Below are 144179 nucleotides of genomic sequence, written 5' to 3'. Positions count from 1 at the left end.
TCAAATTTCTGCCCTGCTAGAGCTGCCCCGGTCAACTGTAAGTGCTGTTATTGTGAAGTGGAAACGTCTAGGAGCAACAATGGCTCAGCTGCGAAGTGGTAGGCCACACAAGCTCACAGAACGGGACCGCCGAGTGCTGAAGCACGTAAAAAATTGTATGTCCTCAGTTGCAACACTTACTGCCAATTTCCAAACTGTCTCTGGAAGCAACATCCGCACAATAACTGTTCGCCGGGAGCTTCATGAAATGTTTTTCCATGGCCGAGCAGCCGCACACAAGCCTAAGATCACCATGTGCAATGCCAAGCGTCAGCCGGAGTGGTGTAAAGTTTGCCGCCATTGGACTCATTCTCTGGAGGGATGAATCATGCTTCATCATCTGGGTTTGGCGGATGCCAGGAGAACGCTACCTGCCCCAATGCATAGTGACAACTGTAAAGTGTGGTGGAGGAGAAATAATGGTCTGGGGCTATTGTTCATGGTTCGGGCTAGGCCCCTTAGTTCCAGTGAAGGGAAATCTTAACGCTACAGGATACAATGACATTGTAGACAATTCTGTGCTTCCAACTTTGTGGCAACAGATTGGGGAAGGCCCTTTCCTGTTTCAGCGTGACAATGCCTCTGTGCACAAAGCGAGGTCCATACAGAAATGGTTTGTCGAGATTGGTGTGGAACAACTTGACTGGGCTGCACAGAGCCCTGACCTCAACCCCATCAAAACACATTTAGGATGAATTGGAACGCCGACTGCGAGCCAGGCCTAATCGCCCAACATCGGTGCCCGACCTCACTAATACTCTTGTGGCTGAATGGAAGCTAGTCCTTGCAGCAATGTTCCAACATCTAGTGGAAAGCATTACCAGAAGAGTGGAGGCTGTTATAGCAGCAAATGGGGGACCAACTCCACATTAATGCCCATGATTTTGGAATAAGATGTTTGACAAGCAGGTGTCCACATACTTTGGATCAAGTAATGTATGTAGGCATACCACTCACCTCACCACATGCACTAAGAGTTGCCTCCGTGCATCCCTTTCTGCCCTATTCCCCAAACTCCTTCATTTGGAGCGGCAGCTGTATTTTTTGATACAGCAGTTTCATTAGACAGCGCAGGCTCCAGTCAATGCATTCAGTTTTACAAGTCAGCTGAGGAGCCCCAGCAGCACAAGGCCTTAACTGGGGGAAATGAAGGGGAGGGGGGGGGGGGGGGGGGGGGAGGAGGGCCACCATAAGGTTGAGCTAATTGCAATTACTATGGTGAGCACGGACTAATACACAAATGAACATCCCACTGGGCACACACTGGTTGAATCAACATCATCTGTCAACCTATTGTAACATGGAATCTTCATCTTAAAGACGATGACTTAACCTGACTAACAAGTTGTTACATCAATCTTATTTCAACATGATTATCAGAACTGTGTGTTTTACTGAACTGAACGTTTCTATGCAGAATTTAACACAATTTCAAGGTTTTGTTGAAATTGTGTTAAATTCTGCATAGAAACGTTCAAATCTTTTTTCATCATATCATCATTGCCTAGTTAAATAAAGGTTAAATACATTTGTAAAAATATATATTTTTAAAACATTCAACCAAATTGTTGAATTTCATATTTGATTAGACATATTTTGACTGTATTTCAATGTCGATAGTAAAATGGTACGTTCAGATCGACGTCATTGTTTCAACAACATGCTGTATGTGCTTGGGTTTAAGTAGGCTACTTTGACATCTGATTTGCCCAAAGGACACCATCATTTCAATGTGAAGCTAGGAATATTATCATTCCTCCATTGCTGATTGGGATCTTTTGAAGTTTAGAAGTTGTGAACGTTAGCCTTTTAAATGTTACGCTAAATACACAATATCAATAACACGTTTACCTTTTGGATATTGTCTTCTATGTGTGTTATTCATAATACCTACTGTATATACTATCCAAACAGAAGATACCTCTCCTTCAAAATGTTGATATTTTGGTTGCGTTCACAATTTTAAATATCCAGTTTGTCTACAAATTAGTTATTGATATGTCGGATTCACGTCTCCGTCTCAACCAACAATCTAAGTTAAAGAATAGCACCATATCGAATCAAACTTTAAATGCACTTCAAATACAGTTGGATTTGATTTAGTCCTATTCTTCAACTTAGATGTTTGGCTGAGACGGAGACGTGAATACAACATATTAATTATTAACTTTAGACATTTGAAACCAACCAATCATCCTTCATATAGAAGACAATATCCAAAGGTAAAAGTGTATTATTAATATAATGAATTTGGCATCCTTTTTATAGGCCTAATGATACTTATAAACTTCCAAAGATCTCATTTAACCATGTTTGAATACCATATATAGTATAACATACATGTTGAAATTGATGGTGTCCTTTGGGCAAATCAGATGTCAATGTAGCTTACATAAACCCAACCTCACTCCAAATGTACACTCACATACAGCATGTGTAAAATAAAAAACTATTCTGTTACTGAGGGTGTCTACGCAACTGAGTATGGAAGCTGATACGTGGTTAAATGTGTTGACGTAGTAGCCCAGCAGGGTACATAGAGGTAGGTATCTGGATGGTAGACTTGTTCTCACTGATGCGCATTACCCCTCATAAACCTGCAGGAGTCACTGTTCAGACAGGAATCGTTGGACTGTGGCTTCGTATTTTATTTCAAGATACCTCTTTATTTAGGTTGAAGGCATGCCATTGAAACAATGAAGTTGATTCAAACATTCCATTTACTATCAACATTGAAACAAGATCTAATGAAATATAAAATACAACAATTTCAACCAACTACTGTATATTGAATATGGGATGAAAAAGATTTTAAACATTTCTGTGTAGAATTTTAATTTAATTTTAATTTAAACATATACTGTACATAGTTCTGTGATTATGTTGAAATTTGATTGTCACAACCTGTTAGTCATGCAAAGTTATTGTGTTGAAATTTGACCCTAATTTCAATGTTTAAATTAGATGAAAACAGTACTGGTTGATGACTTTTTTTTCAAATCCAAATGTGTTTTTCCATGTAGATTCCACATCACAATTGGTTGAGAAATGATGTTAAAACAACATTGATTCAACCAGCGTGTGCCAATTGGGACATGCCTGGGATCAAAATGAAACCTACCGCCAAGCTCACCACCACCATAACGACGACACATCCAGTAACTGACGCCTGTTCCCCACTTTGCTCAAATGTCAACAGCGTAGTAATAGATTCTAATACACAGTGTGCAGTGCAAATGTCCTTCATGCAGCTCAGCAATGAGGCGTCAAGAGGGTGTGTTTGTGCGTGCGTGCGGGTGTGTGTGTCTGTGTGTGTAGACATGCATACACTCTTGTCCATAGTTTTTAATGATAGCAGCTTTTTTTTACCTGATAATGCTGGTTCTGAATCAGGTTGTCAGCATGCCGCTCCTAGAACAAAATGAAAAAGCAGAAGAATGGAACTAATTTTGTTCGTGCGCTGCATTTATATTAGCTGCACAAATGTATTGGTATCACTCTTGCAGTGTCTCTGCTGCAGCCTGTTACATTTGTACTGTGAGAGTGACGCAACGCACATGTTCTAAACAGTGGTTAAAGAGCTAAGGAATTTATTAAGGTCCAGAAGTATTTGGACAGTAACGTTTCGTTTTTGTTTTGGATCTGTCCTCCAGTATTTTGGATTTGAAATGATACAATAACTCTGGGGTTGAAGTGCAGACTGTTAGCTTTAATTTGAGGATATTTTCACCCATAATGGGTGAACCGTTTAGACATTGCTGCACTTTTTGTATATAGTCCCCCTCATTTTAGGGAACCAAAAGTATTTGGACAAATTCACTTATGTGTATTAAAGTAGTCCAAAGTGTAGTATTTGGTCCCATATTCCTAGCGCGCAATGACTACATCAAGTTGGTGACTCTACGAACTTGTTGGATGCATTGGCTGTTTGTTTTGGTCGTGTTTGAGATGATTTTGTGACCAATTGAAGTGAATGATAAATAATGTATTGTGTCATTCTGCAGTCCCTTTTTATTGTAAATAAGAATAGAATATGTCTCTAAACACTTCCGCAGTAATGTGGATGCTACCATGATCACAGATAGTCATGTATGAATCTTGAATAATGATGAGTGAGAAAGTTAGAGGCAAAAATATTGCACCAATATAACAATCATTTCAGACTTTGTTTCACTATATTTTCTCCTCTTCAAACCAAACGTCTGATTCAAAAGGGTGCATATCCATTATTATCCAACGTTATATCCCAAAGCATGTGTCTATTGTGTTTGGTGAGTGGGTGAAGGTTACGCGAAAAGCCTCTGTGTAAAGCCGGAGTGTGGAGTAGAACAGTAGAACGGTAGAACAGGCGATTGCAGCTGGTAGAGGAGAGAAGTTTAGCTGACTGGGAGACATCCAGTGAATTTGGAGCCTGAGGAAGGGTTGCTTGGCAACATGTGCCTGCCCACTGCAGCTGGACAACCAGGATATACAGCCCCTTGTCAGTAACTTCACAGCTGGGGGAAACTGATAGCCCTAACACTATTCTCAAGCTCTCCATAGCATTTACAGGGCAAGGACCCCATAAAACGTGTACGGTTGTGTTATTATATAGAAATAGAGGAGCAAGGCGATGATTGTAGTAAAGCAATCTCATGTCTTTCACTGATCTGACACAGCAAAAAGGAAACTGCCAGGTGAGAATTTAGTGAGTGTGTGTGTACACTGTATACTATATTGACTGTACAGGTTTGTAAATGTTGTACCGTGAACTCCTTTAAGTTCTCCTGTTTCCTCGGGTTGTCAGGACTGGGATGGTCCTGTCCACACAGGCGGTTGTGCGTCCACACACACAGGTACCACACTGACTTGGGGCTGGGGACGATGTTGAAGGGCGGAGGGAGAGTTCCTCCCTCGTCAAAATAACTCATCCACAGCTTGGTGCGGGCAAACTTCCATTCAATGTCCGCATGATCCTGCACAAGGGTATTTAGATATTAAAGGAGGGCTACATCATCAGAATTAAATCTCTCTTACATCCTATGCGATCACATTTACTATCACTGAGTGTGATGAAAAACCCACTTAAATAACATTTGATCTGCTTGAAATAAATTGTTTCCTTAACATGTAGTTACATCCTGTCTTCCCTTTCCCTAGATGTGCCTTAGGCAATGCGCTGTTCTCTGATGGGAGGGATGGGTTTGGTTGGTGGATTGTAGGATCTGTGTGTGTGTGTGTGTGTGTGTGTGTGTGTGTGTGTGTGTGTGTTTTGTCCCTGGGAGCTGTGCATTTTCACACAGCTCCCAGGGAGAGTGAAACATGGGCGGGAGGCCCTCTACCATCGGCTTAAATAAGCTCTCGCAGAAAGGTTAGTTGGAGGAAAATAAACGGATATAAATACGTCTCTGTGTGATGCCTGCAGCCCCATAACTACAAACTCTCAGAGATGTGTGACCTGCCTTTCATGATCTACAATACATTTTATCGCAATGACTCATTCTGGTTCTTATTCCTGCTGAGATTGAGAGACACTTTGCATAACTTCTTGAGATCAACTGCAAGCGCCGCTTGATCATTAAGCACCAGCAAGAGCTCCACGAAAAAGATGGAAGGGCCATGTGACTTCCCCTGATAAAGGAGCTAGCAGACAGCTGAGAGAGAGCTGGACAGAGAGAAACGACGCCACGTGACTCACAGCGATGAGCTGATAGGAGTTGTTCATCATGGCGATGAGCATGTTGAGCAGCACCACCAGGGAGATAACGTTGTAGGTACCGAACATGGTGGCTCCCACAAACTCTGTGAACTCATGGCGTGCCTTCACGTTGGTCACGTACAGGTTGAGCAGGCCGAATATCGACCAGAACAGGGACTGTAACGTCTCAAACAGCCTGGGAAAGAACAAGATATACCGATGTATTTATTTTTTAAAGCCAAACAGCAGAAGCCTTTGAATCCTAAACAGATGTTTTGCATTACAGTTACTCAATGTAATATTAAAACCTAGAAAACAGATGGAGGCAAGCGATGCAAACTACTCAATCTCCAAAATGACTCAGGGGCTGGAGGAAGCAGGTGAGATTTAGTACACAGCAGTATCTTTTATTCATTACGGGACAGGGAGAGGATGATATGCATACTGCTGGTCTCTCTGTGAAACCTCGAGGAACACATGAAAAAGAGCTTTTCAATTACAATAGGCATTGGAGTATCAGACCCTGTGTGGAACCTGACACCTATTCCAAACCTGCCACCCTCTTCCCGAACAATTCGTATCTCCTCATGTTCCGTCTCTGCTCCCCTCCCAATATCTTTCAAGCTCCTTCCTTTACCCTGCCCTCTACCTCTTCACTCCCCTCCTTGTCTCAGAAAGTGCATTCATTTCTCCATGTGCTCTTCTTTCTCTGTATATCCAAACCCCTCCTTTTGTCATGACACACTCTTTCTAGGACAAGGGCCCTCAGACGACTCACGTAGAGAAGGCGTTGTTCTGCTTCTCACAGCGGATGCCCTTGCAGTTGTTGGGCTCGTCCGAGGCCTTGGTCTCGTAGTAGAAGTACAGCTGGTTGAGCCCATTGGCGAAGGCCAGCAGCACCAGGCAGTAGATGAAGAGGAACTTGAGGATGTCCAGCAACATGCGTCCCAGGGAGATCTGCAGAGGCCCCAGGTGGGAGTTGGCTGTGAACAGGGAGATGAGGCGCAGGGAGCTGAAGATGTTGGCGATAGCAAACAGGCCCTCGGCGATCAGCGTCGGGTGCCACATCTCCCACTCCTCCCGCGGCCGAGAGCTGTTGTACTGTTGTTGAAACGGAGAGAGGCTGTTAGCTACCTGCCAGAAGGCCACGGTTATCATATTGCAATGTGTAAAGCGGGCAAAAGAGAAACAGACAGGGATTCCGTAGCCCTCATCTTGAAAAGATAAACGTGTGACTTACCTTGAAGTAAGCAACTATTTTGAGTGAGATGGTGGCCAAGTAGAGAGAGTTCATGGCAAAGTCCATCAGGTTCCACCAGTCATGGACGTACTCAGTGAAGCCGCCGTCCCACATCTCCTTTATCTCAGCCCAGATGAAGCCTGAAGGGCAGACAGGTGTCAAGTCAGTAAGACACATGGCACTGCACACTACAATTAATGTCACCTGCCATGATATATATATTTTTCACAGAACTAGTCCAAATCAGAAACAGATTAATGGCAGCAAATACAGCATCCTATTTCTCAAATATCCACCCAGTTACCAGTTAGATCCTGTTTGAGATGGATTATAATGATAAGGCCTGTGTGTGATCATGTAAAAAGGCACGGCACTGACCGTTAAGGATATCTCTCGAGCCCTACTCCTCTTTACAGTGCTGGACGCTATAAAACCTCCCCCATCACTGGCTGCCACCCCACCCCCTGCTCACCCAGCACCCAGGGAAGGATCATCCACTCCACCACGGTGGGTGGCGGGCCCTGGACGTGCAGGTCTGTTCTCACGATGTGCTGGGAGGCCAGGAGGAGGAGGAAAAGAAAAGTCAGGTAGGAGGCTGTGTGGCAGATGAACTTGATGAAGGGCTTCTTGATGAAGAGGCCCAGGGCACTCCTAGGGGCCAGCAGGTAGACCAGGGAGAAGATGGGGAAGAGCAGGCCGATGGTGAAGCAGGTGACCAGCTTGACCGCCCAGTGGCGTCTGCGCCACCCGGGGAAACCGTCGTACCACAGGGTGGCCAGAAGCTGCTGACAGTTTGGCTGGGACACAAACTGGAGAGGAAGAGAGTATCAGAGATGGAGGGAAGAACATCGGTAAGGCAAATCGAAACGGCAGTATCACCCTTGGCAAGTGCTATACAGGGTGAGACTCAACCTATGCCACAACTCTCCTTCATTGGTAATAGATAACAGTTAAACGCCAGCCAACACGGGTCAAATGATTAGGTCAACAAATAGAATAGAAGTGCCTGGGGTAAGAATACCACGATGGATATTGTACACATCTCAAATAGGCTTCTTCCAGTGCTTCGGATATAAAGTTGATGTGTGCTACAGATCATAAAGTTCCTGGCTCTTGCCTGCTTTCGTGCAGTAAAACTAACTTCCCAGTGTTAGTCCCCGGCGCTATCCTCCCACTGATGACCCCTGAGGTTGGCACTGCAGCTTATATCCCCCAAAATACCCAAACAAACATCCCTGCAAGCTGCACATGGAATAAAAATGAACAATACCCAAACAAACAGCCCTGCCAGTTACACATGCAGCCGTGTGCAGAACTGCATGCTGTAGTTCGTATTTCTGATATCTGATATGTTATAAGCAGCATTGGCTTGCTCATTCGGTAGTACTGGAAACAGGCTTGTTTCGGATAGTTTACTGTATCACAAATTCATCAGGACAAGATGAATCTATAACCCATCTATAAACTAATCTATAACCCATCTACATTAACTCATCTATTACCCATCTACATTAACTAATCTATAAACTCATCTATATCCCATCTACATAAACCTTCTATAACCCCATCTATAAACAAATCTATGACTCATCTATAACCCATCTATAACCCATCTATAAACTCATATATAGCCCATCTATAAACTCATCCATAACCCATTTACCTTAACTCACATATAACATCGATAAACTCATTTATAAGCCATCTACATTAACTTATCTATAACCATCTATAAACTCATATGTAGCCCATCTATAAACTCATCTATAACCCATCTACATTAACTCATATATAACCATCTACATTAACTCATCTATAACCATCTATAAACTCATATATAACCCATCTATAACATCTAAACCCATCTATAACCATCTACATTAACTCATCTATACCATCTATAAACTCACCTATAACAATCTATAAACTCATCTATAACCGTCTATAAACGAATCTATAACCCATCTATAACTCATCTATCTATGGAGTTTGGTCTCCATCTATAATTAATCTATAACCCATCTATAAACTCATCTATAGCCCATCTACATTAACTCATCTATAACCTGTCGTGGAAATTTCCTTAATTACCAAACGATGAGAGAGCAAATTACACACCAGTCAGAGTTATGCTTAATCTTCACCTTTAATAATAATTAAGCTTTTGCAATAGCATTTGACTTTCAACATTTCAGTATCTATAATGAAAAGTTGAGAGTGGTCAACATAATGGCAACTGAGATCTTTTATAGCAAAGATCCACTCCCCCTAGTCGACATGACAAACCATAGGTCTTAGGAACTTACACAAAGAAAGACTTTACTTCAGAGAGGAGTATCCCATAGCCAGACAGCATTGGCTATAAATTATCGTTCAGTTTGGTCTCCTAAACAAAGCTCTTATCTCGTTCTTGGTACATGGTTTAAAATATACATTTACACATGACGACAAGCTTGACCTCTCCCCTCTCTGCGGCCCAAGTAACTGAACCCTGACAGAGAACATAACTGCAAATGGCCACCACTATAGTACAACAAGATACATTCTGATGAGAAGTAACTCACAAGCATATAATGAAAATAAAACATCTTATCTATGTTACCCAAGTAATTCTGATTTATCCCCAACAAACCCCATCTATAAACGCATCTATAACCCCATCTATAACCCATCTATAACTCATCTATAACTCATCTATAACCCAACTATAAACTCATCTATAACCCATCTACAATAACTCATATATAACATCTATAAACTCATCTATAACCCCTCTATAACCATCTACAAACTCATCTATAACCATCTATAAACTCATCTATAACCATCTATAACCATCTATAAACTCATCAGTAACCATCTATAAACTCATCTATAACCCCTCTATAAACTCATATATAACCCCTCTATAACCATCCATAAACTCACCTATAACGTCTATAAACTCATCAATAACCCCTCTATAAACTCATCTATAAACTCATCTATAACCCCTCTATAAACCATCTATAACTTATCTATAACTCATCTATAACCCATCTATATCGCATCTACAATAACTCATAACATCTATAAACTCATCTATAACCCCATCTATAACCCATCTATAACCCATCTATAACTCATCTATAACCCATCTATAAACTCATATAACCCATCTACATTAACTCATCTATAACCCCATCTATAAACTCATCTATAACCCCATCTATAACCCATCTATAAACCCATCTATAACCCATCTATAACTCATCTATAACCCATCTATAAACTAGTCTATAAACTCATCAATAACCCCTCTATAAACTCATCTATTATCTCATCTATAACCCATCTATAACCCATCTATAACTCGTCTATAACCCATCTATAAACTCATCTATAACCCATCTACAATAACTCATAACATCTATAAACTCATCTATAACCATCTACAAACGTATCTATAACCCATCTATGAACAAATCTATAACCATCTATAACCATCTATAAAATCACCTATAACCATCCATAAACGTCTATAAACTCATCTATAAACTCACATATAACGTCTATAAACTCATCTATAAACTCACCTATAAACTCATCTATAAACTCATCTATAACCCCTCTATAAACTCATCTATTATCTCATCTATAACCCCTCTATAAACCCATCTATAACTTATCTATAACTCATCTGTAACCCATATATAACCCATCTATATCCCATCTATAAACTCATCTATAACTTATCTATAACCCATCTATAAACTAATCTATAACCCATCTACGATAACTCATATATAACATATATAAACTCATCTATAACCATCTACAAACTAATCTATAACCCATCTATAACCATCTATAAACTAATCTATAACCATCTATAACCTCATCTATAACCCCTCTATAAACTCATCTATAAAATCACCTATAACCTTCCATAAACTCACCTATAACGTCTATAAACTCATCAATAACCCCTCTATAAACCATTCTATAACTTATCTATAACTCATCTATAACCCATCTATATTCCATATATAAACTCATATATAGCCCATCTATAACCCCATATATAAACTCACCTATAACCCATCTATACCTCATCTATAACCCAGCTATAACTAATCTATAACCCATCTACATTGGCTCATCTATAACCCCATCTATAAACTCATCTATAACCCATCTATAACCCATCTATAACTAATCTATAACCCCATCTATAAACTCATCAATAACCCATCTATAACCCATCTATACGTTATCTATAACTCATCTATAACCCATCTATAGCCCATCTATAAACTTATCCATAACTCATCTATAATCTATAACCCATCTACATGAACTCATCTATAACCCCATCTATAAACTCATCTATAACCCCATCTATAACCCATCTATAACCCATCTATAACTCATCTATAACCCATCTATAAACTCATATAACCCATCTACATTAACTCATCTATAACCCCATCTATAAACTCATCTATAACCCCATCTATAACCCATCTATAACTCATCTATAACCCATCTATAAACTAGTCTATAAACTCATCAATAACCCCTCTATAAACTCATCTATTATCTCATCTATAACCCATCTATAACCCATCTATAACTCGTCTATAACCCATCTATAAACTCATCTATAACCCATCTACAATAACTCATAACATCTATAAACTCATCTATAACCATCTACAAACGTATCTATAACCCATCTATGAACTAATCTATAACCATCTATAACCATCTATAAAATCACCTATAACCATCCATAAACGTCTATAAACTCATCTATAAACTCACATATAACGTCTATAAACTCATCTATAAACTCACATATAAACTCATCTATAAACTCATCTATAACCCCTCTATAAAACCATCTATAACTCACCTATAACCCATCTATAAACTCATCTATAACCCATCTATAACTTATCTATAACTCATCTATAACCATCTACAAACTAATCTATAACCCATCTATAACCATCTATAAACTCATCTATAACCATCTATAAACTCATCTATAACCCCTCTATAAACTAATCTATAAACTCACTTATAACATCTATAAACTCCCCTATAACGTCTATAAACTCATCTATAACCCCTCTATAAACTCATCTATAAACCCATCTATAACCATCTATAAACTCATCTATAACCCCTCTATAAACCCATCTATAGCCCCTCTATAAACTCATATATTACCATCTATAAACTCATATATACCCCATCTATAACATCTATAAAGTCTTAAACAACCCATCTATAACCATCTATAAATGCATATATAACCCATCTATACCCATCTATAAACCATCTATACACTATATATAAACTCGTATATAACCCATGTATAAACTCATCTATAACCCCTGTATAAACTCATCTATAACCCATCTATATTAACTCATCTATAACACAAATATAAACTAACCTATAACCCATCTACATTAACTCATATTAAACATCTATAAATTCATTTATAAGCCATCTATATTAACTCATTTGACCATCTATAACTAATCTATAACATCTATAAACTCATCTATAACCATCTATAACCAGCGATAAACTCATCTATAACCATCTACATTAACGAATCTATAACCCATCTACATTAACTCATCTATAACCATCTATGAACTAATCTATAACCATCTATAAACATCTATGAACTCATCTATAACCATCTATGAACTCATATATAACCCATCTATAAACTCATATATAACCCATCTATAACCATCTATAACCATCTATAAATGCATATATAAACCATCTATAAACCATATATAAACTCATATATAACCCATATATAAACTCATCTATAACCCATCTATAAACTAAAATATTACCCATCTACATAAACCATCTATAAACTCATATATAACTCATTAATAACCCATCTATGGCCTATAACCCCTCTGTCTGTCAGATTTAAGAATGAAGAACCTCAACTTACTTCGAAAGTATGAAAATATCCCTATTGACAAAATAAGAATGATGTTTTGTTTAACTCCTCCTATTGTTCCATTGTTCTGTGTTCCTCTTTCCATCTAGATGTATGTCACTTGGGATGAAATAATCGAATATTACCATGGAGTCTCCTGTCAGACCACCAACAAAAAAAAAGGGTTGACATAGACGTTGAAATCCCTGGAGAGGGGATCCTGAGGGACCACTGAAAAGATAACACGGGAACTCTTTGTGAAGAGCGCTTCCCCTCTGCCATTTCTGAAGGTAAAGGGTATGAATAAATTACATGAGCCCTATTCTTACTTTCCGGAAAATAAATAAATTAAAGGTGGTTCTATGCATAAATGCCTGTGCGATTGTGGATGCATACGGATGAGGGACCAAGAACAGGCTTTTAATTACTTTACCTACTGTAGCATGCAATTAGGTAATCAGTCCCAGCAGAAAAGCTGATTATAAAAGCCCAAACAGTAGTTCCCCCTCCTTCCTGATGTGTGAATATTTGATGCATATGCTGAATTAGACTAGTTTAAACCTACTGTCCTCTCCCCCGTGTCCCCGGCCGCCATGTCCCCGGCCGCCATGTCCCCCGCTCGCTCTCTGACAACCAGGCCCTCAACTCCCACGTGACTGTGCTGTCCTGTTCTGCACAGAATATCTATGCATCTCTACAAACCTACTATCTCTGGAACGATTGTTGTTTTGAACAAGGTAAATTTAGCCAATCATAAAATGTCAGAAGGCTGACTGAACTGATTGTTGACTGTAGTGGTCTGAGGATGAAGGATGAAAGGTCTGCACTTGCTGACCGAGCCATGAGTATTCTACCTGGCCTTTTCCCAGGTTCGGTTGGTTAGGTTGTCTGAACAGCTCCGCAGAGCTCAAGAAGACTGAGTTAATTACAGTGCAGCTCACAACAAAGGAGCAGCAGAATGCCAGTGTTCAAATCAAGACGAAGATGAAAGGTGTGTGTGTGTGTGTGCTATTGTGCGTGAGCACACGTACAGAGTATGTGTTTGTGAGAGTGTGCATGCATGCGTCAGACCTCTCCAGAGGGAGAACAAAGAGAGAATAAAGAAAAACAGCAAGAAACATGTATTTTATATGAGCGAAAAGGAGCAATGGAATGGAAGAATTCTCAGTAGGACAGTAGACTGTGAATTAACCCCTTTTAGGTGGCAATGAGAGAGAACACAAGCCACCTGTCACGTTCTGACCTTAGTTCTTTTGTTATGTCTTTGTTTTAGTAGGGTCAGGGCGTAAGTTGGGTGGGTTGTCTATGTTCTTTTTTCTATGATTTGGGATTTCTGTGTTTGGCCTGGTATGGTTCTCAATCAGAGGCAGCTTTATATCATTGTCCCTGATTGAGAACCATACTTAGGTAGCCTGGTTTCACTTTTGAGTTGTGGGTGATTACGTTCTGTGTCTGTGTGTTCCACACGGAACTGTTTCGGTTTGTTATTTCACTTTGTTATTTTTGCATTTTGTCGTGTTCAGTTTGTTCTATTAAATATGGACACTTACCACGCTGCGCATTGGTCCTCCTCTTCTCCTTCATACGACGACCGTTACACCACCTGATCACCCAAGCCTTTGACCTGCCTGTGTCTCGCACTTCATTGACACTAAATGCTGCCCTCAGTTCACCTCTAACCCTCTCAGAAAAATCTCAACACCACTAAGACCAGTTGTGACTCACTTCTGGACTGGGAGACAAGGGGTTCATTTGAGTCATGGCTTGTGACGTTTCTATTGGTTTTGTTTGACCCAGAGACGATAGAGGAAGCAAGGCATCCTAATCCCTAATTTCTTCTGGTTCAATGGAAGTCAATTAACTAAGCAGACCAGACCAAGCTGCTATCTCATTGGTGTCTATGGCAGACCCACCCCGTTAAGAAGACCGGAACTGACCATTTTTTTCAATCGTAAACGGCCTGAATTAACTATCTTCATTTATCCACCATCTTTGGTTTGAACTGTGATTTCTGTTGCTAATTGTCCATTGCTTTGATTGGTTTCAGGTGTGCCTCTACCTGGAGTTTAAAAGAGCTGTGCATTTCCTGCTCTGGAAAATTGAGGGGGGCCTTTTCTCAATTGGTTTGCTCAAATCCTGCATCCTCTCTCCTCCATCCTCTCTCGCCTCCTTTTGAAAAAGCTCAAAGGAAATCGAGAAGAAGCGGCGAGGAGAGGCAAATTACGTTTACAGGGATGGGATCCCAAAAATAAACGTGTAAAGTGCTAAAAACAAATTAAGTTAGTTGTGCAATACCTTTTGTAGATAAAACTATAAGTCACCTTTAGCCATGGCTTCCTCTGTGTTCATATGCTATCTGGGGAGTGGGGGGAATGACAGGTTATTAGCTGTAAAATGTTATTATTATTCATTTTTGGAGACCCGTGGGCCCACCTGCCTAGGGGGGGGGGGGGGGGGGGGGCTGGGGGGTTTACCAGTGTTCACTATACTAGACCCCTTCTGCTCAGCCCTCTCAGCTCACCTCTTTCTGGTGGTACTTGATAGCTAGTTTGAGCTTGGCCAGGTCACGGCAGTCCTGTGGGTCTAGCTCCTCACTGAGGTCATCGCGGTGGTTGAGGATGGTCTCCAGCTCTCTAGAGCTCCTGGCCTGGTCCAGCAGGTCCTTGGCAAACAGCTTACACTGCTGGGACAGCTCCTCGTACTCCTGACGGAACTCGTTCTCCACCTGGAAGAGTAATAAACTTGTTATAAGCCCTTTATAAACCCTGCTGGGACAGCTCCTGGTACTCCTGACGGAACTCGTTCTCCACCTTGCTTAGCTCCTTCAGCTCCCAGCCCAGGCGGAAGGCAGTCAGGATGGGGTCTTCGCTGGACAGGGCGATGAGGGACGGGCTGGCCAAGGTCTTGTAGACGTTGAGGCGGGAGCGTGAGTGACGCAGGCTGTCCACCTCGGAGCTGGACACACAGGCCACGCAGTCGCAGCGGATCTGGTGGGGCCGGGGGATGGTCACCTTGCGCTGGACCAGCAGCTTGATGATCTCATAGTTGTTGGTGTGAGCTGCCAGCATGATGGGTGTGATATCAGGGGTAAACTCTGAGAACTGGGTATCCATCATCAGGTTGGGCACCTGGAGAAGAGAACAGGGGGGTTGGGGAGGAGAGGGATTACTGAGTGGGCCCAGAGAAGAGCATAACCTGTACAACTTTACATCACATGTACATAACTGTGCTAACCTATACATAAGATGTACATAGCCTGTCTGTCAAATCATGCTTATTGAGCTACAATAAGGACCGTGGAGGCCCCCTAGCTGAAATATGCCTGTGCTATACCTAATGTCTTTACATACCTGTTTCTCTCTGCTGGACCTGCGATGGGACAGCAGCAGCTCCACGGCGCCCACCACCTCCTTGCGGATGGCGTAGAGCAGTGCGTCGCCCACGTGCACGCCGTGGTTGAGCAGCAGCTCCATCACCTCCAGGTTCTCGTTCTCAATGGCGATGAGCAGCGCGCTGCGCCCCAGCGGGTCCAGGCAGTTCACGTTGATGTTGTAGTAGATCTCCGCCTCCTGCAGGGCCAGCTTCACCCCGGCATAGTCGCCCTTCTCCACCGCCGTCAGGTACGCCCGCTCCTCCGCTGACAGCTCCGCTTCCGCCCGCACGATCTGCAGCGGGATGCGGTCGCGGTACGGCGAGTAGCTCGCCTTCTTGTAGTACAGCTGGGCCATGGGATTCATCATGTGCACACGGTCGGCGTCACTCACGGCCTACTGGGGAATTGGAATCTGGGGCGAAAGAAAAACAGCATAGTTTCGTTCTCCACAAATTACACCTGAATCTAGTGTTGATAGACTAATGGTGTTGAATTGCCAAATTAACAGCACAGTGAGCAATGTTTTTATTCCTGTGTTGAACTTCTATTCTATTAAAATGACAATATAGGGTTCCACTCCTGTTGCAAGCAGGCTATTGGACCCATAGTAATTATGTCATTTCTTCAGCCTCCTCCTTTGATGTCACTCCACACAGCTGAATGTATTAGTAGGATAAACATTGTACGGGGTTCTCTGTTTGATCATTGCAAGCAGTGTTTTTTTTTCCCTTCAGGAAACTGACAGCCGAGGGGAAGAAGCCCATATGTGGCAGATCTAGTTTAGCCTCTCTGCCAAACCTCATCACCCTGGTTCTCATTAACCACCCACCCAGCCAGAGCCATTGCTGTAGTCCCACACGGCCCTGCAGGGCCTGCCATTTCTGAGACACATCCATATTCATGGCACCATGGGGAGGGAATGGAGGCACTGCGGCAGGGTAGCCTAGTGGTTAGAGCGTTGGTCTTGTAACCGGGAAGGTTGCAAGTTCAAACCCCCGAGCTGACAAGGTACAAATCTGTCGTTCTGCCCCTGAACAGGCAGTTAACCCACTGTTTCCAGGCCGTCATTGAAAATAAGAATTTGTTCTTAACTGACTTGCCTAGTTAAATAAAGGTAAAAAACACCATGGATGGAAGGGAAGTTAGAGCACATGAGGACTGTGCTTGCTTTTCCCTCAGCCTGTCTTGCACGAGTGAGCCCTCTGCTTCAGGGGCTCTGCAGGAGATATGGGTCCACTCCATGCTGAGTCACGGGTGATAAAACACTCTCCCACTGTATTTTCTGCAGTGTGTGGATGGCTGGGTTTAAGTGCTGCTGGTGGGAGCTTAATCTCCTGGGGATGGCCTTGGCAAGATGGTCACTACTTCTGATACCTGGGGACCTTCTCAAATCACTTAGATTTGACAAACGCAGCAAAGGGATTGGTCAGCCAGAGAGGGGGTGGATATGTCCACACAGAAGCCAAGCGTGTTAGCCCCCTGATCACTTCAAGTGGTAATCGAACCAACCATTGACTTAATCAATACAACTGTGCTTGACCTGCTGGTGTTGACTCTGTCCTCGTTACGCCAGTATTACATTCTGCATATTGGACCGGACCACTCCACATGGACAGAGACGTTCTTGGTCAAGGCATCTTGAGGAGGCACGCAAGAGTTCGATCTTGTTCACGAACAAATTGCCCCCTTGGAAATGCGTTCCTGTGTCACCGGTCAATGAGGAGGGACGTGTATAGTATCACCTAGCAAAGACAACCCGCAGAAAACAGACATCAACCTCCATTTACACAAACTGGAGATTGCAATAAAACACAGCTATCAAATCTAATGCTAAAGCACTGTTCTTTCATGATAAGAATTGATATCACCCATTCCAGCATGGCTGTTTACTGTGCTGAAACGCCCATGCGGGTCTCCATCTCTTCATCGGACCAAGCTGGCAGCTGCAGTGCACAGACCGCACAGTTTTTCAATGTGAGTACTAATTGGCATTAAATGCGAGTAAACCAAGCCAAAGACAACCTTCTGCCCATCTTTAGCACATATCCCCAATCTGTCCCAACGGAGAGGACTGAAGCCTCTCGAAACAATTACATCAATCGCCCCCTTTACAATGTCAGTTAACATCCCATATAAAATATGAACTGCTTAGTCCATGATGTCTATTGCCCCCCTCCCCATTGACAGATAGTTATTCCAGAGCTTGCTGTTACAAAGAAACAACAGAGTTATGCCTTTGAAGGGACTTCTGGGTTCCCAGGTCCATGATGTGTCCAACATCATTTAAAAAAAACTTGGCTTCCACAGTGATTTTGCCCACGCACCACTATGGAGAGTGAAGGAGTCGGAGAGAGAATACACAAATCACACACACACATGCACACACTCAAACACAGATACAGTGCCTTCATAAGGTATTCACAACCCTTGACTTTTTCCAGATTTTGTTGTGTTACAAGGTGGGATTAAAAAATGTTTACTTAAAAAAAAACAAATCGGACCGATCTACACAAAGTACTCTGTAATGTCAAAGTTAAAGAAAAATTGTAACGTGTACATTTTTCCCATAAATAAATAAATATCTTGATTAGATACTGTAAGTATTCAACTCCCTGAGCTGTGACTCTTTCTGGGTCTCTAAAAGCTTTGTACAATTTGGCCTTGTGTTTTAAGTTATTGTCCTGCTGAAAGGTGAATTTGTCTACCAGTGTCTGTTAGAAAGCAGACTGAACCAGGTTTTCCTCTACGATTTTTCCTGTGCTTAGCTATATTCCTTTTCTTTTTATCATAAAAAACGTAGTCCTTACCGATGACAAGTATACCGATAACATGATGCAGCCACCACCATGCCACATGTTTTGCAGCCTTATTGCAAACAGAATGCATGTTTTGGAATATTTTTATTTTTTTCATGCTTAATTCTTTCCACTCTGTCATTTAGGTTAGTATTGTGGAGTAACTACAAGGCTGTTGACCCATCCTCATCTTTTACCTATCACAGTCATTATCATGAAATCCCTGAGTGGTTTCCTTCCTCTCTGGCAGCTGAGTTAGGAAGGACACCTATATATTTGTAGTGACTGGGTGTATTGAAACACCATACAAAGTGTAATTAATAACTTCACCATGCTCAAAGGGATATTCAAGTGCTGCTTTATTTGTTTGTACCCACCTACCAATAGGTGTCCTTCTTTTCGAGGCAACCTCTCTGGGCTTTGTGGTTGAATCTATGTTTGAAATTTACTGATCGACTGAGGGACCTTACAGATAATTGTATGTGTGGGGTACAGACATGAGGCAATCCTTCGACAATCATGTTAAACACTATTATTGCACATCGACTGCACATTTAAGAACATTTTTACTCCTGATCTTATTTCAACTTGACATAACAAAGGGATGCTTACTGTCTCAAGACATTTCAGCTTTTCATTTTTTATTCATTTGTAAAGATTTCAAAAACATAATTCCACTTGGAGATTATGCTGTGTAGGCCAGTGACACACAAATCTAAATTTAAACCATTTAAGACTCAGGCTGTAACACAACAAAATGTGGAAAAAGTCAAGGGGTGTGAATCATTTCTGAAGGCACTGTACACTCGAGATCAACCAGGAACGACCAAACCGTGCTCTGTGTTAATATGCTGACAAAAACACAAACGATTTGGACCTTTTCAAGTTGCCCATACAGGTATTGTCTTTGGTTTAGAGCCTCTTGAGCATCGCTGTGAGCATCCTTGTGTTTAGCCCATGATGCTTTCGTCCCTGGGAAGAATCTAGATGATGTCTGCATTATATAATCTATCCTCTACATCAATTGTAGTGTTGAAGGCAAAAGAAAAGTGTTAGTCATCGTAAAAACGAAAGCAAATGACTCCTCATCATCTATTGTGTGTCATCTTATAGCATAGTGGACCTTGCATAACTCTTCCACATTCATCTTGAAGGATGATTGTGTCCACAGTAAATGTTCAACTCTGCGGTTAGTATTGTGACCAGGGAGGTAAAGTAATGGGTGATATTAGGCTACAGACTGTGAGGTATGTTATTGATCCTCCCTGTCCATGTGCACCAGTGACATGCAAGTCAGGGTTGGCAGGGTATGCAGTGCTTACCCAGCAATAATCAGATTTTTTTAAAAGCTGTTATGAAAAGCCAAATAATAATAGAAACGTTATTATATAGAAAAGTTTCTGTTATTTAATGTTTTTTTGAATCAAGGATTCTTGCGCTTTTCGCGTTTAAAATCTCAAATACTTCTATATTTAGTACTTCGTTTCAGATGTGATGGCCTATGGAGTTCCTTGGGAAACCCAACCGCCGAACAAATCCAACGATGGGATTTCAAAATAAATGATATTTAAAAAAAATATATATATATTTCACCTTTATTTAACCAGGTAGGCTAGTTGAGAACAAGTTCTCATTTACAACTGCGACCTGGCCAAGATAAAGCATAGCAGTGTGAACAGACAGCAACACAGAGTTACACATGGAGTAAACAATAAACAAGTAGAACACAGTAGAAAAAAAGAAAAAAAGAGAGTCTATATACATTGTGTGCAAAAGGCATGAGGAGGTAGGCGAATAATTACAATTTAGCAGATTAACACTGGAGTGATAAATGATCAGATGGTCATGTGCAGGTAGAGATACTGGTGTGCAAAAGAGCAGAAAAGTAAATGAATAAAAACAGTATGGGGATGAGGTAGGTAAATTGGGTGGGCTATTTACTATGTACAGCTGCAGTGATCGGTTAGCTGCTCAGATAGCAGATGTTTAAAGTTGGTGAGGGAGATAAAAGTCTCCAACTTCAACGATTTTTGCAATTCGTTCCAGTCACAGGCAGCAGAGAACTGGAAGGAAAGGCGGCCAAATGAGGTGTTGGCTTTAGGGATGATCAGTGAGATACACCTGCTGGAGCGCAGATGACCTGGAGCCAGTGGGTCTGGCGACGAATATGTAGCGAGGGCCAGCCGACTAGAGCATACAGGTCGCAGTGGTATAAGGTGCTTTAGTAACAAAGCGGATGGCACTGTGATAAACTGCATCCAGTTTGCTGAGTAGAGTATTGGAAGCCATTTTGTAGATGACATCGCCAAAGTCAAGGATCGGTAGGATAGTCAGTTTTACTAGGGTAAGTTTGGCGGCGTGAGTGAAGGAGGCTTTGTTGCGAAATAGAAAGCCGATTCTAGATTTGATTTTGGATTGGAGATGTTTGATATGAGTATGGAAGGAGAGTTTACAGTCTAGCCAGACACCTAGGTACTTATAGATGTCCACATATTCTAGGTCGGAACCATCCAGGGTGGTGATGCTAGTCGGGCGTGCGGGTGCAGGCAGCGAACGGTTGAAAAGCATGCATTTGGTTTTACTAGCGTTTAAGAGCAGTTGGAGGCCACGGAAGGAGTGTTGTATGGCAGTGAAGCTCGTTTGGAGGTTAGATAGCACAGTGTCCAAGGAAGGGCCAGAAGTATACAGAATGGTGTCGTCTGCGTAGAGGTGGATCAGAGAATCGCCCGCAGCAAGAGCAACATCATTGATATATACAGAGAAAAGAGTCGGCCCGAGAATTTAACCCTGTGGCACCCCCATAGAGACTGCCAGAGAACCGGACAACATGCCCTCCGATTTGACACACTGAACTCTGTCTGCAAAGTAGATGGAGAACCAGGCAAGGCAGTCATTAGAAAAACCGAGGCTACTGAGTCTGCCGATAAGAATATGGTGATTGACAGAGTCGAAAGCCTTGGCCAGGTCGATGAAGACGGCTGCACAGTACTGTCTTTTATCGATGGCGGTTATGATATCGTTTAGTACCTTTAGCGTGGCTGAGGTGCACCCGTGACCGGCTCGGAAACCAGATTGCACAGTGGAGAAGGTACGGTGGGATTCGAGATGGTCAGTGACCTGTTTGTTGACTTGGCTTTCGAAGACCTTAGATAGGCAGGGCAGGATGGATATAGGTCTGTAACAGTTTGGGTCCAGGGTGTCTCCCCCTTTGAAGAGGGGGATGACCGCGGCAGCTTTCCAGTCCTTGGGGATCTCAGACGATATGAAAGAGAGGTTGAACAGGCTGGTAATAGGGGTTGCGACAAAGGCGGCGGATCGTTTCAGAAATAAAGGGTCCAGATTGTCAAGCCCAGCTGATTTGTACGGGTCCAGGTTTTGCAGCTCTTTCAGAACATCTGCTATCTGAATTTGGGTAAAGGAGAAGCTGGGGAGAATTGGGTGCGTAGCTGCGTGGGGGGGGGGGGGGGGGAGCTGTTGGCCGAAGTTGGAGTAGCCAGGAGGAAGGCAAGGCCAGCCGTTGAGAAATACTTGTTGAAGTTTTTGATTATCATGGATTTATCGGTGGTGACCGTGTTACCTAGCCTCAGTGCAGTGGGCAGCTGGGAGGAGGTGCTCTTCTCCTCCATGGACTTTACAGTGTCCCAGAACTTTTTGGAGTTAGAGCTACAGGATGCAAATTTCTGCTTGAAAAAGCTGGCCTTTGCTTTCCTGACTGACTGCGTGTATTGGTTCCTGACTTCCCTGAAAAGTTGCATATCGCGGGGACTATTCGATGCTATTGCAGTCCGCCACAGAATGTTTTTGTGCTGGTCGAGGGCAGTCCGGTCTGGAGTGAACCAGGGGCTATATCTGTTCTTAGTTCTGCAATATTTGAACGGAGCATGCTTATCTAAGATGGTGAGGAAGTTACTTTTAAAGAATGACCAGGCATCCTCAACTGACAGGATGAGGTCAATATCCTTCCAGGATACCCGGGCCAGGTCGATTAGAAAGGCCTGCTCGCAGAAGTGTTTTAGGGAGCGTTTGACAGTGATTAGGGTGGTCGTTTGACTGCGTACCCGTAGCGGATACAGGCAATGAGGCAGTGATCGCTGAGATCCTGATTGAAGACAGCGGAGGTGTATTTGGAGGGCCAGTTGGTCAGGATAACGTCTATGAGGGTGCCCTTGTTTACAGATTTAGGGTTGTAACTGGTGAGTTCCTTGATGATTTGTGTGAGATTGAGGGCATCTAGCTTAGATTGTAGGACTGCCGGGGTGTTAAGCATATCCCAGTTTAGGTTACCTAACAGAACAAACTCTGAAGCTAGATGGGGGGCGATCAATTCACAAATGGTGTCCAGGACACAGCTGGGAGCTGAGGGGGGTCGGTAGCAGGCGGCAACAGTGAGAGACTTATTTCTGGAGAGATTCATTTTTAGAATTAGAAGTTCGAACTGTTTGGGTATGGACCTGGAAAGTATGACATTACTTTGCAGGCTATCTCTGCAGTAGACTGCAACTCCTCCCCCTTTCGCAGTTCTATCTTGACGGAAAATGTTATAGTTGGGTATGGAAATCTCAGAATGTTTGGTGGCCTTCCTAAGCCAGGATTCAGACACAGCAAGGACATCAGGGTTGGCAGAGTGTGCTAAAGCAGTGAGTAAAACAAACTTAGGGAGGAGGCTTCTGATGTTGACATGCATGAAACCAAGGCTTTTTCGATCACAGAAGTCAACAAATGAGGGTGCCTGGGTACATGCAGGGCCTGGGTTTACCTCCACATCACCCGCGGAACAGAGGAGGAGTAGAATGAGGGTGCGGCTAAAGGCTATCAAAACTGGTTGCCTAGAGTGTTGTGGACAAAGAATAAAAGGAGCAGATTTCTGGGCGTGGTAGAATATATTCAGGGCATAATGTGCAGACAGGGGTATGGTGGGGTGCGGGTACAGCGGAGGTAAGCCCAGGCACTGGGTGATGATAAGAGAGGTTGTATCTCTGGACATGCTGTTTGTAATGGGTGAGGTCACCGCATGTGTGGGAGGTGGGACAAAGGAGGTATCAGAGGTATGAAGAGTGGAACTAGGGAGTCCATTGTAAACTAAAACAATGATAACTAACCTGAACAACAGTATACAAGGCATATTGACATTTGAGAGAGACATACAGCGAGGCATAAAGTAATCACAGGTGTTGATTGGGAGAGCTAGCTAAAACAACAGGTGAGACAACAACAGCTAATCAGCTAACACAACAACAGCAGGTAAAATGGTGATGACTAGGCAGAGCGGGTCGGATTAACTACATACAGAGCCTGAGTTCGCGACTGGGGCCGACAGATAAAAAATAAACAGAATGGAGTACAGTGATTAATTAATGGACAGTCCAGTAGGCATCAGCTATGTAGCCAAGTGATCATAGTGTCCAGGGGGCAGCAGTAGATGGAACAGGGGAGCCCCACTACGCTAGCGACACAGCGTTTAAAGTTAGTAGTGTCTGCTCCGACGGAGGCCGGACGAAGGCACAGCGGATGGAGTATTCGTCGGCAGACCAGTCGTGGTGGTGCGGCGGGGCGCCGTGTCGACAGAGGATTCAAGCCAGATGGTGAAAGAGGTATTGTGGAATTTAGTTTGCTAGCCGGGAGATGTGCCTGGCTTACGGCTAACTGGTGCTAGCTTCGTGGCAGTGGTGTTAGCCACTATATCCAATCGGTAGCAGCGGTGATCCGGTGCCAAGGTCCAGAGTTTACAGCAAGGATCTGGTGGAGTTTTGGGCTCTAGCCGTGTATGAGTGGGGTTCGGGTGAACAGCTGAGTAGGTCGGGAGGTGGGCCTCAGGGAATAGCTTCGGTACTAGGTGCCACGGTGAGTGAAAGCTAGCTGTGAAGATCAGAAGTAGTGGTCCAGGGATTATGGCAGGAATCTGGCGTTGTTGTGGAGAGACAGTCCGATATTGGTGGACAAGCGATATTGGTAGACAGGCTAGAATTATCCAGGCTAAAAACAGGGCTGGTATCTGTGCAGAAGGTAAGAGCTGCTAGCAGTGGCTAACAATGACTAAATAGCTTGTAGCTAATTAGCTGGTTAGCTTCTGGAGATTCTTGAATGTGTTCTAAAATTGAAAATAATAGTGATTCCGTATCACATTGGGTGAGGCAGGTTACCGGAAGGTATAATCGCATAAAAAATTGAGAAGAGATTGGAAAGCTCATATCCTGAGCTAGCCATTACTTTGGCATCCTGTAATCCGAGCAATCAATTGATCCATTTAACACAAAGTAAAAATGTTATGATGAAATCGTTGGCTCTTAGATGGCCCAACTCTCTCCCAATTCGCCAGGGGATACAGTTACTATTAGAAGTTGTAACATTAGAATTATCGACAGCGAGAATGAATGGTGCTAGTCAAGGAACAAGGGGATAGGGGATAAGTGGTGAGGGGGTGAGAAGGGTGGTGTGGGCAGAACTTTGGAGCGAAAAGTGCAAGTCAATCTCAGAACAACAGCAAAGGACCTTGTGAAGATGCTGGAGGAAACAGGTACACAAGTATCTATTTTTCTTTACATACCAAGTTTACTCTTACAAAATCATTTTTGATCAGTATGATCAGTTCTCTGTATGTATTTCTTATATTTATTTTCCTTTTTGAAGTGCAGCCCATGTGTGCATGTTATATAACTGCATATTTGAATTGAAATTGATATTGGACCTGTAACCAAAAAAAATATGAAATAAAGGTTAATCATTCCTTTCTTTCCATCCATTCGAATGCAATAAAATCCTTGACGCATGCAGCCTTTCCTGACTCTAGTCACTGTTAACGGCAGGGTCGGTATAGGCGTCGCTGCTTTGCCTATCTTGAAGTAGCCTGAGCCGATTTCATATTTTGTGCATGTGTATTGACTAAACATGTTGTGTGGCTACCGCCTGGGGGAAGGTCCACATGATTAAGGCGTATCCTCCTAAATTGGGGCTCGCATCCCTTGGACCGAATAAAGCCAGCTAGCCAGCAAAAAACAACCCGACAAATGGACACCACTATACTCCACCCCAAACAACTCTCCAAGTTGGAACTATCATGCAAGGAGCTGTTTGGAGGGCTCGAAGAATGGAAGGTCAACCACAATGAAAGTCAAGACCAGACAGCGGCATCACACAGCATACAAGATGTGACTTTATTCATGACAGGCAAGGCAACCACCATCTATCTCCCTCACTGCCAGCCGTCAGGCAGGCAAACAGCCAGCACTGGACTGTCCGCCCGTCCAAAATGTCACCACCAATCAACACTCTCTACTCAGACTTGGGGCACAAGTCTATTTTTGATTTACATTTGGTTGAGTTGTCAACTAACACGAATGCAACGTGAAAATCAACAAAAGACGTCACCATGACATTGGATTTAGGTTAAAAGTTGGATGAAAGAAAGACAAAATTCTGTAACGTGAACATTCTGTTAGAACCTTATTATATGTGTGTGTAATAATATTTCACATAATAATATTATTATGTGTGTGTGTTTGCGCGCCACGCATTGGAAGAATTGTACATCCGTTGTGAGTGGCTATGGCGTTTGCGTTGCGAATTATTTGGATTAAATTAGCGCCACATCAGTCATAACTATGGATGCTACATTGGTTCTATGGCTGAGCTGAGTTTAGCAGTGTGTCATTTTGTCAGATGATATGAGATATGCCTTCATCAGAGGTTATCACTTGTTTATCTTGGCTACATTGGTGTTTACATTTGGTGAACGTTTATTTGAGAGCTTTGATAATAGCCGGTGCTTATCCAGTCAACGACCTCACCTCATGTCACTGATTTGCACAGCTTCTCATTGCTGACTGTTGCACACATCTGCACCACAATAAATTCTATTCACCGCAAGACAAATAGCCTGCAATGTATTGGTTTTGTATTGGTTTTTTTTTCACTCTCTCGTGCTTTTCAACCAACAACAAGACTGAGGGGAGTGCTGCTTCAAACATGTCAACTATATATTTAATCACTAAGAGCTCTATATACCTATACACCGCAGTTCCATATGAAAATGACTTGATTGTTTAAAAAAACAAAAGGATATTATATTAGCTGTGCAGGATGTGTGAAGCAGGGGGAGATGAAAGAGATTATGGAGTGTAATGGAACAAGCTGTGGGCGTCCAAACCTGTGGGTGCTCTGTAATGTAATGGTTAACACCACAGATTCAGTGCGCTTCTGAAGTCTTGTGAGCTGCTAGAGTGGCCCTGCCTGCCCGTACACTCACTGCTCGGGCTCGGGGCTCTGTATGTGGGTAGTGCACTCGTGTTGTGTGATATAAGAACTAAACATGGAGTCATTTGAAGATGGAGGAGTGATGAAACCTCGATGAAAATGTGCAGCATGGTCTGATGATGTGCAAGGCCTGAGGCGGTATCTGTGGACCATCCACTGCTATGAGGGGGGGGGGGGGGGGTGAAGGGAACCCATGGAGAGGACATGGTTATTTCGTGCCGATGCTTCATTGCTATGCCCAGTGATAAAAGCAGCATCGCGCTCATTGATTAGCTTGCATAAGAGCCTTCTCCTGACATTCAAACTAACATCCATACTTAAGATGAACACTTGGACCCTGCGGTAGTTCTTTATTTCTCTGTCTCCTCTTGGTCTTCCTCTGCGAGGCAAGGTGAGGGGGAGCAGGGAGGGAGGGAGCCCACTGGCCATGCACACACACAGGATGAATAATGCAGAGATACTCCGGTTCAGCTCGTTCCGTCGGGGGGGGGGCTGGATACCTGGCGCTTCATCAACCTGTTGCCGTAGAGCAAAGGCCTTGGAGCTGCTGAAGGCTGGAGCATCCTCCACTGCACCAGTACGGTAGAGCTGTAGGGAGGCTCAGGCTGATTGGAAATCCAGCAGAGTGTGACAGAATTAGGGAGGTTTGGTTTTCTGTTCAAAGAACGCACCTGCAACTCTATTTGCATGTAAGGATTTCTTCACAAGCTGTCATTTTAAACAGTGACCTAAGCCTGAAGAGGAGAGGCTGGTGATAAAAGCAAGTCCACAGGGGGGGTGTGGACAGGTCTGGTGCAGCAACACTAGCCTCAGTACTATAAATACAATTCAGGATATGTCACAGGAGCCGAGCCAATCAAAGACATGAACATCAAGTTAAAGAATGTTAAAAACTGTTTAAAAAAATGTGAACCTGTTTTCCAGGTACTGCCTTCGATTGTGTTCCAGTTTGTCAATCGATAGTCAACTGGACAGTTGGAGAGTGAGACTTGTGGCTCTATCGCCATGGTGAGAACTACACATCTGGGAGTGAAGGAGATCCGTTGTCGATGTCTGTGCCCCGAGTGGCAGTGAGGTTGACAACTACTGTCCAAACGACATTCATTTTAAATTCAGCAAGTCAATACGATGAAATATCCTCATGATGTTAGCCTAATGTCATTCATAAAATGATCAAATCAGTAATAATATGAGAAAAAACACTAGCGTTATAGGGACCTATCATATACATCAGAATATGCAGCTTCAATGGCCATTAGTTGGAAAGCTGAGCCAGATGTGTTTGTACTTTGACTCAGAGTCTGAGAGAGGCAACAACACTAGGCAACAACACTAGGCAACAACACTAGGCAACAACACTAGGCAACAACATGTAAACCTCCACAATAGGGAGCCAGTGCAGAAGTCTAGCAATCAGTTCTTTCTGTGTGTGTGTGTTTGTGTCTCCTCAGGCAGATGTGCACCAACACTGACTGTGCTGTTAATACTGAAGCAGACACAGAAAACACATCCACTTAGAGGAAATGCTAATTGTAGGGAAGGTGATTGTTTACTACAGCCCAGACGTGATGAGAGAGAGAGAGAGAGAGAGAGAGAGAGAGAGAGAGAGAGAGAGAGAGAGAAAGAGAGAGAGAGAGAGAGAGAGAGAGAGAGAGATGGAATCCACCAGCAGCACTGTGAGAAATTGTAATCTCCCACTTGACTACATGTGACTCGTCCACACTCCCTACACCTGGGATGTTGTGTCTCCCAGCCCATCAACTGTGTGAGAGACACAAAGCTGCTATTTAGACAGATTATATCCTCTGTGCTGTCAACAAAGACTCAAATTATTATTACCACAATGCTAATACACCTCCTCAGACAGACATGAGTTATTCTAAACACTCCTTTCTTTAATCGTCACCCACCGTTGGGTTCATTTGACATCCACAAACCCAGAACTCTGTGTGGTGCATCCAACCCCGACAGCGAATTATGACAGAGGATTGTTTCTTGGAAACACTAAAGCCTGAACATTTGATTCCTCCCGCACCACCTACCGTATTCACAATGAGGGACTAATTACAGTACGCGGCATAATCATTGGTTTTTAACACGCGTCTTGTTTTGAGGGTAGGATTCAAAGTGGGTCTCAGGTGCGGAACCACAGGTGTGACTTCAAAGCGCACCCAAGGCACACAGATGGATGGAGGGAGACTGCAGCATTGGATCGTACAATTTGCGTGATACAACCCTGAAGCACATTGCTGTTATGTCTCTTTTGACGGGTAACAGACGTGGATATTTTAGTTTTAGTCTGCTCCTCTTTCTGACCTGTTCTCCGTGCTAAGTGTGAGGGCGTGCGTGCATGACTGCACTTCCTGTGGAATCATCCAGAAGATACCATGGCTTACGTGCATTGCGATCATTAAAGCCGAATTTAGACATCGTCCTAACAATACACAGGAAGGAATTGGGTACACAAAAATCTGAGAAAATAAACCATATGATATATATTATATTTTACACATAGATGAATTATGTTTTATTGTCACATCAGCTAGGTACTGTCAAATGTGTTGTTTTGCCTGGTCAGCCATAGCAGTACCGCACCCCTGGAGAAAATGAGGGTTAAGTGCCTTGCTCAAGGGCACGTCGGCAGATTTGTCCCTTTGTTTCCTCAGGTATTCAAACCAGCAACCATTCGGTGACCGTCCCAAAACTCTAATTGCTAGGCTACTAGCCGCCCTAAAATACACAGCGATGATTCATACATTCACAATTCTACATCTGTTCTGAGAACTTTGAATATCCTGCACTGAAGGAAGAGACTAGGGGAAGAAAAATACATGATGTGGGATTGTTTTGTTTTTTTCAGTGCTGCGCAGCGATATTAGATTGGGGCTTGCTAAGGGCACACTACCACACCTCCTAGTTTGGTTATGTGCATTAGAAATGAGGAACACAGCTCTTCTGCCTGCCCCTCTGTGTATATCTTCCATCTGTCCATAAATCTACGCGGTGTCTCGGTGGCCTTGAACAAATCATAACAAGCAGGTCCAATCGCTGTGTCACAGGCCAGCACTCTGTTGAATTGCGTTTCTGTCCATTTAAAAGGTGGAGGACAAGCCATGTTAAAGTTCTTGGGAGGGACCGTGTCCCTGTTGAAATAAGCACATTGTGCCGAAGCCTGGCTGAACGCTTGCTTCAAAACCCCTCAACACATTGTGCTGTTTTTACAGTGAGTGGGATTCCTGTCTGTGGTAGGAAAGGCTTACTGGTAAATGAGTATAGATGACGCCCCTTTACTGTATATCTCAGCAATTATGTGATGTATCAATAAAACAGGGGCTGATGATTTCCACAGAGATACACACTCCATTTCAACTAGAATTGCACCCCCTATTGCAGATGAGTGCTTTCCGCATGAATTGTGCATTTAGTTCAAACACAGCTGACTTATCTCCTGCAGACTAAATATGTACAACTGTGCCATCGTCTCCAGTGTGTCAGAGAGAGAACGGCACACACAAATCCCACCGTCCACCCTGGAGTCCGGCTCCTACTTAGTTTGACTATGGAGGTGCAATGTTTACGTTGAAAAGATAATGGCAAACTTACCTGATGCAGATTTTCGACATGGTCTTTTTCTTTGCGTTTCCCCCCCCCCACCAGTCTGGTAACTCCTAGGTTGTAATAGTGATTGGGTGGTCCTGTTAGAATCAGTATATCCATCCTTACACTCCTCCCCACTGTGGGGGAAAAGAACAAGAGCAAAGCTGATTATCCAAGAGGTTCTCTCTGGCATCCAGTGTTCAGGTAAGAGGCAGAGAAATGACTGGGTATCTTCTCTCTGTGTAAGTAGGAGGGTCTGGGGTGTTCTACCTCTGCTCTGCTATCCTGTGCTGCGTCTCTCCCCTCACAGCTTGCCGCGCGCCACTCTCTCCCCTCTGATTGGTGGGGCAGCAGGGCCGGGGGCTCGCCGTGCATTTGCTACGGTTGTCATGGTGTCGAACGGAGTGTAGTCACGGTGGCGGCGGCGGGTGCCCTTCTCCAACCCCTCTCTGTCTCTCGCTGCGTTGTCAACACTGCCAGCTCCTCTGCTCTTCACATCACACTCTCTGCTTTGGCTCTTTGCATTCTCTCTCTCTCTCTCCTTTCCGCACCCTCCCTCTCTCCCTCCCACCCTCCCAATCTCCCCTCATTTATCTCCAGCACCAGCCTTCTCTCCCCATGCACCCATTCTTCTCAAGTATCTACCTGTTTCGTCGCTGTTGATGTCAGCCCTTCCTCCACTGCCCCCAAATTGCAGGTGCTATTTTGTCATCCGAGGCTAATCAAGGATCAAGGGATTTGACATGGCCTACCCCTCCCCACCCGTTATCACCAACCCTGCAGAGTTACACTGCTGCAGTCTCCCGTTCTCATGCATAATCAATGCACGAACCTGTCTGGAGTTGTAGTGTACCTTGAGTTGCAACTAACCACATTTTGCTACCCGAATCATGTTAATTGAAAGGAGGCCCCACGTGTTCTGGTGACTCTCCACATGGATCCAGTCCCATTGCGGGGGTGAATGGAGCACCCTTGGAATGACAACAGGAGAGATGATATGTGCCAGCGATGTGCTCAGCCTCATGGGAAACAAGAGTGACGTGCGGGGAGCGGGGGTTAGCATTGATTCACTGTGGTGTTCATTTTCCCCAGTCAGATGACGTTACCTGTACAGGGATGGCTGGCTTGTGGCACTGCAGATGAAGCACACGGGAGACAAGGGGCTCTAGAAATGCTTTGGCACGCACACTCAAGCACACACACACTTGCTAGATACAATAACAGGCCAATTTAGATTCAGTATCTCACTGACATACCATTATCAGTTTCTGCTGTTTAAATACATTATCTGTCTTTAATAAGAATGCAAATGTGCTGCCAGCGGGGATTCTTCAACATGAAAATATTGCATTGCTGCAGTTCAACGAAAAGTCATCATTTTGTCTCTCTTTGAAGGACTGATTGATTACCCATATTAACAATTATCATCGAATATCCATCACACTTGGGGATTATTCGGTAGCATAAATATATATCTCTGGTTCATCTGCAATCCAGCCAACCACACCCAGTCAAGAGTGATTAATTGAATTACTTGATGAATTAGACAATCCTGTAATTAGAAATGGGAGATGTGGGTTAGTCCTCAAAACAAGATTCCGCCTGGCCTGTGGCTAAGTTGTCTTCCCCATGGTGCCGTTTCCTCATTAATATCTCTGCGTCTCGACGGCTTGTGGGTCTGGACATTCATAATGTATGGGTCTGTTCTCTAATTTATTCCTGTAGAAATAAATCCCGCATGATGTGGCTTTTCCATGGCTCTCGTTGTTTGTCTGACGCAGGAAAGACTTGTTTCGGTAAACAAAGAGATTTAAACGACAGACGCATTAACATCAATAACCCTTGTATCTTTTGCTTCTTCAATGCTGTCAACTCCGACTTATTATTAGATTATTAGTTTGACTGTTTTTTTTTTTTTTTAAAGACAGGGATCTAGGGAGGAGGACAAAAAGAGTGAAGAGAGAGAAAAGGAAAAGAGACCGAGCTCTTCTCAATTGTAAGAGGGTGGAGACACGAGATGCTAACACAGTGTGGCATACTGCGACAAATGGCTATGCTGTCATGGGTACACAGAAGCTTTCCTGCATTCTCTCTAGTCTACGCTGGTTTAGAGTGGTTTGTACACGAGTATCTGAAAATGTTAAGCAGCTTCTGGCAGAGAGCAAAGCACACACACACAGATTTTAGGAGGATGAGATGAGAGCTCTATCCCAACCTCCCCCCCCAGTCACTATTTTGATTGATCAATTATCTTCTTATGCCGGACAAATGTCTATGGTGATTGTGAGCTATCATGGCTAAGTCGGATTAGAAAGTATTGGGTTTGTGTGCTGTATCCACGCGTGAGCATGCAATGACAGACTTTTAGATAACCATTCCGAACCATTGTACAATGAACTATATATACCACAAGAGAGAATAGCATATATATGACATCAGCAGTGTGATGTAAATACAGTGGCTTGCGAAAGTATTCACCCCCCTTGGCATTTTTCCTATTTTGTTGCCTTACAACCTGGAATTAAAATTGATTTTTTTTTGGGGGGGGGGGGGGGGGGGGGGGTTGTGTCATTTGATTTACACAACATGCCTACCACTTTGAAGATGCAAAATATTTTTTATTGTGAAACAAACAAGAAATAAGACAAAAACACAGAAAATTTGAGCGTGCATAACTATTCACCCCCCCCCCCCCAAAGTCAATACTTTGTAGAGCCACCTTTTGCAGCAATTACAGATGCAAGTCTCTTGGGGTATGTCTCTATAAGCTTCACTTCACCAATTTGGACTATTTTGTGTATGTCCATTACATGAAATCCAAATAAAAATATATTTCAATTACAGGTTGTAATGCAACAAAATAGGAAAATCACCAAGGGGGATGAATACTTTTGCAAGGCACTGTATATAAACCTGCTAGGTAGGTCATAACGCTGCCCCTGGCTCAATATATGTGAGAAAATTCCACCAAACCCTCCATCTTGTTGATTTATAATCAACAGATTACATGCCTCTTTGAGAGCCTGCTGATATTACAAAGAAAATTGAGGAGTGATGGAGCATTTGGGTGTTGGGGGAGAGGGTGAGTGTAATGGAGAGAATAAATCTAAACCGAACGGTGGCAATGATGTAAACGTAATTGTGCTCTGCACCACCTAACGGCCACGATAACGTGTAGAGCAAATGGACAACGATGGTGCTATTCAGTAACACCTTACTCTCCGCCGTAGCACTTTGAGTGCCATGATACAGTACATCCTATCATTTATTCAACATGATGTCACTAGTACTCTCTATTATATCTCCACGTAAATGACCCGGCAACAACATGAAATACCATAGTGCTGCTTCTGGTTCTACTTCAGGTCAAAGTCCAATAGACTTTGTGGGAAGTGTCTTGAAATCGCATTTGACCTGGAACGTGCACTGGTTATCACACCAGGTTTCACACACAATTACAACGCAAATACAACCCAAATGGCTGCAACTTCCGTGCAAAAAAAAACAAGAGATGCATATGGTGTGTGAGTGAGTGAGTGAGTAAGTGAGTGAGTGAGTGAGTGAGGGAGGTTCGGTAGATGCGTGAGTGTGCACTGATCAGATAGGACCCTGGGAGTACGGAAGGATACCCAGGCAATGTGGGCCTGGAATGACAGAGGCAGCGACACAGGCCCCAGAGATCAATAAATCCATTACACACTCAGCTGTGGACAGCAGCCATCGGACAGCAGCAGCAGTCTCACTCTGACGGTCCCTCTGCACACGCACTACCTAAACCACCGAGAGCTTTCTGAGATCATCAGCGGGAAAACAAACGTTTCAATTACAATCTTAGGCCCAGGATGACTTTGGCCATGTGAGAGAGGAGGAGAAGATTGATCAGTGAGGCCAGGTCTTAATCTCTTGTTTTGGTCTGCCTGTGCCCTTGTCCTGGTAACCTCCCACACGCCACTGGGGGGAGTTGTCCAGTGGAGGCTGCTGAGAGGAGGACGTTTGATAATAATGGCTGGAATGGAGTGAATGGAATGGTGTTTGATACCATTCCATTGATTCCATTTCAGCCATTATTACGAGTCGTCCTCCCCTAATCAGCCTCCACTGGAGTTCGCATATGGCAAAAGGTTGTCGTTGATTGATTAAAATCTTGTGTAATATCGGCTAGCAGTCCTTTGGTTCACTTCGTGCTGATCGCTGTCCATGGTCCTGAATTTTCCAGCGCCAAGGATTTCTGCAGACTAGTAAAGGCCAATTATACTCTATAGAAAAGGACCCTCCGGGAGCGTGTAACAATTTTTTTTCTTGTCACAAAAGGGCGGTCCCATTGTACCACCTGTCTCCACTCTCCTGGATGCAGGTCCCTAGTGGATGTGGAGTGGTCAAAAAAATGTGGGGCGGATGTACCGTGTTGATGACTCTGTGTTGTCAGTGTCTGTGATGCAAAGGTATTTTTGGAGGGCCACGCAGGCCTTCACCGTGGTCTCAGCTTTCTCTGGGGCAACCTCTGGGTCTCATCTCAGTGTCCTCCATCTTGCAGCAAGGATCCCAAAGCAGTTCTCTGAAAGTATTCTGGCTCGTGAATTGCGGAAGTTGTAAATCTTCTTGGCGGCTTCAAGGCCAGAAGAATCTTTTGAATGAAAGAAGCGTTTCCATTAGTATTGAACAGGAACATGAAGGCTATCGAATGTGTTCTGTAACAACTTGTGTAGCCTATGCTTTGGACATAGGCCCCCATCCTGCCAGATCACTTTTATGTCAGACATATAATTACAACATCTATATTGGTATACTTTTTACACCATGTGGATATAGTCACATGTACAATATTTAGCTATCTTACCTGGATATGGTCGCATCAGGTTTACCCTCAGAGGGAATGCCTCGTCTCCCACAAAGACATGTGGGCTCGATGTTTGGGTACCCGGCAAGCACTCGCCTTGGTAGAGGCAGCTGGCCTGCAATGAGTTGGGAGTCGAACTTGTTTCGTGAGAAGATACACGCATCTCCCTCCTGCACACATTAGGGCCTCGCTCTTTACACCAGTCAAGAAAGTCTATACTCTTTCAAGTGAAATCATCAAACAGACAAGAGAAAGTGTATCAGACATTCATGTGTAACAGTCATATCCCCAACGGGGACATTCCTGTGGTAACATTCGTGGTAACCGTTGGGTTATATGTGAAGACGTACGGTATACGCCATGAATTGTAACGCTACAAGACTTATCTGTACGAAATTAACACGTGTAGCTTCTGAGTTTGCTTTTGTTCATTGAAGTTTCTCGAAACCTTTGTGTTCACAATGCAGCAAATGATAACAGAAAAGTAGTGCCTGATATTTGTCTAGCATTACGAAAGTAGACAAGTTGGAAGTCAGAAAATGTATTGAGGATGGTAATTGGTGTGCTATTAAATGGCCTGCAAATTACACGAAAAGTAAAGTAAAAACCAATTGGTGTGAATATGGGGGGGAGCCCAGAGCTGGTGTTCATAATGGAGATTACATATGTATTCTCCATCGTCCTCTCTTGCAGTGTTCAGTCGGCGAGTTTTCTCAGTTGTATTTATTTTTCACCTCCTGAGTAGTAAGAGGTCCCCCTAGAGGATATCCACTATACAAGGCCTATCTTGCTTGATCAGCTACTCTGACTGCCCCTAGTGGATATCCACTATACAAGGCCTATCTTGCTTGATCAGCTACTCTGACTGCCCCTAGTGGATATCCACTACACAAGGCCTATCTTGCTTGATCAGCTACTCTGACTGCCCCTAGTGGATATCCACTACACAAGGCCTATCTTGCTTGGTCAGCTACGCTGGCTGCCCCTAGTGGATATCCACTACACAAGGCCTATCTCGCTTGATCAGCTACTCTGGCTCTCCCTAGTGGATATCCACTACACAAGGCATGTCTTGCTTGGTCAGCTACTCTGGCTGCCCCTAGTGGATATCCACTACACAAGGCCTATCTTGCTTGATCAGCTACTCTGGCTGCCCCTAGTGGATTTCCACTACACAAGGCCTATCTTGCTTGGTCAGCTACTCTGGCTGCCCCTAGTGGATTTCCACTACACAAGGCCTATCTTGCTTGGTCAGCTACTCTGGCTGCCCCTAGTTGATATCCACTACACAAGGCCTATCTTGCTTGGTCAGCTACTCTGGCTGCCCGAGCCCCTAGTAGATTTACACTACACTAGGCGGACTTCCTCTCTGGGTGGAAATACAACAACGATATGGACAAAAGTGCGCAATGCCCCCCAAAAAAACGGACTCAGCCCTTGCACATGCATGCACGCCGATCAACGGAGTGAAGCATGTAGCAACATTTAGACAACTTCATCGTACCTGCGGCTTCTATAATGTAAGTTACAACAGCACGCATTAGTGCAGGCCAGGGATCATCAACTAGATTCAGCCCATGGGAGAATTTGTTCTTGAGTGGATGGTCAATGGGCAGAACATAATTATAAATCATTTGGAGATTTGCAAAAATGGGACAGCAAGAAACCCAAACAGATATAATAATATTTGACTAAAACATAATCGCTTCAATCCATGTTTACATTTGTATACGATCACATATACCTCTCTATTATGTGTGGGAATACCTTGGAACACATTTCCAAAATTAAAATCACTTATAGATGATTTGCTTGTGTTTTTAGGTCTAACACCAACAACAGAATCGGTCCGCCAGTTGGAGACCCCTGGTGTTGGCTAATACATTAGTTTCGCATCACGACAAGTGACCATAAAACAGAAGCAGAACTTGAAAGATGAGATTCACCAAAAAAGTATTCCAATACAATATTTGCCCAATCTAGGACAGCTACAGTGACGCAGACCAGGTCAGCATACTCAATGTTCCCAGAGGCAGCAACATGGTGAATAGCTCAAGTCCTCTCCTTGTTTCACTGATCATCTGCACTGATGTTTGACTGCATAACAACGATCTGAGGAAAAAGACGCATCTATAGTGATACTGAATGCTGAAGCATCATTACCATAAATCAATGCGGGTAAAGTGAATGACTTGGAAACTGTCGGCTGCTCGGGTTGTTGATTGATCAGAACATAGCCTTGAACCCTTCTACAGGCCCATAGGCCAAACAGTATGTAGGCTACAGATTGTATCTTTAGGCACCGCAGTCAATGATCACACCAAACACGATAACATGCTGCACACTTTCATCATCTGTAATTTATATATGTACTGCACTTCACATCGGGAGAGACGCAGTGTTTCTGGTGTTGCAGTGAAACGGTTTTTCAGAGAACAAACAAAATTCTGCAGGCACAGAGTGAGAAAAAGAAGATTCAAATGATCTTCCGAGCAAAATCAATTCTGAGGTTGAGGCCGTTTCTGCCCCAGCCTGTTTACCTTCTCAAATTCAGATGCTAATAGGCTGCTGTGATAGATTATGACATCAACAGGATATTTAATGCACTGTGACTTTTGAGCGTCACAGACCAAGATTTCTACGTTGGATTGTTCTTATTGTTCTTATTGTTCTTATTGTTCTTATGCAAATAAGTTCCGCAATATCTAGAGTAGCTACAAGAATGATTCCCAACCTCACAATGACTCACTGCAAATGGATCCAGCATACCCAGGCAGACAGACTGTATGTCATCTAGGGATGAACAGCTTCCTTTTTTCCTCCCGCATGTGCCGTGTTCACGTCTGCTGTGCCAACCTATTCACAAGAGTCGTGTGTTCAATAATAGATCTTTTTTAAATGTAACCTTTATTTAACTAATTGAAGTGTGAAATCGCACGTATTGTCACAGATCCCTCGGGAACTTTCATTACGCACACCTGGCCCTTATTCCCACTGATTGCATTTGTGTGAAGACTTACAGAAAACGTTTGACCTCTGTCATTGCCAACAAAGGGTATATAGCAAAGTATTGAGATAAACTTTTGTTATTGACCAAATACTTATTTTTCCACCATAATTTGCAAATAAATTCATTAAAAATCCTACAATGTTATTTTCTGGATTTTTTTCTCCTCATTTTGTCTGTCATAGTTGAAATGTAGCTATGATGAAAATTACAGGCCTCTCTCATCTTTTTAAGTGGGAGAACTTGCACAATTGGTGGCTGACTAAATACTTTTTTGCCCCACTGTATGTGCCATTTGTTCACCATGGTGCGGTCGATTATTGTTACTATGTCCGTTGGTGCGTGTGAGTGCCTGTGCTGTGTGTTCTGGCTTTCATGCCATTGTGGATTGCGCAGATGATTCCGGGTCTCGTCCCGTGTGTCATTAATCATTGTGCGCGTGTGTTATTTATTTGAGGTACGGCTCGCTCTTTTGTTTTGGGTTTACTACCCTGTGTTTTTGTTACGTGTCTGTTTGCACTTCGTCCCTGTGCCTTTTTCATGGCACGCCGTAATTCAGGTGAAATAAAACCCATATTACGCATTCCTGCGTCTGTCTCCCGAATCACTCATACCAACATGACACGTATGCTACCAATAAAGCATGTGCTAAATTCTCACACGTACTATCTATTAAGCTTGTCGACCAATGATATACTCTAACCCAAATTGAGAGGTGATATTACTCCGTGCCTCTCTTTCTACTCTCAATTGTGCACAGGTGAACGAAATGAACAGGACCTCCTAAAAGACGAAAGTGTGTAGCCAGTGAGCGTGCCTCTCTCCCTGTATCCAACGGTCATACAGCTGTCTGGTTAGGACCCCCACAGAGACCGCATTCACTCCGGTCTCTGAACACCCTTCGCTCCTAACACAAATACATCAAACTAAAGTGTAGGTACTCTTTTCCTCTCACTCTCGGAGTTATCATTTGCGTATCAAAGTCACCGGTGTAATGATTATGCAGGATATGAGCTAACAATGTGATGAAGATATAGAAGTAAAAGGGAATTTGTATGGGGAAACTGTGATACCTACCTGACTCGGATACATTTTCCAAAATGATTCTTGCCTGGTTGTTGTTCACCCTCTCCAAAATGGCACTGGGACACAAAAAGTTTTCCCATCTCTGACATGTGGCGTAGTTGGCAGGATGCTCAATACCTTTTGGATGAACGACCGAGGTGAACAAAATAATGCAGCCCCCCCAAACAAGCACTCTGTTAATGCCATCGATGATGGAAGCGCCATGGGTTCCTAAATTTAAAGGGTCAGATAATGAAGATTCTTATGAAGAATGGCAAGGCCAAATTCAGTTTATGATCCAAAACACTAATGCTGACTCCACAACAATAGCTGGAGTGTCTAACGGTGCATTGAAAAGGGATGCAAAAAGAGAATTTACTTATCTTGCCCGCTGTTGACAGACATAATGTGTCAGTAGTTTTTACGTTCCTCGTACACCAGGTTCACCAGTAGAACGTTTTTGGGAGAAATGGAGGCTACACCTTTTGCCTGAATGAGCTGGCATTAAGAGTGGAGCAAAAGACAAGGGAATCCTTAGATCCTTAGACATCTGGTTAGTCAAGAACTTCACAAACAACTTTGTCATAACCATATATGTCATTTTCAGATGCCACCCAGGAGGGCCATACCTTGGAAGGAGGTGGCCAGACATCCATGGGGAGGCTCAGTGTGCTGCGGTTGGATACCACCCAGAGAAGGGCAACCCCCGTGCCCACTAACATGGGGCAATGGGAGAAGGAAGTATGAGCAGACACGGGATCTCAAGTACCACTGTTCAGTGAATCTTTCATTCAGAAGTGGATCCAAAACCAGAAAAGGTATTACCGAGGGCATCGACTGGTTGACTTTGAAGGCTGCTAATGGGCTGTCCATATGTGGGGTACGCAGTCTTGAATTTTGAGGTAGGAGGGGTGGAGATACTCAAACGGGGAGTGATCCTGGTACAAGATGACTAAGAATGAATGTGCTAGGAATTAATGCGATAACCGCCTGCTGGCGAGAGCTCTTTGGAGCGCCTCCCATTCAACATGTTCAGTTTTAAACCGTTATGAGACCAGAGACCTGGAAGGAGTGAGACAAAGCCTTCACCCTCTGCAACAAAGTCCAAGTGGCAGAACGAGGGGAGGGAGTACGCCGCACAGTCCGCCACCGGCCGCAATCACTAGTCCTCAAGATGGTGGTATGGACTGAGGTGTGTGGCCCCTCTGTGATACAACCATTTTGTGGCCTAGTGGAAGGGATGGAGGATGGCAGATCATCCATACCATCAATCCAGAGGATATCAGAGGGGAAAAGGACATCAACCTTAACCCAAAAGGGCCCCACACCATAGAGGTGGAAGTGACCAGTGCTACCCCAGAAGTAGCTGTGCTAGCAGACACGCTGCCAGCAGATGTCATGGAAGTGAAGGACTTGACCCCAGCTCAAACTGAACAACTCTCAGACCTGCAGAATTGGCCCAGGTGTTTTCATGTCACGAAGACGACTTTGGCCATACAGGCACTGCCCCACTCAGCAGAACATGGTTCCAGCCCAACCCCCAGCACTCTACCAGGAACTGTGCAGCTTTTTGAAGCAGACGCTGGATGGAGGACTGGTGTGTGAGAGCACTAGCCCTTGGGCTGCACCTATTGCCCTGGTCAAGAAGAAGAATGGTACATGGCGTTTCTGTGTTGACTACAGAAAGTGCAACGCAGTGACTTACAAAGTTGCCTACACCCTCCCCTGGATCGAGGAGTCCTTAACCACCCTGAAAAAAGCTGCCTGGTACTCCACTCTTGACATCACAAGTTGCTACTGGCAAGTGGAGGTGGAACCCGGAGACTGGGAAAGGACTGCTTTCACCACTGTTTGAATATTGAGTGGATGTCGTTTGGGCTGTGTAACGTGCCACCCACATTGCAGAGACTGATGGAAAGGTGTCTGGGGTACCAGGTAGGAGAATCATTGCTACCATTGCTACCTTTTCTACCTTTGACAATGTTATTGTCTCTTTCCCAGACTTCAAAACCCACCTGACCTACTTGGAAGAAGCGTTTGAGCACCTCTGGGGCCATGGATTGAAACTACAACCCATTGAAGTGTCACCTGTTCCAGAGGCAGGTCACTACCGGCACATTGTGGGTACCCAGGGGGTCACGCCGGACCCTGGTAAGGTAGAAGCAGTAAAGGAATGAGTTACCCATACCGTAGTGACTCAAGTTTCTGGTATTTGTGGGGTATTATCAGTGATTTATTCCGAAGTTCTCAATGATTGTTGCACCTCTCAATAGGCTATTGGAGGACCAGGGGTCTAGCTCACGAAAAACCAGGGTCCCAGTACAGTGGTCACTAGAGTGTCAGACTGCTTTTGTTACCTTGAAAGTAACCTTTTGCGACACCCTGTTATGGCAATATGCTGACTTTTCTCTCCCTTTCCGGCTCTATGTAGATGCAAGCTACAGGGGGCTGGCGGTTGTGTTGTCTAAAGTGCAGGATGGACTGGAAAGGGTCATCACGTACGGCAGCCGAAGCCTGATCCCAACTGAGTGAAATTACCAAAACTACAGTGCCTTCAAGTTGGAACTGCTGGGACTGAAATGGGTGGTAACAGAGATGTTTAAACCATACCTGTGGGGCTCCAATTTCACTGTGTACACTGACAATAACCCGCTTGTCCATCTGCATACAGCCAACCTAGGGGCAGTCAAGCAGTGCTGGGCCGCACAGTTGGCAAACTAACAGTTCAACATCAAGTAGCGTCCAGGAGCCCACAACATCAACGCCGATGTCCTCTCTAGGCTTCCAGAGCAAGGAGATGAAATGACACCCCAGACCCAGTTCATTAGAGGGACTTCAGCAGAAGGACTTCTAGAGCAAGGACAAGTCGAAGAGACACCCCCGTCCCAGTTTGTTGGAGGGACTTCAGTAGAGGGGGACCCCCAAACACATGGGATCACTGTTAGACCAGGGCAAGGCAGCACGGCAAGCACCGCCCCAGCCAACCAAAACTTTACTGCAGGAGTGGAACCTGCTCAAAGACAGGAACCTGATAAAAAAACAAGAGAAGGTGATAGTCAGACAGATGCAAAAAGAACGGACGGGGGAGCATCACATCCAGATAGTTGTCCCTGAGGGGAAACGGCAAAAGGTATGGAAACACTTCCACGAACCACTACAACACATGGGGCAGAGAAGACCCTTTCTGCCCTACAGCAGAGGTTTCTTCTGGACAAAAATTAGAGCAGATATTTCATGTAGACTGCTCAATGTCAACAATGTGTGGTGAGTAAACCTGTGCCTTTTTCCCATGCACCAATGGTTCTAGTGTCAACTAGAGCCCCAATGGAAATGGTGGCCATTGATTACGTCTCCCAGATGTGCTTTCCAGGTACGCGTGGGCATTGCCCACAAAGGACCAGATGACCCACACCACAGCTCGAGTACTATGGAAACACTTCTACCAAATCCTTGGTTGCCCCAAGCATCTTCACAGCGACCGAGGGGCAACTTTCGAGTCTGCAGTGGTCAAACAGCTGTGTGCATTGTATGGTTGTACCAAAACCAGACCCAGCCCATGCTGGCCACTAGGTAATGCGGCTTGTGAAAGAATGAACCAGACGCTGTTGACTCTGTTAAACACATGGAGTGAAGAAGGGCGGGCCCATTGAGAAGAACAACTACCAGCTATTCTTCAAGCCAACAACAATACAGTCCACAGGTAGACCGGGTACACCCCACACTTCCTAATATTTGGTGGACATGCACGATTGCCTATTGAATGTACTCTTGGAGTCAAATTTTCCCAGACAGGTGGATCCGCGGACCAGTGGCTGCAGCGTCATCAAGAGGTCCTCCTGGAGACCTATGAGAAGGTGGGGAAGGCGACCCAACAACAGCAGGCGTACGACCAACAACGTAGAAACGACAGGCAACTGGCCCCACCCTTACTGCCCGGTGAGCATTTACACCAGAGGCCTATTTTTGAAGAGAGACTTTTAAAAGGCATTTTCATAAATTTTTCTAAGTCTTGTTCATTGTGAAACTTTCCCGAAATTGCGCTGGGGCACAAAATAACTAATATCTACAGTACCGTATGGAGGAGCAAAGGAGTAGGAGAGAGCCCATTAGTTGACGTGGTCGTATTCGATGGCCTGGATTAAATATGTCCTTTTAATGCGGTAAGTAGAAAAGGCCTTGGGTATAAAACCACATCTGTAGTTTATAGGGCAAAATAAAAGTCTGTGTCCCATCGTTATGAAGTTGATTATCAAGTACTAATTAACAATTTTACTGTAAGATCGGGAATGATTACAGGGATGGCATCCATCTTGTCTTTGTTATTGTGAATACATGGCATTGTTGCAGCTATAAAAGGCCTGTATAAAAATGCATTGCCATTTATACTCAGCTATAAATTAAAAATTAAGCATCCCAATGTTTACAGATACTTAAGCCTTTCTGTCAGCTTTCAGTAATAACCTAATTATTGAGTAAACACACACCCACTAACTAATATAACCCCTTCTTCCTCTTCATGTGGTCAAACGACTTACTTGACATGAAGAAAGGAAGTCTACCCTCTTCATAAGGGAAATCTCCACGAAGCTTATGGGCACTATTCCTGTCCCCCTGTCTGTTTGAGGACCTTCTCCCTGCAACATAGAGAATGTACATGACATCCTGCTTATGCAATACACTCCATAATTCATCCGTTTCTCCAGGACTGTAGCAGATTGGCGGTATTGTGCAGACTGAAGCATGGCTCTGACCTTTGGCTATAGCCTGCCTAGATGGCCGGACACTCTGGGGAAAGCCTCCTAACCACTGGTGTGCAATGGCCAAAGAGCTCTATTTTCACGTCATCCAATTACTCTGAGCCTACAATATAGCTCAGTATTTTTATATTCATTATTTTTATATTTTCTTGCTCATCTTTATTAAGGGTGCCAATAATTATGGACCTTCCTGTATATCGTATGTTTATTGTGAGCCTCTGTCTCATCTTCACAATTACCACTGCAACATCTCTGAATCCTCCAATGTCCTCTGGCTGACATTGTCATTGGATAGTGATGTGATACTACACCTACTACAACATAAACATTCTGAGTAAACCTCCAGGTGGCTCTCCTTTACTTTCAGCATCAAGACATTACTATTTAACGTGGACGAAACTATACACTAGTTCCTGTTAGTGTATTGTACAGTACAATGTAGGCATTTGATGGTAAATAGCAGCAAAGCCAGGCTTCTTTTCCTATGAAGAGGCAGATAAATCAATTGTCTTTAGCCGCCTCCGTAAAATCCTTTCTTGCATGTAAACAATCAATAGGCGACTGGGTGCATTAGCTGTCTATCAGTGACGGTATGTAATGCACAGTGCTTTTGCCAAGTGGTCAAAGTCGCATAGACAGTACCAATGACTGATGAAGGTCCGGACTCTGAAAGGTGACATCAGGGTAAAACCATTATATGCATAATCAAAACCCCACTACATGTCGACATTTTATAATAATAATTATAGTATACTTCCTCAACTCTCTACCCAGATGAGAAAACAGGGCCGATAATACTGCAGTATCACACCAACATCTCCTTTTCATTGAATTGATTTCTTTTATGCCGTGGTCAAATAAACGGGAGCTTCTAGGGGGGTATAGCAGTGAATGCTGTGGAAAGGATGGGCTAATGCATCCCCTTTTGCTGAGAGAGAGAGAGAGAGAGAGAGAGAGAGAGAGAGAGAGAGAGAGAGAGAGAAAGAGAGAGAGAAAGAGAGAGAGAGAGAGAGAGAGAGAGAGAGAGAGAGAGAAAGAGAGAGAGAAAGAGAGAGAGAGAGAGAGAGAGAGAGAGAGAGAGAGAGAGAGAAAGAGAGAGAGAAAGAGAGAGAGAGAGAGAGAGAGAGAGAGAGAGAGAGAGAAAGAGAGAGAGAGAAAGAGAGAGAGAGAGAGAGAGAGGAGAGCGCTCCCTCTGGTGGAACCGTTGTGCTCTACGTCTACATTGACAACCTTACGCTCAACAAAAATATAAACGTAGCGCTGGTGTTGGTCCTATGTTTCAAGAGCTGGAATTTTCCACATGCACTAAATGCTTTTTTCTCTAAAACGTTGTGCACAAATTTGTTTACATCCCTGTTAGTGAGCATGTTAGCCTTTGTCAAGATAATCCATCCACCTGACAGGTGTGGCATATTAAGAAGCTGATTAAACAGCACGATCATTACACAGGTGCATCTTGTGCTCGGGAACAATAAAAAGCCACTCTAAAATGTTCTGTTTTGTCACACAACACAATGCCACAGATGTCTCATGTTTTGAGGGAGTTTGCAAGTGTCATGATGACGGCAGGAATGTCCACCAGAGCTGTTGCCAGAGAATTCAATGTTAATTTCTCTATCGTAAGCCACCTCCAACTTAATTTTAAAGAATTTTGCAGTACGTCCAACTTGCCTCACACCCGCAGCCCACGTGTAACCACGCCAGCCCAGGACCTCTCCACATCTGGCTTCTTCAACTGCGGGATCATCTTTTGTGGTGAAAACATTGTGATTGACTGGGCCTGCTCCCGTGCCCAGTTGTGAAATCCTTATATGAACTGTTGCGTTTATATTTTTGTTTAGTATATTTTCACGTGCTCAACAAAACTGTGTTTACTGAGTGAAACAAACATGCTTTCTTACTACAGTGTAAGAGTATTGTCTTTGATCTATCCCAAAGTTGAAACTTGGTGGACAGCTGATGTGAACCCACTGTACTTTGAATGCGCTGAGGTAAATGATGACATGTCCAGAGGGGTGTCGTACGAAGCAAGCTATATCTACTCAGGGTTTTCTAAAGCTAACCAACTTCAGTTAGCTTTACATTCCAGCTCAGGCATCATCCGTAGGCCTACTGCGACGGTGAATATTGCTCGTCCGCCTGCCTCTTAACTTTAGCAGGCTTGTAACTGCACGTGCATGTCGCACATGGCTAGTCAAACGCCAACGCCTTTATTGAGACAACGCTGAAAAATCTATCGAGGCGCTTTTTCGTTTGCGTCGAAAATAAAAGTTGTCTTGCAGCAGGCTATGGTGTGAAATAGGCTTTTAGAAGTGCCATCTTTATTTTATGACTTATTGTTAACGCCGTCTTTGGTGTGCTTATCAATGCACAAGCGCCTTCCTATCAATATTTGTGTTATTAATTCATACAAACGTTTAAAATGCATTCTGACATCACCAAATGTGTACGTTATGTTTTTTTTTACACAAAACAAACATTTGATTAATATTCAAAAGGCACTCGCACATCTGAACAATTTTTTTGCAGGTGCATGGCAACAGATGAACAAGGAAACCGCACACTGCTCTTGATTGTATCACTGATCTTTAATAAGCGTATTAAAGCTCACGTAAGCTCATTAAAGATCAGAGATATTATCAAGAACAGTGTGCGGTTTCCTTTTTCAAACATTTGATGAATAAAATATTTAATCAGTCATCTTCCTCAAATGAAGGGGATGGGAATCTGCTTTCATTGGTCCTCAACTCGCGGCTCAGTCACTTCATTCACGGTAAGTGCCCCTGGCTAACCTGAGCCTAACTCAGGTTAGCCTGAGTTAGGTTTCGCTGCCATAGAAATGTACCTGGCTAAAAGGTGAGCCACTTTCGTCTGACCGGTTATCCCGAGATGAACTCAGAGTTGACCAAAGTTACCTCGCTAACTCCTCAAACCTGCTTCGTAGGACTCCCCGCTTTCACACTGACAGCAAAGAAAATATCAGATGACCAGTTCGTCTGCTGCCCTGGGAGAAGAAAAAAAAGCTTGGAAAGGTATGAAGAATTTGAACAGTCAGCTTCAAAACAAATTCGATACAGTGTTCCCATTACCTAACATCTCTTTACTTAGAGTTTGGATTAGATTCAGATGTTCAAAATAACACATTGTTGTCCATTTCATACATACAGTTGGGGAATTTGAATTCACAAACCTCTTGCTCCAGCCCTACAAACTCAGGCTGTAGATGTGTGGTTGATGAGGGTTCTTCTGGTCCACTCATAAGCCAGGAATAGAGCTCCGTTTGAGGAGAAGGCCCGCAGGACGGTAGGGGTTAGACCACAATACAGAGCAGGAACCCTGGAACAGGGACAATACCATAATCATCAAGCACATCATGGGTGGATGCATAACAGCCCATTCATGTGAAATCTAAAGGAGCTCAAATTGCCCGAGGCACTACAAGGAGATTGGTGGCACCTTAACTGGGGACGACGGCCTCATGGTAACGGCTGGAGCGGAATACGTGGAACGGTGTCAAGTACATCAAACACATGCTTTCCATGTGCTTGATGCCATTCCATTCGCTCCGTTCCAGACGTTATTACGAGCCTGCACTACGAGGGACAATCCTAATCGTCTGTGAGCTAGTGAGTTCATTCATTTCTGTTATCTGGAAAAGAAAGCTGCCAACATGAGTATATAAGCAAATGATAGGGTAAATAACGCAACCAGAAGTTTATTGATGAACACATTTGAGACAGAATGCTATGTAGTTTAGACGACTTGGGGAATAGAATCAGATAAGGAAAAATAATGTGGTATGTTCTCACCTTCTGTCCTCGTGATACAGAGCAGTGTTCTGATGAACCCAGCCTGCTTGCCTGACATAGATAGAACCTGGATTCTGGATTTGACTGAATCAATGGGGTACACTGCCAGCCAAAAGGCGGCCACACCAACTCCTCCACTGATTAACAGCGGAACAGCATCTACCAAAGACAAAAACAAATAATAAAATAAGTTGCGTAAAGCTATACCATAGACATCTATCTAATCTGGAGTTTGCTGAATAGCTAAATGAGATGTTGAATCCCTTCAGTGGAGTCATAAGGAAGGGACTCACCCAACTCATCCGTGGACTGGCCAGGCTTTGTAAAGAGGGTTCTGCAGATCTCATAGCCCCCAAAGAAGAGGAAGTATCCAGGCACCTCTCTGAGCCAGGTGCTGGTCATTCCCTGGAAGAGGCCTTGAGGACCATCTGTCTTCAATATGTCCCTCGCCACCGACCAGGTGCAACTGGGAGAAGGAGAGCACCAGAATACAGCCAAACACATCATCTATTATCACATCACACACCGTCTTACTTGTGCATTGTACGTTGTGCCTAGTGTGCTTTCGAGTAGAACCCTAAGGTAATATGGTTTCCTGAGACATTCACCAGTTTACCGTGTTTTTGCAAGATAAGCAAAAAGGGATGACCTGCCACCCATGTGTGTACTATTTGTGTTGAACCACAATGACAACATGATCCCGGTGTCCACAGAACAGTTGCGATGCTTACATGTGTGACGCAAGGGGGGTCTTTCCCACCATCCTCATCTCACGGTCTGTGGGACACAAAACCAGCGAGGACAAGACAGACGCCAGGGACCCAGACAGGGCATTCTGCAGGTCACGGTAACAAAGACGTTATAGACAACGAGCGAGAGATTTACAGGAGAGCAAAGAGAAACAGCAGCAAAACACAATAACAGACGAAGAGACTGCTTTGCATTTTTTAAGCCCTCAGCCAGACACATGGGGAATGGGGAGAGGGAGGAGATGAGAGTGCTAAGACAGAGATCCTCTGTTGCCAACCTGAGGTGAGACCCTTTCCCCAGCCCAAAGACTCTCCTGGTGAGCTGCTGGCAGGTCCCGTAGCAGGCGAAGAGCACAGCGTTCTCTGCCACGTTGGCCAGTAGGGCAGGCACACTTCCCTGGTAGAGCCCCCCGAAGCCCGTCGTGGCGGTATGTCATCAGGGAACAGTCCAGGCAGCCACGGTACAGGCTGGGGAACGTCTGCATCTTCACCTTGACCGTGTCGAAGGGCTGACCGCTCAGCACACACGCAACACCCCCTATGTGAGAGGAGAGATTTCCAGGGTCACCATGAAGGACCTCAACCCTTTCTTCCACTCTTTTGTCATGTTCACGGGTTAAAAAGTTCACATTTTCTGAATGACAACCATTCCTGTTCAGCTTTGTTGTTCAGTAGAAACGTCTAGTGAAGAACAAAACAACCTTGTGTTGTACGTGTGTCAGTCAAGAGACATCAAGGCTTAGGTAATTGAGGTAATTAAAGATTTAAAAAAAAGTTTTACTTGCCTGCTGCCCCAGCAATGAGGTTTATGATTGTGTCGGTGATGGGATGTAATGTACATTCCTCCTCCACGCCCATTGTGTCCGGAGAGTCAGCGATGCACGCACACGGACGTTGACGGATATGATGAAACCTTTTGACTTTTCGGGCAAAATTTTGGTTGGATAATAAATAACCTACAAAAGAGGAACGTGTTCAACTACACGGTGCAGCGTCTTTGGTGTAGTGCATGTGGGGAAAGGTGGGTTGCAGATTATATTTGCGAAACTCAATGGGAGGAGCTATTTAAAAAATGTATTATTAACCTTGAAGATTAAATCCAGGATAGTGGCTTTCCAGGGAGCACTTTCAGGGCCCAAAGCATACAATTTCTTAAAGATAAGAATACTTCTAAGCAGCTAAACTCTTCAATTCTCAGAATTGTGACATGTTCCTATTAAGTGTAATAATGAGTTTTAACGTTGCTACTAAAATATGCATGCCTGTCACAACAGTAGTGCAAGTTGCTATGGATAAGAGCATCTGCTAAATGTTAAAATGTAAAATCAAAATACCACAATGTTGCATAAAGTTTATTACATTTACCGCTAAAGAAAGGCCACAAAAATACAAAATCGGTCATTTCCATAGAGGGAATAAATCAATTTGGTCCACACAGAACGTAAAAAGATCAGAGGCATACAAAACACATTGTGCAGGTGCAAAGAAAAACTCCCGCCTTGTCCAACAGATGTATTGTCACCACTGGTCAAGAGATGGAGAAATGTTAACATCTAAAATGTCATTCCACTTATCCAAATTAACAACAGAACAAAAAACATAGAACCCATTTCATCATCATTCCTTTCAGCCATAACACATTGAAATGGATCAGTCCTGCCTCAAACACACAGGTGGTTGGCATAATAGGCCACGGCAATGTTACCTGAATACCTGATTGTCAGACTGGACACCTACCTCAAGTCTATGGATTTTGTGTCTAGATACACATACAACTCCCTCAAACGCAAACTTACAATTCCTTGAAATAGAAAATAGATTTTTTATATCTAAATCTATTTCAACAACCATATAGTAGCATACACATCACCATACGAGCATTGTATAGGGTATGAACCCTTGTGCTATCACTGTGAATAGGTTTGTTCAGCTTTTCAAAAAAAGCAAAGGGATCAAGACAAACACTGGAGAGCAAAGTGTTAAAGACTCAAAATGACAGCCAGAAAGAAACTACAGTGAGAAACCAGTTTCAAAACCAATTTGATGTTTTCTTCTGGGACAGTTGAACTAGGTGTAAACCTACAGATATGTGTGCTCACATCTAAAATGGCCAGTGTCTTAACAAACCACAATACCCTTTTCTATTAGTCATCCTCATCTTCCTCGTCATCTTCCTCATCATCGTCTTCGTCGTCATCTTCCGCCTTCTTCAATTTAGAGGCTATCTGCCACATCCTAGAAACAGTAAGAAAAGGTGTCTTAAATAAGTCACATTTTCAATCCCTTGGAAAAATCACAGGTTTTGTCATATTTAGCCAGTGATTCCTTGCATACAGGGTCTGACACCACAGTCAGACCAATTAGTGGTAAAAATCCTATTCAATTACATTTCCTTTGAGACAAATAAGGAGTCCCCAATGGCATTACCTTTCTGTATTTTTCCTGGAGTTTGATGGTTTTGGCACGATATGGCTGCTTATTGGAGTCTGTCAAATTGTTCCACATCTCTCCAAGCTTCTTGGCCACATCCCAAATGCCAAGGCTTGGGTGTTGGGCTTTGATCTTGGGGTGCTGCTCAGCACAGAAAACAAAGAACCCTGATCTGTATTAGAGAAGGAATGCAGTTGTTACTGATGGTTGCAGGACTTCAAAAATGTATCATCATTGTTTTGAATTGTCCAGGGCCGGTCCTGGGCATAAGCGGTCGCTTAAGGCCCCCAGACGCTAGGGGGCCCCCAACCCAAATTCAAATTTTTGCTGAGAGTTAGTCGAATACACAAGGGGCAATTTTGAAATATGGTAGCGCATCAGCAGTATCTCATGTAATGTCAGTCACTGACAGTCACTCAAGTAGCTCATGTCAGCTAAAAATGGGTTTGTATTGGTAAGTTAGTCTAGCCAGCTATCTACACCTTGTAGTAATTACTGACCAGGCAAACAAGGCATGTGTCCAGGGGCCCTGACCTCCAGGGGGCCCCCATTGATTATTGTTAGGTACTCTCACTCAGATATCATCAGATATCATATGAACATGGCAAAATGTGTAGAATTACAGGAAATCAGCTTTAAAACTTCTCTCCACCTCATGGCAAAAATTTGTAGAAATGCATGAAAATATTATGAAGAAAATAAATGCAACATTGGAGGGCACAGGCCCACCCGCTTGGGAGCCAGGCCAATCAGAATGAGTTGTTCCCCACAAAACTTCTTTATTACAGACAGAAATACCCCCCCCCCCCCCCCCTAACAATCCCGCAGGTGAAGCAGACAGATGTGGAGGTCCTGTGTTCTGGCTGTGTTCTGCGGTTGTGAGGCCAGTTGGACATACTGCCAAATTCTCTAAAATGACGTTGGAGGCAGCTTATGGTAAAGAAATAAATATTGAATTCTCTGGCAACAGTTCTGGTGGACATTTCTGCAGTCAGCGTGCCAATTGCATGCTCCCTCAAAAGTTGAGACATCTGTGACATTGTGTTGTGTGGCAAAACAGCACATTTTAGATTGGCCTTATTATCCCCAGCACAAGGTGTCTCTGTTTAATGATCACGCTGTTTAATCAGCTTCTTGATATGCCACACCTGTCAGGTGGATGGATTATTTTGACAAAATATTAAATGCTCACTAACAGGGATGTAAACAAATTTGTGCAAAACATTTTTGAGAAATAAGCTTTGTACGTATGGAACATTTCTGGTATCTTTTATTTCAGCTCATGAAACATGGGACTAGCACTGAAACATTTATATCTTTGTTCAGTGTAGTTTTAAAAACAGCCAAATTCTCTCCACTCCCTGCAATTCTACGCATTTTGCCATGAACTTTACTTTAAAACTGACATTTTCTCCGCTGTCAAGAGAGGGACCACTAAAATGTTTGCCCCGTGAGGTGGGGGGGCCCCCAAACCAAATCTTGCGCTTAGGGCCCGCAAAAACATAGGGCCGACTCTGGAATTGTCTATAATGAATTAGCATAAACCAATATACAATGAGAATGCCAAGCAAGCATTAGGAACACCTTCCTAATATCGAGCTGCGCATAGATGATTACAGTATTTTAGGAATAGACCTACGGAGGTCTCTTTGGAGCACTAGTCCTCGCCTGGTCCTCAAACTTTGACTTCTCCTTTGGAGACATGGTCTGCAAAAAAAAGAAGGAAAAAAAAGAAGTGTGCCAAATAAAATGTTAAGATGGTGTATTTCATTGAAAACATTTATCATGACGACATCTGAAAAGGTTTATTCAACTCTCCATGCTGCTCCTAAAATCAAATTAGGAAACTATGTGTTAGTTTATTCAAGAAAAGACATTGTGTTCTCATCCACCTCCAAAACACACATCCATGACTAATTTGAATAAATGATTTGTAGTGCGTGTGTTGGTGATGCAACTCATATAGGTGTAACATGCTTAGGACCACATCAACAGATAATAGTATCCTGTAAAACAAGAGAAAATATATATGAGACTGGAAATAAGGTGTCTGGTTCGTGGACAGCATCACTCAGCATTGATAGAACATGTAAAAAACAAATATGTTTCTGTTGGTATCAAAAATAATAATTTAATACAAAAATAACCACTCACATATACACTACATGGCCAAACGTATGTGGACACCTGCTCGTCGAACATCTCTTTCCAAAAATCAAGTGCATTTATATGGCGTGGTCCACCCTTTGCCGCTATAACAGCCTCCAGTCTCTGGGAAGGCTTTCCACTAGACGTTGGAACATTGCTGCAAGGACTTGCTTCCATTCAGCCACAAGAGCATTAATGAGGTTGGGCACTGATGTTGGGCGATTAGGCCTGGCTTGTAGTCGACGTTCCAATTCTTCCCAAAGGTGATCGATGGGGTTGAGATCAGGGCTCTAGCGGCTAGTCAAGTTATTCCACACCGATTTTGACAAACCATTTCTGTATGGACCTCACTTTGTGCACGAGGGCATTGTCATGCTGAAATAGGAAAGGGCCTTCCCCAAACTGTTGCCACAAAGTTGCAAGTATAGAATCGTCTAAAATGTAATTGTATGCTGTAGCGTTAAGATTTCCCTTCACTGGAACTAAGGGGCCTAGGCCGAACCATGAAAAACAGCCCCATACCATTATTCCGCCTCCAAACTTTACAGTTGGCATTGCATTTGGGCAGGTAGTGTTCTCCTGGCATCCACCAAACCAGGATTCCTCTGTCGGACTGACTTGTTGGAAAGGTTTCATCCCACGTTGAAGTCACTGAGTTCTTCAGTAAGGCAATTCTACTGCTGATGTTTGTCTATGGAGATTGCATGGCTGTGTGCTCAATTTTATACACCCGTCAGCAACAGGTGTGGCTTAAATAGCCGAATCCACTCATTTGAATGGGTGTCCACCTACTTGTGGCCATGTAGTGCACATCATCCATCACAAACACATGGAAATACATTGGACATATTCACACGCACTCATTACCCAGTACAAGACCACGCACACACACACACAGGCCTATCCACAGCTTAAAACTATTTATTTAACTAGAATACATAGCTAGAAACACAGTGCAATGCATTCACTAAACCTCCCTGAGTAACAATGGGCAGTAGTCCTCCACTTCAAAATAACCACCACCAGCACCATGATGCTACTGACCTTACGACAACCAATGGTGAAAAACAAAATGTTTCTAAATATCACAAAAATACCAAAAGAATGATCTCACACACACAGAGCCATAGAGAAATTAAATAAGTGACAGGAGCTACAAAATACATTTCAAAACCAAAAAGCCAGTGAAGTCCTTCTTTTTTCCCACTCTAGCTAAGCAGCTTGATTCACCGCACTAAAACAAACTTTACAAAACAATCAAATATACTGAACAGAAATATAAAAATGTAACATGCAACAATTTCAACGATTTTACTGAGTTACAGTTCATGTAAGGAAATCAGTCAATTGAAATAAATTCATTAGGCCCTATAATCTATGGATTTCACATGGGTGGGCATAGGCCAACCCACTTGGGAGCCATGCTCAGTCAATCAGAATGAGTTTTTCCCCACAAAAGGGCTTTATTATACAGAAATACTCCTCAGTTTCATCAGCTGTCAGGGTGGCTGGTCTCAGAAGAAGTGAAGAAGCTGAATGTGGAGGCCTTGGGATGGCGTGGTTACACGTGGTCTGCTGTTGTGACAGCCGGTTGGGCGTACTGCCAAATCCTCTAAAACGATGTTGGAGGCAGCTTACGGTAGAGTAATCAACATTCCATTTTCTGGCAACAGCTCTGGTGGACATTCCTGCAGTCAGCATGCCAACTGCATGCTCCCTCAAAACATCTTTGGCATTGTGTTGTGACAAAACTGCACATTTTAGAGTGGCCTTACTATCCCCAGCACAAGGTGCACATGTGCAATGATCATGCTGTTTAATCATCTTATTGATATGCCACAACTGTCAGGTGGATGGATTATCTTGGCAAAGGAGAACTGCTCACTGACAGGGATATAAACAAATTTATGCACAATATTTGAGAGAAATAAGCTTTTTGTGCGTATGGAAAATGTCTGGTATCTTTTATTTCAGCTCATGAAACATGGGACCAACACTTTACAAGTTGTGTTTATATTTTTGTTCAGTATAGTAAAACCACTAACTTACCGTTGTTAGTATATTTTACTTACAGGTCATGATAAAGTGCATAGGTTTATACAGTCGGAAGTTTACATACACTTAGGTTGGAGTCATTAACCCATCTGTAAACAGCCCATCTATCTACCTACCTCATCCCCATACAGTATTTTTTTTTTATCTTGCTCCTTTGCACCCCAGTATATCTACTTGCACATTCATCTTTTGCACATCTACCATTCCAGTGTTTAATAGCTATATTGTAATTACTTCGCCACCATGGCCTATTTATTGCCTTAACTCCCTTATCTTACCGCATTTGCACTCACTGTATATAGACTTTGTTTTCTTTTGTATTATTGACTGTATGTCTTGTTTATTCCATGTGTAACTCTGTGTCAAATTACTATGCTTTATCTTGGCCAGGTCGCAGTTGCAAATGAGAACTTGTTCTCAACTAGCCTACCTGGTTAAATAAAGGTGGGAAAAAAACGTGTTTTTTAACCACTCCACAAATTTCTTGTTGTTAACATACTATAGTTTTGGAAGGTCGGTTAGGATATCTACTGTGTGCATGACGCAAGTAATTTCTCCAACAATTGTTTACAGACAGATTATTTCACTGTATCACAATTCCATTGGGTCAGAAGTTCACATACACTAAGTTGACTGTGCCTTTAAACAGCTTGGAAAAATTCCAGAAAATGATGTCATGGCTTTAGATGCTTCTGATAGGCTAATTGACATAATTTGAGTCAATTGGAGGTGTACCTGTGGATGTATTTCAAGGCCTACCTTCAAATTCAGTGCCTTTTTGCTTGACATCATGGGGAAATCAAAAGAAATCAGCCAAGACCTCATAAAATAAATTGTAGACCTCCACAAGTCTGGTTCATCCTTGGGAGCAAATTCCAAATGCTTGAAGGTACCACGTTCATCTGTACAAACAATAGTATGCAAGTATAAATACCATGGGACCACGCAGTCGTCATACCGCTCAGGAAGGAGACGCGTTCTGTCTCCTAGAGATGAATGTGCTTTGGTGCGAAAAGTGCATATCAATCCCAGAACAGCAGCAAAGCACCTTGTGAAGATGCTGGAGGAAACCAGTACAAAAGTATCTATATCCACAGTAAAACTAGTCTTATATCGTCCTCTGGTCTGATGAAACAAAAATAGAACTGTTTGACCATAATGACCATCATTATATTTGGAGGGAAAAGGGGGATGCTTGCAAGCCGAAGAACACCATCCCAACCATGAAGCATGGGGGTGGCAGCATCATGTTGTGGGGGCTCTTCGCTGCAGGATGGACTGGTGCACTTCACAAAATAGATGGCATCATTATGCAGGAAAATGATGTGGATATATTGAAGCAACATCTCAAGACATGTCAGTAAGTTGAAGCTTGGTCTTCCAAATGGACAATGACCCCAAGCATACTTCCAAAGATGTAGCAAAAATCGCAAAAACAACAGTCAATGTATTGGAGTGGCAATCACACAGCCCTGACCTTAGTCCTATAGAACTGAAAAAGTATGTGTGAGCAAGGAGGCCTACAAACGTGACTTCATTACACCAGCTCTGTCAGGAGGAATGGGCCAAAATTTACCCAACTTATTGTGGGACGCGTGTGGAAGGCTACCCGAAATGTTTGATCCAGGTTAAACAACTTAAAGGCAATGCTACCAAATACTAATTGAGTGTATGTAAACTTCTGACCCACTGGGAATGTGATGAAATTAATAAAATCTGAAATAAATAATTCTCTATTATTATTCTGACATTTCACATTCTTAAAATAAAGTGGTGATGCTAACTGACCTAAAACATTAATTTTTACAAGGATTAAATGTAAGGGATTGTGAAAACTGAGTTTAAATGTATTTGGGTAAGGTGTACTTCAACTGGACATACTAGAGGTCGACCGATTATGATTTTTTAATGCTGATACCGATTATTGGAGGACCAAAAAAAGACTATACTGATTAATCTGCCGATTTTTCCCCCCAATGTATTTATTTGTAATAATGACAATTACAACAATAATATAATACATCAATCAAATCAATTTAGCCTCAAATAAAATGAAACATTTTCAATTTGGTTTGAATAATGCAAAAACAAAAAGTGTTGGAGAAGTAAAAGTGCAATATGTGCCATGTAAAAAAGCTAACGTTTAAGTTCCTTGCTCAGAACATGAGAACATATGAAAGCTGGTGGTTACTTTTAACACGAGTCTTCAATATTCCCAGGTAAGAAGTTTTAGGTTATTAAAGGAATTATTGGACTATTTCTCTCTATACCATTTGTATTTCATATACCTTTGACTATTGGATGTTCTTATAGGCACTTTAGTATTGCCAGTGTAACAGTATAGCTCCCGTCCCTCACCTCGCTCCTACCTGGGCTCGAACCAGGAACACATCGACATCAGCCACCCTCGAAGCATCGTTACCCATCGCTCCACAAAAGCCCTTGCAGCGCAAGGGGAACAACTACTCCAAGTCTCAGATCGAGTGACGTTTGAAACGCTATTAGCACGCACCCCGCTAACTAGCTAGCCATTTCACATCGGTTACACCAGCCTAATTTCGGAAGTTGATAGGCTTGAAGTCATAAACAGCTTAATGCTTGAAGCATAGCGAAGAGCTGCTGGCAAACGCACGAAAGTGCTGTTTGAATGAATGCTTATGAGCCTGCTGCTGCCTACCATCGCTCAGCCAGACTGCTCTATCAAATATCAAATCATAGACTTAATTATAACATAATAACACACAAATATGAGCCTTTGATCATTAATGTGGTCGAATATGGAAACTATCATTTCGAAAACAAAACGTTTATTCTTTCAGTGAAATACGTAACCGTTACGTATTTTCTCTAACAGATGGCATCCCTAAGTCTAAATATTGCTGTTACATTGTACAACCTTCAATGTTATGTCATAATTATGTACAATTCTGGCAAATTAATTACGGTCTTTGTTAGGAATAAATGGACACAGTTCGCAACGAGCCAGGCGGCCCAAACTGCTGCATATACCCTGGATACTTGCACGGAACGCAAGAGAAGTGACACAATTTCCCTAGATATAAGAAATGCATGTTAGCAGGCAATAGTAACTAAATATGCAGGTTTAAAAATATATACTGGTGTATTGATTTTAAAGAAAGGCATTGATGTTTATGATTAGTTACACATTGGTGCAACGACAGTGCTTTTTTCGCGAATGCGTTTGTTAAATCATCACCCATTTGGCAAAGTAGGCTGTGATTCGATGAGAAATTAACAGGCACCGCATCAATTATACGCAACGCAGGACACTATAGATAAACTAGTAATATCATCAACCATGTGTAGTTAACTAGGGACTACGTTAAGATTGATTGTTATAAGTTTAATGCTAGCAAGCCACTTACCTTGGCTTCTTGCTGCCCTCGCGTAACAGGTAGTCAGCCTGCCAAGCAGGCTTCTCGTGGAGTGCAATGTAAGGCAGGTGGTTAGAGCGTTGGACTAGTAACTGGAAGGTTTCAAAAACGAATACCCGAGCTGACAAGGTAAAAATCTGTTGTTCTGCCCCTGAACAAGGCAGTTAACCCACCGTTCCTAGGCCGTCATTGAAAATAAGAATGTGTTCTTAACTGACTTGCCGAGTTAAATAAAGATGTCAAAAAATAAAAATAATAATACGGCCACAATCGGTGTCCAAAAATACTGATTAACGATTGTTATGAAAACTTGAAATCGGCCTTAATTAATCGGCCATTCCGATTACTCGGTTGACCTCTAATACATACACACATACAGTGGGGAGAACAAGTATTTGATACACTGCAGATTTTGCAGGTTTTCCTACTTACAAAGCATGTAGAGGTCTGTAATTTTTATCATAGGTACACTTCAACTGTGAGAGACGGAATCTAAAACGAAAATCTCATTGTATGATTTTTAAGTAATTAATTAGCATTTTATTGCATGACATAAGTATTTGATACATCAGAAAAGCAGAACTTAATATTTGGTACAGAAACCTTTGTTTGCAATTACAGAGATCATATGTTTCCTGAAGTTCTTGACCAGGTTTGCAAACACTGCAGCAGGGATTTTGGCCCACTTCTCCATACAAACCTTCTCCAGATCTTTCAGGTTTCGGGGCTGTCGCTGGGCAATACAGACTTTCAGCTCCAAAGATTTTCTATTGGGTTCAGGTCTGGAGACTGGCTAGGCCACTCCAGAACCTTGAGATGCTTATTACAGAGCCACTCCTTAGTTGCCCTGGCTGTGTGTTTCGGGTCGTTTTCATGCTGGAAGACCCAGCCACGACCCATCTTCAATGCTCTTACTGAGGGGAGGAGGTTGTTGGCCAAGATCTCGCGATACATGGCCCCATCCATCCTCCCCTCAATACGGTGCAGTTGTCCTGTCCCCTTTGCAGAAAAGCATCCCCAAAGAATGATATTTCCACATCCATAATTCACGGTTGGGATGGTGTTCTTGGGGTTGTACTCATCCTTCTTCTTCCTCCAAACACGGCAAGTAGAGTTTAGACCAAAAAGCTCTATCTTGGTCTCATCAGACCACATGACCTTATCCTATTCCTCCTCTGGATCATCCAGATGGTCATTGGTAAACTTCAGACGGACCTGGACATGCGCTGGCTTGAGGAGGGGGACCTTGCGTGCGCTGCAGGATTTTAATCCATGACGGCGTAGTGTGTTACTAATGGTTTTCTTTGAGACTGTGGTCCCAGCTCTCTTCAGGTCATTGACCAGGTCCTGCCATGTAGTTCCGGGCTGATCCCTCACCTCCTCATGATCATTGATGCCCCACGAGGTGAGATCTTGCATGGAGCCCCAGACCGAGGGTGATTGACCGTCACCTTGAACTTCTTCCATTTTCTAATAATTGCGCCAACAGTTTTTGCCTTCTCACCAAGCTGCTTGCCTATTGTCCTGTAGCCCATTCCAGCCTTGTGCAGGTCTACACTTTTTTCCCTGATGTCCTTACACAGCTCTCTGGTCTTGGCCATTGTGGAGAGGTTGGAGTCTGTTTGATTGAGTGTGTGGACAGGTGTCTTTTATACAGGTAACGAGTTCAAACAGGTGCAGTTAATACAGGTAATGAGTGGAGGACAGGAGGGATTTTAAATAAAAACTAACAGGTCTGTGAGAGACAGAATTCTTACTGGTTGGTAGGTGATCAAATACTTATGTCATGCAATAAAATGCAAATTAATTACTTAAAAATCATACAATGTGATTTCTGGATTTTTGTTTTAAATTCTGTCTCTCACAGTTGAAGAGTACCTATGATACAAAATTACAGACCTCTACATGCATTGTATGTAGGAAAACCTGCAAAACTGGCAGTGTATCAAATACTTGTTCTCCCCCTGTACATACTACAAAAGAAGAAAACAAAAAGAAAACATAAGGGTTAAAAAAAAAAAAAAAGTTTTTAACCCAATGTTTTTAACCCAATCCCAAAGCTTTTTGGGATCCTTATTAGTCACCCGCACAGTAGGTGGCGGAATGTATATCTAATTGTTACGAATTACATTATATCCGAGACAGGATTGTGTCGAGGCACAGATCTGGGGAAGGGTACCAAAAAAATGGCTGCAGCAGTTAAAGGTCCCCAAGAACACGGTGACCACCATTATTATTAAACAGAAGAAGATTGGAACCACCAAGACTTTATCCTAGAGCTCGCTGCCAGGCCTAACTGAGCAATCAGGGGAGAAGGACCTTGGTAAGAGAGGTGCCCAAGAACCTGATGGTTACTCTGACAGAGTTCCAGAGATCCTCTGTGGAGATGGGAGAACCTTCCAGAAGAACAACCATTTCTGCAGTCCTCTATCAATCAGGCATTTATAGTGAGTGTCCAGACGGAAGCCACTCCTCAGTAAAAAAGCCGGATCAAACATCTCTGGAGAAACCTGAAAATAGCTGTGCTACAACGCTCCCCATCCAACCTGACAGAGGTTGAGAAGATCTGCAGAAACTCCCCAAATACAGTTGCACCAGGTTTGTAGCATCATACTCCAGGCTTTAAATAGGTGCCAAAAAATGCTAAAACAAAGTACTGAGTAAAGGGTATGAATACTTACAGTGCCTTGCGAAAGTATTCGGCCCCCTTGAACTTTGCGACCTTTTGCCACATTTCAGGCTTCAAACAAAGATATAAAACTGTATTTTTTTGTGAAGAATCAACAACAACTGGGACACAATCATGAAGTGGAACGACATTTATTGGATATTCCAAACTTTTTTAACATATCAAAAACTGAAAAATTGGGCGTGCAAAATTATTCAGCCCCCTTAAGTTAATACTTTGTAGTGCCACCTTTTGCTGCGATTACAGCTGTAAGTCGCTTGGGGTATGTCTCTATCAGTTTTGCACATCGAGAGACTGACATTTTTTCTCATTCTTCCTTGCAAAACAGCTTGAGCTCAGTGAGGTTGGATGGAGAGCATTTGTGAACAGCAGTTTTCAGTTCTTTCCACAGATTCTCGATTGGATTCAGGTCTGGACTTTGACTTGGCCATTCTAACACCTGGATATGTTTATTATTGAACCATTCCATTGTAGATTTTGCTTTATGTTTTGGCTCATTGTCTTGTTGGAAGACAAATCTCCGTCCCAGTCTCAGGTCTTTTGCAGACTCCATCAGGTTCTTCCAGAATGGTCCTGTATTTGGCTCCATCCATCTTCCCATCAATTTTAACCATCTTCCCTGTCCCTGCTGAAGAAAAGCAGGCCCAAACCATGATGCTGCGACCACCATGTTTGACAGTGGGGATGGTGTGTTCAGTGTGATGAGCTGTGTTGCTTTTACGCCAAACATAACGTTTTGCATCGTTTCCAAAAAGTTCAATTTTGGTTTCATCTGACCAGAGCACCTTCTTCCACATGTTTGTGTGTCTCCCAGGTGGCTTGTGGCAAACTTTAAACGACACTTTTTATGGATATCTTTAAGAAATGGCTTTCTTCTTGCCACTCTTCCATAAAGGCCAGATTTGTGCAATATACGACTGATTGATGTCCTATGGACAGAGTCTCCCACCTCAGCTGTAGATCTCTGCAGTTCATCCAGAGTGATCATGGGCCTCTTGGCTGCATCTCTGATCAGTCTTCTCCTTGTATGAGCTGAAAGTTTAGAGGGACGGCCAGGTCTTGGTAGATTTGCAGTGGTCTGATACTCCTTCCATTTCAATATTATCGCTTGCACAGTGCTCCTTGGGATGTTTAAAGCTTGGGAAATCTTTTTGTATCCAAATCCGGCTTTAAACTTCTTCACAACAGTATCTCGGACCTGCCTGGTGTGTTCCTTGTTCTTCATGATGCTCTCTGCGCTTTTAACGGACCTCTGAGACTATCACAGTGCAGGTGCATTTATACGGAGACTTGATTACACACAGGTGGATTGTATTTATCATCATTAGTCATTTAGGTCAACATTGGATCATTCAGAGATCCTCACTGAACTTCTGGAGAGAGTTTGCTGCACTGAAAGTAAAGGGGCTGAATAATTTTGCACGCCCAAGTTTTTGATTTGTTAAAAAAGTTTGAAATATCCAATAAATGTCGTTCCACTTCATGATTGTGTCCCACTTGTTGTTGATTCTTCACAAAAAAATACAGTTTTAATATCTTTATGTTTGAAGCCTGAAATGTGGCAAAAGGTCGCAAAGTTCAAGTGGGCCGAATACTTTTGCAAGGCACTGTATATATGGGATGAATATGTAAACAAAGTGGCATAGTTTAAAGTGGCTAGTGATACATGTATTACATAAAGATGCAGTAGATGATATAGAGTACAGTATATACATATACATATGAGATAAATAATGTAGGGTATGTAAACATTATATTAAGTAGCATTGTTTAAAGTGGCTAGTGATATATTTTACATCATTTCCCATCAATTCCCATTATTAAAGTGGCTGGAGTTGAGTCAGTGTGTTGGCAGCAGCCACTCAATGTTAGGGGTGGCTGTTTAACAGTCTGATGGCCTTGAGATATAAGCTGTTTTTCAGTCTCTCGGTCCCAGCTTTGATGCACCTGTACTGACCTCGCCTTCTGGACGATAGCAGGGTGAACAGGCAGTGGCTCGGGTGGTTGTTGTCCTTGATGATCTTTATGGCCTTCCTGTGACATCGGGTGGTGTAGGTGTCCTGGAGGGCTGGTAGTTTGCCCCCATTGATGCGTTGTGCAGACCTCACTACCCTCTGGAGAGCCTTACGGTTGTGGGCGGAGCAGTTGCCGTACCAGGCGGTGATACAGCTCGACAGGATGCTCTCGAATGTGCATCTGTAGAAGTTTGTGAGTGCTTTTGGTGAAAAGCCGAATTTCTTCAGCCTCCTGAGGTTGAAGAGGCGCTGCTGCGCCTTCTTCACGATGCTGTCTGTGTGGGTGGACCAATTCAGTTTGTCTGTGATGTGTACGCCGAGGAACTTAAAACTTACTACCCTCTCCACTACTGTCCCATCGATGTGGATAGGGGGGTGCTCCCTCTGCTGTTTCCTGAAGTCCACAATCATCTCCTTAGTTTTGTTGACGTTGAGTGTGAGGTTATTTTCCTGACACCACACTCCGAGGGCCCTCACCTCCTCCCTGTAGGCTGTCTCGTCGTTGTTGGTAATCAAGCCTACCACTGTTGCGTCGTCCGCAAACTTGATGATTGAGTTGGAGGCGTGCGTGGCCACGCAGTCGTGGGTGAACAGGGAGTACAGGAGAGGGCTCAGAACGCACCCTTGTGGGGCCCCAGTGTTGAGGATCAGCGGGGTGGAGATGTTGTTGCCTACCCTCACCACCTGGGGGCGGCCCGTCAGGAAGTCCAGTACCCAGTTGCACAGGGCTGGGTCGAGACCCAGGGTCTCGAGCTTGATGACGAGTTTGGAGGGTACTATGGTGTTAAATGCTGAGCTGTAGTCGATGAACAGCATACTCACATAGGTATTCCTCTTGTCCAGATGGGTTAGGGCAGTGTGCAGTGTGGTTGAGATTGCATCGTCTGTGGACCCATTTGGGCGGTAAGCAAATTGGAGTGGGTCTAGGGTGTCAGGTAGGGTGGAGGTGATATGGTCCTTGACTCGTCTCTCAAAGCACTTCATGATGACGGGAGTGAGTGCTACAGGGCGGTAGTCGTTTAGCTCAGTTACCTTAGCTTTCTTGGGAACAGGAACAATGGTGGCCCTCTTGAAGCATGTGGGAACAGCAGACTGGGATAGGGATTGATTGAATATGTCTGTAAACACACCAGCCAGCTGGTCTGCGCATGCTCTGAGGGCGCAGCTGGGGATGCCGTCTGGGCCTGCAGCCTTGCGAGGGTTAACACGTTTAAATGTTTTACTCACCTCGGCTGCAGTGAAGGAGAGTCTGCATGTTTTGGTTGCGGGCCGTGTCAGTGGCACTGTATTGTCCTCAAAGCGGGCAAAAAATGCCTTCCTCTTGCAGGAACTGCTGACACACTCCAGCCACATGGAGGTCTAGCATTGTCTTGCTTAAGGAGGAACCCAGGGCCAACCGCACCAGCATATGGTCTCACAAGGGGTCTGAGGATCTCATCTCGGTACCTAATGGCAGTCAGGCTACCTCTGGCGAGCACATGGAGGGCTGTGCGGCCCCCCAAAGAAATGCCACCCCACACCATGACTGACCCACCGCCCAACCGGTCATGCTGGAGGATGTTGCAGGCAGCAGAACGTTCTCCACGGCGTCTCCAGACTGTCACGTCTGTCACATGTGCTTCTCAGTGTGAACCTGCTTTCATCTGTGAAGAGCATAGGGCGCCAGTGGCGAATTTGCCAATCTTGGTGTTCTCTGGCAAATGCCAAACGTCCTGCACGGTGTTGGGCTGTAAGCACAACCCCCACCTGTGGACGTCGGGCCCTCATGGAGTCTGTTTCTGACCGTTTTAGCAGACACATGCACATTTGTGGCCTGCTGGAGGTCATTTTGCAGGTCTCTGGCAGTGCTCCTCTTGCTCCTCCTTGCACAAAGGCGGAGGTAGCGGTCCTGCTGCTGGGTTGTTGCCCTCCTACGGCCTCCTCCACGTCTCCTGATGTACTGCCCTGTCTCCTGGTAGCGCCTCCATGCTCTGAACACTACGCTGACAGACACAGCAAACCTTCTTGCCACAGCTCGCATTGATGTACCATCCTGGATGAGCTGCACTACCTGAGCCACTTGTGTGGGTTGTAGACTCCGTCTCATGCTACCACTAGAGTGAAGGCACCGCCAGCATTCAAAAGTGACCAAAACATCAGCCAGGAAGCATAGGAACTGAGAAGTGGTCTGTGGTTATCACCTGCAGAACCACTCCTTTATTGGGGGTGTCTTGCTAATTGCCTATAATTTCCACCTGTTGTCTATTCCATTTGCACAACAGCATGTGAAATTGATTGTCAATCAGTGTTGCTTCCTAAGTGGACAGTTTGATTTCACAGAAGTGTGATTGACTTGGAGTTACATTGTGTTGTTTAAGTGTTCCCTTTATTTTTTTGAGCAGTGTATTTGGCCTGGTGATGCGGTTTTATGCGCGGACTAAATCGAAGCTGATATGAGTTGTTTTTACTCTGCTGGACTCGGGAAGAAATTACGAGTCCTCACTGTCCAAGACCGAGTCAAAACCGCAATCAATATTGTTATGTATGTTACGACGTACTGTACGACAGTGTGCTGCTTTACGGATGAATGGGTTGTCAGAATGAGTGGCACGTCATTAAACAAGAGAGTGATGTCCAATGTGAAACTGTGCAGATGTGTGTTCTTTGACAGCGAAGCTAGATATAACATTGGTGACGAAGATGGCTGAATTCAGTTTACCACCACCAGCACCATTCCTCACCATGCCTGGCGAACCTCCAGTCCCGTGGAATAACTGGCTTCAAAGTTAACACTTATCTCGAAGCTATGGACTGTTCTACAATCTCCAACAAGCGGAGGACAGCACTGCTCCGTCACTGCCTCGGCACAGAGGATTTTCAGAGCGTTTGGATTGGCTCCTACATTCACCGCTGCAGTCAGCGTCCTAAAGAACCACTTCGCCGGGAAAGAGCGAGTGCTCCTCCAACGCGGGTGAGTCCATTCAAAGCTATGTTGCTAATCTGAGGATTTAGGCTAGCTCTTGTAACTATGGGACACTTCAGGAGGAGATCATCAGGGATCAGCTGATAGAGGGGACGTTATGCGAAAAGACAAGGGAGAAACTACTTTGGAATCAGATCATTTATAACTTGATGGAGCTATTAAAATAGCGGCTTTGGAACGCTCTACTATGCTAACAAACAGCTCTGCAGCATGCACTCAGCCCCCAGCCATTCTCACACAGCAACTTCACGCGCACTACAACGATCACTCACTGCGCATGCCCTCCCACGTCGATAGCTGCATGGACACAGACACCGACATGCCTGTGAAGCATGCACAGACAAACAAACAGAAGTAGTTGTGGCAACTGTGGGGCTAGCTCTCACAAGTCAAGGGCTTCAAACTGCCCAGCCCGTGGGAAAATATGCAAAAACTGTTCAAAATACAATCACTTTGCTAAAAAGTGTGTCGTTCTACCCCAGCTACTAGCTCCACCCAGAACAGGACCTTATTTTAATCTCGCTCTCAACATTAACACTGAAATCCAAACCATCTCCACTAACATGCACTGTGCAGCTGGGTGAGGTGGGTTAGCCTTTGCTACTGGATACTGGCACTGCAGTGTCGTTGCTCAAGCTTGCCACAAGTTTTTCAGTCACCTACCACTCCAACAGCCCTCCACTGCGGGTATGGTAGATCCAAGATGGACATTGCAGGCACCCTCCAGGTCCCAGTGCACTACAGGGCCAATGCATGCTGCACAGGCGCCAAGCATCTGCCATCATTTACATTTCACGTTGCAAAGTGGGGTGCCAACCTCCTGGGCCTCGACCTCTTCACAGGCTTGGGGTTCACACAGAGATGACAGTGGGTCAGCTATCCACCAAGTTACCGGCACATGGCAACAGAACTGGCCAACTCTGTTTGATGGACTGGGCTGCCTCACAGATTTTACTCACAGGCCCCTAGTGAACCCGGACGTGACCGCAGTCATGCAGCCCCTGTGGCGCATTCCCTTTGCACTGCGTGATGACGTCACAAAAGATCTCCAGTCACAGTTGGAGGCAGGCATCATTGAGCCAGTCAACGAGGTCCCCTGGATTTCAAAGTTGGTCATCACAACCAAAAAGTCAGGTGGAATCCGGACCTGTGTGGATCTCCGTGCTGTGAACAAGGCTGTTGTCCCGGATAAGTACACCTTGCCTACAGCTGAGGAACTGACCGCACAATTTCATGGCTCCACGGTCTCCACGAAGCTCGACCTGCGTCAGGGTTATCTTCAGGTGGCCCTCCACCCAGCCAGCAGAGACCTCACAACCTTTGTCACATGTGCTGGTGTGTTCAGATACACACGCATGCCTTTTGAACCCAGCTGGTTCCAGAAGGTGATGAGCACCATCCTCGCTGGAATACCCAGGGTGGCAGTCTGTCTGGATGACATCGTGGTCCACGGCCCTGACCTCCACGACCATCGACTCCACTGAGTATTCAGTTTGTCACTCTACTGCGTGACAAACTGATCCTCAACTGTGGAAAGTGCACCTTTGCAGCTCCAGCCGTCGAATTTGTGGGGTTCCGCCTGTCGGCCAAAGGCATTGCCCCACTCATGTCCTCCGCATCCCAAAACCGACCTTAGCCTCTCAGGTAGCTACATTCTTGGGCATGACAGCCTAGTACCTCCGGTTTCTGCCCCACTACTCAGACCACAGCGCCCCTTCGCCAGCTCCTCAAGAAGGACGAGCCATGGGAATGGTCGGCAGCCTGCTCAGACACGGTTCACTCACTGAAGAGCCAGCTCACAACAGCCCCAGTCTTGGCTCACTTTGACCCCGTCTGCCCCACCATTGTCTACTGTGACACCTCAGCTGGAGCACTAGGAGCTGTCCTCTCACAGCTGCAGAATGGCATTGAGAGGCCCGTTGCCTTCCCCTCAAAGGCCCTGAGCCCCACTGAACAACGGTACTCTGCGGGCGAATGAGAAGCACTGGCCTGTCTTGGTGTGCGAAAGGTGGCACCTCTACCTATATGGCCGGCTGCTCAGAACCGATCACCAGTCCCTCACAACGCTACTGTCGGCATCAGGAACTGGCCACAAGCCACTTCAGCTGCACAGATGGGCCGACCACCTCAGACAGTATGACTATCAGCTGAAGTTCACTCCGGGGAGGGATAACAGCAGACCTCACCCGCCCCTTTGACGCTCCTATTCCAACCATCTTATAAATAATCTACGTCCCCCTTCAATCAGCCGTCTCATTGGAGGAGCTGAAGCAAGCATCGGAACAAGATCCCACGCTGTCTACCCTGCGCACCTACATACGCACTGGAAGGCCAGCACGTGTGCCGGAAGAGCTGGAGACTTTCGTCAGGGTGAAGCACAAACTTTCTTGCTGGGAAGAAGTCTGTCTCTCGAGGGTTTTGCACTGTGGTCCTGAGTGGTCTGCATGCGCGTGTTCTATCAATGGTGCACGAGGGTCAATTGGGTGAAGGTCAATCAGCGATGTCGAGACCTTGTGTGGTGACCAGAAGTGGTTCCTGTCGGAACTGTCACAGCACAGGCCATCGTGGACTTCCTAGACAGCCTAGTCACAAGGTGGGGCCTACCCCTCTCCATCACCACGTATATACTCTGGGCTGGTATACACTTAGGGCTGGTATACACTCTGGGCTGGTATACACTCTGGAGTCGAGGACTAAAAGAGGAAGAGAGTGCATTCCAGATTCGGTCTCAGAAAAACATTTCCAAGAAACCTTAAGATACCGCTCACTCAAAAATGAACCCGGTGGATGCCCATTTCTATTACATTTCATTCTCAAAACAACTGTGGACCATTGTAGAGAGATAAATTCTAGAATCTATGAAAATGGGGCCAGACGGGAATGCAAAGCACTGATAGACGAGGAGCTGTTCACACGGGAGGTAATGAAAAGTACTGAACCATCCAAAAATCCGCGAAACGTCTAGCATGACGAGTTTTCTATGCCAACTCAACGCCTAATGGATTTAAGAGCTTTCCCTGGTATCGAGGTTGACTTTCACTGAGCACCTTCGTGGCTTGGGAAGACCATGCATGGACGTCAAAGGCACATTTCGTGAATATCAAATTGTGTTACGGTCGTCTCCAAATGGGACGTGTGATTTCTTGACACCGACTTTTTATTCTATTTTGCACTACCACTCCAATCCCGAATTCCGGCCGAGCATTCAAACATCTCCTGTCACGAATGAAGAGATGTGTGTGGGTCAAAGGCATTGGGAGGGAGAAATCAGGTAACAGCAATGAGACCAGCGCTGGTCACCAGCATAGCCCAAGCGTTGCAGATACAGGCAATGGGACTCGGACTGGGCTGAACTGCAGAGCTCCACTCCCAAGCACTTCAGCCATATCGTTGGCACCAGACCCTTTGCACTTCAGTCCAGGAGGCTGAAGAACACAGCAACAGCAGCCCAAGCACTGGTTGACTACCCAGTTCTCAAAGAGGAATGCCCGAGCAGCTTGTCTAGCCCAGCTCCAGACCTACATGACCACCACCTGGATATCCTTCGGTCTTCCATTAGTGATGGCAGGCATGGCACCCTTGCCCTCTTTTACCTCCTCCCTGCCACAGGGATTCACCTCCCACAGTTCTCCAATGATTCAGACCTCCCATTCTCCCTGCAAACAGATCTAGATTCATAATAAATGTCTATTGCAACTAAGTTATGGTGTCTATATGAATTTTAGACATGCAGGATATACAATAACATTGACAATACTTTGGTCCATTGGTCATTTATTGCACCTTAAAGCGAATGCGAGTAGTCTACAAATATATTGCCTCCCTAACTTGATAGATGATCCTGTCAGTACAAAATGAGTATACATTATTTTATTACAACTACGCAGATGGCAGTAATTGCACTGGGATATCTACTGTCCATATGTCTTTGTGACCTCTGGCATAAAGGGGTTCCTTGAGCCAGCGTGGGTTTGACAGCTGTGTGAGGTGTTTCTCTGTGAGCCCAGTGTGCAATGCTGCCTTCTCCAGCTCCCTCAGATCCTTCTCTGGCACATTGTCAGAGCAGCACCAGGTCTCCCCCACTTCCACCAAGCCTAAAAACAAGACATGACGGGCGTTGGAGATTCATCTACTTTACAATTGAAAATCGAGTTTAAAACAAACATGGGATGTGCTGCGTTTTAGTCCTCACCACTTGCTCAATCATGCAAAAATCTGTTTTACCTGCTACGACTCCACGGCCAAATCTGTCTCCGGATGCTAGAAGTTCCTCTATTTGCATGTGGCTCATTCCCAGTGTATGGGTGAGGATGTCTCTCCACTGGTCGGCCTCCCAGTCCTTCTGCGCAATATGAATAGCTAGAGTGCAGTTTTCCATTGTGGATAGCAGAGGGCGCCAACGTGTCTCAATACTTTTTACACCGTCCAGTACTAATCCTGCATACGGCTGCTTGAATGATAGGCAACCCACTTGTAATGTCATCCTCACTCCACGTCGTGAATACGTTGCAACCAGGTGCTATGCTACTCTATCACTCTAAACCAATCCTAAAATAATGATCTAGTAAGAAGAAAGAGCTGTTGCACACATCATCACGCAATCAATCAACGCCTTTGTAGTCTCTGTGACGCGTAAAATCTGGCTGGCTACATGTATCCGACTGTAATTATAAAAGGAGCAATGGTTGACTTGTATTTATATAGACCACCTCGTTACAACAAAGGCAATTTACTCGGCAATTCCTCGACGCACCGTAAACGTAATTTTTTACATTAGCCACAATTCTTTTCAACTACTCTCCCAAACCTTACGCACTTCCTGTTTGTCCTGTTAACAAGCACGTCTTGATAAGAAGGTAATGGGAGTTCCAAAATGTTAAAAATAGGCGCATAGTGCCATCTAGCGACTGACAAGTCCATGGAAACCATTCATTACATAATTTGTATTCACTGTAAATTGCAGCAAATCAAGTAAACACAATGTGGAAACGGAAAAGTATTATTTCAATTTGAAATCAATGTTCATGCATTTGACAAGTCAACAAAATGACGACCAGATAACTAACAGTGATTTAAATGTTAATCATCATTTAACACGTACTGAAGTGCTTGCTAGCAGAAAGAAAAACAGCTATATTGCAACAGAATGTGTATGGTGAAAGGTTAGAAACAAGGTACAATAGAGGGGAAAAGTATAACATTGATCCGTTCTCGGTCAAAAACATGTTTTCAAATGAGTAATGCTCATCTCTCAGGCCAGCTGAGAGTGGTCACAGAACATAGACAAAACGAACAAAACATGAGGGGATCGATTAGAAGTTCAATGGGATGGTGGGGAGAACATTTTGTATGAAGGGGAGTCACAATTTCACAAACAAAGAATTTTTCACAGGTATAATAATAATAGAGAAGCGGCACTGTGGGTTTTCTCCCTTACATTACCCAATGTAGACCTGGCAAGGTAGAAGACGCAAACAGGCTGTTTACCCAGAATACTCAAGATTAATTGAAAACTAGAATACACTACTAGGAACCTTAAGGTTAAGTTGTGCACCCTGAATCTGACATTATTGTAACAGCAAAAGCCAACTACAATGACTGTCATACTGCCATATACACTGACTATACCAAACATTAGGAACACCTTCCTAATATTGGCACCTACTAACATACCCCGTTCAAAGGCACTTAAATATTTTGTATTGCCCATTCACCCTTTGAATGGCACACAAACAATCCATGTCTCAAGGCTTAAAAATCATTCTTTAACCAGTCCCCTTCATCTACACTGATTTAAAGTGGATTTAACAAGTGACATCAATAAAAGGGATCATAGACTATCCAGGTGAAAGCTATGTTGTGGAAAGAGTAGGTGTTCCTAATGTTTTTATACACTCAGTGCAAAGGGCCACTAGAGGAACAAGGTTGTAAACCTTAATACAATTGAGTGGACATAGATCAGGGTCTTAATTCAGGAAAATACCCTATGAAATCAAAACCAAACCATCCAAATACAAAAATGGGTGTTAGGGAATAATACTATATATACACACGCTATTATATTACAACAAATGTTCCTCACAATAGAGAAGTTAAATAATTTAATAAACAAAAGCAAATATACCCAAGTAGCAAGCTAATCTTAGGTTTAAAAAGGTTAGACTAATAAGCATGATCGTGTTGTCATCCTAACATATAGTATTTGAGCTTTGATACAAAAAAAATAAATCAGGATTTGGGTAATTTGACAAACATACAACAAAATGTATCTTCAACTGGAATAAGGTGAAAGATATCTGAATTATAAAAGAGGATGAACGCTTTGGAGATATTTTGTTGGTGGCCAGAACATCACAAGGAAAATAGAAAGTACTATACAGTATATCACATAAAATCAATGAAAAGGAACTAATTATTTCCACTGCCAATACAATGGAAAAACGCACGTTGATATAAGAGTGCCTTTTGTTCCACATACTCTGCCATGGATTTTTGTTTTCAGAAAAAAACATGTACAAATTCCGGTCCCACCAGGTCCCATCACTCACTAGGAGTGACTTACATGGAAAGCTATGCTCTTCTGGCTCTTCTTTAAAGGAGAAGTTGTTTGTTTTTTACAATCAAATCTCTATTTCTGATGTAAATGGCATGTTATAGAAGGGTCCAGCTACATTTTTATTTGTGATTTTACTTGTTTTTGAGAAACTTACCACAAACAGCAAATCACTTCCTCATCCTCGTTGGGCCCAGAAAAAACATGAATGCTCCAAAAACACCAAAATAGGTTACTTTCGAAACAGTAAAGCTCTCAGTATAGTGACGCAGGTATTTAGATATGTACACATGAAATCGCATCATCCCGAACTTTATCCGCAATGATATATGCTGTTTCTAAAAGGCCATATTTGGGTGTTTTTGGAGCCTTTGTTCATGTTTCAGGGCACCCATACTGCACAACAATATTGAGGGAGTGATTCGCCGTTTGGGGTAAGTGTCTACTTAACCTTCTAGAACATTCCATTTCCATAAAAAATAGATATGTGGTTGTAAAAAATACTTATCCAGCTGTCTGGTGCATGTGAAGTCCATCAAAGCTCTAGAGCAGTTGTTGCAAAGCTTTAATTTAGTCAGGCATGTCAATGCACAGTTTTGGAGGAGGCACAAAGTACTTCCCTGGGCTCTGTGTGATCACCACACCATTTTTTTTGCTGAACATCGGGGCTATTTTTGGCGGGTCGTGTGCAGGCATCTCCTCGCACACCTCAGGGTCCTCGTGGTGCAGGTCATAAGAAACGTTCCCATACTCCCGCAGGAAGGGAAAGAGCTCAAGAAGAAACTGGCAGAAATCTTTTCGGATGCCAAACCACCCTGTTAGAAAAGAGAGAGAAAACCCAGTTAAAACAAATATAGCTTGAAGCAACATTTAAAGAGTTACACTGACTGGATTCTCAGATGAATAAAAATAACACTGCCTCAATATGACTTATGCCAATTCATTCTGCTATCACTGTCTGAGGAATAACTCACAGTGGTTGCCTCCTTTCTGGCCAAAGGTTGTGGCCATCAGAGTCACCAGGGATACCCAGAGAGGTACAAAAACGGACACATAGCTGGAGCTGTAGTGGCCATCCAATTTATGGACCAACAGGATCTGAAGAGCCAATGACAGAGACAATAATAACAATGTCCCAACTTCTTTAACTCTCTGAACACACTAATAACTGGGGGGGGATGTCATGACAACATACCTCAAAAGTGAGCAAGGGTACAACGATTGTCATCCAGCTGATCGCCATGGTGATGTGAGTGCGCCGTTGCTCTGCGATGACGTCCATAGACCGCAGAAAGAGCACTGACCACACCATGTAGTAGAGCACCACAAGGCACAGGAAGGACATGAGGATCCACAGTGGCACACAGACGACCTGGACGACAAAAATCAACAGAATGTCTACGCATATTTCCATTCCAACTCGCTATATATTGTACTCAATTCCCATAATATTTCGGACCTAAATATTAGGGAGGTAGTTCTCTTACCAGCCATGGCCAACTGATGATTTTATCCAGTCGCAGGGCAATGAAGATAAACTGGAGAATATTGACCGAGCACAAGATCTCCAACTGATACAAGGAGATAGGAAGAACAGAAAAAAATGGGTGAGGGGGGGAAATGAGGGAGATAGATACATATATCTATTATAATCACCTAGATCTAGCCTAAATATTCTATTTGAGAAAAATAACATCCTTGTAACTGATAAAAAATGTCAGACTGACCTCTAGAGAACGATCATGGCGGAAGCCCCACACACATGCTGCAACAGAGACAGGCGAGACGAAGAAGAGGGGCATGAAGACCAGCAGCCAGAAGTGGGTGCCCCTCGCCACACGGTCACACACCAGAACCTCAAAGGTGAGCAAGAGTAGGTGGATCCCAACCGCTATCAGCATGGCCTTGAACTCCACACAGGTTTCACCCTCAGCCCTGCATTGCCAGCATAACAGGCACAGTAAATAAGGCATACTAGTCAGCAGTGATAGGTATGGCAACCAGACAGCGTCATATTGATAGCTAATGACAGCCACACTGACAGGAAAACAAAACAAAACATAAAAGCATTTGGGATTAAAAGCACACCTGTACTGTGGGTTATGGGACCAGACGCCTGTGCCAACTGAGGCACCGATGATAACCATTAGCTTCCATAGCCAAATGGGGGCAAACACAGCCCAATAGCTCCAATGGATGATGCCATCCAGACGCAAGGACAGTAAAACAGAAAACAGCAACAGACAGGCATAGATGAGGAATTTACTGAGAAGGGAGGGGAAAAAACAATTTCATCAATCATGACTCTACTCAGCAATAAATTGAGTTTACTACTCATCAGATTATGTTAGCGCAGGCTGGTACAAAAATGTGCCCCCCGTGCAATTCCAGAACAAGGAAACTGAGCTCAGTGGAGTCAGCCATTCCGACTATTCAGCTGGTTTGTTATCTAGCTAGTTGGCATAAAAACAATTAACGTTACCTAGCTAATAATAGCGACTGTAAAACAAGGCTGGCTAGCTAACGTCAATGTTTGCTAACTTGGCTAATGCTGTCCTTCCCCAATATAATAGCTAAATTAGTTTGCTAATGTTAGCTAGTTCGTTAGTTGTGTCAGACGTCCTTATGGTTCACCGGTTCAGATAGCTCGCTAGTTCGCTAACGTTAAGTTAGTTAAGTTCCTGGTAGCTCGAACGCGAGACGTTAATTTAACAGCTAGATTTCTCTTTACGTTACCTGGGATTGAAGTCTTGAAAGAATCCCCGAAGATTCATGACTATATTTTATATCCTTATTTGGATTAACAATAAAATTACGTATCAAAAGGATGTTTTTTTTTTATCAAACTGCTTGCTATTGCGGTTCACGCTAGCTAGAGAGATAGGCCACTAGGGGCGTCATGTACAGTAAAGCTACTGCCACTGGCAACAATGTAGCTAATGTTGTCAAAGCAGCTTGCTACAATGATAATGGAGCATGTTCGACATTGCAGAAAACTGCCGACTGACTGATCTTCAAAGAACACTGCATCGTAACTAACTACTCATTATTATTTGTAGATCAGTCAGTCACAATTGACCCGTGATACATAAACACTACGATTTTGATCCTCTCTTACACTGCCACATTCTGGCACAAAGCATGAACGTTTTTTGACTGATATATACATTGTAGCCTAAACGCACGCATAAATCAAATAGGATTATGTTTTAAAGCAACGGGCACGCATTTAATAATTGAGACAATGAAAATTAATATTTTTCATATCGGAATTAGGCATATCTAAGTATGTCCATAACCATTTTTTTGAATTGGGTGAAAAAACTACAAAAACCAGACTGTCAAGTAATGTTTTGCAGTCTGGAAACTCTCACGCTGATTCGTTATGAACAAGTCATTTTGGTAGATGTAGTTTATAATGTTTTCAAATGTTATTAGTTGTCACGAATCACAAACGCATTTAAACTACATTATCCAATAGGTTACACTATGTGTGTATCCTGCCCTTTAACGCCAATGACAGCCGAAGGATGGAGGCAGGTAATAGCCACTAAAACAAATACCTTATTCACGTATTATGCGCCTTTCATTTAGTCCCTTACATGTGTTGTCAGATCGTCCTGCCATTGAACCAAAAACATGTTTTCTAAAGATGTTTGGTCGTTATTAACTTGCCCCTGTAAAAAGCTATGGCTGATGTGAAAGTTTTAGCCATTGTTGTTTCCTTGGTGGCCTGTTTCGCTCACTTGTCTACCCGGCGGCTTTCATAACATTTTGAAAAGCGAGGCATTGTCAGTGGAAATGTACTTCTCTGAAGTACGATATGTAGTTTTTTTTCAGCGTTAGGATACTATGGTAATTTGGTCACACACAGTATTGTACTGTAGTCGGTAGTGTACAGCTACACTCGTAGACGCTACTTTAGCCCTATTGACGATAGTGTCTTCTGGCAGGGGGAGTTTTGTTAATAAGAGCTCCGACGCTTGCTCAAAACATTAACACGCATGGCTTGCGGTACTGTTTTAGGAACGTGTCTTTCATATCAGTGAAAAAATAAAAAAGGTACATTACTACATGCCTTTTATAGGGTTAGTGTTCCCACACGGCCATTTCTTCACCGCTAGTTTACAGAAGACTTTGGCCGCCAACTGTGCTAATTAGCTATTTTCTTCGATGAGGTTTAATGGCGTTTGGCATCCAATGTCCACATGTTGCATTACCGCCACCTATTAGACTGGAGTATAACCTCCCTTTATGCTTTGCTTAATTGTATTTTTTTTCTCAACAAAAAACAATTACAACAAATACCCTACCATCTAACACTACACTCACAAAAAAAAGTATAAGAAATACCATAATAATACATACCGTAGTCCTACTTCAGGCCAACATCCTGAAAAGATGGGACACCACCCCTTAACACACCCTGTAATTCTTCTGATGTCAAGTCTCGCACACCCAAATACCTCACTGCAGCTGCCACCACAACCTATTTTCTGGGCCTTACGTTCCATCCCTTCAGTACAGTTGATAACCATTACTATAAATTCCAAAAATCCAATCTTACTGAAACATATCACTTGTTTATTTATCCCTCTGTACTGGTACAGATCTACTACTCACACCACTCCTCTCAGGATCCCTCCCCATTGACCCATCTTCTTCTACTTTCTTCACTGCCTCAGCATATAACAACTTTTGCACTACTCTAACCCTGGAAACTTCAACTCTCTCGCAAGGGACATTTCTGATCCCCAGCCCCATGGGCACCCCTACAATTAACACATATCACTACTTTCCCCAATGGTACACATTCCTTTGTCTCATGCCCTTCTGCACACTTCTCACACCTAGGAACCTTCCCCCAACACACTGCTGCCACATGCCCATAAGCTTGACACCTGTAACAATGTAATGTATTCGGGTCAAAGGCTCGTACAGGATAACTTATATATCCTAACATCACTTTGTCGGGCAGACTCGACATCAAAACTCAAAAGAACAGACAATGTATTCTGATTCTCCTCTCGGTGCCACTCACGACAAGCATCACAAACACTGGGAATCTTCCCCTTCAGTTGGTCAGCTTTCACATTTACTGCTACCCCAGTAATCACTCCTTTCAATGGCACCCTTTTCTTGAGAGCATAATAATTCACATCTCTTGCCCTCATTAGTTTAACATGGAGCACCTACTCCCTCTGACTGGCAGAAACACATATAATTAGCACAATACCACTTCTAATTACCCTCACAGATTCCACAGCACCCAACTCTGTAATTGACCCACCCTGAAATGTCAAGTGGATGAGCCAAAAGGCTAGGGTCCACTTTCTCCAAAAACTTCACTCCTACTGTCACAGACTCATCTTTATCCTGACCCTCGGTGCTAGCCCGGGCACCACACCTACCACCTCCGATACCCCCCCATTCCTCCTCCATATTCCAAGTGTAAGTCTCCTTATGATAATACTGCACTTCTTGCAGTATTATGTAAGTCTCCTTGTAAGTCTCCTTATGATAATACTGCACTTCTTGCAGTATTATGTAAGTCTCCTTGTAAGTCTCCTTATGATAATACTGCACTTCTTGCACTTCACAGAGCACTTTGAGAGGCGCACAGCCTCTGTATGACCCCAGAGGCTCCGCGATTGCGGTCACACCATCCATACGGCACCTCCGACCATATTTTCAGACCAAGTGTTATTGTCTCTAACTGGGGGATGCAATGTAGTGTTTGTCAGTATATGGGGTCTGTACAACACCGAAAGATTCTTTCTCGCTGACATGAAAGATGGAAGGGCCGTGTGAGCATATGTTTTTGAAAAACGTTTTGAAAAGCGATGATTATTGACGTTTCTAAACGTTAAAACGCAGCATGGATTTGTAGTTTACACAGAGCCAAATCTGGGCAAATGCAATGGTGGCAAATGCTTCATACGGAGAAGGGTTTTTGAGATCTGGTGTACAGCCTACACCGTGTGTTATCAGACATCTACAAATAGTGTTGGGAACAACAAACCAACCTGCATGTCTAATAATTCCAGCAAACCTAAATTATTATATCAAATTGCAGCTAAATAACAACCCATATTCCCCAAACGTCTTGTATATAAACTCTATGAACTGGTGTATCACATCATATATGTTTATTGACACGTCTTCTTTTATGTCTCCCATTTTCCACGTCTCGTTTCAGTATTAGCCAAGTATGAAAACCAGATCAATGTGTTTTCTGAATTCCTTGAAGACTTGCCTGACACCGATGAACCTGTGTGGGTTTTAGGAGAGTGTTACAGTGTTAAAACAGGTAGGCCGGCATCTTCCAGCAGTCAGATTGTGATTTTATACGTGGAAAAAGAAGCAGAATAAAGGGCTTGACGGTGCTTCTTGTTGTGTGGTCACAGAAAAGACAGAACTCCTATCAGACGTTCACTCGCGGCTATGGTTCACCTACAGGAAAAAATTCTCTCCCATAGGTGAGTGAAACGGTCAGGTGTTATTGTGACATCCAATTGATGGCTAGTTGCTTTAACGGTTAAGTGTCTATCTTTGCTTGGTCTGTAGGCGGAACAGGCCCCTCTTCAGATACAGGCTGGGGATGCATGCTACGGTGTGGGCAGATGATTCTTGCACAGGCCCTGGTATGCTCACAGCTGGGACGAGGTGAGGAGGATGTCTCAGGAGTCGTGCACATAGCTGTATGGGGTGGAGATCTATGGAACTGTATCAGCAAAGGGGTGTTTTATGTGTGAATTATTCATCTGGGGGAGAGATTTTGAGGATCCCAAATATGTATAGTACTATGTAATCAATTCAACAGTGAGAAAGGGTATCAGAATGCATAGCTGTGGGAATTAGGGGTGATGAGGGTGCTGTAGCACCCCCTTAAAAATCAGAATATATATATTTTTTGTTTTTGTGAAAAATAGTTTTTTTCACAAAAGTAGTGCACTGGGCCTTTACTAGTCCTGTATTCGCTGACCATAGCATCTGTAGCATGGCTATGTCAGAATGGCACAGTGATTGTGGCCTGTCTTCCTGTTGTAGCCTGGCGTTGGAGGGCAGAGGGAGGACAGCCAGAGGAGTACCATCGTATCCTCCACTGTTTCCTGGATAGGAAAGACAGCTGTTACTCCGTACACCAAATGGGTAAGACAGAGTCATAAGCTAACCCTGCCCTGAACACACCTACCATGAATCAGCAGATCAAAAACAAAACAAAAATTCTCTCACATTCCTATAATTTTCTAGAGGACAGGTCCTCAAAGTAAAAAGGTGTAACTTGAAGAAAGAATATAAAATAGCCTGATGAATAGGCGACAGGTTAGACAGGCTAGAAAGGAGCCATGACTTAGACCTTTGCAGTGAACTTCGTTTGCCTTTTACCTGCTTGCAGCTCAGATGGGAGTCGGTGAAGGGAAGTCTGTGGGAGAGTGGTATGGCCCAAACACAGTTGCGCAAGTACTCAAGTAAGTATTTTATGAGCATGTTTTACGACTGATCAATTCATTTCTGAATATTGATTACGGAACATTGAAAAGATCAGTAATCAGTGGACTCAGTGACTTCAAGACTTCAAGTTCAAATAAGTTTGGGCCACGAATAAGAAACCGGTTATCTCTCCTCAGGAAACTTGCACTATTTGATGACTGGAATTCTCTTGCTGTGTATGTGTCAATGGACAACACGGTGGTGATCGAGGACATCAGTACGTTTTTCTTCCCCTCACTTGTTGAACTCTTACCATCTGAGAGTTCTGTATAGGATGCCAAAAGGACACAAGTGTTTTCTTTCCATGTCCTCTCCAGAGAAGCAGTGTCGCCAGGCAAGCAGAGGGAGCAGATTGCGGCCCAGACCCTGTGGCTGGGGGGAACCCTTCACCTCTGGAGAAACACCAGAGCAAGCCTGTTTGCACACGCACGGGAACAGAGCCACGATGTGTCCGCATTCTCAATCCCAGTCTCGTTCTGACTGGAGGCCCCTGCTGCTGGTCATACCTCTCCGTTTGGGAATCAACCACATCAACCCTGTCTACATCCAGGCCCTCAAGGTACAATTAATTATTCTGTTCTTATTCAATTGATACTAAACTAGAATATTCCTGTAGTTACTGTTGCCTTTTAAATAGTTATACTGGTCTCACTCTGTGTTCTCCCATTTAGGAGTGTTTTAAAATACCACAATCCTGTGGTGTGCTGGGAGGAAAGCCCAATCTGGCCTATTACTTCATCGGATTTGTAGGTGAGTCTAAGAGGAAGCCGTAAGTGAAGGTTCCCAAAAAGGAAGCAAAAAAAATAAAAAATAAGCCAAACCTGTGAGTTGTCAAGCCACTGTGTTCAGCCAGGCCTGTATGTGTCCTTCAGGAGAGGAGCTGATCTACCTGGACCCCCACACCACCCAGTCAGCCGTAGAGTCAGAGGCTGGCAGCGGAGTGGACGACCAGAGCTACCACTGTCTGAGGAGTCCACGCCGCATGAAGATCACCAACCTGGACCCCTCTGTGGCCCTGGTGAGAGCTGAACCCACACACCGACCACCACAACCTGCTCTGCTACCCGGCCTCCTGTCTCACGGGCCTCGTTTGCATAGTTAAAATGATTCTTTTTTTAAGTGGCATGTTCTAAAGTGTTGCTCCAATGTGAATTTTGTGTACAGTGGTGATGATTTTGCCAAATCAAATCAAAATTCAATTCTTTTTTTTCTTTTCCAAGGGATTTTTTTGTAAGAGTGAGGATGACTTTGACAGTTGGTGTAACCTGGTCCAGCAGGTAAGAGTCATCCACTCAAGTCACACGTCAATGCAGATGGAGGTTATTCTCTTGTGATTGAGACCCGTGTTCTTGTCCTTTTTTAAGGAGATCCAGATGAAGAGGAACCTGCGGATGTTTGAGCTGGTGGAGAATCACCCGCCCCACTGGCCCCCCTTCGTTCCTCCCACCAAACCAGAGGTTCAGACCACAGGGGCAGGTATGAGCTATGTCACCAGACAGACCCATAATATTACACCAATAACAAATTCTGGCTGCAAATAATTATAGGGATACGGGTATCCAGCTTCCACTCTTATTTCTCTATATTGTTTTGAGATTACAGTATACAGGAAGTGTATTTATTTATAGGTGCATGAATGCTCCTTATTACTTGAACCGTATTGAAACTTCTATGTGGTGTTTAATCTCAACTGCAACCTACAAACTAAATTGAATGTGCCGTGTCAAACGGATTACTGTCGTGTTCTCTTTTTGAACAGAGTTCATCGAATCGTCCGACAAGCTGTTTGAGTCTGAAGAGGAGTTTGAGATCCTTAACGTGTGACCATCTCCCCCTCCCCTCCGCCCAGTCCAGCGGATGATGGCGATTGGGTTGATTCCCTTGGCCACCACCTTCCATACTGTGCTGTAGAAGTGCCTCAGAACAACACCAAGCATTAACTGCTTACCACTTTGCAAAAAAAAGATAAGAAAATATTCTGGACAATAACTCAATACAAAGTGAGCAAATGAAGGCAGAAACGTGATGTACACCGTAAATACAAGCTGGCACTGTCTCATTTTGATGTTGTAACTAGGAAACAAAGCCAGGGTCCTACAGTAGGTGAAGACAGGGGTGAGGGTGATATCTCCTCATTACACACTACCTCCTGACGCCAGGAGACAGCAAATATGCAGACACATTTTTTTTCCCAGGGTTAAAATACAAACATTCAACAAATAACTTAAGAAAAGTGCCTCTCTCTTAAATATATGTATGTTATTCAATGGTTAGAATAAGGGGTCTCCCAAGGTATTGGTGTGGAATACCCCCCCCCCCCCCCATATGTAAATATGCCTGACAATAAAGATATTTAAATATATATGATAATTCAGCCTCAGGGTTGATATTCTGTTTTAGTACCATCTTCCATCTGGTTGGAGCTTGGTAGAGAGGAATAAGAGGTGCAGGACTTAACAGCCTCAGGTGAGCCATGTGTATTGGGCTCCAAAGAGACATGTCCATGTATTCATCACAGTGAATGATCGACATCACTAAGGCTCTCCTTTGCTGGTGAACAGCTATGTGGAAGTATCATCATGTGGCCCTGGGGCCCCACCTGGTCTGAGGAGAACGTTGGTGGCGCTAGGTGTTTGAGGAGGAGTGGGAGTCACATTGACTTCTGAAGGGATATAATCTGCATCATGTGGCCCTGGGCCAGGAGTCATTGGCATATAACTGCCCGCCACTGAGGGTGTATGTGTACTCTGATGATAGACATGAAGGAAAGGGGGGGCTTGGATGAGAGTTATTTTTCACATAATGGAGCACATGAAGTGATTTGGTGGTAATTGTCTGGAATGTTCAGGCTGTTCTCTTCAATGACTGGGAGTCAGAGGTGTTACTGCTGGAGAACTGAAAGGCTTTGGGCCCAAATCCTCAGCCCAGACAGAGCCTCCGTCACTGGGAGAACCACAGACGGAGGTGCCAGAGGTGTGTATCAGAGACATTGCCACTGCTGTCGGATACACTGGCGGGGCTGGTGATGGAGGTGCAGGCACCGTGACGGAGGCTCTCTTCAATGCTTTTATGGATGCAGACATTACGGAGAGCCAAGGTGCCAGTCCCTGGGCTGATCAGTTGTTCACCTGTCCCCTCTCCTTGGCTAGAGGATTGGTTAGGGCGGTGGACTTCATCTCTTTCACTTTTCTGTGGGGACAGTTTGCGTTCAACTGTCAGTCCTTGAGGAGCGCTGGAGCCCAGTCCGGCTGGGTGGCAGGTTCATGTGGTGACTGCAGAGCCGGGGTTTGATGGGAATGATTGACTCTTGCGCAGCGGCCTGAAACCAGGGATGGCCGTCAGCGCTCTCGCGGCCACCAGGATGGTCTTGTGCATGTTCTGAGCCACTACAGGGTCACTAGAGTCTACCTGCAACTAGATCTCCGCGGGCCCAGTAGAGGACGAGCGTCCCACCTCGATAAAGAAGAAGCACTCGGAGTGACCACAGCGACAGACATTCATCGTAGGTTCACAGACAGCGTCTCTTGGCAGAGGCACAGCAGGCACAGCCCCGTTAGGTTCTTGGTTTGAAGATGGTGCCAGGAGAGATTGTCCAGCATCCATAATTCAACTCCTCAGTGTCCTGGTGCTCTTTTTTCTCCTAGATACTCAGGTCATTCAGAGCCAGGTACCTATCCTCTTGCTCCTCCGCATTCTTCGCTCTCATGATGAAGTTCTCATCCTTAGTGTACAAGGCCTATCAGGTGCTTGTGTTTAGAATCTCCCCTCTTACCAACAGTGAAACACTGATACAGATCAATTACCTTCTTAGGAGAACTCACAGCACTGGGATATTTCGAAATGAATTGTACTCCAAGCATGCAGGGATTTTTCCTCGGGCTAAAGGTGAGCACTGCTCCCGAGGGAAGATGTTGGTGGTGATGTTGTTGTTGTTGATGATTATGGTGGTAGCAGCTACGCAAAATATATTCTCCTTTGTTATACCTCTGCACTCAGGTGTTTTCGCCATTCGCCGCTGAAAGTTCCGGGGAAACCACCAACTTTTAGTGCTCAGTAGCTTGTACATGTTTTGATTTTCTAATACATTTACTTACACGATCAGGTAATCACCAGATACTTCGCAACTAAAAGCCACAATATTTGCTGTGCAATTGCAATTTCGCTACACATCTTCAACTAATAATCGCTCATTTTTCTTGAAGCAGGATGCACTTCGGTAAAATTAAGACGACACTTAAATTGAACAGGTCTGCGTTTCGATTGGTCAGTCTTTAGGGTTTATGATTTACTATAACATACAACACTACCAGCCAATAAGATCGAGAGGTTTTGACAATAATTAAGTACATTTTGTTTTAAATGGCTCGACACTTCGTCTATGTTGGAGCACTATAAAATGGTACGTAACTTAGAAGTTCGGCAATTATGAAACAAAGATGCCAATGTGACAACTCTATGCTATAGGTTGTGTATTTAGTGGTCCATAAAATTGACTCGTGACGGTGGTTGGCTACAGACCTATTGTATTATTATTTTTTGTTGCATGTACATGTAATATACTTCATCGCTCAATTTCAAAGTGTTTTGGAGCTAGTCATATTTTTTGCAACAAATCAGCTTTACAAAACTCAAGGGACAGTGCAAGATATCTGAGCAGATTTTACACTTGTTTTGGCTCACAATGTTTTAGCTACTCACTCTGCTGATGCAAATTGTAATGAGGATGGCCTACGTATAGGACTATATTGGCCTATTATGGGCCCCGTTCAGTTTCCAAACGCTGTCGAACGTTGCCATGAATAGAGCCGACATGATTACATGTCGGAGACGGAGAGGCATGTTTGTATCTGAACGTTCCAAACCTTTGTGTGGTGCTGAACGCGCCCCTGGTACCGTCCCGTTCAGCCTTAGGGGGGCAGTGTGGCGCATACTGGAGTTGAGAAGAAAACACTGGAATCTTTAAATGCCCGGATTCTGATACTGTAATAGAATGACACTTTGTCCACTGGACAATTGTTTCCAAAGGAAGCTGTTCGATGCAAGTTTCCTTTATTCATCTACGTTGGCTTTTAGTGCATAGTTGCGTCACAAGATACGGTACTTGCATTGCCCACGCTCAAGCACGGTGTGACGAAACCAACCAAATGCAATTGCAATTGCAATATGGGAACTCTTGCACATGGGAACTCTACTCATAATGCGCTGCAGGTATCCACTTTAAATTGTCATAGTAACTCGCTATGATCTGGTGGTTAAGTCTAGTTTGTATATAGTTCATGATGCATACAGTAGTTTGGTACCTGCAGGAACATGGTCACTTGGACCACAGTTACTGTCCCTGTATAGGTTGTTTTTGCACTCCTACCAGCCAGTAGGTCTCCTCCATGCCTTTTCCTTGTGGAGACATGGGACATGTCCAAGGTCATTATGTATCACAGATAAGTCACTAAAACAGTATTCGGTTGTTCATTTTATTATTTACTTTGAGGGTAATAGAAATGCAAAACAGTGGGAGCACAAAACACTCAACTGACCTTGAGCTCTTTCTTTTGACCAAGTTGAACCTGGTTGCCTCTCAGATCCACTAGGATCTTTGCTGTGCTATGGCTCAAATGGATTCGGTATGCTGCAAACAACATGGCAGGGAAAATCCTATTTTGGGAGTGTGGGATAAAGCGATGGGTAAAACAAAGCTTAGAATTGCTTCATCTTTTAGCCACATTGTGCTTTCTGGTGACAGTTGAGAGGACTTACGCTTTCCCGTTGACTGAAACACACCACTTAGGGCCCTATTCAATTGAAACTGGATAAACGTGTACATCCTAGACAGTTCCTTTGAGGGTGTGTGTTGTTGTTGTCTGTTAGTCATGGAGGCAGCTTCTGAGTGAGTAGTTTCTCAGTCTTCTGTTGCTCTATCTCCAGCTCTCTCGGATCAGCTCCTCCGTGCTAGAGGAGTACTGCTCCAGGATCCACAGCACAGAGTCTAGAATGTTGGTCTCCCTCCCTTTTGTTAATGTTCTTAAACTGGGATTGATTGGGAACAGGGTTAAATTAATGGTGAAAATGATTGCAATTTCACTGACAAAAGGTTCCCTTAGTCAAATGTTTGTTTCTTTCTTGATTTCACGAAGACGGCAATTGTGAGCTGTTTTTGATGCCTCGGATGTCTCAGGCTAAGGTACCTGGTCAAAGATGTCATCAAAGTGCGCCTGTCTGCCTGTTCGTTCCAGCACTGTTTCATCAGAAGGACACACTCCAGGGCGGACGTGGTCTGGTGACACCACAGCATAGTGGAGGAGGGTTTCTCACCTTCTGGATGATATTCAACAGACGGGAAGAGAGCATTGGGACCATGCATGCAACTGACCACGTATATGTACACACATTCAAATGAAGCCTGAATCACTCGTGCATATTAAACTAAACTGTTAAACCTGTTTTTGATTGTGTCGGGGGTTGTGGTTGGATGAGCGATCCCTACCTTCAGCAGACAGTAGGGAGGTGTTGCTGCTATTACCAGCTGTTTAAAAAAAATTGCAATATGTGGAAATACCTAATACAGTACTAGTGTCACGCCCTGATCTGTTTCACCTGTCCTTGTTATCGTCTCCACCCTCTCCAGGTGTCGCTTGTTTTCCCCCAGTGTATTTATCCATGTGTTTCCTGTCTCTCTGTGCCAGTTCATCTTGTGTGTTTCCAAGTCAACCAGAGCTTTTCCCGCTCTCCTGCTTTTTGCTATTCTCCCTTTTTCTATTCCCCCCACGTCCCCCCCCCCCCTGACCCTTGCCTGTTTCTGAACTCTGTACCCGCCTGCCTGACCATTCTGCCTGCCTTGACCATGAGCCCGTCTGCCACTCTGTACCTCCTGGACTCTGAACTGGTTTTGACCTTTTGCCTGTCCACGACCATTCTCTTGCCTACTCCTTTTGGATTATTAAACATCTTAAACTCCAACCATCTGCCTCCTGTGTCTGCATCTGGGTCTCGCCTTGTGTCATGATAACTAGAGTCCAATTGAGAGGATAATCATCAAAGGGATGCACAGGAAGACTATATGATGGAATGTATCCGCTCCTCCTGACCCCGAAATAGGACGGATAAAACGTAATATTAGAACATCATATAGTAAACGTAGTATTTGCCTGATTTAAAAAAAAAGACCCTTAGCTTCCTGAAGTTACCACAAACTATATCAACATTCCACCACCACACCCTGTTCTAATTCTCTGTTCCACTTTCCTCTAGAGAAAGATGTCTTCTCTATGAACAGATGGTGACCTTCTCTTCCTGTTTTGCTGGTGTGTTTGTGTGTGTGTGTGGGCGTGAGTGAGGGCAGTGTGTTAGTGTGTGTGTTCCTTTGTCTGCGTTTAACCCCCCCTACCCTATGTGTTTTTGTATAATTTGCTGTGTTCTCCCATCACCTCCTGTGCATAAGGTGCCTGGAATGAACCAGCAGTTGGAGGCTGGGCTGGGGCCCCGATGGGAAGTGGGTGCTGCAGCCCAGAGACCTGACCATCCCAGGATCTAGGTCCACACAGTGGGTGGGTAGCAGAGGCCAGGACTGCCTATCTGTGTCCAGCACCACATACTCCAGTAGGCTGGCCCCGGAGCCATTGGTCCCCGACACGCTGGCGGAACCCATAGAAAAACATATTTCTGGAGTGGCGCACCAGGTCGGCGCCAGACATCGACTACCCAACGTCACGCACACTGCATAGCGTTAGCCATGAAGAGGATAGAGCTGTAGACGGTACCAAACAGAGGGGGAATGTGGAAAAGGATATAAGAACATACTGATGTAACACAAATGCAAATATTCAAAACCAGGGACACTCCCAACGATCTGATTTAGCCCAAAATATGGCTATTCATGAAAAAAACCTTTAGCCCCAGATCTCCTCAGCTCATTCAGCTGTACCTGGAGCTTGATGTGGCTTGTAGGAGGAGTTTTCCTCTGAGTTCATGGTGGCGGTCAAGACAGTGCTCTCCGCGGCTTGCCGTGGTTGATGAGGGCGTGGTAGTGCACGTCCCTGTAGGGCAGCGTGTTGTAGGGGATAAACACGAGGGATCGTCTGTCAGATGCATGTCCAGAGCAGTCTCCAACAGCAACCTCTGGTTGCGCCCTCCAATCAGCACAGAGTGCATGCCGAGGATCACCACCGATTTATAGGGAACACAAACACAACCACACAATAGGTTAGTAGTAATAGTAGTAGTTGCGACACAGTAGTAGTTGTCTTTTTATACTGTCTCTGGTACTGATTGTAGTACTAATAGTAGTTAATGGTGGACAAATAGTAGTTGTACTGAAAGAAAAACCACAATGACAAAACAGTACTGTTTTCTGCTCTCTGGACCCTAGTGAGAGCCAGTCGTATGCTAGCAGGGTCGTTGTCTGTGGATACCACGGTGGTTGCAATGGGCATTGCCCACCATGCTGACTGTGTCCACCCACGCACCTCCTCAGCCGAGGAGATGATCCCTATGTGTGCTCAGCGGAAGTGTCTCACCAGGCTGAGCAGCGCCCAGGTGGGCGAGGGCGCGTGCGGGCAAAGGTAAGGTGCCCTGCTTCGATCATCCAGCTCATAGTTCACACAGAACCAAGAATTAAGAGGCTGCTTCACCGTAGCCAGGATTGACAGGGCCCAGGAAGGCATTAGTCTGTGACTAGTGGCCTAGGCAACCCTTGAGGTGCATGGATGTCTGGCAGTCCTCATCGATGATGACATACTCGAAGGTGGCGCCCAAAGACAGTGAGGGGACATTGTTGATCGTCTCCATAGTTAGCCGCGCTGCAGTCTGAGGCAGGACCTTAGCAAACAGAGGGTCACATTTCCAAGGTCCCACTATCCCTGCCTTGAACACAGCAGATCGGGCCACATGGGACAAACAGACTGAGGGATGCCAGCAGGAACCACAGCAGCCAGGGTCCATGGGGAGGTAGGTATAAGTTGAACTTGGCTTCTTTGAGGACTGTGGTTGTCAAATAGGTTGAGGCCACTCATGCAGTGAACCGTGAAGCTGGTAAAGCTGCCGGAGCATTGCAAAGATGCCTCCTCCAGCAGATTCCACTCTCCATCAAACACTGTCCTTCCCCCAAAAGGCCAGATGTCTTGTGAAATCTAAAGTTATGGTGACAGATATGGCTAGGTTTATTTGACGTAATTCTATAGGTTTATTTGACGTAATTCTATAGGTTTATTTGACGTAATTCTATAGGTTTATTTTCTCCAATGGGATGATTATTCGTCATGTGTGGTGGTAATCTAACAGGGAGTACAGATAGAAAAAGCCCTCGGCACCTGCCTAATAGCACTGTCACAATGACCTGTCTATTCCTCAGTAGAACTGTAATTGTGATTAGAGAGAAAAACAAACTCAATTCACATTTTCAACCTTGCTTGTTAAATATAATATCATAAAATGATCCTTATGATATTTCGTGTGACATTAAAACGACCCTTTATTACATATCCTTTTGAAAGACGTGAGACATCATTACGTATCCTTTTGAAAGACGTGAGACATCATTACGTATCCTTTTGAAAGACGTTGTGAGACATCATTACGTATCCTTTTGAAAGACATTGTGAGACATCATTACGTATCCTTTTGAAATACGTTGAGACATCATTACTTATCCTTTTGAAAGACATTGTGAGACATCATTACGTATCCTTTTGAAAGACATTGAGACATCATTACGTATCCTTTTGAAAGACGTTGTGAGACATCATTACGTATCCTTTTGAAAGACGTTGTGAGACATCATTACGTATCCTTTTGAAAGACATTGAGACATCATTACGTATCCTTTTGAAAGACGTTGAGACATCATTACGTATCCTTTTGAAAGACATTGTGAGACATCATTACGTATCCTTTTGAAAGACATTGTGAGACATCATTACGTATCCTTTTGAAAGACGTTGAGACATCATTACGTATCCTTTTGAAAGACATTGTGAGACATCATTACGTATCCTTTTGAAAGAAGTTGTGAGACATCATTACGTATCCTTTTGAAAGACATTGTGAGACATCATTACGTATCCTTTTGAAAGACATTGTGAGACATCATTACGTATCCTTTTGAAAGACATTGTGAGACATCATTACGTATCCTTTTGAAAGACATTGTGAGACATCATTACGTATCCTTTAGAAAGACGTTGTGAGTCATCATTACGTATCCTTTTGAAAGACGTTGTGAGACATCATTACGTATCCTTTTGAAAGACATTGTGAGACATCATTACATATCCTTTTGAAAGACATTGTGAGACATCATTACGTATCCTTTAGAAAGACGTTGTGAGACATCATTACGTATCCTTTTGAAAGACGTTGTGAGACATCATTACGTATCCTTTTGAAAGACATTGTGAGACATCATTACGTATCCTTTTGAAAGACATTGTGAGACATCATTACATATCCTTTTGAAAGACATTGTGAGACATCATTACATATCCTTTTGAAAGACATTGTGAGACATCATTACATATCCTTTTGAAAGACGTTGAGACATCATTACGTATCCTTTTGAAAGACATTGTGAGACATCATTACATATCCTTTTGAAAGACATTGTGAGACATCATTACATATCCTTTTGAAAGACATTGTGAGACATCATTACATATCCTTTTGAAAGACATTGTGAGACATCATTACATATCCTTTTGAAAGACATTGTGAGACATCATTACATATCCTTTTGAAAGACATTGTGAGATATCATTAACTCCAACTCAGTCACACGTATTATTTGTTGGAATTAACCTGAAATTATATTTTCAACAAAGTTCTAATTCTTTGAGACATCCGAGACCAGAAGGTAGACACGTCTTGTGTTATATAGGATAACTAGACTACTACTACTACTGCTCCTACTACTACTACATTCCCCAAACATTTAAATATCATTCATTGATTTATACGAGCAATGCATTTGAACATTAACTTCATAAAGAAAGCAGCCCTCCTATCACCTGATGGGGTCAGAGGTCAAAGATGAGTGATATCTCACAATATATTGATACGCTGCTAGCCGACATTGATATACAAACGTGTATTTGGCAGGTGCACCATCATCCAGCCTCAGCTTAGACAAGTCCTCACCATTTTAACACCAATTCTCCCTTTCTGGAACGTTAAGGTCTCTTCAATCCAGGGATGTTCCCACTCTAACACTGAACAGGAAAACCATGTTGAAATTGAAACTTAGAGTGGACCTTAGTAGTGCGAGTGAAATACTAAACGCTTGTAGTCCAGTCAGTCATATAGTATCAGGGGTGACACATTGAGGACCTAGGGCAAATTACCTGTGGATTATATATACAATTATATACACTGCTCAAAAAAATTAAGGGAACACTAAAATAACACATCCTAGATCTGAATGAATGAAATGTTATTATTAAATACTTTTTTCTTTACATAGTTGAATGTGCTGACAACAAAATTACACAAAAATTATCAATGGAAATCAAATTTATCAACCCATGGAGGTCTGGATTTGGAGTCACACTCAAAATTAAAGTGGAAAACCACACTACAGGCTGATCCAACTTTGATGTAATGTCCTTAAAACAAGTCAAAATGAGGCTCAGTAGTGTGTGTGGCCTCCACGTGCCTGTATGACCTCCCTACAACGCCTGGGCATGCTCCTAATGAGGTGGCAGATGGTCTCCTGAGGGATCTCCTCCCAGACCTGGACTAAAGCATCCGCCAACTCATGGACAGTCTGTGGTGCAACAGGTGGATGGAGCGAGACATGATGTCCCAGATGTGCTCAATTGGATTCAGGTCTGGGGAACGGGCGGGCCAGTCCATAGCATCAATTCCTTCCTCTTGCAGGAACTGCTGACACACTCCAGCCACATGAGGTCTAGCATTGTCTTGCATTAGGAGGAACCCAGGCCCAACCGCACCAGCATATGGTCTCACAAGGGGTCTGAGGATCTCATCTCGGTACCTAATGGCAGTCAGGCTACCTCTGGCGAGCACATGGAGGGCTGTGCGGCTCCCCAAAGAAATGCCACCCCACACCATAACTAACCCACCGCCAAACCGGTCATGCTGGAGGATGTTGCAGGCAGCAGAACGTTCTCCACGGCGTCTCCAGACTGTCACGTCTGTCACATGTGCTCAGTGTGAACCTGCTTTCATCTGTGAAGAGCACAGGGCGCCAGTGGCGAATTTGCCAATCTTGGTGTTCTCTGGCAAATGCCAAACGTCCTGCACGGTGTTGGGCTGTAAGCACAACCCCCACCTGTGGACGTCGGGCCCTCATACCACCCTCATGGAGTCTGTTTCTGACCGTTTGAGCAGACACATGCACATTTGTGGCCTGCTGGAGGTAATTTTGCAGGGCTCTGGCAGTGCTCAAAGGCGGAGGTAGCGGTCCTGCTGCTGGGTTGTTGCCCTCCTACGGCCTCCTCCACATCTCCTGATGTACTGGCATGTCTCCTGGTAGCGCCTCCATGCTCTGGACACTACGCTGACAGACACAGCAAACCTTCTTGCCACAGCTCGCATTGATGTACCATCCTGCATGAGCTGCACTACCTGAGCCACTTGTGTGGGTTGTAGACTCCGTCTCATGCTACCACTAGAGTGAAGGCACCGCCAGCATTCAAAAGTGACCAAAACATCAGCCAGGAAGCATAGGAACTGAGAAGTGGTCTGTGGTTATCACCTGCAGAACCACTCCTTTATTGGGGGTGTCTTGCTAATTGCCTATAATTTCCACCTGTTGTCTATTCCATTTGCACAACAGCATGTGAAATGTATTGTCAATCAGTGTTGCTTCCTAAGTGGACAGTTTGATTTCACAGAAGTGTGATTGACTTGGAGTTACATTGTGTTGTTTAAGTGTTCCCTTTATTTTTTTTAGCAGTATATATATATATATATATATATATATATTTAATATATTAAGTCCCATCTATCTATCTCTAACACTCTCAGTAACACCCCTCATGCTCAGAGTCCCCTTGCTTGGCTTGAATGTTTAGCACTCCCCACTTTTGAGTGACTAAGTTCTTGACTGACTTAAATTGCTCTTTTTCACAGCCCTAACAGTTTACCAATTTTGAATGCAATGTAATTGTAACAGGGAAATATTGGGCGAAAAACATTGTCCCTTGAACATATCTTGAATTGATATCAGTTCAATAACCCTGACACTGGAGGAATTATTCATTGATGAAAAGCCTGTCAATAAAACAGCAATCACGTTGAGCCGTTCGCTTGTCTGAGTAAATAAGGGCATCCGGTTTGGGCAGCAGTGGGTTAGGTCAGACGCATACTAATGATCTGTCATAGACACACAAGCAGCTTTTTGTTTTATTTCTGAGCGACACATGACCTAAAGCACAAATGTTGGCAGCTCAAAAACAAATGGTGTAAGCATCACAAGTCCAGGCAAGACAAATATGTTGACGTGATAGATTGTCTCAGCTCATAAGCAAAACACAGCTGGGCAACATGTTGTCATATTCACAGTTAGACCTCTGTACGCTGTATTGCCATCAAAGAAACAAGTTGTCGGTGTAGCACGTAAAGCAATATAAACAATAGCCCCCCCCCCCCCCGTCCCGTCCCGTCCCCCCCGTCCCCCGTCCCTCTCCCAGTCCCCCCGTCCCCCCGTCCCCCCCCGTCCCCGTCCCTGATTGTCCACAATACCCTCATGCCCCATATTGAGTGATAAGTGTTTGCAACACATTGAGAAATATAAACATTGGAGTTGTTTGATGCTCTATGGCTGACCGACCAGTGGTTTGGTACTCTTCAGCAGTTCAGCGGCTGACAGTCTCTCCCCAGAGTTGGGTTTATTGCTCCTCCGCCTCTGCAGAAAAGCCATGAAGTTGTCATTTTTGGAGCTGGACTTCTGGACAACCCCCTGGATGCCTTTAATGGGGGATCCGTAACCTTGCCTGCTGTCAGCTGTTTCTTTGCGACCCAGGAGTTTCTTCTTGGACCTTAAAAAAGGGAGACCGAAAGTAGCCAACTTAATACACTTGTGAAGAAGATATAAAAAAAATGTGTTTTTTTTAAAACATAAGTTGAAAATAATTCTGACAACATATTTCTTTGTGAAGTGTGGTAATGTTTGGTTATTTTGTTGTATGGAATTATGTAACTAATTTAGTGTGCATGAAAGTGAACAGGGCCCATCTCTGGATCTCTTTCACTTACGTAATACGGGTAGTTTGTTTTGTGTGTCTGTCACAATTCTATTTTGGGGAACAGTACGTCCCATTACCTGTGTATGATGGTGAATAGGTCCTCAGTAGTTGACTGTGAGTTGCGCTCCAACTCTTCCTCCTCTTCCTCCCCGAGGCACAGTGTTCTCATCTGAGGCATTGCCCTCCTCTCTTCACAGTTCTCATCTAGGATGAACCCTGTTGGAAAAATATAACATAGTGTCATTTCCATTACTTTGTGCAAGAGCTAACTCTTAGTTTAAGAACTAACTCACGCCATCCTACATATTATTTGTACATATTGACTCGATAGTAACAACAAACTATAAAGATGGTTACAGGTGATGGTTACAGATAGCATGCAGAGTTCAAAACAGTGCGAATGAGTTTCTCTTATAAAATGAAGAATACCATCTCTTATACTGTGATGGTTGAGATCTTGTCCAGTAAAGTCTTTGTCTCGGTATGCACTGGCAGGAGACTGGTATGCACTGGCAGGAGACTGGTATGCACTGGCAGGAGACTGGTATGCACTGGCAGGAGACTGGTATGCAGTGGCAGGAGACTGGTATGCACTGGCAGGAGACTGGTATGCAGTGGCAGGAGACTGGTATGCACTGGCAGGAGACTGGTATGCACTGGCAGGAGACGGATATGCACTGGCAGGAGACTGGTATGCACTGGCAGGAGACTGGTATGCAGTGGCAGGAGACTTGTATGCAGTGGCAGGAGACTGGTATGCAATGGCAGGAGACTGGTATGCAGTGGCAGGAGACTGGTAATCACTGGCAGGAGACTGGTATGCAGTGGCAGGAGACTGGTAATCACTGGCAGGAGACTGGTATGCAGTGGCAGGAGACTGGTATGCACTGGCAGGAGACTGGTATGCACTGGCAGGAGACTGGTAATCACTGGCAGGAGACTGGTATGCACTGGCAGGAGACTGGTAAGCACCACTGGGCCCAGACCAGACATGGCTCCTATTACTCTTCTGTCCCAGTGAGCTGATGGAGGACATGAAGAGGACATCCGGTTTCTTTGCGACTGGAGGGGGAACCATCTTCTTCTTCCTATCCAGTTCAGCTAGGAGAAATGAGGTCCTGGTGGGAGAGGTCCTTCTCACATCCCTGTTCTCTGAATGGCAGGAGGCGGGTGGTGGGTGTGGATCATCATATTGTTGCCTGTCTACAGCTTGCTGCCTCTCAACCATAACCCCATCACTGGCAACACGAGGAAGCTGGTGCGACCTTTTAGGTTTTGGTCTCCTTTCCACCATATACATGTCCCCCTGGCTCTCTGTTGGTGAGGCTGGAACGGTCTCTGAGAAATGAGTAGAGACTGAGGAAGACTTTACCAAATGTATCGGTGGCCATTTGTGTGCAGGTGGCTTAGCAGCAACAGGTGGTTTAGCTTTAGGACTGTGGTGGACCAGTGGGCAGCTCTCCAACTCCAGCTCCTGTTCCAGCTCCTCCTCCCTGATGACTTCAGGTGAGCCCTCCAGGCCTTTGTCAGAGTCTGAGCTGCTGACGGAACGCAAACGCACATTGCTGAGATCCTCCTGGGTCACCACAGGCATCACCATCATGCTGGAGCTCAGCCTCTGTCTGGGCCTGGTGGTGCCAGACGACCCAGAGGACTCTGAGTGTCGCCGGGGAGCTTTGGGTTTGATCACCACCGGGTCTGGGAGAGGGACGACCCCTGGCAACTCCAAGGATAGCCGCAGCCTGCTGGATCTGGGGGAGGTGGGCGAGGTGGAGGACTTGGGGCGCATCCTGCAGCCCAAGGGGGAGGGTCCCGTGATGGCAGATGTGAGGACAGGAGGGGAACGAGTCTCACACTGAGAGCTGGACTGGCCACTGGAGGGAGAGACTGAGGCAGGTTGTTGGAAGGGGGACTGCTTACAAGTTAGAGACTGCGGGCGTTGCAAGGGGGGAAGGGGTCTGACCGATTCTGACCTGCTGGAGGCTTTTCTTCCCTCATTTACAGGTACACCCATAGCAGGACCTGAGCTTGACATGAGACAGCAGGGCTCAATAGACCTTACTTCACATAGCTGCCCATTGTCGTTGACTGGTGGCCCAACCCGGGCCTGTACAGGCTGAGCAGGGGACTGCTCCAGGCACAGCACCTCCTCTGTCCTCGGTGTGGAGATGAGGATGAGGTCAGGCAGGAAGGAGTCATGGGGGCCAGGGTCCCTGTCAATATAAAGGCTCTTAGTCCTGTTGTCTCTGAGCTTGGTGGCAGATTCTCTCCTGAGGGACACGCTACGGGTTGGCGGCGCCGGCCTTCTCTTTGTCTTCCTCAGGATGATGCTGCGGGACCGCGACCGTGGACCACCATGATCAGGGGAGACGTCTGGGCTCAACTGGGAGGCGTCGCCTCTGCTAGTGTCCTCTGAGCCGTTGTCGGGGCATAGGTGGACGTAGCTGTCACATCTGCGTCTGGGTGGGACTGGGTGTGAGGCAGTGGCTGCGGAGAAGGAGCGTCCGCGAAACCCAGGGTTGTATGCTGGCAGGGCCGTCTCCTCATTTTGAATGGGGATGACTATATTACACTCCTTTTCACCTTTTCTACTGGCAGTGTTGGAGGTGGCAGAAAACCCAGAGGATGTTGACGCGTGGTGGCCAATCTGCTGGGACTGGGAGGTCACAGGGACTTCTGAAGGGTGACATATGTTGGCAGCATGTTGACACGGGGACTTTACCACGTCAGGGCAAAGGGATGTGACGGTTGGTCGGCATGATGGGGTGTCCCAGTTGGGGGTGAAGGTGGAGCCCTTGGGCCCCTTCCAGGGTTGACTGGTATACATCAGGGCCCTGTGCTCCATGGCATCAGAGACTTTCCTGAGAGACCAGGCAGATCACAGGCTGATTGGCTGAGCAGAGATGGCTCCTCTTTAGAGAACAAGGTTTCACTTTTCATTCAGCTGGATGAGAAGAGAGAAGAAAGAAGTTGTGTGAGTGCGAGCATAGTGGGGTGTTCATCTTGGTCTCAGAAATAAAACCAATATATGCTATTCTGCCTTTTGTTAATTTCCCTTTTGAATTAAGACGCAGTTCATTGAGTACAAGGATACTGTATATATAGAGAGAGTGAGAGTAGGAGAGGGGCGAGAGAGAGCTGTGGCTGGGAAGAAGGAAGGACGTCAGAAAATGTCTACTTATCTTGGTCTTGTGCTTGATAAAGAAAGAGTGGGTGTTTGCCATGGCAACTGCTACCTGTTCATCCATAGTCAGAGCACAAAAACACTCCCAGATGAGATCTATACTGCGTGATGTCTGGTTTCTCACCATTTACACTGCATTGGATGAACAAGATAGGCAAAAAGCTAATCCAGTGATGATGCCAACAACAACAACAAAGCCATGGCCATTGATAAAAAGGGAAAGAGTGTGTTAAAAAATGTATATTTTGAATGTGGTAGATTGACAAACTCTATTACGAAGACCAACCAGTTATTTATTGAACAGGAATAAAGAGATGGTAGGATCAGTGTAGTAAGAGTTTCAAGGCTAGTGTGATGAATGTTGCTTTGAGATCTACCCATTCAACAATGAAAGACTTGATAGCAAGTCTCAGCACAGTCCGAGAGAGTGCAGATGAAGTTAGCTAATGAAGATGGTCAATGCTGTTTCATGGGGGAAATGATCATCTGTTATTGTTGGAGGGGGCACCTTCTTTTGGACAACTAGTAGGGTAAAGACTGTTGTGTACAGCTGCTCATGGAATCACCACCTCTTTCTTTGCTGGACTAAACCTTAATTCCTTTCAGTCCAAAATCCCTCCTTCCTTCCATTTTCATTTCCGTTCTATCACCTGCTTTCTCCCTTGACAACTCTCTGAACAATATACTATTTAGGAAAAAACGACATTTAACACTTTCTTTCTTGTAAATGCTAAGTGGGTTATGATGGATTCAAGAGAACGTTTTTGCATGGGTCAGTTGCCATTGGGTAAATCCATTTGAAGTGATTCCCTTTTTGACAGCACCCCTTTTGATTCGAATGAAACCTTCCGTACATATTTGCTCATTGTAGAAGTGCTCAGAAAGTGACTTTTTGGACCTGAATGCCAAAACATTCAGGAGATAAAGGTGATTGAATTTGACCCGTTTTGCATACCCTACCATACCATGAGACATCCATGTCTTCATCTAGGCTGTATCATAACCGGCAGTGATTGTGAGTCCTATAGGGTAGATGTCAATTGGCCCAGCGTCGTCCAGGTTTAGCTGGGGTAGGCCGTCATTGTAAATAAGAATTTGTTCTTAACTGACTTGCCTAGTTAAATAAAGGATACATTTAAAAAAAAATAAAAAAATTACATTCAAATTCATCACTGGAAAAGATGAACGGTTGAGATTTATATAATTGAAAAGATTACAAACAGGGTTGTCAAACTATTTTATAATTTCTGCATTAACTTTTTTTCGTTGCCTTTAATGTCAACTATTTAAAAACATGTTAACTCTTGATTTTTTTCCCCTTCATATTCACATATGCTTCGACCATATTTTACATCTGCGGTATTTGTGTTGTGCCCGCCATCGGTTGAGTCTCAACATGCTCTTGAATACAGGGTGGGTGTCATATTTTGACTAATAAATGTACTCAAATGGGAATACAATTGAAATGTCAACTTTCAAAATGGTACCACAAAGATGGTTGAAGGTCCACACATCAGAGAATGTTGATTTGAATGGGAATATCTGTTGTTTCAAGTTACACTGTCAATCCAGCATAGGAAACCTATTGAAACATACATAGATAACAGAATAAACATGGCCATTTAAGTTGACTTTCGACGGTGGGTGGACCTGCGGTCATCTTTGTGGTAGTAATTAGAAGCTACAATTTAATTTACGTTTCAATGGTGTAGCAGCTACATTGCAGTGGTCTGAAGGGATAGGTCCATTCTATGAATTATATATCTATGATTGAAATGACAGCCACACTGTTTTCAAGAGCATGTTGTGTTTCAACCGATGGCTGGCACCACACAAAAACCTCATATGATGTGAAATGGGGTTTAATATGCAAATATGAAGATTTTTTAAAGTATTTTTAGGTTTATGTTATTTTAGATCATTGACATTTAAAAAGGTATCAAAATGACAATTTCATTTTTTTTTTCAAGGAATAATAAAAAGAGTTTGACAGCACTGTAAGCTTTTAATCCAATGACTCCAACCAACCGTTAGTCTGACATGCGGATAAATGAACGTCAGAAGAATGGAGAGAAAAAACGGGGTCTTGGGACTGATAGGGTTCAATTGTATCACTCTCGACCGTTTATCTTTTCCAGTGATGAAGACATGGATGTCTCGTGGTATTGTGGGGTATCGAAAAAGGGGTCAACTTTGAGCACCTTTTATCTCCTACATGTTTTGGCATTCCGGTTCAAAAAGTCACTTTCTGACCATGGGGCAAAAGGTATGATGTCAAAAAGTGATTGAATTCAAATGGAATTACCCCATTTAGATAGGATCAGTCCCACTACCTTTCCTCTAACTAAACAGATAGATATAAACACAGCATACAAACATTTAAAAGATTTTTACTGAGTTACAGTTCAGATAAGTGCAGCCATGAGTGGGCCTGGGAGGGCATAGGCCCACCCACTTGGCAGCTAGGCCCACCCACAGGGGAGCCAGGCACAGCCATTCAGAATGAGTTTTTCCCCACAAAAGGTCTTTATTACAGACAGAAATACTCCTCAGTAATTGATTGGATTTGATTTGGAAAGGCACACACCTGTCTATATAAGGTCAAACAGTTGACAGTGCATGAACAGAAACCAAGACATCAGGTCGAAGGAATTGTCCATAGAGCTCCGAGACAGGATTTTGTCCAGGCAGAGATCTGGGGAAGCGTACCAAAAAATGTCTGCAGCAGTTAAGGTCCCCAAGAACACAGTGGCCTCCATCATTCTTAAATGGAAGAAGTTTGGAACCACCAAGACTCTTCCTAGAGCTGGCCGCCCGGCCAAACTGAGCAATCAGGGAAGAAGGGCCTTGGTCAGGGAAGTGGCCAAGAAACCGATGGTCACTCTGACAGAGCTCCAGAGTTCCTCTGTGGAGATGGTAGAACCTTCCAGAAGGACAACCATCTCTGCAGCACTCCACCAATCAGGCCTTTATGGTAGAGTGGCCAGACGGAAGCCACTCCTCTGTAAAAGGCACATTACAGCCCGCTTGGAGTTTGCCAAAAGGCACCTAAAGGACTTTGACCATGAGAAACAAGATGCTCTGGTCTGATAAAACCAAGATTGATCTCTTTGGCCTGAATGTCAGGCATCTGGAGGAAACCTGGCACCATCCCTACGATGAAGCATGGTGGTGGCAGCATCATGCTTTGTTGATGTTTTTCAGCGGCAGGGACTGGGATACTAGTCAGGATTGAGGGAAAGATGAATGGAGCAAAGTAGAGAGAGACTTTTGACGAAAACCTGCTCCAGAGCACTCAAGACCTCAGACTGGGGAGAAGTTTCACCTTCCAAAAAGACAAAGATCCTAGGCACACAGCCAAGACAACACAGGAGTGGTTTCGGGACAAGTCTCTGAATGTCCTCGACTGGACCAGCCAGAGCCTGCACTTAAACCTGATCGAACATCTCTGGAGAGACCTGAAAATAGCTGTGCAGTGAAGCTCCCCATCCAACCTGACAGAGCTTGAGATGATCTGCAGAGAAGAATTGGATAAACTCCCCAAATACAGTTCTGCCAAGCTTGTAGCATCATACCCAAGGAGACTCCAGACTGTAATCGCTGCCAAAGGTGCTTCAACAAAGTACTGAGTATAGGGTCGGAATACTAATGTAAATGTAATATTTAAGTTTTTTATTTGTGTGTGTGTGTGTGTGTGTGTGTGTGTGTGTGTGTGTGTGTGTGTGTGTGTGTGTGTGTGTGTGTGTGTGTGTGTGTGTGTGTGTGTGTGTGTGTGTGTGTGTGTGTGTGTGTGTGTGTGTGTGTGACACACCTACACATTCCAAGGTTTTTCTTTATTTTGACTATTTTCTACATTGTAGAATAATAGTGAAGACAAAACTATGAAATAACACATATGGAATCATGTAGTAACCAAAAAAGTGTTAAACAAATCAAAATATATTTTATATTTCAGATTCTTCAAAGTAGCCACCCTTTGCCTTGATGACAGCTATGCACACTCTTGGCATTCTCTCAACCAGCTTCATGCTTCCTGGAATGCATTTCAATTAACAGGTGTGCCTTGTTAAATATTAATTTGTGGAATTTCTTTCCATCTTAATGTGTTTGAGCCAATCAGTTGTGTTGTGACAAGGTAGGGGTGGTATGCAGAAGATAGCCTATTTGGTAGACCAAGTCCAATTCCATATTATGGCAGGAACAGCTCAAATAAGCAAAGATAAATTAGTCTATCATTACTTTAAGACATGTAGGTCAGTCAATTTGGAAAATGTCAATAACTTTGAAAGTTTCTTCAAGTGCAGTCGCAAAAACCCTCAAGCGCTGTGATGAAACTGGCTCTCATGAGGACCACCACAGGAAAGGAAGACCCAGAGTTACCTCTGCTGCAGAGGATAAGTTCATTCGAGTTACCAGGCTCAGAAATTGCAGCCCAAATAAATGCTCTACTGAGTTCAAGTAACAGACACATCTCAACATCAACTGTTCAGAGGAGACTGCGTGAATCAGGCCTTCATTGTCCAACTGCTGCAAAGAAACACCTACTAAAGGACACAAATAGGAAGAAGAGACTTGCTTGGGCCAAGAAACATGAGTAATGGACATTAGACATGTGGAATTCCGTCCTTTGGTCTGATGAGTCCAAATTTGAGATTTTTAGTTCTTTGTGAGACGCAGAGTAGGTGAACGGATGATCTCCGCATGTGTGGTTCCCACCGTGAAGCATGGAGGAGGAGGTGTGATGGTGCTTTGCTGGTGATACTGTCAGTGATTTATTTAGAATTCAAGGCACACTTAACCTGCATGGCTACCACAGTATTCTGCAGTGAAACACCATCCCATCGGGTTTGCTCTTAGTGGGACTATCATTTGTTTTTCAACAGGACAATGACCCAAAAGACTGTGTAAGGGCTATTTGACCAAGAAGGAGAGTGATGGAGTGCTGCATAAGATGACCTGGCCTCCACAATCACCTGACCCCAACCCAATTGAGATGGTTTGTAATGAGTTGGACTGCAAGGTGAAAGAAAAACAGACAACAAGTGCTCAGCATATGTGGGGACTCCTTCAAGTCTGTTGGGAAAGCATTCCAGGTGAAGCTGGTTGAGATAATACCAAGAATATGCAAAGCCATCATCAAGGCAAAGGGTGACTTCTTTGAATAATCTCAAATGTAGAATATATTTTGATTCGGTTAACACTTTTTCTTGGTTACTACATGAGTCCATATTTGTTATTTCATAGTGTTTATGTCTTCACTATTATTCTACAATGTAGAAAATAGTGCAAATTAAGAAAAACCCTTGAATGAGCAGGTGTGTCCAAACTTTTGACTGGTACTGTATATATACACACACACACACACACACACACACACACACACACACACACATGCATGCACACATTCATGCACACACTCACACATGCATACATGCACCCACAAATGCATGCACATTGCACACGCACACACACACAACCTCTCACAATACACACACACACACAATAACAACAACGCTTAAAATAGAGGGCTTGCTGACATAATCATGTTCATGTTTTACCTTTCCAGATAGATGAGAGCGAGATGGAGATAGCGAGAGAGACGTGTACACACTGTAGATAGACAGAGACCCTCGACTTCCTTGGATAAATACATACTAATTTGAACAATAAACATGCCATTATTTGACATAAACCACACAGCTCTGTCCGCATGTCTACATACATGAAGTCAAAATGAATCTATGACAGAATGAACGGACAGCAGTGGCATACTGTCATCTCGACCTTCCTGTAAAACAGAGCCCGATTAACGTGTTCCTAAACCCCTCCAAACCTCTGTGTTGTCCCCCTCCTACCTTACAGCTTGCTTCAGGAGATAGAGCTGTGGCTTCCGATGCCGCACTCCTACATCCACTCTACAGTCTGCACCTATGGCCCAATGCATTCACATGCTGTTGCCATGACAATTGGAAGTGGGCTGCTGCTTGCTCTGAGTTCGTCGGATGCTGAGAGAGGGAGAGGGAGAGGTAGAAAGACAGACAGACAGACAGGGGAGAACAGAGGATGGACATCAAAATTGTTTTCTGATGGCGTGTGGAGCACATTTGCCTCTAAGGGACAAGAAGGGTATTGAACAGTTTCAAAGAGGCTGGGACATCAAAATAGTTCTGTGGACTCAAGACAGCTGCAGCATGACAAGAATTTACATAACAGACTTAACATGACTTGATATTCCTGGTACGCCTTGGTTGGTTTACACTGAGGAGTATAGATAATTTATGTCCGTTTCTACGTCACAATCATGCAATGTACAGTACTGTATTTGCAAGTCAGCCCCAGCTATTTTGCTAAATTGACTTTGCCAGATGGGAATGTCAACTTACAATCACCTCAGTGTTTTTTTTTTATTTTTATTTTTTTTATCTCAATGGGTGTGTTCAGAAGTTCACGTCATGAGTGGCTGCTCGCTCAGGAACGTCCCTTCAGATGCTGTAGAAAGATAAACCATGTTTATGTTCGTATCAGTTTTTTTTTTTTTTAACAATCAACAAGTGCCGTGCCATACAGTCAAATTCAACTAAATTACTGATGCATGATGTAGCAGGTGTTGACAGTAACAACTGAGGCGAAAGATGACGAGAGGTGAGAGAGATAAAACTGGGTCCCCCATCTCTTCTGCTAACGACAGTCCACCCTTTTGTACTTAAGTTGAGAGAGCTGTGGACCAGCGTTTCACAACTTCTGGAAAACACCCTCTACGCTTAAGTTTTTCCACTAAATTAACAGTGCAACACATACATTGCCTGTGTAGTCTGACGACTCACACAAAATTGATTCAGCTGATCTTTCGTTTTTCATTGCGGAGAAGAGACTAAACGTCCACGGGAGGCGTGTAACGTTTGGCCGGAGTCTGGAGTCTGGGTAGCCAGGCAAAGACTATTCTGTGATACACATATGAATAGAGCCTTTTGAGGCCTTCATGAACTTGGTGGGAATGCTGGGTTTATGACTGTGCTAATCATAGCAAGAAAAGCAGACGCAGTACAACACAACAGGCAATTCATGCACTCAAACCTTACCGAGACAGCTCTGCTGTGCCAATTGTTTCTTGATCCGAGTCGATGTGAATCCTTGAAATTAAAAGGCTGGGGTTTATTCAAGCACGCTTTGCTTCTTTCCCAAAAGTAAACTTGGATGGTGCATGAACATTCAATTTCTTCCTTTATAATACCATGCCGACATGACCTACTAAATTGTATTTCAGTGCACTGAATCTTTACTGATTTGCTGCATTGCATTAAGAAAAGTTAAAGTGGCAAAGGAATCATTGTACTTTTGAAATAGCTGAACTTGCTACAGGTCATCTTCATGCCATGAGCCTTAGCTGATCATCAAGAGCTCAAAACGGAGAGTTTATTGAGTGGCCATCAATTCACCATTCCATACTGACGTTATCAATCGAACCCTGCAGCCCTTGGTAGAATAAGCCTTTACACTATAGAAACCAAATCACATACCTTTTTACATGCAGGAAAGGAGCTCACAATCAGCATCCTCAAGCTGCTGAATGAGATGGTGAGTTGTCTCTCTAGACCTGGCTGTAACCCCCACTCTTGTCACATATGTCCCAATATGACCCAATGTTCCTCAAATGTAACTTCTAAATCAGCCCCTCCCTTAGAACACAGGAAGTGGCTGTGTACCAGGCGTTGTGACAGGAAACCAGAGCAGGGGAGTGATTCGGGCTGGGGCTCGATGATCAGGGTCAAGGGTTCAGTGAAGGGTGAGAACCATCGAATGTACACCACACCCCTTGCTTCCTTACAGGCAGACATCATGCTCACACACCCTCCTGGGGATTGCTGAAGTTGATTGGGCGTCTTACAGTGATGATGGGGATATATGGATGGTGTAAAACATTACTGGTTATCAATGTTCCCTCAAAATAAAAAGTGTGTGTTTACTGTGAACATTGAGGCTGTACCCGCTTTAAGTTACAGTGGCCAAGCTTTAACAGTGGCCAAGTAGACTACTATGGCTACTCTGCCAACGTAATAGAATTCTACTCCAATGTGCTCTGCCTACAAGACGATCTCTTACACAGTTAGTTTTGCATACTAAATCTTGCATAGTTTGTTTTGTTACAGTATATTGCATTGAAAGTGGCAAACTTTGGGTTGATTCGATCACAATTCCCAATGTAAGGGGGAAATGTCTGTTGTGTTAACTAAAAGGGAAAACTGTAGAAAGTCGATTGCAATTCAATCTCGTGCTACTCTGCGCTGGCTCATATTTCTTCTGTTGAGGCAGTCTTGGTGAGCTTCTTGCCCTCGCAGGCGCGCACCTTAGAGGGAACATTGCTGGTTAATTGGTCTTCATAAAATACAAGTACAAAAAAAAATACTTTGTCAGGTCAAAGATCAGTTTAGGGTCAATTTGTTTTTGACAGTCCTTTTTAACCAGCTAACGAGTTACTCTGTAATCACGAGTGTTGGGGGTCAAACTTTTCAGGGTCAAAAGATTTCAGCTGCCTTACGAATCACTATTTTGACAGCTATTTCATTTCAGTTCCATGTTGAGGCTAAAGCTTGACAGTGGTTTCACTCAAATCTAGCTGACTAAATCAAATACATTTTTATTTGTCACATGCGCCGAATACAACAGGTGTAGACCTTGAAGTGAAATGCTTACTTACAATCCCTTAACACCCCCCCCCCCCCCCAAAAAAAAGTAAGAGAAATTAGCTAGCAAATAATTGAAGAGCAGCAGTAAATAACAATAGTGGGGAGCGGCGCTATATACAGGGGTACCGGTACAGAGTCAATGGGTCAATGTGCGGTGGCATCGTTGTCGAGGTAATTGAGGTAATTATGTACATGTAGGTAGAGTAATTAAAGTGGCTATGCATAAATAATAACAGAGGCTAGCAGCAGTGTGGGGGAGGGGGGCGGCAATGCAAATAGTCTGGGTAGCCATTTGATTAGCTGTTCTTTAGTCTTATGACTTGGGGGTAGAAGTTGTTTAGAAGCCTCTTGGACCTAGACTTGGCACTCCGGTACTGCTTGCCATGCGGTAGCACAGAGAACAGTCTATGACTAGGGTGGCTGGAGTATTTGACAATTTTTAGGGCCTCCCTCTGACACCGCCTGGTATAGAGGTCCTGGATGGCAGGAAGCTTGACCCCTTTTGATGTACTGGGCCGTACGCACTGCCCTCTGTAGCGCCTTGTGGTCAAAGGCCGGGCAGTTGCCATACACCAGGCAGTGATGCAACCCGTCAGGATGTTCTCGATGGAGCAGCTATAAAACCTTTTGAAGATCTGTGGACCCATGCCAAATCTTTTCAATCTCCTGAGGGGGAATAGGTTTTGTCGTGCCCTCTTCATGACTATATTGGTGTGCTTGGACCATGTTAGTTTGTTGGTGATGTGGACAGCCCCGTCGATGAGAATGGGGGCATGCTCAGTCCAATTTTTCCTGTAGTCCACAATCATCTCCTTTTGTCTTGATCACGTTGAGGGAGAGGTTGTTATCCTTGCACCACACGGTCAGCTCTCTGGCCTCCTCCCTGAGGGGACCTCGTGTTGAGGATCAGCGTGGCGGATGTGTTGTTACCTACCCTTACCATGTGGGGGCGGCCCGTCAGTTGCAGAAGGAGGTATTTAGTTCCAGGGTCCTTAGCTTAGTGATGAGCTTTGAGGGCATTATGGTGTTGAACTGTAGTCAATGAATAGCATTCTCACATAGGTGTTCCTTTTGTCCGGGTGGGAAAGGGTAGTGTGGAGTGCGATAGAGATTGCGTCATCTGTGGATCTGTTGGTGTGGTATGCAAATTGGAGTGGGTCTAGGGTTTCTGGGATAATGGTGTTGATGTGAGCCACTACCAGCCTTTCAAAGCATTTCATGGCTACAGACGTGTGCTGGTCATTTAGGCAGGTTACCTTAGTGTTCTTGGGCACAGCGACTATGGTGGTCTGCTTGAAACATGTTGGTATTACAGACTCAGACAGGGAGAGGTTGAAAATGTCAGTGAAGACACTTGCCAGTTGGTCAGCGCATGCTCGCAGTACATGTGCTGGTAATCCGTCTGGCCCAGCGACCTTGTGAATGTTGACCTGTTTAAAGGTTTTACTCACATCTGCTGCGGAGAGCGTGATCACACAGTCATCTGGAACAGCTGACGCTCTCATGCATGTTTCAGTGTTACTTGCCTCGAAGCGAGCATAGAAGTTATTTATCTCGTCTGGTAGGCTCTTGTCACTGGGGAGCTCTCGGCTGTGCTTTCCTTTGCAGTCTTTAATAGTTTGAAAGCACTGCCACATCCGACGAGCGTCAAAGCCGGTGTAGTGCAATTCAATCTTAGTTCTGTATTGACGCTTTGCCTGTTTGATGGTTCGTCGCAGGGCATAGCGGTATTTCTTATAAGCTTCTGGGTTAGAGTCCCACTCCTTGAAAGCGGCAGCTCTACCCTTTAGCTCAGTGCAAAGGTTGCCTGTAATCCATGGCTTCTGGTTGGGGTACGTACATACAATCACTGTGGGGACGACATCCTAGATGCACTTATTGATAAAGCCAGTGACTGATGTGGTGTACTCCTCAATGCCATCGGAAGAATCCCAGAACATATTCCAGTCTGTGCTAGCAAAACAGTCCTGTAGCTTAGCATCTGCATCATCTGATCACTTTTTTATAGACTGAGTCACTGGTGCTTCCTGCTTTAATTTTTGCATGTAAGCAGGAATCAGGAGGATAGAGTTATGGTCAGATTTACCAAATGGACAGCTCCACGGTGGAGTTGAATTTTGTCAGCTAACTAAATTATAGACATAGCGAAATCTGGATGTTTCTTTGGCAAGCAGAGCCTTTAAAGTAATATGCTGCCACCTACAGGTTCCAGGTTTACAAACAGTTGTCTACCCATACTGGTATGCTAATGTGAGAGCAGGGGGATGCTCTGAATAACACATCCGTAAAGAATGGAGAGGGAGCACTTGACGTCATTTGGAGAATAATCCAAAGGACCAATAGGATTGAAACAAGCAAGAGTCAATGCCAGCGAATTGCCAACATCACTAGCAGTGTGTCACCCGAGTCTTAACGTCCTCCTGTGAGAAATCGATTTACAAAAGATTTGTTACAATAACGGCAAAAGAAAAGAAGAGGGGTGAAACGGCGCCAGCGGTTACTGGTGATAGTCTCCACCTGGGCGCTCCACGTCTCCATCTTCCCTGTTAAGGAATGCGCCCGGGTAGACCTCAACAAGCCATCGCAACATCACTTGACTGACTGATAGTGACACGCATGGATGCTCTGGTTAGTGATCAGGTTATATATCTACATATTATGTGATGTTCAGGTTTAGGCTACAGAGAAATGATAGACTAGAAAACCACTTTCTCACAGAAATGTCATCACATGTTTTTTTGTTTGTTTTTGTTTTACCTTAGAAGGCCTTTATAATCAGGCGTGAGGGTACAATAGCCTACATGTGTGGATTAGTAATATTGACGACAAGCCCAAAGTGAAACAACCCATATCTATTTTTTGGGGCATCCTATTACTAATCGAAATGACATAGATCTCAAATTAGATCAAAGACAACCACTAATTTCCATGTTTATCCTTTCATTCAAGTCCTGCTTAAACAGCCAATGTGTGATGTGAATACTCCCTACAGAGGGGCTCTCATTTCAATTGAACTCTTTGCTCTAAATGTTGAGTCAACGGAGGGAATCATAAGTAGTAAAATGTGGCGTTTTAGCCACTTCGCAATTTGGCGTGCGGCAGTCTAATGAGTCACATGTTTTATTTGGAAATATGTAAGATACACTCTTGAACGCAAATGTCTTTACACTGTACATTTCCTCCGGTGATCACTCTGAAATTGTCTCTATCTCGCGCCCCCTCCCCTTCTCTGTCTTTCTCAGTGATGATTCACTCTCTGCCGCAGCAATGAGTAACCAATTCAAAAACACCTCTTCCTCAACCTGGGATGTTCAAGAAGGAGGGAATTCCACACCACCTCCATCATTCCAGTTCGAGATGGAACCGGTGGTCATAAGCGTCAACCCCTGGGATATAGTCCTGTGTGTCACGGGAACCCTAATGTCCTGCGAAAATGCAATTGTCCTTGCCTTAATTATTTACACGCCCACCCTGAAAGCGCCCATGTTTGTGTTGATAGGGAGCTTGGCTTTTGCGGACCTATTGGCCGGGCTTGGTTTGATAGTGAATTTCACCATCACCTACATTTTTGATACGGGATTCGTGACGCTGCTATCAGCTGGACTGCTCATCACTGCTTTTTCGGCCTCCGTTCTCAATATCCTGGCAATCACGGTGGATAGATACCTCTCCCTTTACAACGCACTGACTTACCACACGGAACGAACGGTGATTTTTACCATCGTCACACTGGTGCTCATTTGGGTGACTAGCATCACTCTTGGTGCGCTACCGATCATGGGATGGAACTGCCTTGAGGATGAGACGACTTGCAGCATTTGCGCCCCCATTGATAAAAATCACGCCGCTGCACTGGCGGTGACTTTTCTTTTTGTGTTTGCACTTATTTTGCAACTATACCTCCAGATTTGCAAGATTGCTTTTCGGCATGCGCAGCAAATCGCTGTGCAGCAGAAGTTCATGACTACCTCCCACTCCTCCTCCCCCACCACTAAAGGGGTATCCACCCTCTCCATTATCCTTGGCACCTTTGCATTGTGCTGGATCCCTTTCGCCATGTACTCTCTGGTGGCTGACATCGGATATCCCCCTGTCTATACCTACGTCACCGCTCTGCCGGCCATTTGTCACTCTATGATAAACCCCATCATTTATGCTTTCAGAAATCCTGACATACAGAAATCTATGAGAATCGCTTGTTGTTGTGGATGTGTATCTTCCAACTTTTCTCTGCGACCAAGGACACCAAGTGATGTCTAGGCAAACGTTTGAACGTCATAGCCTATCAAGCACATCACAATCTTACTGACTATGCCGAAAAGCTTTGTAAGTGTTTTTTGTTGTTGTTGTTGTGTGCATTTTATTTGTATTTAATGACTGTCCTCTTGTTGCATATTTTACTGGTGCTAGCATTGGAATAGGCCCTTCTCTTCTCGAAACAAAGTCGTTCAATCTCTCTAAAAGTGTATTGTGCCAGAGCTACTTGCACCTTTAATGCGGAGGTAGTAGCCTTCACTGTATAGTAAAGGCCTCGTGTTACACCCCGTTTTTATTATATATAATAGATGCGTTTATAAGTGTACCCCACTGGGCACAGACGTCAATTCAACTCAAGTCAATTTTATTCCACGTTGGTTCAACGTTGATTCAACTAGTGTGCGCCCATTGGGACATGTATTGTGCAGTGGCTCGGTGTTGCTCATAAAGCATTCAGAGTAGCCTAGCGCCCTGACTCAATAGGCAAATACCTGTTCTGTGTCAGTACAACAGGGGGAAGGAAACAAACTAATTATAATGTCCCCGTACTGATTCAATTCATTGGGAATAATGTTTTTATCAAAGGTTGTTGAATGTTCTTCCGAATGACGCTGAAACGTGGTAGGCTACTGACTTGCTGCGTCTCTGCACCCTCAAAACTATGCTGAAACTGTCCCCTCAGTCTGTTAAATGTTGGGGCAAGTCAAAGTGAGCTGATTTTGTGATTAACGTTTTATTGCGAGGGAGAAAGGCTGGAATGAGTGGACAGCTCAATTCAGCGCCGGCCTTTTCAGCACCATGGACAGTGAAACGTGAGCTATCACCCACTCAATAACGCACGCGTATGCCTGGTTATGCGAGCTCTGTGGCGTCATCTGCCATAAATAATACAGCAGCAGAGAATAAGCCTCACTTGTGTGCATATTGAATTCAAGACAAAAACAGCAACATAGTGTCAGCCAAAGTTTTCCAAATGAACGCGCCCAGACCGTATCATATATTCCCAGTATGACAGGGCACTCTAAATGTTTAAAGTGGTAAACTCCTTACATTCGCCACGCGCACAACACTACTTGCTTATAATTACAATTGTCCACGTGCAATATCTGTACGCCCATAGCCTACACATCCTCGGTAGAACTAACACATCGACATCTGATTGCGGACAGAAGTCATAATATATTGCTTTATTGGTTATAACATTGCTCATGTTTCCACAGTGAATCAATATTTGTCACACCTAGATTTGTCTGTAGGGTAGTTGTACATAATAGGTGCAGTGCATCTAAATTATGCAAATGGTACAGTTTTGTTCTCTGTTATGTCACTCGTTCCAATATTCGGTAAACACCAATTTTCTACAGAATGTCTTAATTGTTTTGCCTTACTATGTCTCACTGGCAATAATGTATAACTTGTGTAAAGTGATAAACTGAATGACATGTATATGTTGGTTCTCAATAGAAAGGGATCAATATACTTAACAAATAGCCATTTGCCAGTTTATGACTGTATGGTACAGTATGAGCAGCTCTATGACGTCAATAATGTGTGGTGTACAGCGCTTGAATGATAATGCAACGTCTGTTGTTTGAGATGTGTGTGGAGACCCCTTACAGTATGTAGGCTTATCTATTGCCTATTCTCTGGTTGTGCAGCCAAAGAGCTGCTATAAGCAATCCACAATCATTGGAACCCCCTATGATTCCAGTCAACATTGGTGGGAACTCTGCAACCAGTGTCATCACTATTGAATTGAAGACGATCTTGTGTGTGCCGCCAAGCTTTGCTTGTGTAAGTACTGTATGGAATGCTTGTGTCCGATTCAGATGATTCACTGTCGCTCATCCACCACAGTCAGCATGATTGATTCAGCTATTTAGTATTCTCACAGGGTTTAGAAATCCATAAGGTCTTATCGTATTGGTATAAAGCTATATTTTTATATATTTATTGAAAAAAAATGTATGTAGTTTGTTTATCTAGTTGTTGTTTTTTAAATCATAAATTATTCATTTTGTCTTTAGGAAACAACTTCAGTGTGTCCCGTTCAATGTATTCAAGGAATGATTGTTGTCATAAACGACGCCAAACGATTGCAACACTACTGTCAAATTTGTTTGCTTCCTCAAGATCCTGGACTACTCGTTGTGTTGCATTGGTGACTTCTGTTGAAAACACTTCACCATATTGTCACCAAGACAGGGTTTTAGTTGAGGTTTTCGTAACAAAGGCAATCAACCAAATCTGTAGCACCGAGATATCCAACTAGGTGTCTGTGGGAAAGGTCAATAAATGTTTGTTAACCGCTCGTCTGTTTTGGGTCACTCAGTTGGGTCCTGGCTTGATGCACTCTGGGACAGATGGAGGCACAGTGACCTGCTTTTGAAGTGACTGCCTTTGAAGACAAACAGAATCCAACAACAGCTATCCGTATCTGTCTGGTGTGGAAAAACTCCACTGAACTCAGAAAGAGACACAGAGAGTAAATTCCAAAACACTGTACCACTGGAAGGTTCTGGAATTTTTGAAAGAACTACAACCCCAAAACATACAAAACATGGATTTGTGTAATTGTGCGAAACATGAGATATTCATACTCACAAGGTTCTTATAATTGTGTTTGTACAGTACCACATCTAGTGGGGATTTACCTGTACTTAAAATACCATCCTTAGGGTGTGGCTATACAGCTGGGCAAGAAATACTGTGTTCTCCCTGGGCTGTCCCCTCCCATGTTGTGGATCTTATGAGTTCATTTGTCCCTATGCTCTTCCTGCCGTCGCAGATGGCCAGATGGCCTGACGTGGTGGGTGGTGGTCACACTGTACATGCAAAAAATAACGACATACAAATGTCTCTCAGAACTAGTGCATAAATTGGTTGTTCACATTCGAGTGATACGGTACAATAGGGAAGTTATGTCAATGGAATAGACCAGCGATTTGCAAAAAAACAGCCACAAGAGGATCCAATACAAAAGTAAGGCCTCGTAACACTTATTTCATTTTATTACCCCCTCACACATGCCCTTATTATTTCCAGGTTCGATCAGTGTGATAGTCATTTCATATCTAGATACCCAAATTAATTTGTACAAGCAGTGTTACAAAAAAAATCTATACAACAATGAATTGTAAAACACAGTAGTTGTACAAACACATTACTTAATAGAACACAGGGTCAGTATGTTCGAAAACACTGCTATGAACCCTCTCTCATCTCTTCCAGTAGAACGTTAGTCAAAATGGACGACAAGCCCACCAGCAATCAGATACTATCTCTCCAGGCCTTCAACATAAAATAAGTGAGTCAGAAAAGAAGGAAAAAGCAAGGCATTGAGATATTCCCTTTCGCTGACACGCACACCACGTACGCACACACACCACGCACGCACACACACCACGCACGCACACACACCACGCACGCACACACAAAGTACAATAGAGAAAATAAACCCCAAAATAATTTCCATGTTAGTGTCTGTCTTACACAGTGGTCATTAGTCAACCTGCAAATCTTTAGCAAATTATGTAAACCAAAAACGACAACTGATGTTAAACACTGCCTGTTAGGGTATCAATACTCAACCACAACACTGTAAACAATTGAACAAAGTGACAAAATTAAAGGAACATCCCTCAGATGACAAAAAGCTGTGTTGACAATACGGTTACGGCTACAGCATCATATGTCCAAAAGTATCCACCCACCTGATTTAACACTTGATGTGACATCATCTTCATATGCACAGTTATCACAAACAGCACAGCCAGAATAGAAGATGACTCTAAATAATGCTTTTCAATGAACAAATATTTAAGTGCATCCAGTTAGATGAGTTGAAAGAATGCCATAGCATCTTCACCTAGAAAACAACATCTGTGGTGTTGGTGTGGCTCATTTACAGGTGGAGGAGATGCATTGAAAGTCTAAATGCAACTGAAAGCACAAATAATATTCAAACTACAATATCAGGACTCATGAAATAAACACTTTTATACTGGACCATAAGTAATATATTATACTATATCATATTATATATATAAGTATAAGCTTGCTGTGCCTGCTTTCAACAGACCCCCCCCCCCCCCCCCAGCCCCAGATCCACTGTGGTTTCCTCTCAGCCCATATCTGACTAGATAATGGATACTGTCATACTGTGTAAGCGTCTCCTCATCTACTTTCTCATCTACTTCCTCTAACAAGAGGTCTATCGAGACGTAGTGTGCGATGACTGTGTGTGTGTGTGTGGTGTGTGTGTGTGTGTGTGTGTGTGTGTGTGGTGTGTGTGTGTGTGTGTGTGTGTGTGTGTGGTGTGTTTCCTGTTATTGGAATAGCAGCACAGTAAGTAAAGTAAGCCTAAGCCCTCTGCTCCGTCTCAGTCTGACCACTCGTTCTCCTCAGGCTCCGAGTCCTCATCTGATTCGCTGTACTCCACTGCGATACGTCGGGACAGGATGGTGGCCACGTCGTTCCCCACTGGCTCCTTCTTGGCTTCCTGCTCACGCTGCTCCTGCACCTTCCTCAGCTGGATGCCTAAGGAACACAACACAACGGTCATCTACTGTACAGATGATACGTACTACAAACTGTCAAAATACATTTCCCATACAGTAAATATGTTACTAGAATAGTAGCGTTCCATGTACAGTAATGCAGACAGATCATGTAGTGTAATCCTGGCCGTTCCACCTAGAGGGTCTCACCTCTGCGGATGGCTGACAGCAGGTCGCTGCGTGCGTCACTTATCGGGATGCCTAGCACCTTGCCCTTCCTTGGCAGTGTTCCCCCAGAGGGGTGTATGGCATGGGCTGGAGAGGGAGCGAATGTTGGGGGGCCACCAGGTGGGGGTGGAGGAGGGGCAACAGGAGGTCCTCCAGTGACAGGGTGAGATGGAGAGGGGACATAGCCAGCGGGTGGGGGCGGAGGGGGTGAGGGGCTGTAGGGGCGGGACAGGGTGGCCACTGTGCCAGGGGCCAGGGTGGGAGGCCCTGTTTTGCTGTCAAAGGCCGTCTGGGCTGAGGGGATGAGGGGAGGAGGTGGGGGCGGGGCCGGAGGGATAAAGTGCTCTGGCATCTGGTGACCGCTGTGGACCAATGACAGGAAACCAACCAAGTCAGACATAGTCTTTCTCACCATTCCAGCACTACATCATTCATGTTGGATGAGATAAATACCTGTGAAATTTACTGTAGATAGAAACGGCTTTCAGACTTGAATTCAGCTTAGATAAAATAGCAAAAATGGGCACAGAAGGCGGGACAAGAGGGGTAGCTGGCTAACACACCTGGCCTCTTTGGAAGCTGCGGGCCGGGGTCCGTTCAAGGATGGGTCTGCAGGTGTGGGTCCGTGGTGGGGCTGCATGCGGCCCAGGGAATGCTGGCGGCCTTGAGCTGCAGTGGTAGCAGCAGCAGGGGGGCGGTAGGCCCGGTCCAGGGACTGGGTCTGGTTGGGGCCTGTTAGGTGCTCCTTCCCATCAGGACCCAGCACAACTCCCTCCTGGGGTGGGTGGTTAGGGCTGGCAGGGTAGGACTGTTCATCAGACATACCAGACCTGGAACATTTCATCCACAGACAGAGGTTGATGAGGAGGAAAAGGGATATCTTCCAAGACGTTCAGTATACACCTAGTCTCATGTCAATGGACATCCACATTTCTTTATTTCCAATCTAAGAAAACCCTAGTAACTTGGTAGTCAAACATTATACTGTGAGTACAATGTAGAATACTACATGTTAAAGGGATATTTCGAGATTTAGGTGATTTTTCTACTTACTCGGAGTCAGAATAACTCATGATACCATTTTTATGTCTCTGCGTGCAGTTTTATTAAAGTTAGCATATTGTTAGCTTAGCGCAATTGCTGAAAGTCTGCTGGTACAGTAGCCAGCTCCTCTCAAAAGCAAGGAAACAGACCTTCTAAATACTCCAAAGCTTGGTGGTTGGTCATTTAAAGTCTTACAAAGCTATACATAGTAATCAATATTTTCTAAATTGGCTTATTTGACTGATAATCATTAAGAAACAAGATTCTATTCACATCCTCACTCTGACCAGCTGTCGCATAGAGATGTATAGAGGTCACAACGTTGTCTCTGTTCCATTATGGCGTCTGTGAGCGGACGGGCAGCGCCATTGAGAAACATACAACGTGGAGCTCTCTATACATCTCTATACTTAAATCTCTAAATCTCGCAGTATCCCTCTAAGGAACATGGAGGCGTTTGAACATTTAGGTAGATGGCAGCAGCATTTTGTACATTTACATTTTGTGATGAGCATTTCCCCATATTTCACATAATATCTATAATAATATATACAGTAATATATAATAATTGTTCCTTGATTGATTGATTCAGTGCATCCCTACTGACCTGTCTGGAGAGAGGGATCCCTCAGAGGACATGCCATGGTAGGGTGAAGGCGTGAGGCGGGTGTCTGGACGGAACTCCTTGTCGTAGGCCATCATGTTCCACTCCTGACGGCGGTTCCGGGCCTTCCTCACCTTCTTAACCTCCCGGCTGGGGTCATCCACCTGTTTCTGCTCCTGAAAATGACAAGGACGGTGACTACAGCCGAAATACAGGGATATGGACTGCGCCAGAGGATTCCCTTATGCGGTATAAACCATACATATGGGAAAAAACTATCATCGACTATCATCATTATGGGACAAACATAAACACCATAAACAGGACATGTAAGTGCTCATTTATTATGTATAAAATGCATTTAAATTCCGCTACGGTTCCTTAGACTAGTGGTGTACCTTCTTAGTCTTAGTTCTTAGTAAATAAATGAGCACGCCTCCTCTAATTAAGTCAATTTTAGCTATACAGCTTAGTAGTGTTTGTAAGAGGTGTCTCATCTTGCTAAACACATATGACAAGGCTATTTACTAACCATGTCGCTGTCTTTTCTCTTGCTCCCTCCCTCACCCCTTAAGCCCTAGCTCCCTCTCTCTCTTTCCTTTCCTTCCCGTCCTCTATCTCGGTCTAAACACACGTCCACATCCCCAGGCTTAGGACGCTTGTGCGCAGACAGTCTAAAAGGAGCAACGAGCTAATCCTGACGGGCCTGATGTTCAATGGCGGAGGGAAGGAGAGCGGGTCTGAGAGGGGGAAAAAACAGCCAACAGTCATGAGAGTATAGAGGATAAGAGAGAGCTGTTCTTGTCTATTAATGTTATGTATTATGTCATGTTTCATGTTCGGTGCGGACCCCCAGGAAGAGTGTCCTAATAAAATACCCCCCCCCCCAAAAAAAAATACCAAGAGCCAGCAAAGAGCTTGCAGCGGAATGTAGCGACATGTGTGAGAGTAGTGATTCATCATCGACGCACATAAGACACACAAACAAACTCACACACCTTGTCACCCGCCTTCTGCTTCCTCTTCTCCTTCCGCTTGTTTTCTGTTGCTTGGATCATCTTCTCCTTCCACAGGTTAAAGAAGTAGGATGGGTCTGTGTAGAACTTAAGGCCATCCTTTTTGTCATCCCTGTATGACAACACATCCTGACCTGAGACTGTGCTTCAGCAATGCAATTGACACCTACACTTTATATATGATACATTATATAACTCTGTTGTAATGCACATCATTTGCACATCCCCAATGCTTAATTCTGTATCCTGTACCTAAGGAAAAACGCAAAGACTAAAGTGGGGTTCAGTAAGTTGTTATGTGTTTGGATGAGGGTTGACCTGTAGGGGCTGAGGATGTTTAGGGGTGGAGGTTTGTCACAGCGATGGTACATCTCCATGACGGGGTTGAGGATGGAGTTCCTGGACACCACCTGCTGGTCCTGGATGGTGGAGCTCTTGAAAGCCTTCCTCATGTTGATGTCCTGCAGCGAAACTGGGACCAGAATGCCAAGAACGAACACAATGAATGAACCCTCGAACACTGACTCATTATCAGCTATGAATGGCCACGGGAACCCAGTTTGCATGAGGACGTTTAGAAGTTCAATAACATGAAAACCAACCACATTCATTAGTGGTGGATCAATGCTTCAACACAGTTTAATAGGACCGCAAACAGAGGCTCATGAATCATGATTAAGGTAAGCAGAGATGCTAAATGGGATACATACAGTGCATTCGGAAAGTAATCAGACCCCTTGACTTTTTCCACATTTTGTTATGTTAGAGGCTTATTCTGAAATGGATGAATAAAAAAAAATGCTCTCATCAATTTACACACAATACCCCATAATGACAAAGTGAAACCAGGTTTTTAGAAATCCCTGATTTACATAAGTATTCAGACACTTTGCTATGACACTCGAAAAAATTGAGCTCTGGTGCATCCTGTTTCAATTGATCATCCTTGAGATGTTTCTACAACTTCATTGGAGTCCACCTGTGATAAATTCAATTGATTGGACATGATTTGGAAAGGCACACACCTGTCTATATAAGGTGCCACAATTGACAGTGCATGTCAGAGCAAAAACCAAGCCATGAGGTTGAAGGAATTGTCAATAGAGCTCTGAGACAGGATTGTGTCGAGGCAGAGATCTGGGGAAGGGTACCAAAACATTTCTGCAGCATTGAAGTCCTCAAGAACACAGTGGCCTCCATCATGCTTAAATGGAAGAAGTTTGGAACCACCAAGACTCTTCCTATAATTGGCTGTCCGGCCAAACTGAGCAATCGGGGACCAAGAACCCTATGGTCACTCTGACAGAGCTTCAGAGTTCCCCTGTGGAGATGGGAGAACCTTCCAGAAGAACAACCATCCTCGCAGCACTCCACCAATCAGACCTTTATGGTAGAGTGGCCAGACGGAAGCCACTCCTCAGTAAAAGGCACATGACAGCCTGCTTGGAGTTTGCCAAAAGGTACCTAAAGAACTCTCAGACCATGAGAAACAACATTTCTGGTCTGATAAAACCAAGATTGAACTCTTTGGCCTGAATGCCAAGCGTCATGTCTGGAGGAAACCTGGCACCATCCATTCGGTGAAGCATGGTGGTGGCAGCATCATGCTGTGGGGATGTTTTTCAGCAACAGTGACTGGGAGACTTGTCAGGATTGAGGGGAAGATGAACAGAGAAAACCTGGAGCACTCAGGTTGTCCAACAGGACAACAACCCTCAGCACACAGCCAAGACAACACAAGAATGTCCTTGAGTGGCCCAGCCGGAGCCCGGACTTGAATCCGATCGAACATCTCTGGAGAGACCTGAAAATAACTGTGCAGCAACGCTCCCCATTCAACCTGACAAAGCTTGAGAGGATCTGCAGATTTGAATGTGAGAAACTCCCCAAATACAGGTGTGCCAAGCTTGTAGCTTCATACTCAAGACTCGATTCTGCAATCACTACCAAAGGTGCTTCAACAAAGTACTGAGTCTTTACTCAGTAAGTGCTGAAGTACTTATGTAAATGTAATATTTCAGTGCAAAAATTCTAAAAAACAGTGTTTGTTTTTTCATTATGGGATGGTGTGCGTATTTTTTTCAATTTTGGAATAAGGCTGTAACATAACAGAATGTGGAAAAAGTCAAGGGGTCTGAATACTTTCCGACTGCACTGTATACAGTATTCAGCATATCCCAGGCTGTATAATGGAAATCAATGTATTGGTGATTGCAGCAGCAGTGAGTCTGTGGCTCAGCTGTGGGGCACAAAGCCCTGGTGAAGCCCTTGCATTATGCAACGGTATGTTTTACTTCGCTAATTAGCACGGTGCGCTTAATTCGATGCTTATTCACGCTCTCATACCATATGCTGGGCTGCAACTTTGAGTATCATCATGCTATAGCATGTACAGTATTATGTGACCACTCCCCTTTCCTCAGCAGATTCTGCCCCCCCCCCCCCCCGCCCCTCATAACCCCTGTCACCTGCCGCCTCCACCTACCCTCCTCCACAGTGGAGTCCAGCTGGGTGACTTTGACAGCCAGCAGGTCCACTCTCTCCTGGAGGCTGTTCATTCTCATGTAGAAGCTGTTGGCCTCGTTGAACAGCTCTCCGAAGATGTCCTCTGCATGTCGACCTGCGTTCACAAAAACACACACAACATGCATTAACAGAGGTCAGGGTCAGAGTAGGGCTATGAGAATGTACCTTTAAAATAACCCATACATTACATGTTTGAAGAAAATAAAAATACTGCCTGAAATAGATTGGTTAAGAGTTCATTTCCATTCAACATTCAGTCAGTCGGTGTCAGTCAGTCAGCAGACAGACAGTCAGTCAGTCAGCAGACAGACAGTCAGTCAGGTGTGTAGACTTACTCAGGCCCCCCAACTGTTTGATGATGGCTGCCAGGGTGCTGTTAGTGACACACTCCAGCTCGCTGGTGACCCCATCCGGCACGGCTCCACGGCACAGGTGCCTGGGCTCGATGCATCTCTTCACCAGCGGCATGGCGGCTGCGCCCTACACACACTCAGCTACAGAGAGCCAGGGAGGAAAGGGTTAAAAAAAACAACACACAAAAACACCACTCCAATTAGCACATTCATTGCGGCTATAGAACAATAGAACTCAGTCTTCAGTGGAGCAGTCTATATTGAACGCCATGTTGTGTGACACCTCAATCAGAGGCACTGAATAAAGAAAGAGTCAATAGGCGGGGGAGAGAGAACGGAGAGAACCCAATAGAAACCATGTAATTAACCAACAGAGGGAAATCACAACATCTACAGCAATGGTGCAATCATATGGACTAATAATGAAAGGTGTGCCGGACAAAGACCTAGTATTGTCAAAGAAAAGAGGTTGAGAGTAAGCATTTATGAAAGGTCATAACTTCATTAGTATGGCACTGTGATTATAGTAGTACTTACTATGTTTGAAAGGAAGGCAAGGGCAATCAGGATTCAAAGGTCGGGGGGCACAGACTAAAGAACCAATGAAATATTAGGACAGTATCATGGCCTATTGCATCATGGATAGTGTGTGATTGACAGTGAGTGTGTGTGTGACAGTGAGTGTGTGTGTGTGTGTGTGTGTGTGTGTGTGTGTGTGTGTGTGTGTGTGTGTGTGTGTGTGTGTTTGTGTGTGTGTGTGTGTGTGTGTGTTTGTGTGGGTACGAACTCTGTGCTCAGCCCATCAGGCTAATGGGTAGTGGCCATCTAGCCTGAATCTCTCCCCACACAGCCCTAATGCAGGCTGGCATGCCTTTACACAACCGCCTGGCATTCATTTACACGACCGCCTGGCATTCATTTACACGACCGCCTGGCATTCATTTACACAACCGCCTGGCATTCATTTACACAACCACCTGGCATTCATTTACACGACCGCCTGGCATTCATTTACACGACCGCCTGGCATTCATTTACACAACCGCCTGGCATTCATTTACACAACCACCTGGCATTCATTTACACGACCGCCTGGCATTCATTTACACGACCGCCTGGCATTCATTTACACAACCGCCTGGCATTCATTTACACAACCGCCTGGCTTTCATTTACACGACCGCCTGGCATTCATTTACACGACCGCCTGGCATTCATTTACACGACCGCCTGGCATTCATTTACACAACCACCTGGCATTCATTTACACGACCGCCTGGCATTCATTTACACGACCGCCTGGCATTCATTTACACAACCGCCTGGCATTCATTTACACAACCACCTGGCATTCATTTACACGACCGCCTGGCATTCATTTACACGACCGCCTGGCATTCATTTACACAACCGCCTGGCATTCATTTACACAACCGCCTGGCTTTCATTTACACGACCGCCTGGCATTCATTTACACGACCGCCTGGCATTCATTTACACGACCGCCTGGCATTCATTTACACAACCGCCTGGCATTCATTTACACAACTGCCTGGCATTCATTTACACGACCCACTGCCTACTGCTCAGCATGTCCCTATAGTGGAGACAATGGAGGAGACCTCTCTTCCTCTGGCTTACGTCCCTCTTTCACAAGTGTTCTACCTCCTATCTCTCTCAGTTCAATCACTGTATTTATAGGCCTTTACATGTCGTGTCTCTTTCAAGCACTGGTCTAAAAATATATAAAAAATAGCAGAACAAAAATAACCCAATAAGCATATCCAATGACAAAGAGCTTGGATCCAATGAGAATGGGCTTTCATCTTCATTTGGCATTTGGGCATATCAAGTCTAAAAACAGACTTACCTACAGTAAGCTTACAAATTTTGCTCGTGAGATAGTACTAATGTACCTTATCGAATGAAGGCTATTCTGTTCATGTCAATGGATGACTAATTATGGGCTTCAAAATCTTGTCTATTCTGTGATCGTGTACAATAAAGTGTATTGCATTGGGGGTGTGTGTGTGGGGGGGGGGGGGGGGGGTTGTGAGTAGTGTGCATGCAAACAGCAAGGGGCTCTACTATATCAGAGCTACATTCTGGGGCCATCACCATGGCAACCTCCAAGGACCTTCCCTTGTGCTCTGTTGCCCATTGCAATGTGATGAGAAGAAGTACATTTGAGAGAAATAGAACAAAGCAATCATACACATACTGTAGTACACTGCAAATAGAAGCATTGGACCAGACAAAATGAAAAAGGACAGAATACACAAAACATATAAACATAGGACCAGAAAGACAAAGAACATTATTAGTTTTCCTACATCAGCATATCATCTTGGAATGTCAGGCTTTAATTATATGTCTCCTATTTCAAATAAATAGGCCGAGATGTTCCCCAAGGCTACAGAGTCCTTTTTGCAGCTGTCAAAAATTGCAATAAATTGGCACGGTAAAATAGCTAAACATGCGTAAACAACCTCAAGGGGAACCTCTAGCAGGGAAATGCAACCTCATGCACGGAGAGAGAGAGACGGGTTCATGATACTCTCTGGAGGATGGGAGTATGGCCTTTTAGCATGTCTGCTCTGCAGCTCCTTGGTTATGTGTATATGTACAGTTGAAGTTGGAAGTGTACATACACCTTAGCCAAATACACTTAAACTCAGTTTTTCACAATTCCTGACATTTAATCCGGGTAAGAATTAGCTGTTTTAGGTCAGTTAGGATCACCACTTTATTTTAAGAATGTGAAATGTCAGAATAATAGTAGAGAGAATGATTTATTTCAGCTTTTATTTCTTTCATCACATTCCCAGTGGGTCAGACGTTTACATACATTCAATTAGTATTCGGTAGTATTGCCTTTAAAATGTTTAACTTGGGTCAAACATTTCGGGTTGCCTTCCACAAGCTTCCCACAATACGTTGGGTGAATTTCAGCCCATTCCTCCTGACAGAGCTGGTGTAACTGAGTCAGGTTTGTAGGCCTCCTTGCTCGCACGCGCTTTTTCAGTTCTGCCCACAAATTTTCTATAGGATTGAGTTCAGGGCTTTGTGATGGCCACTCCAATACCTTGACTTTGTTGTCCTTAAGCCATTTTGCTACAACTTTGGAAGTATGCTTGGGGGTCAATGTCCATTTGGAAGACCCATTTGTGACCAAGCTTTAACTTCCTGACTGATGTCTTGAGATTTTGCTTCAATATATCCACATCATTTCGCTTCCTCATGATGCCATCTATTTCGTGAAGTGCACCAGTCCCTCCTGCAGCAAAGCACCCCCACAACATGATGCAGCCACCCCCATGCTTCATGGTTGGGATGGTGTTCTTCAGTTTGCAAGCCTCCCCCTTTTTCCTCCAAACATAATGATGGTCATTATGGCCAAACGGTTTCATTTTTGTTTCATCAGACCAGAGGACATTACTCCAAAAAGTACGATCTTTGTCCCCATGTGCAATTGCAAACCGTAGTCTGGCTTTTTATGGCGGTTTTGGAGCAGTGGCTTCTTCCTTGCTGAGCGGCCTTTCAGGTTATGTCGATATAGAACTCGTTTTACTGTGGATATAGATACTTTTGTACCTATTTCCTCCAGAATCTTCACAAGGTCATTTGCTGTTGTTCTGGGATTGATTTGCACTTTTCGCACCAAAGTGCGTTCATCTCTAGGAGACAGAACGCGTCTCCTTCCTGAGTGGTATGACGGCTGCATGGTCCCATGGTGTTTATACTTGCATACTATTGTTTGTACGGATTAATGTGGTACCTTCAGGCGTTTGGAAATTGCTCCGAAGGATGAACCAGACTTGTGGAGGTAAAAAAAAATAGTTCTGGGGTCTTGGCTGATTTCTTTTGATTTCCCCATGATGTCAAGCAAAGAGGCACTGAGTTTGAAGGTAGGCCTTGAAATACATCCACAGGTACACCTCCAATTGGCTCAAATTATGTCAACTAGCCTATCAGAAGCTTCTAAAGCCATGACATCATTTTCTGGAATTTTCCAAGCTGTTTAAAGGCAGTCAACTTAGTGTATGTAAACTTCTGACCCACTGGGATTGTGATACTGTGAATTATAAGTTAAATAATCTGTCTGTAAACTATTGTTGTAAAAATTACTTGTGTCATGCACAAAGTAGATGTCCTAACCGACTTGACAAAACTATAGTGTGTTAACAATAAATTTGTGGAGTGGTTGAAAAACAAGTTTTAATGACTCCAACTTAAGTAAACTTCCGACTTCAACTGTACGTTTACTATCTGGGTGAACTATCCCTTGGATCATTTATACATGACTCGCTCCCATTGCTGAGGCCGCTGAGACCCCACCTTCCAAATGCTTATTTATTTGCTGACATAGCTTATTGTTCAAATATGAATGAGTGAACTTTCTGTTCTCCTTTGTGTGTTAATTCTTCATGAATGATTACTTTCACACCCAAACACTGCTGTCCCCTCAAAAATCTATTGGCCTCCAGTCTGTTGCTGGCATCTGCTAACCATTACCCTCTTCCGCATTTTTTGCCATCCTTTCCATTGCTCACAATGCCCCTTTCTTGTTGGAGTATTCTCACTATTCAAACTAAGAGTGGCTCTCAGAATCTGGCTAAATGCTACCATTGATTCCGAAACGTCAAGTTGTGTGTCTTTTCTCTCATCTCTCATTCTTGTCTCCTCTACTGGAGCCAGTATAGCATGCCGCCACAGCCTCAACAGTCATGGTGAAGAAAACTGATTCATGAGTGGAAACCATAGCAACACTTCCACAGTGCTGCTAGCATGACACTGGCTCCAGGCTCCCTTTTACATAATCTATGTTCAGAACAAGATAGTAGAAACTCAATGATCTACTGCATTCCTCCCATCGTAGACCTAGCAGTTCAACCATAGTCAGTGGGTGAATCTATTAAAACTAGGTAAGAGCAGTTAGAATATGTAAAGATCAGCACAAATATACAAGCATTTGAGTCAAATATACAAGCACAACACCCAACTTGACAGGTTTCTCCTGTTGCTGAAATTAATTGAATCCTCAAAGAACTGTATGGAGTCCATCGAAGTCATGACATCTGCCGAAAACTGCCGAAGTCATGACACCATAAGCTTCCTCCATTGCTTAAAGAAATTACAGGATGCAAACTGTCACCGCAAACTGTCACCGCAATTAAGACCACATTTTATGGCCTACCCTTTGTAATCCCAAATCAATCAAGATTGCCAAACTACCATTTGAGTTGACAAATAAAACAAGTTAACCAAGAATTGTCTGTCAACCATACAAGGCCAACCAAAATGTGTTCCATATAAGCTCTGAGGCCCCACTCCTATTTCTTTCCTACAAACTGTTTGAGGTCTTGGTTGCAGAAATGTGCCTCTTTTAATAAGAAATATACAGGTGATTTTTCAGACTAGTGATACTGCTGTTGCCTGTTCTCAATAACATATGCCATTTAGCAGACACTTTTATCCATGCACGCATACATTTTACATATGGGTGGTCCCAGGATTTGAACCCACTAACCTGGCATTAACAAGCACCATGATCTACCAAATGAGCTACAAAGGAGACCGATAATCTCAGAACACCTGGACTTCTCATCTCATAGAATATACAGTATGCTTTATTTAAATAGTGCATTTGGGTAACACTTGTGCATCAGTTGCACCTGTGTAATTAGCAGGTTGACATTTTTTGGGGGGCTGAATCATGTTCTGTTGCAATTCGTTACTGTAGTATCCACGTTGTTTCACAGTAACCTAGTTCAGTAAACCTAATTTCTTTGTAACTTCATAGTAATAGATGAGCAGATATGTGACTGCACCTGCAGCCTCGTGCAGGTACAGATTGCTTTCCCCCCCAAAAAATATCAATTTGACTTAATTAGTAGTCATCCTTCATTAGACATCTGACTGACTAAAAATAATGACATCAGTGAGTTCCTGCAGTTGGACTGATGATCACGTCATACATCCAACCATTGCTGCTTCTGCACAAGCATGTGATTTGTAACGCAAAGGGAACAGAACAGGTGTTCGCTACGACCATAGGGCTACAGCAGTTAACCAGTGTTCAAGTACAGCTGAAAATGGGATAATCGTGAATGTGAAGAGGAAAACCAATATATTGATTAGAATTGGCCAGGAGACGGGTGTCTTGAGTGGTGAGAGCGTCAATCTATGTCCCTAATTCCAAGGCACAATATCTGTCACACAAACATATATTTTTCTTTCTCATGCAAGCGTTTCTTATATTGTAAGATTATAATAAATAGAACCCGCATCCCCTCTCTTCTTGTTTAGACCCCCCCCCCCCCCCCGCCCCCAAACACAAACACATTATATAATTGGAGATACTTATTGTGCCATGTATAATAATGATGTCTATCCTAAATCTAAGAAGGGTAAAATGGTACCTAAATCTACTTACCACTGGTTTGTCTTTCCCTTTACTTTTTATTTGGTTTATTTTACCTCCTCTCGTTGCCTGTATTATTTGGCAGCTATTTAGACATCGCGCGTGGAATAGATCTATAGGTCAAATGCGTTACTGCGCGCTACCATCACTACCGGTAAATTATCGAAGTCAAGGGAATGGACGACGATGCTGAAATCTGGATTCCCTTATGTCTGCATGTGTGTTTCCTTGGCAGCGTCGGCTTTCCTCCGCGACCGTGGAACGCGAACGCTCTGCAGCAGCGAAACCACGACGCATGCGTACATGGGCTCATACGGACCACCACCCTGTGTTTCAAAGATGCCCAGACCCCACAGAACCGAGAAAAAGCAAAACAATTTAATAGGCAAAATGACATACATGCTTTATCTGTCAAACAACAAAGAGCAGACGCATAATATAATGGCATACTGTAGCTGTGACAAAATGGCTTCATCCAATATGCAGGCCATGTTATGTGATAATCGCATGTTCCATGCATCAGGGTGGGGGGCAGTACTAGTGTGCTATGCTGTGGGATCTGTGGGAAAGGGGAATACAAGTGACTCTTATTGTCGAGGGTGAGAAGTGCCTGTGTTGAGTGTCTTTGTGTTTGTTTGTGTAGTACAGCCTATTAAAGTGGAAAGAATTAATTCATTCATAGCTCAGTGCGGAATTAACCAGAAGCTTGGATGAACATTCATTCTTTCTCTTGCATTCACTCTACATCTCACCCACTAATGACAATGCAAAAGAGTCTAAAGTCATAAATATGTATGTAGATCAACAATGGCTCTTGTAGTTGTACCTATACAGTTCTTTATATTGGCAATAGGGTGATACTTGGTATTGCAATACACCGTATCTAAGAGGCTGAAAGCAAATGTGTACCATTAAATCTTTAAGCAAAAGTATTCTGTTGAAAGGATAGGGGCATTTCAACATGGTTTATTCTTGATATCTAATGCTAATGAGGTGACCTTTGAAATGTTTTAAGTCCTTGTTGCTGCACGCATAACATGGTTTCTAGTAAAGGGCAAACCAACCATATACCCAAGACTAATGATGGAAGTTGGAAGACAATACCAATTCAAATATTGTATATCTGAAATCCTGCACAATAATAGCATGCGCATGATCATTCACATTGAGTCAGTGGCGGACAATCGTCTGATCAGAACATGATTACAAAATAAGAAAATAACACGGGCCCATCCCGACCCTCGGAGAGATTGGGGATTGGTGATCTTCGAGAATCCTGCAGCAGTAGCGCCATTATGTATATTGCATGTTAGAACTGCGGAAGAAGACGACACAGATCATATCATATTAATCTGTCAGGAAGAATGTACCAAAATGGTAACAGTCCTCTGGGAATGAGGAGGGAGACATATCTGTGTCCAATGGGACATACGCTTCCCCTTCAACGGCCACTTGAAGCTATCAGACAGGCAGAAAAAGAAGAGACCAAGTAAGAAGTGAAACGTTTGTGTGCTGCATTCTATGTTCCCACATGGTGGCACTGTGGCTCTATGATTGGAGAGATACATCAGGTGGTTTCCCCTGTCATGCCATCCGTGACCTCTCACAGCCCTGTCAATGAGAGATGCAAACAGCAACAGCAGCGCAGTTAACGGACATTTCACCACAATCACCACACTGAGTATGCGCTTATTACTCACTAAATGTAATGCAAATATTAAAGTTTGACGCACAGTATCAAATGTCTTCAGTCACATTGTGCAGCCTTGTAGACTAATACATATCTCATATTTACGTGTTTGGGCAGGGAGACATTGAGTACATCTCCTGTGTTCGAACAGGGAGTGTGGGGGGGGGGGGGGGGGGGGGGGGGGGATCCAAGCAGTGACATGAAGCCACGGCTTTGTCACCACACTGTTTTGGATGTAGAGAGAGAGAGAGAGAGAGAGAGAGAGAGAGAGAGAGAGCCTGGAGGCCAGCTAGCTAGTTCAGACACAGCTGACGTGCTCAGCGGGGGGTGGGACGGACGCTGACCAACTTCTCTAACGTCCCAGAACTTTTTTTTTACACTCTCTCCAACCTCATTCTGCCATTAACACACCCCATTAATCCCATTGTGTCTGCTACAGTTACAGCCGGCTGGCATCTTTCCCGCAGAGAATAGGGGTGACGGTGTAAACAGGAAAGACAGGGTAGGTTGGGGTGCTCTTGGCTGGCGGGCTGTGGTAGATACACCGTAGGTAGCGGTGGAAGGCCTGTCTGTAGGTCCTGTTGAATAGAGTGTAGACCAGTGGGTTGACACCAGAAGAGGCATATCCCACCCAAACGAAGACATTTAGGAGCACTGCCAACACAGGCTTATTGCACAGGCTTATTATCGAGTCCTCACACAACACGCTCAGCACATTGGTGATGAAGAACGGACACCACATCATCAGGAAGAGGAAAAACACCACACCCAGGACCTTGGAGGCTCTCCTCTCATTTTTGATTGATTGAGCCACGCCAGGTTTCCCACCAGGTCCCCCTGGCTCCTGCCTCCCTGCTGGAGAGACGGGTTGCGAGGAGGCTTGAGAGACAGAAATATTGAAGGTCTCGGGACTAGGGTCCTGTTTGAGGAGGCTAAGACTGTCCCCTGCGGGGAGCCTTGGGGTGATCCCGAGTAAGGTAGGCCGGTCGATCGAAGCCATGCCTCCGTGCAGGTAATCAGAGGCTTGGCACTGCAGCACGCGCACGGTCAAACAGTAGCTGACCACCATGACGACCAGAGGGACGAAGAAGGCTACGAAGGAGCCAATCAGGACGAAGCTGTGCTCGTTCAGTACACAGATCCCATTGACAAACACCTTCCTCTCATCATACAGGCCAATCACAGGGATGGGCATGGAGATCACTGTCAGAGAGAGAGAGAGATGGGCAGGAAAGGACAATGAATATCACATTTAAACCAATGCACAAACACAGCTACATCTATCTCAAAACGTCATGTTATTAAATTAAAGGGGGGGGATCATAGTGATTCATACTGACCACCAGAGGCTTTCAAAAAAGGACACGAGGGCAGAGAAAATAGATAGGATTTTTTTTATTTTTAGATGAAGTCGACAGGCTCACAGGTTGCCTAGCTATCCGATTTCCGCAAAACCAAAAAGCCTTGAGCCGTGGAGACCATGATAGCCTGTCCCGTCGGCAACCATTTAGAGCATCACTCAGGGTGAAGATGCCATGAGGCTCCCCTTGAGAGCCCCATGAGAGGTGAGAGAAAAGCATTCCTTCTTGACAGACAGTAGAGAAAGAAAAAGAAGGTTTCAAAGTAACTCACTATCTCTCGCACGCAGACAACACCGTGGGAGCAAATGATTTAGATCTGTTGTTTTTTTTGTTTGTTTTTCTATTTCCAGTAGCTATGTCAGCAGAAACTCACCTATGGAGATGCTCCAGACGAGGGCGATCTTAGCCTTGGCTTTGGAGAGGGAGTTGGAGCGGCTGTGTTTGATGGGGTTACAGATGCCCACATAGCGGTCCAGTGAAATGGTACACAGGTGCATGATGGATGCTGTGGAGAACAGCACGTCTAGGTAGATCCAGATGGGACAAAGGGGTCTAGGGAAGGGCCACAGGTAGTCTGAAGAATGGACAGGCACAGTTCACCAAGAATTACTGACATTTCATTATCAAATAGGAACACCTGCTTTGTGACCATGCAAACAAATCCAAAGTCATTTTTCATTCTCATTCAGTATATCATCAAATAGACAGCATTTTGGTACACCAGAATTACATTCATTTCCAATGAAACGCTGCGTTTGCCTTGCAGCGTTGCCTTGCAGAGTCAGTTGCAGTTGCAGTGCATTCGGGGTGGTGCGTACGTTGGATTTACCGAACGTATTCGTCAAACTGTACGCCTAGACGTCTTGACAGAAACTGTAGCAGAAGATGAATGTTGAACTTTTGTTGCGTACATATCCAGATGATGCTGCGTACAATGATGCTGCGTACTATTTTGCATACAATATATGACATTCGCGGTTACTACGTTAAAAACTTTCACATGCTGAATTGCATTTTTAAATGTGAAAAACAGTCACATGTGAAAATCACATTTGCTGTCTCACATGTAAAAAAAAAACGCATGTAAAAATCTAATTTGCAATTCCACATTGTGAAAGTTTTTCACATGTAGAACTGCATTTTTTTTTGTCACGCGTGAACTTGCAATGCCACATGTGAAAGTGAAAATCTAATTTGTACTTTCACATGTCAGAAAACTCCACATTTACTCCAATATTTGTAAACAAACTCAATTTAATCAAACACAGTATAGCCTAAAACCATGGTTAATGCTATAATTGGGATAACATAGATGGTCAGTCCTTGCATCCATAGCGTAGTCTATGGATTTGAAAGTGGTTGCTTTTCTCCAGCCTCATCCCTCAGCTTTTTACAGAAACTGTGGAGGGGAGTACTATTTTGGTTCTTAATTGTAAATGTTTCAATTATGGATTCCCGCTTAGAACACATTTAACAGAGTAATGATGTTATTATATGATGCAATCCTCTAGTGTGTGAATTACCTTTGTGACATTAATATCAAGCAAAACTTCTGAAGTCGAGAATACTATTCTTAGTATTGCAAACAAAAATAATGATATTGAAAGAAAAAAACATAAACCCAAAAGTATTGATAGCAAAACAAAATATTGCAAATAAATAATTGATAAATGCAAGAGCAAATAAATTGTAAATGGATGCAAAAAATAGTTTTCAGCAAAACATTTTTTACGATAACACAATTAAATAAAACGCCTCCATATTTCCTGCATTTTTCCCTATATTTGTTTATGTTACACTGGCCTTCAATTTCACTGCCTTTTTTCTAGTTGCACCCTGCATCCCACTGCGGGTTTGTCTCTGAAGTTAAGCAAAGTCGGTCCCTGGATGGGAATTTTTATTAAATTGAAGCTCATTTACTGCATTTTTATGCACATTTTTTTTTTAAATGCAATTTGGAGCACATCAAAAACAAGCCAAATTGACTCTAGCCATTATCACCTTGTTGCCGTAGGTCATTCAGGTCAGTCAATAGGGGACTTAACATTCGTCAAACTCATCATACAAGAATTAGCTGCTACGCACTAGCTCAGCACCGGGATTAAAACTCTAGTTTAATTTCATGTCAAATCAAACAGCAGCTAACTAGCCAAAGCTATCTACTACAGCCATCTTTACCTCTGCACTGTTTCGAGAAAAAGTTGCGCTGTTCCCAGCAGCTGCGTTGATGTGCTCTCCATAAAACCAGTCAGCCATACACACAGCGTTCCATCCCGCTGCCAGGCATCCGCATGGTCGGCCTGAGTACCGCTAAACTGCATTTGCCATTGAAACGGGATTGGAATCATTTTAGTAGCCTATTTCTAAATTGAAGGTGTTGAGCTAGGGCCATACCCTGCCATACCCAATTGACGCCCCTGCCTCACAGTAAAGCCTTTTATCCCTTGCTGCTTTCAAGAGATCATTATCCAGAGGGCAAACAAACACTGCTTTGCAATTCTAAAAGAGTTCAACCTACCACCTACCATAGAGAATGTTAATCAGTGAGACCGGCATGACGAGAAAGCCCACGAGCATGTCTGCCACAGCCAGGGAGCGCAGGATGAAGCTGGTGGCATTCTGCAGCTTCCTCTCCAGAGACACAGCCAGGATGAGCAGGATGTTGCCTGCCACAGTGAAGAAGATGACCAGCAAAATGAGCAGAGCAGGCCAGTTCTTCTCCTTGTCAGGTGTCTCTGGTCTGGCGTCAGACTGATTCCATTCCATGGGGAAACTCAGATTAAAGAGAACGGTAGTGCTCTTTGGCAGAGTCATCCTGTCACTGAGCGAGGCTAGGGTGGAGCCAGCCTGGACCCTCCAAGCAGGGTTGCTGCTGTGCTCAGCCATCACCTGTGTTCCAAGGCACCACTAGGGAGCCCAACAAATATTTATGCGATGTCAATGGCAGACTGGAGGTTAAGTTCTTTGTGTCCTTGGATGCTCCTGTTGTTTATTATGATTATTTTATACCAAATCTGCAAAAGAAACCGAAACATTTCTGAGTTAGTCCCATTTCTTGACACGATAATTGTTATCCCAATGGTTGAACTCAACTATCACTACAGCTTTGACCAATTCCCAGAAGTTTGTAAGACCCTGGTTAATGATGAATTAGACAAAGCCCCCAGTCGGCAATAGGTTACTTCTTTATTCAGAGAACGTTCTGAAGTCAAAAATGCAAACACAGTCATTTTATAACTTCTACACACACACACACACACACACACACACACACACACACACACACACACACACACACACACACACACACACACACACACACACACACACACACACACACATACACACACACAGTTTTCTCACTTTTCTACCAGCCAGTTTCTCGCCATTCCTCTCCTCCCTAGATTAGAGAGGCCTTGGAAGGGCCCTCTTTCCCATTGTCAGCTTTTTCAGAGTTATAACCAGGTCATGTGTAGTCTAACAGCCTCTGTTTTCTCAACCAAACATTTATCCCTCTTACTGTAACTTGTCCCACACACACATTATTGGATTATAGTCTTATTTTCTAATATTGAACTGTAGTCTTATTATTCTAATACATTTCACACCGTTAAATATGTTTCAGGTTGGAATTCTTTAGTCATTACTTTAAACATATACATTCCTTTATCATTTATGTAAACACATTTCACATTTTTCCCCTCAGGGCAATACTAGTATGTTATTTTATTTCTTGAAATGACGTGTTACTAGAAATGAAGTGCTATTTGCATGTGCATATCATACAGAGGACAGCTTTAGAGGGGACAGCAATAGGGGTGATTCTCTAATTGCTATGGTTTAAATCCACTGTTCCTGACAGATGGGCTGGATGCTCTGGGCTCTCTACTGGTGCCAAAGAGGATGTGCAGGGAGTGACCATGGGACATGGATCCGGTTCTGATCCACCGAGTCAAGGAACAGCAGGACCGCTACAGAAATGATGCCTAGAATTTCTAAGCAAACAGCTGGAGGCAGGGTTTCTCCTATTGAGCTCCATTTTTATGGAATGGTCTGGTTATTCAGGTGAGAGACGCAGACTCGGCCTCGACCTTTAAGTCTTTACTGAAGACCCATTTATTCAGTGGGTATGATTAAGTGTAGTCTGGCCCAGGGGTGTGACAGTGAACAGAAAGGCACTGGAGCGACGAACCTCCCTTGCTGTCTCTGCCTGGCCGGCTCCCCTCTCTCCACTGGGATTCTCTGCCTCTGACCCTATTACGGGGGCTGAGTCACTGGCTTACTGGTGCTCTTCCATGCCGTCCCTAGGAGGGGTGCGTGACTTGAGTGGGTTGAGTCACGGACGTGATCTTCCTGTCTGGTTTTGCGCCCCCTCGGGCTCGTGCGGTGGAGGATATCTTCATGGGCTATAGTCAGCACTTGTCTCAGGATAGTAAGTTGGTGGTCTGTTGATATCCCTATAGTGGTGCTTTGGCAAAGTGGGTGGGTTGTATCCTGCCTGGTTGGCCACAAGGTCCCCCGACCCACCCCTGTCTCAGTCTCCAGTATATATGCTGCAATAGTCTATGTGCCGGGGGGGGGCCTAGGGTCAGTCTGTTATATCTGGTGTAATTCTCCTTATCTGGTGTCCTGTGTGAATTTAAGTATGCTCCCTCTAATTCTCTCTCTCTCCCTCTCTCCCAACCCTCCCGGAGGACCTGAGCCCTAAGATCATGCCTCAAGACCACCTGGCCTGATGACTCCTGGCTGTCCCCGGTCCAACTGGTTGGGCTGCTGCTCCAGTTTCAACTGTTCTGCCTGCGGCTAGGGAATCCTGACCTGTTCACCGGACATGCTACCTTGTCCAGGACCTGCTGTTTTCGACTCTCTCTCTTTCTCTCTACCGCACCTGCTGTCTCAATGTCTGAATGCTTGGCTATGAAAAGCCAACTGACAATTACTTCTGAGGTACTGACCTGTTGCACCCTCTACAACCACGGATTATTATTTGACCCTGCTGGTCATCTATGAACGTTTGAACACCTTGAAGAACAATCAGGCTTTAAATGGCCGCGTGCTCTTACAATCTCCACCCGGCACAGCCAGAAAAGGACTGGCCACCCCTCAGAGCCTGGTTCCTCTCTAGGTTTCTTCCTAGGTTTCGGCCTTTCTAGGGAGTTTTTCCTAGCCACCGGGTTTCTACATCTGCATTGCTTGCTGTTTGGGGTTTTAAACTGGGTAACTGTATAGCACTCTGTGACATCTGCTGATGTAAAAAGGGCTTTATGAATAAATTTGATTGATTGATGCAGTCTGACTAAGAACAGTAATGAGGGCAACCCTCACTCGGGTGGCCCTGACATGTCTGCCTCTGTGAATAAAGTAGAATGGAATAGATAAATAGAGCATTGGACGCCTCATTTAATTAAACATGCAAAAGTTTGAGAATAAACAGCAGGATAAGGCAGTTTATGCAGAGAAGATGACTCAAATCTGCAACAAACCAAAAAAATCATAGACTTGATACAGCACTTGGCTATTGAAGAAGACCCCAGATGGTATTGCATGCTGTTCTTCTGTAAGAACAGCCTAGTGCTGATGTGTACCACATTTGTCTATGTGCCACACTGGGAGTCTATGCTGTGTCTACAGTATGATAGCCAGACTACAAGGCACTACCACCGTGAGAACATGCATGTGTCACACCATGCCGTGCTATAATCCCAAACATTGTCAATGCACTATCCTTCAAAGGGGCAAAACGAATAGTGAATGCCGTGGCAGTGGTAAATGAACCAAATTGAGTTGTTACACCAGTAATTTAACATATAAAGAATCAAGAGGGAGACAAATTATAGGTAGTCTGAGTTGATTTTAGTACCTGGCTGTCTTCATTCCTCCGTAAATTTGTAATTAAATTGAAATTATTATGTAGTTCATAATGAAAGGACATTTCTCTATGTGGTTGTAACATTTTTCATGAGGGCAAATCAAGTCTGACATTTCAACTTAGAAATTACAAACTTAAGAAGCCTTTTTAAAACTCAAATACACCACAAGTTTGCATTTCCTGCCGCGCAGGAAAATACTCAGCAACAAAAGAGTGATCAAATTAAGATCCTACATCTGCATGTCTAACTCCATGTACATAACCTGTGTTATATCTTTCTGTGTTATAAAAGTCTTAAGTGTGTTGATGATATATCCAAATCTCTTCCAAGCTTTTGTAATGCCAAGTATGGTATGATAACGCATGATAAAGGCGTTAGCTAATACACTAACACATCTGGCTGTATAATAATAGCCCTAAGTTTGTAACTCAAGAATTCATTCCACTTCAGTTAGGCCTACCATAATCAAGCGTCATCAGACAAACATTACAGTACTGACAGACAGAACACGGACTGAGGGCCTGGGAAGAGCCATAGGCGGGACAATGTCCTAGAGGGTGATGCTATGACTGGCCTCCCAGGAGAGGAAAGGCTACTGTGAGACTGCTCACTTACAGTGGTTCTGAAGAGACTGTAATTAACTTGACATCTAGAGCTGGCAGGACTCATAGGGAAATGTCAGGAAAATAACCTCACACTCAACGTCAACAAAACTAAGGAGATGATTGTGGACAGGAAACAGCAGAGGGAGCACCCCCCTATCCACATCGATGGGACAGTAGTGGAGAGGGTAGTAAGTTTTAAGTTCCTCGGCGTACACATCACAGACAAACTGAATTGGTCCATCCACACAGACAGCATCGTGAAGAAAGCGCAGCAGCGCCTCTTCAACCTCAGGAGGCTGAAGAAATTCAGCTTGTCACCAAAAGCCCTCACAAACTTCTACAGATGCACAATCGAGAGCATCCTGTCGGGCTGTATCACCGCCTGGTACGGCAACTGCTCCGCCCACAACCGTAAGGCTCTCCAGAGGTTAGGGAGGTCTGCACAACGCAACAGCGGGGGAAAACTACCTGCCCTCCAGGACACCTACACCACCCGATGTCACAGGAAGGCCATAAAGATCATCAAGGACAACAACCACCCGAGCCACTGCCTGTTCACCCCGCTATCATCCAGAAGGTGAGGTCAGTACAGGTGCATCAAAGCTGGGACCGAGAGACTGAAAAACAGCTTCTATCTCAAGGCCATCAGACTGTTTAACAGCCACCGCTAACATTGAGTGGCTGCTGCCAACACACTGACTCAACTCCAGCCACTTTAACAATGGGAGTTGATGGAAATTGATGTAAAATATATCACTAGCCACTTTAAACAATGCTACTTAATATAATGTTTACATACCCTACATTATTCATCTCATATGTATATGTATATACTGTACTCTATATCTACTGCATCTTTATGTAATACATGTATCACTAGCCACTTTAAACTATGCCACTTTGTTTACATACCCTACATTACTCATCCCATATATATATACTGTACTCTATACCATCTACTGCATCTTGCCTATGCCGTTCTGTACCATCACTAATTCATATCTTTATGTACATATTCTTTATCCCTTTACACTTGTGTGTATAAAAAAGACTCAACAACCCTGAATCAATTAACAGCAGACCAAAAATAATCTGTAAAAACAGAAATCACCCAAAACTAAATATCAGATACTGTTAAAACATTCACACAGAGAAAAACACCACGATTGGATGGCTTTCCCATAGAATTTCATTTAACATTTTGGGACAAAGTAGCACCCCTATTTACACAAATGACAACACATATGCCACTCAATTCAGTGCTTCCTAGTTCCATGAGTCAACATTTTTTTTCTCAGTTATATTAAAACCAGGAAAGTCTGGAGAGAAAATCTGGAGAGTTCCCAGACAATAAAATAATAAAATAATAACAAAGCTCATAAGAAATAGAAGGGCAAAAGTCTTACCAGACTTGACACATATCAATCAAACAGGGTTTATTAAAAATAGACACTTAATAACAAATACAAGAACGTTTCAGTTTAATACAATCCCGAAAAAAACAAGATATAGATCCAGCAATAATGGCTGTTGATGCGCAAAAGGCTTTTGACCATCTTGAACGGCCTTTTCCATTCAAAACTTTAGAAGCTTTCAACTTTTCATCTGAAATAATACATTTAATTCAAATATTTTATAAATGTCCTAAAGCAAAAATATACACACATAGTACATTTATCTGATGAAATTGTCTTAGAAAGGGCCACAAGACAGGGATGTCCTCTCTCCCCCCTCCTGTTTGTGCCAGCAATTAAACCGCTTGGAGACAGGTCCCAAACGTAACAGGTATCAGTATTGGTAAACATGAATATAAACTAAAATTATTTGCAGATGATCTCCTGATATACCAGACCAATATTGAAAACTCAATGCCCCCTTGCTAAAAATATTTACAGAATATTCTCAGGGCATAACATTTGTGTGGATTCTTTTTTTATAATGATCTACAGCATTCTGTTAAATGGACCACAAAAAAACATAAAATACTTAGGACGCTTAATAAGTGACAACAAATACAGTGGGGCAAAAAAGTATCTAGTCAGCCACCAATTGTGCAAGTTCTCCCACTTAAAAAGATGAGGGAGGCCTGTAATTTTAATCATAGGTACACTTCAACTATGACAGACAAAATTAGAAGAAAAAAAATCCAGAAAATCACATTGTAGGATTTTTAATGAATTTATTTGCAAATTATGGTGGAAAATATTTGGTCACCTACAAACAAGCAAGATTTCTGGCTCTCACCGACCTGTAACTTCTTCTTTAAGAGGCTCCTCTGTCCTCCACTCGTTACCTGTATTTTATGGCACCTGTTTGAACTTGTTATCAGTATAAAAGACACCTGTCCACAACCTCAAACAGTCACACTCCAAACTCCACTATGGCCAAGACCAAAGAACTGTCAAAGGACACCAGAAACAAAATGGTAGACCTGCACCAGGCTGGGAAGACTGAATCTGCAATAGGTAAGCAGCTTGGTTTGAAGAAATCAACTGTGGGAGCAATTATTAGGAAATGGAAGACATACAAGACCACTGATAATCTCCCTCAATCTGGGGCTCCACGCAAGATCTCACCCCGTGGGGTCAAAATGATCACAAGAATGGTGAGCAAAAATCCCAGAACCACAGGGGGGACCTAGTGAATGACCTGCAGAGAGCTGGGACCAAAGTAACAAAGCTTACCATCAGTAACACACTACGCCGCCAGGGACTCAAATCCTGCAGTGCCAGACGTGTCCCCCTGCTTAAGCCAGTACATGTCCAGGCCCATCTGAAGTTTGCTAGAGAGCATTTGGATGATCCAGAAGAAGATTGGGAGAATGTCATATGGTCAGATGAAACCAAAATATAACTTTTTGGTAAAAACTCAACTCGTTGTGTTTGGAGGACAAAGAATACTGAGTTGCATCCAAAGAACACCATACCTACTGTGAAGCATGGGGGTGGAAACATCATGCTTTGGGGCTGTTTTTCTGCAAATGGACCAGGACGACTGATCCGTGTAAAGGAAAGAATGAATGGGGCCAAGATGAAACGTGGCTGGGTCTTTCAGCATGACAATGATCCCAAACACACAGCGCGGGCAACGAAGGAGTGGCTTCGTAAAAAGCATTTCAAGGTCTTGGAGTGGCCTAGCCAGTCTCCAGATCTCAACCCCATAGAAAATCTTTGGAGGGAGTTGAAAGTCCGTGTTGCCCAGCAACAGCCCCAAAACATCACTGCTCTAGAGGAGATCTGCATGGAGGAATGGGCCAAAATACCAGCAACAGTGTGTGAAAACCTTGTGAAGACTTACAGAAAACATTTGACCTCTGTAATTGCCAACAAAGGGTATATAACAAAGTATTGAGATAAACTTTTGTTATTGACCAAATAGTTATTTTCCACCATCATTTGCAAATAAATTCATTAAAAATCCTACAATTTTTCTAATTTTGTCTGTTATAGTTGAAGTGTACCTATGATGAAAATTACAGGCCTCTCTCATCTTTTTAAGTGGGAGAACTTGCACAATTGGTGGCTGACTAAATACTTTTTGCCCCACTGTATATAAAGATAACGTTATCCCATTACTTAACAATATGAAATCCAATCTAATTAAATTGAACAATCTTCCCATAAACCTTACAGGTAGAATAAACCTCTTCAGAATGGCATGGCTCCTAAAGTATTTAATACCAATTAAATAAAGTATATTTGGTCATAATCGACTTTATATGGGCAAATAAAACTCATAGAATAAAAAGGAACGTTTACATCTTTCTAAGTCTGAGGGTGGTTTTAACCTTCCAGATGTGGAATTGTGTCAACTCGCAACCCAGGGTTTTTTCTTACTACTTAAATGCACTAAAGAAGAACCATAGGTACACATTGAAGATGCGCACGCTCCTCCCCAGAATATTTTCACGTGTCTATTTTCAAAGGGTAAAGCTAAGAATATGAACAACTTCTTAGTTAAGAACACTATAACAATATGGAAGAAAATTAAACATATTCTACAAGAACCAATACCACTCCCTAAAAACACAACTCTATGGAACAATCCTTGGATAGTTTTTCAGAATTCACCGATAAATTGGTCCACATGGAAAACTAAAGGCATAGAAACTGTGCATGTCTTGGTAATAAGAAATACATTTATTTCCGTTGATTAAAAGGCAATTTTGGACTGACCAATGTAGATATTTTCAAATACATGCAACTTAAAAGTTTCATATCAAGAAATGTAGATTTGAAATCCTTTGGACAGCAGGGCAATCTTGAGGGAGTCCTCTTCTGAGTCAGAAAAGGATGTTCATATGATAGGAAAGATATGCAAAACCTTGCAGAGAGCCTATCCAACTGACAATCTCGTATAAAAAAAAATGTATAAACTATTGGAACCAAGACTTAAAAAGAACTGATATTGGCACAATATGGAGGGAATGTGAACATAACTAACAACATTACAGTTAATGAAAATGTACACTTAATCCAGTATAAACTAATATATAGAATTCATAAATTCTACAGCACAATGGCAGAGTAATGTCTTAAGCGTGAAACTAACAATGACTCAATAATCCATGCCTTCTGGGAATTCTATAAAGTCAAAAAGTTATGGGCAAAGTTAGAAAGTTGGCTGTCAGAAGTATTGCAATGTAAATGTACTTTAAATGTGTCTGAACATTTCAAGACATGACATATAAGGGTGCAGTGAGATACCCGATGGGTTGGATGATACTTTTCTCTTCAGTCATCTTGAAAAATGCATACTTAAAGACTGGAAATCAACCAATCCTCCATTGTTAACACAATAGAGCCCCACATTGGAGGTGTCATAATACCCATAAAACCTAGCGGTCAAATTGATAAATGTTCCCAATTGTTTTACAACCACAATTTTTTCCCATACGGGATTTTAGAAACATTTATAATAAGGGCTGTGATTCGCGTAGGCTTACCTTGGCATGACATTTTGATAACCAGGTAGCCTAGTGGTTAGAGTGTTGGGCTAGTAACCCGAAAAGTTTCTAGATTGAATCCCTGAGTGGACAAAGTAAAAATCTGTCGTTCTGCACCTGAACAAGGGAACCCACTGTTCCCAGGCCGTCATTGTAAATAAGAATTTGTTCTTAACTGTCTTGCCTAGTTAAATAAAAAAAATATGTACATCTCTCCCAGGCAAGGTGACTTCTTTTTTTAATATTAGGCTCTATTTACTCTTAGATTCGAAAATGCTAATTAGCTTTAAAGTCGACATCATGCAAAACTACAAATTCCTGCAAGCTCCTGCACTTCATCTCTAGCTGACACCTTTGCTAACAGTCATTTTGTCAATTTAAAAGTTGCACAATACTTTTCACAGAATTGTCCATTTAAAGAAATGTTGCCAATTAATGAATTACTACATTTAGCTAACATTAGACAGTTAATCCAGAGATTCTTACCTTTGCCTCGATTAGGCAGTCTTGTCCAGATCATCATGGCATTTGTAGTTCTTTATGATAGCCACATTAGCAGCTAATTAGCATTTCATATTTGGGGGGTAAATACAGGTGAATATATTGATAAAAGTCTCCTTGTCCTAGAGAGATTTACACGGTTATCAAAACGTCATGCCAGGCTAAGCCTACACGAACACAGACCTTATTTTAAGTGTTTCTAAAATCCACTATGAGAAAAATGTATGGTGGAAAAACGATTGGAACCATTTCCCTGTTTGACCTCTAGATGTTATGGGTATTATGACTCATACTGTCATACTCTATAGAAAGGTCAAACGCTTTATTATCTAAATGTTGAAAGTGTGTGGGCGACGGAGAGAAACAAAATGGTGCAGTTTGAGGCCATGTGGCGGAGAATGATGTGGGCGTTGGAGATGGGGGTGTGAGCAGTTGGCTCTGGGCAGGGGGGATTCTGTGGATGTTTGTGTGAATCTGTATGTTGTCATTTGTATGTGTATGTTTTGTATTGTTTAAAAAATGATAGTAAATGTCTTACAAGTCTTACAAAAAAAATACTATAGTGGTATGACTAATAATTTTGCTCACAATGTAAATTCCCTTCATTTAAATTGAGTAACAAAACCAAACCAAATTATCAACGGAATTTTCAAATGTATTACATATTAAAAGAGTGGGATTAGCTAATCATTTGTGACCCGTTTTTAGGAAACTAGGCGTAGGTCACTACTTCACAGGAGAAACGTTTGAACGCAAACTTTGTTTTTTATGCCTTATCGAACATGTGAACTTTCATATGCCTTAATAACAATAACATCTGTAACTACTAATAAAATTGTTAAATTACAAGTTTAGTTGGTTTAGCCACAGAAATAAACAGCAACCTTCCTACTAGCCATGATTGGCTGAGATAATGAGTGGGCTGGACATGCCGAGAGATGAGTTTGGATTGGTCTGCCATATAGCATGCGTCTCTCTATTTGAGCTCCTCTCTAACACAGCTTTTCTTTTTTTTTTATGTATCGCGGTATTTTAGTTGCCTTCTCTGTTCTTATTAATCCATGGAATATATGAAATACTTTAGTTAAATACTTTCTAGAATTCCAAATAATAGATATATATCTCAAAATCCCCAAAACATATCACCACAACTCTACTGGGTCACTGCTGGGACAAGCCAATTTGCTTAATCTTAGTACTTTAAACAATGTGTAAACATAACATTTTGCAGTATAAATGACTTGCATTATGCTTTATTATTGATTAACAGTTCAATATGAACAAAAACATATATG

The 144179-nt window shown here is 43.8% G+C and overlaps 8 protein-coding genes and 2 pseudogenes across 8 annotated transcripts in view; 2 read left to right on the top strand and 8 right to left on the bottom strand.

Moving 5' to 3' along the window:
• The window catches only part of LOC139419609 (short transient receptor potential channel 5-like), an 18538-nt gene extending 1880 nt beyond the window's left edge, over positions 1-16658 (bottom strand). Inside the window, exons 1-9 of the mRNA XM_071169588.1 lie at positions 16269-16658; positions 15729-16046; positions 15440-15643; positions 7429-7765; positions 6957-7096; positions 6495-6817; positions 5717-5912; positions 4785-4994; positions 3409-3450 (exon numbers count right to left, since the gene is read on the bottom strand). Of these exons, the coding sequence (XP_071025689.1) occupies positions 3409-3450; positions 4785-4994; positions 5717-5912; positions 6495-6817; positions 6957-7096; positions 7429-7765; positions 15440-15643; positions 15729-16046; positions 16269-16658 (2160 nt within the window). The remainder of the gene's footprint in view (positions 1-3408; positions 3451-4784; positions 4995-5716; positions 5913-6494; positions 6818-6956; positions 7097-7428; positions 7766-15439; positions 15644-15728; positions 16047-16268) is intronic.
• Positions 16659-47811: 31153 nt separating this feature from the next.
• LOC139419256 (mitochondrial ornithine transporter 1-like) lies at positions 47812-49982 on the bottom strand (annotated as a pseudogene).
• Positions 49983-70608: 20626 nt separating this feature from the next.
• On the bottom strand, positions 70609-71569 carry LOC139418683 (protein EOLA1-like). Its single transcript, XM_071168323.1, has 2 exons — positions 71076-71569; positions 70609-70945 (listed from the first exon to the last, which is right to left on the bottom strand). The coding sequence occupies exons 1-2, from the start codon at positions 71332-71334 to the stop codon at positions 70731-70733; spliced, it is 474 nt and encodes a 157-aa protein (XP_071024424.1). The 5' UTR covers positions 71335-71569; the 3' UTR covers positions 70609-70730.
• Positions 71570-71834: 265 nt separating this feature from the next.
• On the bottom strand, positions 71835-76721 carry LOC139418681 (transmembrane protein 185-like). Its single transcript, XM_071168322.1, has 7 exons — positions 76141-76721; positions 75493-75669; positions 75132-75339; positions 74892-74975; positions 74600-74776; positions 74379-74502; positions 71835-74219 (listed from the first exon to the last, which is right to left on the bottom strand). The coding sequence occupies exons 1-7, from the start codon at positions 76176-76178 to the stop codon at positions 73975-73977; spliced, it is 1053 nt and encodes a 350-aa protein (XP_071024423.1). The 5' UTR covers positions 76179-76721; the 3' UTR covers positions 71835-73974.
• A 156-nt stretch (positions 76722-76877) lies between these two features.
• Positions 76878-83265, top strand: LOC139418680 (cysteine protease ATG4A-like). The gene is made up of 13 exons (XM_071168321.1): positions 76878-76944; positions 79604-79714; positions 79812-79883; positions 79972-80070; positions 80455-80556; positions 80804-80876; positions 81036-81115; positions 81216-81457; positions 81570-81648; positions 81771-81916; positions 82119-82175; positions 82263-82374; positions 82658-83265. The coding sequence occupies exons 1-13, from the start codon at positions 76935-76937 to the stop codon at positions 82720-82722; spliced, it is 1248 nt and encodes a 415-aa protein (XP_071024422.1). The 5' UTR covers positions 76878-76934; the 3' UTR covers positions 82723-83265.
• Positions 83266-86810: 3545 nt separating this feature from the next.
• Positions 86811-90529, bottom strand: LOC139419255 (retinal guanylyl cyclase 2-like; annotated as a pseudogene).
• A 4071-nt stretch (positions 90530-94600) lies between these two features.
• On the bottom strand, positions 94601-105904 carry LOC139419254 (NHS-like protein 2). The gene is made up of 7 exons (XM_071169213.1): positions 105795-105904; positions 105357-105407; positions 104661-104766; positions 104133-104282; positions 95523-98037; positions 95171-95309; positions 94601-94886 (listed from the first exon to the last, which is right to left on the bottom strand). The coding sequence occupies exons 5-7, from the start codon at positions 97936-97938 to the stop codon at positions 94664-94666; spliced, it is 2778 nt and encodes a 925-aa protein (XP_071025314.1). The 5' UTR covers positions 97939-98037; positions 104133-104282; positions 104661-104766; positions 105357-105407; positions 105795-105904; the 3' UTR covers positions 94601-94663.
• A 4324-nt stretch (positions 105905-110228) lies between these two features.
• LOC139419608 (G-protein coupled receptor 12-like) lies at positions 110229-111221 on the top strand. Its single transcript, XM_071169587.1, has one exon. It carries the CDS (start codon positions 110229-110231, stop codon positions 111219-111221), a length of 993 nt encoding a protein of 330 aa, XP_071025688.1.
• Positions 111222-115324: 4103 nt separating this feature from the next.
• Positions 115325-128158, bottom strand: LOC139419607 (actin-binding protein WASF3-like). Its single transcript, XM_071169586.1, has 9 exons — positions 127925-128158; positions 121471-121629; positions 121095-121229; positions 118928-119081; positions 118592-118721; positions 117597-117769; positions 116509-116775; positions 115928-116307; positions 115325-115757 (listed from the first exon to the last, which is right to left on the bottom strand). The coding sequence occupies exons 2-9, from the start codon at positions 121601-121603 to the stop codon at positions 115600-115602; spliced, it is 1530 nt and encodes a 509-aa protein (XP_071025687.1). The 5' UTR covers positions 121604-121629; positions 127925-128158; the 3' UTR covers positions 115325-115599.
• Positions 128159-128270: 112 nt separating this feature from the next.
• On the bottom strand, positions 128271-133977 carry LOC139419606 (5-hydroxytryptamine receptor 2A-like). The gene is made up of 3 exons (XM_071169585.1): positions 133489-133977; positions 131337-131537; positions 128271-130805 (listed from the first exon to the last, which is right to left on the bottom strand). The coding sequence occupies exons 1-3, from the start codon at positions 133847-133849 to the stop codon at positions 130042-130044; spliced, it is 1326 nt and encodes a 441-aa protein (XP_071025686.1). The 5' UTR covers positions 133850-133977; the 3' UTR covers positions 128271-130041.
• Positions 133978-144179: the final 10202 nt, after the last annotated feature.

The sequence above is a fragment of the Oncorhynchus clarkii genome, chromosome 10 (assembly GCF_045791955.1).
Source record: "Oncorhynchus clarkii lewisi isolate Uvic-CL-2024 chromosome 10, UVic_Ocla_1.0, whole genome shotgun sequence".
NCBI classification, from domain to species: Eukaryota; Metazoa; Chordata; class Actinopteri; order Salmoniformes; family Salmonidae; genus Oncorhynchus; species Oncorhynchus clarkii.
The sequence above is the reverse complement of the archived record's forward strand: the minus strand, read 5'-3'. Positions and strand labels throughout refer to the sequence as shown.

Bases quoted from the DNA above. Each gene is read 5' to 3' on its own strand.
- LOC139419608 (XM_071169587.1), top strand. From the start codon at position 110,229: ATGAGTAACCAATTCAAAAACACCTCTTCCTCAACCTGGGATGTTCAA.
- LOC139419606 (XM_071169585.1), bottom strand. From the start codon at position 133,849: ATGGCTGAGCACAGCAGCAACCCTGCTTGGAGGGTCCAGGCTGGCTCC. The intron at 131,538-133,488 runs GTAGGTGGTAGG...TCCATTCTTCAG, and splicing joins ACTGATTAACATTCTCTATG to ACTACCTGTGGCCCTTCCCT. The intron at 130,806-131,336 runs GTGAGTTTCTGC...TCTCTCTGACAG, and splicing joins CGTCTGGAGCATCTCCATAG to TGATCTCCATGCCCATCCCT.
- LOC139418680 (XM_071168321.1), top strand. The intron at 79,715-79,811 runs GTAGGCCGGCAT...GTGTGGTCACAG, and splicing joins GTGTTACAGTGTTAAAACAG to AAAAGACAGAACTCCTATCA. The intron at 82,375-82,657 runs GTATGAGCTATG...CTTTTTGAACAG, and splicing joins GGTTCAGACCACAGGGGCAG to AGTTCATCGAATCGTCCGAC.
- LOC139418683 (XM_071168323.1), bottom strand. From the start codon at position 71,334: ATGACATTACAAGTGGGTTGCCTATCATTCAAGCAGCCGTATGCAGGA. The intron at 70,946-71,075 runs GTAAAACAGATT...TCTTGTTTTTAG, and splicing joins TGGCCGTGGAGTCGTAGCAG to GCTTGGTGGAAGTGGGGGAG.
- LOC139419254 (XM_071169213.1), bottom strand. From the start codon at position 97,938: ATGGAGCACAGGGCCCTGATGTATACCAGTCAACCCTGGAAGGGGCCC. The intron at 95,310-95,522 runs GTATTCTTCATT...TTTTTCCAACAG, and splicing joins CCATCACAGTATAAGAGATG to GGTTCATCCTAGATGAGAAC. The intron at 94,887-95,170 runs GTAATGGGACGT...CCCTTTTTTAAG, and splicing joins CTATTCACCATCATACACAG to GTCCAAGAAGAAACTCCTGG.
- LOC139419607 (XM_071169586.1), bottom strand. From the start codon at position 121,603: ATGCCGCTGGTGAAGAGATGCATCGAGCCCAGGCACCTGTGCCGTGGA. The intron at 118,722-118,927 runs GTCAACCCTCAT...GTTGTCATACAG, and splicing joins AACATCCTCAGCCCCTACAG to GGATGACAAAAAGGATGGCC. The intron at 115,758-115,927 runs GTGAGACCCTCT...TGTGTTCCTTAG, and splicing joins GCTGTCAGCCATCCGCAGAG to GCATCCAGCTGAGGAAGGTG.
- LOC139418681 (XM_071168322.1), bottom strand. From the start codon at position 76,178: ATGAATCTTCGGGGATTCTTTCAAGACTTCAATCCCAG. The intron at 75,670-76,140 runs GTAACGTAAAGA...CTCCCTTCTCAG, and splicing joins TTTCAAGACTTCAATCCCAG to TAAATTCCTCATCTATGCCT. The intron at 75,340-75,492 runs GTGTGCTTTTAA...CTGGCAATGCAG, and splicing joins TCCCATAACCCACAGTACAG to GGCTGAGGGTGAAACCTGTG.